This window comes from Phyllobates terribilis, unplaced genomic scaffold, assembly GCF_046119375.1.
Source record: "Phyllobates terribilis strain yellow unplaced genomic scaffold, ASM4611937v1 Scaffold_8__6_contigs__length_399053987, whole genome shotgun sequence".
Lineage (NCBI taxonomy): Eukaryota > Metazoa > Chordata > Amphibia > Anura > Dendrobatidae > Phyllobates > Phyllobates terribilis.
The window spans coordinates 22,370,012-22,514,190 of record NW_027362768.1 but is presented as its reverse complement, the minus strand read 5'-3'; the positions used below and the strand labels follow the sequence as shown (position 1 = coordinate 22,514,190).

At 43.5% G+C, this 144,179-nt stretch overlaps 1 protein-coding gene across 7 annotated transcripts; it reads right to left on the bottom strand.

The window, feature by feature from the left end:
• Positions 1-75,872: 75,872 nt before the first annotated feature.
• On the bottom strand, positions 75,873-143,716 carry LHX9 (LIM homeobox 9). Of its 7 annotated transcripts, none has more exons than XM_073642878.1 (6): positions 143,619-143,716; positions 137,151-137,401; positions 131,819-132,021; positions 129,170-129,528; positions 95,591-95,787; positions 75,873-77,195 (listed from the first exon to the last, which is right to left on the bottom strand). In XM_073642878.1, exons 2-6 carry the CDS (start codon positions 137,325-137,327, stop codon positions 77,139-77,141), a joined length of 993 nt encoding a protein of 330 aa, XP_073498979.1. In that variant the 5' UTR covers positions 137,328-137,401; positions 143,619-143,716; the 3' UTR covers positions 75,873-77,138. The 7 variants fall into 7 exon arrangements, with proteins under 7 accessions (XP_073498979.1, XP_073498977.1, XP_073498978.1 ...); XM_073642876.1 differs by lacking the exon at positions 143,619-143,716 and adding an exon at positions 142,798-143,439; XM_073642877.1 differs by lacking the exon at positions 143,619-143,716 and adding an exon at positions 139,957-140,080.
• Positions 143,717-144,179: the final 463 nt, after the last annotated feature.

The following is a 144,179-nucleotide window of genomic DNA, read 5'->3' as shown; positions in this document are numbered from 1 at the left end:
TCTCTATTATCCTGCTTTTTCGCATTTTTTGCAGTAAAAAAAACAGTAGTGTCTCCTGAGTGTTCTGACACAAAAATATATCTGTTGAAAATAGTCTTGTGTACGCCTGACAAATCCCAGTGTGGTTTTGCAGTTCTGCGGGTGACATCTCTGTAGTATCCAGTTTTGGGCCTTTGGTATCTAAAAAAAAACCAGTTTGAGTGTGTTGCTCACTGTTCAGCCGCAAATCTATATATTTTAAAAAGTGTGGTATACCCCAGTAAACAATAACTGTGGTTTTGTTGTTCCACGGTAAAAAATCTCTATTATTCAGGTTTTGGTATTTTTTCCGTAAGGAAAAACAGTAATAGTTTCTCCCTGATTGTTCTGATTGTTTTAAAGAGTCGGGTGTAGGCCAGAGAAATAGAACTGTAGTTTTCCTCTTCCACGGTTCTAATCTACTCTTTATTACCCTTTTTCTATTGATAGTGCGAGTGTAAGCTATTTTACTTCCTTTACAATGGGCAAGGCGCGTGGCAAGGAACGTGGAACTGGACGTTCTGGTGATGGTGCGTGCAGAGGACGGCGCCGTGGCCAAGGTGAAAATGTGGCACAACTAACAGCCACATCTTCTCGCTCCCACTTCTTAACCGAATTACTAGGGAAGCACAGAACAACACCAGTATTGCGAACTGAACAGTGTAAACAGGTTATTAATTGGATAGCAGACAATACTTCCAGTTACCTAGGCACCACCACCTCCGGTCTGTCTTCCACACAGTCAACTCTTAGTAGCCGTGAATCTCGACCGCATACTCCTCCTCACCCTGATGCTCCTTCCTCCCACCATGCCGAGTGTCGTCAGACAGCAATTGATCCCACACTTGGACACTTTGAAGAGCTGTTCACTGGTCCTTTTCCATATTTGTGCCCCTTGCCTGCTACGCTTGAAGTGGTGGAAGAGGAGATCCCATGTAGCGTTGCCCAAATATTTGAACAGCCACGGCCACAGGAAGTCGACGCTGGCAATTTGTCACAAGAGGTGGACGATAACGAGATACAATTGCCAGGAAGTGAGGAGGAGCATCGTGGTGCGCAAGTGGAAGAGGAGGAGGTGGTGGATGATCTAGTAACTGACCCAACGTGGCAGGAGGACATGCAGAGTGAGGCCAGCAGCAAACAGGGGGAGGGAGGCAGAGTACCCCAACAGGCAGGAAGAAGCAGTGTGGTGGCCGCAGACAGAAGGCGGGCAACCGTTCCCCGTAACACCAACACGAGGGACGTTGCCAGTACAAGCAGTAGGTCTTCCAGAGTCTGGCATTTTATTAAAGACACTGCTAATAACCCCAAAAAGGCCATTTGTACCATCTGCCATGCCAGCATCAGCAGGGGTGACAAAACTACCAGCTTGACCACCACCAGCATGATCAGGCACATGGCAGCAAAGCACCAGACTTTGTGGGGCGAAACCCAGGGTCCACGACCAGTGTCAGAGGGTGTCACCACTGCTTCTTCCGCTGTTGTGCATGCAATAGAACCCCCTGTTGTGTGTGCAAGGCAATCCCCTGTCCATACTGCATGTAAAGATGCCCCCTCCTCTCAGTCCTCACTTGTTATGGCAGTTTCTCAAGAAACAGCATCAACGTCCACGTCCACATCCCACCGCAGCGTTCAATTGTCCATATCCCATACCTTTGAACGAAAGCGGAAATTCGCAGCTAACGCCCCACAGGCCACAGTCCTAAATTCGCACATTTCACGACTGCTTGTATTGGAAATGCTGCCTTTTAGGCTGGTGGAGACGGAATCCTTCCGCAACCTTATGGCGGTGGCCGTCCCTCGGTACTCGGTCCCCAGCCGACATTATTTTGCCCGGTGTGCCAACCCCACATTACACAAGCACGTGTCCCAAAACATCTGCCGTGCCCTCAACAACGCAGTTACTGGAAGAGTCCACCTGACAACGGACACGTGGACAAGTGCTTGTGGCCAGGGATGGTACATCTCTCTGACGGCACACTGGGTAAGCATAGTGGAAGCCGGGACCCAGTCGGACCTTGGTACGGAACACATCCTCCCCACACCGAGGATTGCGGGCCCTATGTCAGTCAGAGTTGCCCTCACAGTGTACAGCTCCTGCGCATCATCCTCCTCCTCCTCCTCCTCATGTTCAGCCTCCATCTCAGATATCACTACATCAGTTACAATCTGGAAGCACTGCAGTACTGCCTCCGCCAAGCGGCAACAGGCTGTGCTGACACTAATAAGCTTAGGTGATAAACCTCACACTGCTTGTGAGTTGTGGACAGCTGTGAAAGAGCAGGGAGATCTGTGGCTGAGAACGCTGAACCTACATCCAGGCATGGTCGTGTGTGACAATGGCCGTAACCTGGTGGCGGCTCTGAGGCGAGGCGAGATCACACACGTACCATGCCTGGCTCATGTGCGTAACCTCGTGGTTCAGCGGTTTCTTAAATCGTATCCCGAGTTGCCAGATCTGCTCGTCAAAGTACGCCGCCTGTCAGCTCATTTTCGTAAGTCGGCTACAGCTTCCGCCGCCCTTGCTGTGTTGCAGCAGCGTTTGCAGCTTCCGGCACACCGACTGGTGTGTGATGTCCCCACACATTGGAACTCTACCCTCCACATGTTGCAAAGGATTTGTGAGCAGAAGAGAGCAATTGTGGAGTACCAGCTGCAACAAGGCCGTCGATATTCAGGTCAGACTCCACACATAAGACCTCATGAGTGGACCTGGATGTCTGACATATGTACCATCCTGACAAACTTTGAGGAGGCCACCAAGATGGTGAGTGGCGATGACGCCATCATTAGTGTCAGCATCCCACTTGTCTGTCTTTTGCAACGCTCTCTGCAGAGAATTAAAGAGGAGGCATTGCAGCCAGAGTATGATGAGATGGATCAAGAAGCCATAGTGGGCGATTACACACAGCCCAGCCTCATCTCATCCCAACGTGCATTGGGGGACAATGAGGGAGAGGAGGAGGAGGAAGAACAGGAGCTGTTATCATGCGCTGTAGACGGAAGTACCTGTACAACTGTCATACCGTCGGTTCAGCGTGGGTGGCCTGAGGACAGGGGGGAGAAGGAGGAGGAGGAGAGCATGGTCAGTCATCATCTTGGTGAGGACACGGAAATCTTGCCCGTTACCAGTCTGGCACGCATGGCTGACTTTATGTCACGCTGCCTTAACCGTGACCCTTGCGTTGTCAAAATGTTGGGTGACAGTCATTACTGGTTGGTGACACTTGTAGACCCCCGCTACAAGGAGAACTTTCACTCTCTTATTCCTGAGGTGGAGAGGTCTACAAAAATGGGCCAGTACCAGAAGGCCCTTGCTGCAGAACTGTTAAAAAAATTCCCATCTGAACACGCTAGCGGCAGAGGTCACAGTTCGTTGACCAACCAAAGCATACAATCGAGAGAGAGGCAACTCCAATCCAGCAGAGGCAGGGGAACACTGTCAACGTTCTGGGACAGTTTTCTCAGACCCTCCCTTCGGACAGACCCTGAGGCGCGGGGTACTCTCAAAAGGAGTGGAAAGTTTCAAAAGATGGTGAGGGAGTACCTTGCCGACCGTACCAGCATCCTCCGTGATTCCTCTGTGCCTTTTAATTATTGGGTATCCAAGCTAGACACTTGGAATGAACTCGCTCTGTACGCCTTGGAGATCCTGGCCTGCCCTGCCGATAGGGTGTTATCGGAGCGTGTTTTTAGTGCCGCTGGGGGAATTATAACTGATAAGTGCACTTGCCTGTCAACTGACAATGCTGACAAGCTGACCCTTATCAAAATGAACAAGGGCTGGATTGGGCCAGACTTCTCATCACCACCAAATGACAGCAGAGTAACATAAAGTCAAATCCACTGTGTTATTTCGGGAGGTGTATTCACATGCACCGCTTCACTCCCACACATGGGTATATGCTTCCTCATTTCAGCTGTTTTATGTTCTTCTCCTTATCCTCAGCCTCCACCCCCACTATACCACCAGGGTGTCCGTGGTCCGTGTCGCCATTATTGAAAGTTCATCCGTCCTTATTTTTGTCAGTTTTGGCTTGGAAGGCATAAGCAAAGACTGTGGGAGACCCACTCCCCAATAATGGGAATAATATTTTTAAGATGCTGTACTGTATGGCTCTTGTAAGGGGCATTAAAAGAGTCTTGTTATACCACTCTGACCTCCACGTCTCTTCTGAGGGGCATTAAACGCATCTTGTTATACCACTCTGTCCTCCACGTCTCTTGTAAGGGGCATTAAAAGCATCTTCTTATACCACTCTGACCTCCACGTCTCTTTTAGGGGGATTAAAAGCGTCTTGTTTACCACTCTGACCTCCACGTCTCTTCTGAGGGGCATTAAAAGCATCTTGTTATACCACTCTGACCTCCACGTCTCTTCTGAGGGGCATTAAAAGCGTCTTGTTATACCACTCTGACCTCCACGTCTCTTGTAAGGGGCATTAAAAGCATCTTGTTACACCACTCTGACCTCCACGTCTCTTGTAAGGGGCATTAAAAGCATCTTGCTATACCACTCTGACCTCCACGTCTCTTTTAAGGGGCATTAAAAGCTTCTTGTTATACCACTCTGACCTCCACGTCTCTTGTAAGGGGCATTAAAAGCATCTTGTTATACCACTCTGACCTCCACGTCTCTTCTGAGGGGCATTAAAAGCGTCTTGTTATACCACTCTGACCTCCACGTCTCTTGTAAGGGGCATTAAAAGCGTCTTGTTAAGCTACTGGGACCTCCACGAGACTTCGAACGGGCATTGCATTTCTTCCTAATTTTTGGAAGCTTTTGCTTGGAAGGCATAAGCAAATACTATGGGAGACCCACTCCCCAATAATTGGAATATTTTTAAGATGCTGTACTGTATGGCTCTTGTAAGGGGCATTAAAAGCGTCTTGTTATACCACTCTGACCTACACGTCTCTTGTAAGGGGCATTAAAAGCGTCTTGTTATACCACTCTGACCTCCAGGTCTCTTCTGAGGGGCATTACAACCGTCTTGTTATACCAATCTGACCTCCACGTCTCTTCTGACGGGCATTAAAAGCGTCTTGTTATACCACTCTGACCTCCACGTCTCTTGTAAGGGGCATTAAAAGCGTCTTGTTATACCACTCAGACCTCCACGTCTCTTGTAAGGGGCATTAAAAGCATCTTGTTAAACCACTCTGACCTCCACGTCTCTTCTGAGGGGCATTAAAAGCGTCTTGTTATACCACTCAGACCTCCACGTCTCTTGTAAGGGGCATTAAAAGCATCTTATTAAACCACTCTGACCTCCACGTCTCTTCTGAGGGGCATTAAAACCGTCTTGTTATACCACTCTGACCTCCACGTCTCTTCTGAGGGGCATTAAAAGCGCATTGTTATACCACTCTGACCTCCACGTCTCTTGTAAGGGGCATTAAAAACATCTTGTTATACCACTCTGACCTCCACATCTCTTGTAAGGGGCATTAAAAGCGTCTTGTTATACCACTCTGACCTCCACGTCTCTTCTGAGGGGCACTAAAACCGTCTTGTCATACCACTCTGACCTCCACGTCTCTTCTGAGGGGCATTAAAAGCATCTTGTTATACCACTCTGACCTCCACGTCCCTTCTGAGGGGTATTAAAAGCGTCTTGTTATACCACTCTGACCTCCACTTCTCTTGTAAGGGGCATTAAAAACATCTTGTTATACCACTCTGACTTCCATGTCTCTTGTAAGGGGCATTAAAAGCGTCTTGTTATACCACTCTGACCTCCATGTCTCTTGTAAGGGACATTAAAAGCGTCTTGTTATACCACTCTGACCTCCACGTCTCTTGTAAGGGGCATTAAAAGCATCTTGTTATATGACTCTGACCTCCACGTCTCTTCTGAGGGGCATTAAAACCATCTTGTTATACCACTCTGACCTCCACGTCTCTTGTAAAGGGCATTAAAACCGTCTTACTAAGCTACTGGGACCTCCACGAGTCTTCGAACGGGCATTGCATTTCCTCATAATTTTTGGAAGCTTTTGCTTGGAAGGCATAAGCAAATACTATGGGAGACCCACTCCCCAATAATGGGACTTATGTTTGTAATATGCTGTACTGCATGGCTCTTGTAAGGGGCATTGTAAGTTGCTCCGTCCTAGTTTTTGGAAGCTTTTGCTTGGAAGGCATAAGTAGATACTATGGGAGACCCACTCCCCAATAATGGGAATAATGTTTGTAATGTGCTGTACTGCATGGCTCTTGTAAGGGGCATTGCAAGTTGTTCCGTCTTAATTTTTGAAAGCTTTTGCTTGGAAGGCATAAGCAAATACTATTGGAGACCCACTCCCCAATAATGGGAATAATGTTTGCAATATGCTGTACTGCATGGCTCTTGTAAGGGGCATTGCAAGTTGCTCAGTCCTAATTTTTGGAAGCTCTTGCTTGGAAGACATAAGCAAATGCTATGGGAGACCCACTCCCCAATAATGGGAATAATGTTTGTAATATGCTGTACTGCATGGCTCTTGTAAGGGGCATTGCAAGTTGCTCCGTCTTAATTTTGGGAAGATTTTGCTTTGAAGGCATGAGCGTCTTGTTAAGCTACTGTGACCTCCACGTATGTTCCAAGGGGCATTCAATCCATCTTGTTAAGCTACTGGGACCTCCACGTCTTTTCTGAGGGGCATTAAAACCGTCTTGTTAAGCTAATGCAACCTCCACCACTTTTCCGAGGGGCATTAAAACCATCTTGTTAAGCTACTGTGACCTCCACGTCTCTTCCAAGGGGCATTAAAACTGTCTTGTTAAGCTACTGTGACCTCCTTGTCTCTTCCAAGGGGCATTCAAACCGTCTTGTTAAGCTACTGGGACCTCTACGTCTTTTCCGAGGGGCATTAAAACCGTCTTGTTAAGCTACTGTGACTTCCACGTCTCTTCAAAGGGGCATTAAAAGCGTCTTCTTAAGCCACTCTGAACTCCACAGCTCTTCCAAGGGGCATTGAAATGTTGTTTTTAATTGCCTCTAACCTCCACGACTCTTCCAACGGGCATTGCATTTCCTCCTAATTTTAGTCAGCTTTTGCTTTCCAATGCAAAGGCGAAAACTAAGGGAGACCCACTCCCCAATAATGGGTAGAAGGTTTTTAGTACGCTGTAATCCACGTCTGTTTCAAGGGGCATTGCAGTTCCTCATAATTTTTGGAAAGCCTTCCATTCACTGCTTAGGCTAACAGTGTACAGGAGACCCAGTTGCTATAAATGGAAAAAAAGGTTTAGTTAAGGCCCTCTGACCTCCATGTCATTTCCAAGGAGCATTGGAGTGCCTCAAAATTTTTGGTAGGCATTGCACTCACTGTATGCCCTATAACTGTGTAGCCGAACCGCTCCTTTTGTTACAGAAACATATCCTACAAGACATATGTGGTTGACTGGCCTGATATTGATGTGAATGGTCCCTGTTCCTCCTGCTCTTTCTCCTTTGCCACTACCTCATCCATCATTTATCACCTGAAGCTTTGTTTTAACGGGAGTCATAGAACTGGAATAGCAGCAGGAAAACATCCAGCAATCCTCGGAGGAGGTAGGATATGCGCCAAAACGCTGACCACCTCAGGCCTAGCCGCTACTACATACATGCGCTTGCATTCCAAGAAAACAAAGCAGATGCTAACATGTATCATCATCTTCATGGTCCTCACCTTGGCACTCTCAACTCCCCTGATGGAGAAGCCAGGGCCCACCGGAGGAGTCTGGTTCTCTGGTGGGCTTGTCCAATGCTGCCCTAAAGCAGGCCGGGCTAAGAAAAGTGTGTGGGGGGATGTTCAAAGGAGAAATAGGGGCGGCTGGGGACCGTTTATGGGCACCCTGCTGCCCCCAGGCGGCTGGAGATCGTGTGTGGACACCCGGCCGCGGGGCGGCTGGGGACTGAGTATGGACACCCGGCCGCCCCCTGGCGGCTGGGGACCGAGTGTGGACACCCGGCTGCCGGGCGGCTGGGGACTGAGTATGGATTCCAGGCCGCCAATGCAGCCATGACGTGGTGGCCAGATTCCGCCTCCACATGCCTAAAAGGCCCAATTTCAAGTGCAAGCAAGCAAGCAGTATGGTATTGCAGCCTGGGGGTGGGTGGGTGGCAGGCTGCATACTTGCGCTTGCATTGCAAGGAATGGGAGAGGTACAATTGAACACTGCCCTGGGACAAGGACTTGAACGGGGATAGTTGCAAGTCTGCAATGACAGGTGCAGGGTGGGAGGCATCTTCGCATGTACCATGAACAGGGGTTTGGCATGCACACACTACAGCGGAATAGGCTGTCCTTCCCACTAAATGTACTGGGGAGGGCACAGGTAATGTTTTGGTATAAGCGCTTAATCTTATGTATAAGGCACACCGGGAAAAATAGGGGCGGCTGGGGACTGAGTATGGATACCTCGCTGCCGAAGCAGCCATGAGGTAGTGGCCAGCTTCAGCCTCCTCCCAACTAAAAGGCCCCATTTCAAGTGCAAGCTAGCAGTATGGCATTGCAGCCTGGGGGTGGGTGGGTGGCAGGCTGCACACTTATGCTTGCATTAAAAGAAAACAAAGCAGATGCTAACTTCTATCATCATCATCATGCTCCTCACGTTGGCACTCTCAACTCCCCTGATGGAGAAGCCAGGGACCACCAGAGAAGTCTGGTTCTCTGGTGGTCTCGTCCAATGCTGCCCTAAAGCAGGCCGGGCTAAGAAAAGTGTGTGGGGCAAAGTTGATAGGGGAAATAGGGGCGGCTGGGGACCGTTTATGGACACCCGGCTGCCCCCAGGCACCTGGGGACCGAGTATGGACACGCGGCCGCCCCCTGGAGGCTGGGGACCGAGTGTGGACACCCGGCCGCCGGGCGGCTGGGGACTGAGTATGGATTCCAGGCCGCCAACGCAGCCATGACGTGGTGGCCAGATTCCGCCTCCACATGCCTAAAAGGCCCAATTTCAAGTGCAAGCAAGCAGTATGGCTAATATTGGGCTTGTTGCTCGGGTCGAGTACCCAAGCATTTTAGTGCTCGATCAACACTAGTAGTAACATTCCCAGTGACGGGATGAGTGAAGAATAGTGTTGAGCGAGCAATAAAATGCTCGGGTGCTCGAAGCTCTGGCCGAGCTCGCTGTGATACTCGGTTGCTCGACACGAGCAACGAGGCCAATGTTAGTCTATGGGAGACCCGAGCATTTTTGCGGTGGCACCCCCGGCCGTCTTTTAAAAGCCTACCAATTACCAAAAACGATAGTGACAGTGCTCAAATGACATGGGGACAGCATGGGAATCGCCCCAGGAAGCATTTCTGACCCCCAAGTCACTGCTGTCAACAACATGGTCAGAGGTTTTAAGCCACTTTTAAGGGCTCACAATAAAACGTTCAAAAACGAAACTGAAGCTGTTTTCCTGTGAAATATGTTAAGGAAGTTCCTTTCCAGGGTAAAGACTTGTGTATAAAGTAAAATAAATAACCCCCCCAAAAAATACTCCTCCACACCTTGGGCTATGTTCACAAGTAGCATTTTTTATGCAGTTTTGCACTTTTGTATTGCTTTCAACCGTGACAAATGCATTCACCGGGAAATGTCATTTTAACATTTTACAACCTTATCTGGCCATGTGCTGTGTGACACATGCATACAGTGCTGAAAAGACATGGGAACAGCATGGGGAAGACCCCTGGAAGCATCTCTGACACCCAGGTCACTGCCTAAAAGTGTGCCCATCAGAAGTGATCCTTGCCGCATCAGAAGATGCAGACTTGCAACTATCCCCATGCAAGTCCTTGTCCCAGGGCAGTGTTCAATTGTACCTCCCCCATTCCTTGCAATGCAAGCGCAAATATGCAGCCAACCACCCACTCACCCGCAGGCTGCAATACTATACTGCTAGCTTGCACTTGAAATGGGGCCTTTTAGTTTGGAGGAGGCCGAAGCTGGCTACTACCACATGGCTGCGTCGGCGGCGAGGTCTCCATACTCAGTCCCCAGCCACCAGTATTTGTCCCGGGAACCTTCCCCACACTTTTCTTAGCCTGACCTGCTTTAGGGCAGCATTGGACGAGCCCACCAGACAACCAGAGACTCCTCCGCTGGGCCCTGGCTTCTCCATCAGAGGAGTTGAGAGTGCCAAGGTGAGGAGCATGATGATGATGATAGAAGTTAGCATCTGCTTTGTTTTCTTGTAAGTGTGCAGCCTGCCACCCACCCACCCCCAGGCTGCAATACCATACTGCTAGCTTGCACTTGAAATGGGGCCTTTTAGTTTGGAGGAGGCTAAAGCTGGCCACTACCTCATGGCTGCTTCGGCAGCGAGGCATCCATACTCAGTCCCCAGCCGCCCGGCGGCCGGGTGTCCATACTCGGTACCCAGCCGCCCCACAGGCCGGGTGTCCACACACTGTCCCCAGCCTCCTGGGGACGGCCGGGTGTCCATAAACGGTCCCCAGCTGCCCCTATTTCTCCTGTAACCTTCCCCATACTTTTCTTAGCCTGGCCTGCTTTAGGGCAGCATTAGACGAGCCCACCAGACAACCAGAGGCTCCTCCAGTGGGCCCTGGCTTCTCCATCAGAGGAGTTGAGAGTGCCAAGGTGAGGAGCATGATAATGATGATGATAGAAGTTAGCATCTGCTTTGTTTTCTTGGAATGCAAGCGTAAGTGTGCAGCCTGCCACCCACCCACCCCCAGGCTGCAATACCATACTGCTAGCTTGCACTTGAAATGGGGCCTTTTAGTTTGTAGCAGGAAGAAGCTGGCCACTACCTCATGGCTGCTTCGGCAGCGAGGTATCCATACTCAGTCCCCAGCCGCCCGGCAGCCGGGTGTCCACGCTCGGTCCCCAGATGCCAGGGGGCAGCTGGGTGTCCATACTCGGTCCCCAGCCGCCGCGCGGCCGGGTGTCCACACACGGTCCCCAGCCGCCTGTGGGCGGCCGGGTGTCCATAAATGGTCCCCAGCCGCCCCTATTTCTCCTGTCACCTTCCCCCACACTTTTCTTAGCCTGGCCTGCTTTAGGGCATCATTGGACGAGCCCACCAGAGAACCAGACTCCTCCGGTGGGCCCTGGCTTCTCCATCAGGGGAGTTGAGAGTGCCAAGGTGAGGAGCATGATAATGATGATGATAGAAGTTAGCATCTGCTTTGTTTTCTTGGAATGCAAGCGTAAGTGTGCAGCCTGCCACCCACCCACCCCCAGGCTGCAATACCATACTGCTAGCTTGCACTTGAAATGGGGCCTTTTAGTTTGTAGCAGGAAGAAGCTGGCCACTACCTCATGGCTGCTTCGGCAGCGAGGTATCCATACTCAGTCCCCAGCCGCCCGGCAGCCGGGTGTCCACGCTCGGTCCCCAGATGCCAGGGGGCAGCTGGGTGTCCATACTCGGTCCCCAGCCGCCGCGCGGCCGGGTGTCCACACACGGTCCCCAGCCGCCTGTGGGCGGCTGGGTGTCCATAAATGGTCCCCAGCCGCCCCTATTTCTCCTGTCACCTTCCCCCACACTTTTCTTAGCCTGGCCTGCTTTAGGGCATCATTGGACGAGCCCACCAGAGAACCAGACTCCTCCGGTGGGCCCTGGCTTCTCCATCAGGGGAGTTGAGAGTGCCAAGGTGAGGAGCATGATGATGATGATAGAAGTTAGCATCTGCTTTGTTTTCTTGGAATGCAAGCATAAGTGTGCAGCATGCCACCCACCCACCCACAGGCTGCAATACTATACTGCTAGTTTGCACTTGAAATGGGGCCTTTTAGTCTGGAGGAGGCCGAAGGTGGCCACTACTTCATGGCTGCGTCGGCGGCGAGGTCTCCATACTCAGTCCCCAGCCGCCACTATTTGTCCCGGGAACCTTCCCCACACTTTTCTTAGCCTGGCCTGCTTTAGGGCAGCATTGGATGAGCCCACCAGACAACCAGAGACTCCTCCGGTGGGCCCTGGCATCTCCATCAGAGGAGTTGAGAGTGCCAAGGTGAGCAGCATGATGATGATGACAGAAGTTAGCATCTGCTTTGTTTTCTTGGAATGCAAGCATAAGTGTGAGGCTGCCACCCACCCACCCCCAGGCTGCAATACCATACTGCTAGCTTGCACTTTAAATTGGGCCTTTCAGTTTGGAGGAGGTCGAAGCTGGCCACTACCTCATGGCTGCATTGGCAGCGCGGTATCCATACTCGGTCCCCAGCCTCCACTATTTGTCCCGGTGTGCCTTATACATAAGATTAAGTGCGCATACCAAAACATTACATGTGCCCTCCCCAGTGCATTTAGTGGGAAGGACAGCCTATTCCGCTGTAGTGTGTGCATGCCAAACCACTGTTCATGGTACATGTGAAGATGCCTGCCCCCTGCACCTGTCGTTGCAGACTTGCAACTATCCCCGTTCAAGTCCTTGTCCCAGGGCAGTGTTCAGTTATACCTCTCCCATTCCTTGCAATGCAAGCGCAAGTATGCAGCCTGCCACCCACCCACACCCAGGCTGCAATACCATTCTGCTTGCTTGCACTTTAAATTGGGCCTTTTAGGCATGTGGAGGCGGAATCTGGCCACCACGTCATGGCTGCGTTGGCGGCCTGGTATCCATACTCAGTCCCCAGCTGCCCGGCGGCCGGGTGTCCACGCTCGGTCCCCAGCCGCCAGGGGGCGGCCGGGTGTCCATAAACGGTCCCCAGCCGCCCCTATTTCTCCTGTCACCTTCCCACACACTTTTCTTAGCCTGGCCTGCTTTAGGGCAGCATTGGACGAGCCCACCAGAGAACCAGACTCCTCTGGTGGGCCCTGGCTTCTCCATCAGGGGAGTTGAGAGTGCCAAGGTGAGGAGCATGATGATGATGATGGAAATTAGCATCTGCTTTGTTTTCTTGGAAAGCAAGTGCATGTATGTAGTAGCGACTAGGCCTGAGGTGGTCAGCGTTTTGGCACATATCCTACCTCCTCTTAGGATTGCTGGATGTTTTCCTGCTACTATCCCAGTTCTATGACTCCCGTTAAAACAAAGCTTCAGGTGATAAATGATGGATGAGGTGGTGGCAAAGGAGAAAGAGCAGGAGGAACAGGGACCATTCACAGCAATATCAGGCCAGTCAACCATATATGTCTTGTAGGATATGTTTCTGTAACAAAAGGAGCGGTTCGGCTACACAGTTATAGGGCATACAGTGAGTGCAATGCCTACCAAAAATTTTGAGGCACTCCAATGCCCCTTGGAAATGACATGGAGGTCAGAGGGCCTTAACTAAACCGTTTTTTCCATTTATAGCAACTGGGTCTCCTGTGCACTGTTGGCCTAAGCAGTGAATGGAAGGCTTTCCAAAAATTATGAGGAACTGCAATGCCCCTTGAAACAAACGTGGATTACAGCGTACTAAAAACCTTCTACCCATTATTGGGGAATGGGTCTCCCTTCGTTTCGCCTTTGCATTGAAAAGCAAAAGCTGACTAAAATTAGGAGGAAATGCAATGCCCGTTGGAAGAGTCGTGGAGGTTAGAGGTAATTAAAAACAACATTTCAATGCCCCTTGGAAGAGCTGTGGAGTTCAGAGTGGTTTAAGAAGACGGTTTTAATGCCGCTCGGAAGAGACGTGGAGTTCACAGTAGCTTAACAAGACGGTTTTAATGCCCCTCGGAAGAGACGTAGAGGTCCCAGTAGCTTAACAAGACGGTTTTAATGCCCCTTGGAAAAGTGGTGGAGGTCGCAGTAGCTTAACAAGATGGTTTTAATGCCCCTTGGAAAAGTGGTGGAGGTCACAGTAGCTTAACAAGATGGTTTTAATGCCCCTTGGAAAAGTGGTGGAGGTCACAGTAGCTTAACAAGACGGTTTTAATGCCCCTCAGAAGAGACGTGGAGGTCCCAGTAGCTTAACAAGATGGTTTTAATGCCCCTTGGAAAAGTGGTGGAGGTCGCAGTAGCTTAACAAGAGGGTTTTAATGCCCCTTGGAAAAGTGGTGGAGGTCACAGTAGCTTAACAAGACGGTTTTAATGCCCCTTTGAAAAGTGGTGGAGGTCACAGTAGCTTAACAAGATGGTTTTAATGCCCCTTGGAAGAGACGTGGAGGTCCCAGTAGCTTAACAAGACGGTTTGAATGCCCCTTGGAAGAGATGTGGAGGTCCCAGTAGCTTAACAAGACGGTTTTAATGCCCCTTACAAGAGCCATACAGTACAGCATCTTAAAAACATTATTACCATTATTGGGGAGTGGGTCTCCCATAGTCTTTGCTTATGCCTTCCAAGCAAAAGATGCCAAAAATTAGGACCGAGGAACTTGCAATGCCCCTTACAAGAGCCATGCAGTACAGCATATTACAAACATTATTCCCATTATTGGGGAGTGGGTCTCCCATAGTATTTGCTTATGCCTTCCAAACAAAAGCTGCCAAAAATTAGGATGGAGGAACTTGCAATGCCCCTTTCAAGAGTCATGCAGTACAGCATATTACAAACAATATTCCCATTATTGGGGAGTGGGTCTCCCATAGTCTTTGCTTATGCCTTCCAAGCAAAAGCTGCCAAAAATTAGGACCGAGGAACTTGCAATGCCCCTTACAAGAGCCATGCAGTACAGCATATCACAAACATTATTCCCATTATTGGGGAGTGGGTCTCCCATAGTCTTTGCTTATGCCTTCCAAGCAAAAGCTGCCAAAAATTAGGACGGAGGAACTTGAAATGCCCCTTACAAGAGCCATGCAGTACAGCATATTATTAACATTATTCCCATTATTAGGGAGTGGGTCTCCCATAGTCTTTGCTTATGCCTTCAAAGCTGCCAAAAATTAGGACGGAGGAACTTGCAATGCCCCTTACAAGAGCCATGCAGTACAGCATATTACAAACATTATTCCCATTATTGGGGAGTGGGTCTCCAATAGTCTTTGCTTATGCCTTCCAAGCAAAAGCTGCCAAAAGTTATGAGGAAATGCAATGCCCGTTCGAAGAATCTTGGAGGTTAGAGTTAATTAAAAACAACATTTCAATGCCCCTTGGAAGAGCTGTGGAGTTCAGAGTGGTTTAACAAGACGCTTTTAATGCCCCTCGGAAGAGACGTGGAGGTCCCAGTAGCTTAACAAGATGGTTTTAATGCCCCTTGGAAAAGTGGTGGAGGTCGCAGTAGCTTAACAAGACGGTTTTAATGCCCCTTACAAGAGCCATACAGTACAGCATCTTAAAAATATTATTCCCATTATTGGGGAGTGGGTCTCCCAAAGTCTTTGCTTATGCCTTCCAAGCAAAAGCTGACAAAAATAAGGATGGAGGAACTTGCAATAATGGCAACACGGACCACGGTCACCCTGGTGGTATAGTGGTGGTGGAGGTTGAGGATAAGGAGAGGAACATAAAACAGCTGAAATGAGGAAGCGTATACCCTTGTGTGGGTGTGAAGCGGTGCATGTGAATACACCTCCCGAAATAACACAGTGGATTTGACTTTATGTTACTCTGCTGTCATTTGGTGGTGATGAGAAGTCTGGCCCAATCCAGCCCTTGTTCATTTTGATAAGGGTCAGCTTGTCAGCATTGTCAGTTGACAGGCGAGTGCGCTTATCAGTAATAATTCCCCCAGCGGCACTAAAAGCACGCTCCGATAACACGCTAGCGGCAGGGCAGGCCAGGACCTCCAAGGCGTACAGAGCGAGTTCATTCCAAGTGTCCAGCTTGGATACCCAATAATTAAAAGGCACAGAGGAATCACGGAGGACATTGGTACGGTCGGCAAGGTACTCCCTCACCATCTTTTGAAACTTTCCACTCCTTGTGAGAGTACCCTGCGCCTCAGGGTCTGTCCGAAGGTAGGGTCTGAGAAAACTGTCCCAGAACGTTGACAGTGTTCCCCTGCCTCTGCTGGATTGGAGTTGTGTGTCTCTCGCATGTACGCCTTGGTTGGGCAACGAACTGTGACCTCTGCCGCTAGCGTGTTCAGATGGGAATTTTTTTAACAGTTCTTCAGCAAGGGCCTTCTGGTACTGCCCATTTTTATAGACCTCTCCACCTCAGGAATAAGAGAGTGAAAGTTCTCCTTCTAGCGGGGGTCTAAAAGTGTCACCAACCAGTAATGACTGTCACCCAACATTTTGACAACGCGAGGGTCACGGTTAAGGCAGCATAACATAAAGTCAGCCATGTGTGCCAGACTGGTAACGGGCAAGACTTCCGTGTCCTCACCAAGATGATGACTGACCATGCTCTCCTCCTCCTCCTCCTCCTCCTCCCCCCTGTCCTCAGGCCACCCACGCTGAACCGACGGTATGACAGTTGTACAGGTACTACCATCTACAGCGCATGATACAAGCTCCTGTTCTTCCTCCTCCTCCTCCTCCTCCTCTCCCTCATTGTCCCCCAATGCAGGTTGGGATGAGATGAGGCTGGGCTGTGTGTAATCGAGCGCTATGGCTTCTTGATCCATCTCATCATACTCTGGCTGCAATGCCTCCTCTTTAATTCTCTGCAGAGAGCGTTGCAAAAGACAGACAAGTGGAATACTGATGCTAATGATGGTGTCATCGCCACTCACCATCTTGGTGGACTCCTCAAAGTTTGTGAAGATAGTACATATGTCAGACATCCAGGTCCACTCCAGAGGTCTTATGTGTGGAGTCTGACCTGAATATCGACGGCCTTGTTGCAGCTGGTACTCCACTACTGCTCTCTTCTGCTCACAAATCCTTTGCAACATGTGGAGGGTAGAGTTCCAACGTGTGAGTACATCACACACCAGTCGGTGTGCCGGAAGCTGCAAATGCTGCTGCAACACAGCAAGGGCGGCGGAAGCTGTAGCCGACTTGTGAAAATGAGCTGACAGGCGGCGTACTTTGACAAGCAGATCTGGCAACTCGGGGTACGATTTAAGAAACCGCTGAACCACGAGGTTAAGCACATGAGCCAGGCATGGTACGTGTGTGATCTCGCCTCGCCTCAGAGCCGCCACCAGGTTACGGCCATTGTCACACACGACCATGCCTGGATGTAGGTTCAGCGGTCTCAGCCACAGATCTGCCTGCTCTTTCACAGCTGTCCACAACTCACAAGCAGTGTGAGGTATCTCACCTAAGCTTATGAGTTTAAGCACAGCCTGTTGCCGCTTGGCGGAGGCAGTACTGCAGTGCTTCCAGCTTGTAACTGATGTGGTGATATCTGAGATAGAGGCTGAACATGAGGAGGAGGAGGAGGAGGATGCGCAGGAGCTGTACACTGTGGGGGCAACTCTGACTGACATAGGGCCCACAATCCTCGGTGTGGGGAGGATGTGTTCCGTCCCAAGGTCCGACTGGTTGCGGAAGGATTCCGTCTCCACCAGCCTAAAAGGCAGCATTTCCAATGCAAGCAGTCGTGAAATGTGCGAATTTAGGACTGTGGCCTGTGGGGCGTTAGCTGCGAATTTCCGCTTTTGTTCAAAGGTCTGGGATATGGACAATTGAACGCTGCGGTGGGACGTGGACGTTGATGCTGTTTCTTGAGAAACTGCCATAACAAGTGAGGACTGAGAGGAGGGGGCATCTTTGCATGCAGTATGGACAAGGGATTGCCTTGCACACACAACAGGGGGTTCTATTGCACGCACAACAGCGGAAGAAGCAGTGGTGACACCCGCTGACACTGTTCGTGGACCCTGGGGTTCGCCCCACAAAGTCGGGTGCTTTGCTGCCATGTGCCTGATCATGCTGGTGGTGGTCAGGCTGGTAGTTTTGTCACCCCTGCTGATGCTGGCATGGCAGGTGGTACAAATGACCTTTTGGGGTTATCAGCAGAGTCTTTAAAAAAATTCCAGACTCTGGAAGACCTACAGGTTGTACTGGCAACGTCCCTCGTGTTGGTGTTACAGGGAACTGTTGCCTGCCTTCTGTGTGCGACCACCACACTGCTTCTTCCTGCCTGTTGGGGTACTCTGCCTCCCTCACCCTGTGTGCTGCTGGCCTCGCTTTGCATGTCCTCCTGCCACATTGGGTCAGTTATTAGATCATCCACCACCTCCTCCTTTTCCACTTGCGCACCACGATCCTCCTCCTTCGTCATCGTCCACCTCTGTTCAAATATTTGGGCATCGCTACATGGGATCTCCTCTTCCACCACTTCAAGCGGAGCAGGTGAGGAGCACAAATCTGGAAATGGACCAGTGAACAGCTCTTCAGAGTTTCCAAGTGTGGGATCGGTTGCTGTCTGACGACACTCGGCATGGTGGGAGGAAGGAGCATCAGGGTGAGGAGGAGTATGCGGTCGAGACTCACGGCTGCTAAGATTTGACCGTGTGGAAGACAGATCGGTGGTGGTGCCCAGGTAACTGGAAGTATTATAAGCTATCCAATTAATAACCTGTTCACACTGATCAGTTTGCAATACTGGTGTTGTTCTGTGCTTCCCTAGTAATTCGGTCAAGAAGTGGTAGCGAGAAGATGTGGCTGTTGGTTGTGCCACATTTTCACCTTGGCCACGGCCCCGTTCTCTGCACGCACCATCACCAGGACGTCCAGTTCCACGTCCCTTGCCACGCGCCTTGCCCATTGTAAAGGAAGTAAAATAGCTTACACTCGCACTATCAATGGAAAAAGGGTAATAAAAAGTAGATTAGAACCGTGGAAGAGGAAAACCACAGTTCTATTTCTCTGGCCTACACTCGACTCTTTTAAACAATCTGAACAATCAGGGAGAAACTATTACTGTTTTTCTTTATGGAAAAAATAACAAAAGCTGGATAATAGATATTTTTTACCATGGAACGGCAAAACCACAGTTATAATTTACTGGTGTATACCAGATTTTTTTAAATATATATATTTGCGGCTGAACAGTGAGCGACACACTCAAACTGTTATTTTTTTAGATACAAATGGCCCAAAAGTGGATAATACTGAGGTTTGAACCGTGGAACTGCAAAACAACACTTCTGTTTCTCTAGCCTACACCAGACTACACTGTGTTCCAAATTATTATGCAAATAATATTTTCTCTGATTTTCCCAAATTACCTTTATGAATTGCAGTCATTGTAATTTTCCAGTCAAATAACTATTAGAGTACAATTGAAAGGTTTTTGTACAAACTGCCTATGATAACAGTATATTTTTAAAAAAATAAAAAGCTCAAACTGCACTCAAAATGCATGTTCCACATTATTATGCACAGTAGAGTTTTCAACCTTTTCATTTTAATAAAGAACAAAAAAATGGTCATTTTTGAAATTATAAGCATTAGCAGGTTATTACAAACTGAAATCAAACAGTTTTCAACTCAAAACTTTTTTCTATGTGATGTTACATTTGCACATAGGACCCCTTGTTCAAAAGGAGCTTCTGAACTCTCTCGTCCATTGAATTTGACAGGTTTTGGATGGTTTCTGCTTCAATTGTTTTGCATGAGGACAGAATACCTTCCCAGAGCTGTTGCTTAGATGTGAACTGCCTCCCGCAATCATAGACACTCCTTTTGATGATGCTCCAGAGGTTCTCAATGGGGTTGAGGTCAGGGGAGCATGGGTGCCACACCATAAGTTTGTCCCCTTTTATGCCCATAGCAGCCAGAGATGCAGAAGTGTTATGTGCAGCATGAGACGGGGCATTATCATGCATGAAAATTATCTTGCTGCGGAATGCACGGTTCTTCTTCTTGAACCATGGAAGGAAGTTCTGTTTGAGAAACTCAACATACATTATGGAGTTCATCTTTACCCCTTCAGGGATCCTAAAAGGGCTGACAATCTCTCTCCCCATGATTCCAGCCCAAAACATTACTCCACCTCCTCCTTGTTTGCGCCGTAGCCATGTTTGCATGGGGTGTCCATCAACCAGCCATCCTCCACTCCATCCATCTGGACCATCGAGATCATTTCACCTCAACCCCATTGAGAACCTCTGGAGCATCATCAAAAGGAGTGTCTATGATGGCGTGAGGCAGTTCACATCTAAGCAACAGCTCTGGGAGGTTATTCTGTCCTCATGCAAAACAATTAAAGCAGAAACCATCCAAAACCTGACAAATTCAATGGACGAGAGAGTTCAGAAGCTCCTTTCGAACAAGGGGTCCTATGTGCAAATGTAACATCACCTAGAATAAAGTTTTGAGTTGAAAACTGTTTGATTTCAGTTTGTAATAACCTGCTAATGCTTATAATTTCAAAAATGACCATTTTTTGTTCTTTATTAAAATGAAAAGGTTGAAAACTCTGCTGTACATAATAATTTGGAACATGCATTTTGAGTGCAGTTTGAGTTTTTTATTTTTTTTAAAAATACTGTTATCATAGGCAGTTTGTACAAAAACCTTTCAATTGTACTCTAATAGTTATTTGACTGGAAAATTGCAATGACTGCAATTCATATAGGTAATTTGGGAAAATCTGAGAAAATATTATTTGCATAATAATTTGGAACAAGGTGTATTTTCAACAGATATATTTGTGTCTGAAAAATCAGGGAGACACTATTAGTTTTTTTTTTACGGCAAAAAATGCCAAAAGCAGGATAATAGAGATTTTTTACCTTGGAACAGCAAAACCACAGTTATAATTTACTGGTGTATACCAGACTTTTTTAAATACATATATTTGCGGCTGAACAGTGAGCGACACACTCAAACAGTTTTTTTTAGATACAAATGGCCCAAAAGTGGATAATACAGAGGTTTGAACCGTGGAACTGCAAAACCACACTTCTGTTTCTTTGGCCTACACCAGACTATTTTCAACAGATATATTTGTGTCTGAACTGTCACAGACACACTTTTTTTTGGGGGGGGGGGGCGGGGGACACCAAAAGGTTAATAAGACGGGTATTTGTACAGTGTGAAGGAGGAAAAAAAAGAGGATTTAGATGAAAAAAAAAGGATTTTTTCTGGCCCTAGAGACCTGGAGCTAAATCCAGCAATTTCACCAACAGGAGCACACAGGACTGTAATGCAGCGTTTGCTGGTATAACCACTGTGTCTCCTATACAGCCTCCCTGCCTGCCTGCCTGATATCTGTAATGGATATTAGTCCTGAGAAGGACTGTTTGTTTGATCTGGCAGCCTTTACAGACCCTACATTAACTATTTCACAGTATATATCTGTTAGAACCTTCCTGTTTGTTTCTTTTATCTTGTGTTTTGCGGTCACGTGACCATCTGCCTATATATTCCAGCTCCGCCCTTCTGGCCTTGCTGGACTACAGTGTTGTTTGACTGTCTCTCTAGCCAGGTGCTTCAGTGCCTATCTCTGTCTAGTTCGCTTGGTCCTCTTGGACCTCTAGTACTTTTTGTGAGTTTGTCTTTTGCGTTCTGTAGCAACTTCTGTTAGGAGGTGTCCCATTTTTTTCCCAGTCGTTAGTACTTTTAGGAACCTGTCCCTTATTTCTATAGGTCTTCGTTCAGACTAGCCGAGGACAAAGGCGGGTCTGTTCACAAGGAACAGGCAGCCCGCTACATCTTAGGGATTCAGCTTAGTCTTACTTTAGGGACAGCTTTCCCCTATCTTTCCTTAGTTCTTGTTGCAGATCACAACAATATCTCTCCCTAAATCAGCAGCGCTGTCCCTACACTGTCTGATCCCAGCCGTCTGTGTCCAAGATGGCGGCGCCTGGTTTTAAATACTCGAGGTGACGCTGTGTGGCCAGCCAAGCAATGTAATGCCCAGAACCAACATGGCTGCGTCATCACAGTGACTGGCTGGCAATCCCTGCATGTTCATTGGCTCTGTAAAGAGCGCCAAACATGCAGGGCGGAGACCCGAGCTCCCAACCGAATAACCCGGAAATGCTCGGTGCTCGCCAAACATCCCGAGTAGCGTGATGCTCGAGCGAGTACCGAGCAGTGTCGAGCATGTTTGCTCAACACTAGTCCACACATCCCATTGCAAGAAGGTGGTCTCAGACCCACAACCCTGATGTTCCTTTGTCTAATGACAGTAGCTGGGGGAAGCCTTTGTTACGGTAACACGTGCATTCCAAGCAATTATTACTAAAGAGAATGATATTCCAGTTTTCTGGTACAACACTTCCTTGAATGTGGTGACATGAAGATTAGGATTAGATTGGAGGGCAAATAGACTGGGGAATGTGCCTCAACTAAAGCAATAATGTCTGTTTACCTTATATCTAAGTCCCAGGAATCCAAAGAGGAAATAGAGGCTGCGTTTACAGGCTCATACAGGGCCAAGAGAGAAGTTAACCCCAAAGGCAGTTTTGACCCACATATATATATATTGATGTTCTCGGAGTGCTTAGGGGGGTGCCAGACGAATTCAAGGCCTGAGACCAAGTGAAGGCGGGATTTCAGTCCATAATACCCATAATAACCATTAACAAGAACGTAGATTTGATAAATTACATATATTATAACCAACAAAGATTTGTCAATTACACCAAAGGTGCCTTACAAGGGATAGCTGACCAACTAGCACCCACATCTACCATGGCTTTCCAAAACAGAATAGCTCTGGATATGTTACTTGCAGAGAAAGGAGGGGTATGCAAAATGATAGGTGAGCATTGTTGTACGTATATCCCAAACAATACCGGCCCCACTTTGAAAGTTACTAAGGCTTTCAAAATCTATAAACAAACAGTTCCCCTTAGAACAAAAGTGTTGTACCAGAGAGATTACCGGAAGTAAATGAGTTTGTAAAGTTAATATCCATATTTCTGTGTTAGGGGTGGCCCTCGATTACCCAGTCACTAGATCTTTTAGGGTCTCCACCCCTTTCCTGTAGGTCTTCGTACGAGTTAGATTTAGGAACGTCGGTGGGTCCGTCTAAAAGGAACGGGGCGCCGTCACATCATAGGGTTCCAAAATAGCCTTAACATAGGGTCAATCTCTTCTCCCCCTCTGATTTTTAGCATATGGATGTTAAAAGCAAATAATTGATTTTAGGGGGGTTTGTCAAGGTAAAATATATATTATAGAAAATCAATTAGTGTCTTTTAATACATTACCTAATCAGTGTGAATCAATATAGCGATGATGGAATAATCTATGTGTATGTATGTATGCAAATGTGTATATGCACATGGATTATGTTAATAGTTAATGAATATATAACTAACAGCTTCTGTTCTAATTTGTAGACACGAACAACTAAATGATTTCCTGGGAATGACGTATGCATGTGCACGGCTGATAACAGAGAGATTCATGTCGAGTTGGCAAAGATGGCGCTGAGGGGCGAACTCACCCCCTCCATCGGAATTCCTAAGGCGTTACTCAAACCAAGAGATACATAGATGGACAAATTACAGCATACCGAGTTATCAGAAAAGAGCAATACATTTTACTAATCCTACCTAGAAGGAGAATACTATTTAACCCCATGTCTACGTAATAAAGTATGCCATTTTGCGTGGTTCAGTTTCTGAGTGAAGTTTTTCAACCAGATTAGCAGATCTGGTTAATTAGCTTCTCTGCATGCACTCAGACATCTTTAATTTGGAGGAGAGCAGTTACCTAGTGTATCTTAAATTGGTGAAACTGGTGATGAATACTACGAAACACAAAATTAGACTGGATCCAAAGACTGTGTTAGGTCACATCGAAACTGTTAAAATGGTATATCCAGCCAGTGTGAGACCAGCCCAGGGGTCTACAGTGAATTCAGTCTCCCCACCAAGGAACAGGCATTGCCTAGGGGAGGAAATTGCGCAACCCACCTCGGGGTCCTGGGATCCTCCAGTACCCCTGGAACACTTGTGTGCTGAAGATCTAGCGGTAGCAAAACAGATGGTGAGAGAAGTGTGTCATGCGTTCTCCAAAGATGACTCTGATATAGGCTGTATCCCGACGTTGCATTTGAAAATCAATTTGAAAGACACGACCCCAGTAACCAGAAGTTACATGTCTGTGCCCAAACCATTACATCGTGAAGTGAAAGAATATTTACAAGATCTTATCAACAGAGGTTGGGTCCAAAACTCGAAGTCATCTTATTCCTCTCCTATTGTCTGTGTTAGGAAGAAGGACGGGATGTTGAGACTCTGTTGTGATTACCGGGAACTAAACCGAAAGTCAGTACCTTATCGACACCCGATACCAAAGATCCAAGATATGCTGGATAGCCTATCAGGAAGCACCTGGTTCTCTGTCCTCGATCAGGGTAAGGCATACCACCAAGGGTTTGTCGAAGAGTCCAGTAGTGCCTTGACAGCATTCACCACACCGTGGGGATTATATGAGTGGATCTGCATACTGTTTCTACTCAATTCAGCTCCAGCAGAATTCCAGAGGAGCATAGAGACATGTTTAAAAGGATTGAGGGATGATATCTGACAGTCGTACTTGGATGACAATGTGGTACACAGCAAAACCTTCCGGGAGCATGTTGAACACGTGAGGACCGTATTACAACAGTATCAACAACACAGAGTTAAGTTGACCCCAAAGAAGTGTGAACTGTTCAAAAGACAAGTCTGATTTCTAGGGAAAATTGTGTCCGGAGAAGGATATACCATGGACCCAGCAGAAATCGCTCCGGTACTGGCCTTAAAAGACAAGCGGCCCTCTACCGTCGGGGAGTTGAGGCAAATATTAGAATTCCTCTCCTACTATCGTACTTACGTTATGGAACTTCTCCAGGATTGCTGTCCCACTATACCTCCTCTTCGGGGGGACAACAGAGACAACAACACCCACGGAGAAAAAGAAGAATACAGGTAGGACTGGGCTTAAAAAAAACAACGCCGTTTCGTCCCAACAGCCCATTCTCTGGACTACAGACCACCAGGAGGTATTAGAAGAACTGGTAGACTACCTGGTAAAACCACCCATCTTGGGATATCCTAATTTCAATGTACCATTTGTTCCTCATTGTGACGCTTCTCAAATTGGAATGGGAGCTGCCCTGTATCAGCATCAAGATCGAAAAATGAGAGTCATTGGTTACGGTTCTAGAATATTGTCAGATGCCGAGAAGAATTACCATCTATGTTCCGGAAAATTGGAGTTCTTGGCATTGAAATGGGCTATCTGTGAACGATTTAGAGATTATCTCTACTACAGCAAAGAGTTTGAGGTATACACTGACAACAACCCTTTGACCTATGTCCTTACTATAGCCAAATTGAATGCAACGGGTCAGAGATGGGTCGCTGAACTAGCTGACTTCAATTTCAGCATCAAGTACAGGCCAGGAAAATGCAATGCAGATGCTGACGGATTGTCAAGAATGCCAGTAGAGCCTGAGGAGTTCATGCAAGAATGCTCAGAGGAAGTCAGTCTGAAAGCAACTGAGAGCACTACCCAAGCAGTACAAGCTTATCAGGAGGAAGACACACCATTGTGGTGTCCGTTGATGGTGGGAACCACCATAAAAGCGAGAGAACAAGCTCACCCCCGGTCTATTCAACAACTGCCAAAAGGGAAAATCCATAGAGCACAACGGGAAGATCAGATAATTGGTAGAGTACTATTTTATGTGGACCAAAATCGGTTTCCAAGTAAACGGGAGAGAGACAATGAGTCACCAGCAGTATCTGTTTTAATTAAAGAATGGACAAAGCTCTACCTCAGTGAAGACGGTATCCTGTATCGTAAAGAAGAACAAAACCGGCAGTTGGTACTACCCAGAATATTCCGTAGGTTGGTCTTCAAAGAACTCCATGAAAACATGGGACACCTGGGAGTGGAAAGGACAAATTTGATCCGTGAACGTTTCTTCTGGCTGTACATGCAGAGAGATATTGAGAGGTGCGTGACCAGGGAGTGTGGGTGTCTGAAAGATAAACGTCCCAACACATCAACCCTGGCACCTATGGGCAACATCCAAACTACATATCCGTTTGAGATGGGCTCAATAGACTTTCTACATCTCGAGACGTGCAAGGGTGGTTACGAATACATCTTGGTGGTCATGGACCATTTCACTCGATTTGCTCAAGGTTATAATGTAATCAGTGAGGTCATCATGAAACACAAGTCAGGGACGCAAGTGGTGGATGCAATCGCCACATCGCTTGCCATACCCAATGCCGTGGCGGAAAATGTGATTCATACAGTAAAAAAAGCACAGAATACAATGGACCTAAAATAAATCAAGGTAGGCTTGCGCCCAATCATCATCCCTGCAAACCAAATGGTGGGGGTGAGGTTTGGAGTCCGGGTAGAACTAGGAAGAAAAGTCCAGAAAAGATTGTTCATGCCAAAAGACTCCTCAGAACTTCCGGAAGGCCTAGTTCAAGGTGAGACTGTGCTTACGATTCCTACTGGTGGGTTTGCTCGAGTGACAGTACCGGTGATGAATACTACGAAACACAAAATTAGACTGGATCCAAAGACTGTGTTAGGTCACATCGAAACCGTTAAAATGGTATATCCAGCCAGCGTGAGACCAGCCCAGGGGTCTACAGTGAATTCAGTCTCCCCACCAAAGAACAGGAGTTGCCCAGGGGAGGAAATTGCACAACCCACCTCAGGGTCTTGGGATCCCCCAGTACCCCTGGAACACTTGTATGCTGAAGATCTAGCGGTAGCAAAACAGATGGTGAGAGAAGAGTGTCATGCGTTCTCCAAAGATGACTCTGTTATAGGCTGTATCCCGTCGTTGCATTTGAAAATCAATTTGAAAGACACGACCCCAGTAACCAGAAGTTACATGTCTGTGCCAAAACCATTACATCGTGAAGTGAAAGAATATTTACAAGATCTCATCAACAGAGGTTGGGTCCAAAACTCGAAGTCATCTTATTTCTCTCCTATTGTCTGTGTTAGGAAGAAGGACGGGATGTTGAGACTCTGTTGTGATTACCGGGAACTAAACCGAAAGTCAGTACCTTATCGACACCCGATACCAAAGATCCAAGATATGCTGGATAGCCTATCAGGAAGCACCTGGTTCTCTGTCCTCGATCAGGGTAAGGCATGCCACCAAGGGTTTGTCAAAGAAGTATTGGAAGAACTGGTAGACTACCTGGTAAAACCACCCATCTTGGGATATCCTAATTTCAATTTACCATTTGTTCTTCATTGTGACGCCTCTCAAATTGGAATGGGAGCTACCCTGTATCAGCATCATGAATGAAAAATGAGAGTCATCGGTTACGGTTCTAGAATATTGTCAGACGCCGAGAAGAATTAACATCTACATTCCGGAAAATTGGAGTTCTTGGCATTGACTCTCTAGGTTGGTCTTCAAAGAATTCCATGAAAACATGGGACAACTGGGAGTGGAAAGGACAACAAATTTGATCAGTGAACGTTTCTTCTGGCCATACATGCAGAGAGATATTGAGAGGTACGTGACCAGGGAGTGTGGGTGTCTGAAAGATAAATGTCCCAACACATCAACCCTTGCACCTATGGGCAACATCCAAACTACGTATCCGTTTGAGATGGGCTCAATAGACTTTCTACATCTCGAGACGTGCAAGGGTGGTTATGAACACATCTTGGTGGTGATGGACCATTTCACTCGATTTGCTCAAGCATATGCCACCACCAATAAATTGGGCCGAACAGCGGCAGAGAAGATCTTCAATGATTTTGCTTTGAGGTTTGGGTTCCCTACGAGGTTACACCACAACCAAGAAAGAGAATTTGAGAACCAGCTCTTTGCCAAGCTAGGAAAGTACTGTAGAATTCAGAAATCTCACACAACGCCCTATCACCCAGAGGGTAATGGACAAGTGGAACATTTTAACCGGACATTATTGTCAATGTTGCGCACTTTCACAGCTGATGAGAAGAAAGACTGGAAGATTTCTCTGTCAAAAGTGGTGCATGCCTATAACTGTACAAAGAGCGATGCAATGGGTTACTCACCTTTTTTCCTATTGTATGGACGATCGCCAAGACTGCCAAGCGACATCATGTTCGATACTCCGGTGTCAGAGACTTACAAAACGTATCCAGAGTACGTTCGGAAATGGAAGGAACGGATGGCAGATACATACAACATAGCATCCAAAGTGGTTACGCAAGGACAGAGCAAGAGTAAGGAGTACAATGATCGAAAATGTTATGGCACAGAATTGGCACCGGGAAGCCAGGTGCTAGTCAAGAACGTACGTGAGAAAGGCGGTCCAGGAAAACTTTGTTCGTACTGGGAAGACAAAGTGTATGTGGTCGTAAGGAGGAAAGCTGATGACAGCCCAGTGTATGAAATCCGATTGGAAACGGGAGACAAGAAAACCAGGATAGTCCATCGGAATTTACTACTACTCTGTGATTATCTTCCACCACAAAAAGACTTCCCAGAAGCAGACCGACATTGTCTGAGATCGACTAAGGGACCACCACAGACTGAAGCTCGGAGGTGGATAGTGACCTTGAAAGTTCCGATGGAGAGGAACACACCGTTGTATTTCTCGGACCGGCAAGGAGAGGAATGTACCATCCTCAGGAGAGTGAACTAAGTCCTGAGGCTCTAGAGGTCATACCAAGGAGTACAGATGAAGTTCAATTCAGATCTGATGATCGAACACCGGCCCCTGAAGAGACCAATCGAGCGTAATTACCAGACCGTGTGGAAACAAGCTACTCAGGAGAAGTGCAGGAACTTGCAGTGGCAGCTCAAGGAGCATCTGAGGAAGCACGGGAAATGAGTGCGGCAGAAGAAACTTCTGTGACCGAAGAAGCCACAGTCTCTGAGGAACAGCCCACCAGGAGGATGTTGACTTGAGAAGTGAGGAGGCCCGTGATGCTGACGTATGAGACACTTGGTGAACCGAGTCAAGTGCCAAGGACTGTCGACAGGAAACAGGTATCTCTGCCTTTAGTGAACACTGTAAAAAAAAAAGAAGCAAAAAATGATGCTTTATCATCATACCCCCAAACAAAAAATAGAATAAAACGCTATCAAAAATACGAATGTAAAAAAAAATGGTAACGCTGAAAACGTCATCTTGTCCAACAAAAAACAAGCTGCCATACAGTTCCATCAGCCGAAAAATAAAAAAAGTTGTAGCTCTCAGAATAAAGGTATACAAAAAAATTATTTTTTCTATAAAATCGTTTTTATTGTGTAAAAGCGCCAAAACATAAAAAACTATATAAATGTGGAACTGCTGTAAACATACTGACCCGAAGAATAAAGTTAACTTATGAATTTTATCACACGCGGAACGGCATAAAAAAACAAAAAAAACAATTCTTGAATTGTTGGTTTTTGTTTATTCTGCCTCCCAAAAATCGGAATAGAAAGCGATCAAAAAATATAATTTGCCCTAAAATGATACCTATAAAAATGTCAACTTGTCCCGCAAAAAACAAGTCGTCACATGACTCTGCCGGCCGAAATATGGAAAAATTATAGCTCTCAAAATATGGAAATGCAAAAACTAGTCTTTGCAAAAAAAAATGCGTTTTTTAGTGTGTGAAAGCAGTCAATCATAAAAACCCGATATGAATCTGGTATCGCTGTAATCGCACTGACCCGAAGAATAAAATCGTCAAATCACTTATACCGCACAAGGAATGGTGTAAAAAATAAACTCTAGGGTTAGGGTTGTGCTAGGGTTAGGGTTGTGCTAGGGTTAAGGTTGTGCTAGGGTTAGGGTTAGGGTTGTGCTAGGGTTAGGGTTGTGCTAGGGTTCAGGTTTTGCTAGTGTTATGGTTGTGCTAGGGTTAGGGTTAGGGTTGTGATAGGGTTAGGGTTGTGCTAGATTTGTGTTAGGGTTAGGGCTGTGTTAGTGTTAGGGTTGTGCTAGGGTTAGGGTTGTGTTAGGGTTAGGGTTGTGTTAGGGTTAGAGTTCTGATAGGGTTAGTGTTGTGTTAGGGTTAGGGTGGAGTTAGGGTTAGGGTTGTGTTAGGGTTAGAGTTCTGATAGGGTTAGGGTTGTGTTAGGGTTAGGGTGGAGTTAGGGTTAGGGTTGTGCTAGGGTTAGGGTTGTGCTAGGGTTAGGGTTGTGTTAGGGTTAGGGTTGTGTTAGGGTTAGAGTTCTGATAGGGTTAGGGTTGTGTTAGGGTTAGGGTGGAGTTAGGGGTTAGGGTTGTGCTAGGGTTAGGGTTGTGCTAGGGTTAGGGTTGTGTTAGGGTTAGGGTTGTGCTAGGGTTAGGGTTGTGTTAGGGTTAGGGTTGTGCTAGGGTTAGGGTTGTGCTAGGGTTGGGGTTAGGGTTGTGTTGGGATTGGGATTTTTTCAAAAGTAAATTTAAAAAATGATGGCGATATGTCGACATGCTTATGTCTCCGCCCCATATCTTTCGCGGCTGTTATACAGCCAAAAAAAACTTGCAAGGATTGCCAGCCATGCATGAGCGATCCCCACGTTTTATTTTGGGTGTTTCATAACCATGAAACATGCGGCGTGGGGACTCGAGCATCCGCGATACATGGTGCATACTCGAGTACCCGAACTTGCAATCTCAAGTAGCAAGCACTTGCGCTCAAGACTAATGACAACTTATTCAATATGACAACCTAATGTTATCAAATTCTGTGTCGTACTTCTGAGTTCAAAATGTTCACTATACCCCTTTATAAAATCCTTTAGGGGTCTAGTTTCCAAAATGGGATCACATGTTGGGGGTTTCCACTGCTTAGGCGCATCAGGGGCTCTCCAAACGCGACATGGCGTTCACTTTCGATTCCAGCCAATTTTGCGTTCAAAAAGTCGCACAGTGCTCCTTCCCTTCTGAAACCTGCCGTGCGCCCAATCAGTGCATTTTACCCACATATGGGGTATCGGCATACTCAGGAGAAATTTCACAACAGTTTTTGGGGTCCACTTTCTCCTCTTACCCTTGTGAAAATAAAAAAATAGTAATTTTTGTGGAAACAATTAGTTTTTTTTATCTTCATGGCTCTACATTATCCCTAGAACGCATGACCATAAAAATGGGTATTTTCAAAAAAGAGTTGTTATACCGAAAATGCCTGTAACATAAAAATAAATGAACAACTGGAAATGACAAACAACTATATACCTGAGGAATACCTAGAGTTTCAAAATTCTAACTAAAGTAATCTTGCAGAAAATAGAAAACAATTAACAGGGCGGGCCTACGAGGCCCCAGGTATGCGTTCTAGGGTTATAAACTTCTGTGAAGCACCTGGGGGTTCAGGGTGCTCACCACACATCTAGAGAAGTTCCTTGAAGGGTTTAGTTTCCAAAATGGGGTCACTTGTGGTTGATTTCCACTATTTAGGTGCATCAGGGGCTCTCCAAACGCGACATGACGTCCGCTCTCAATTCCAGCCAATTTTGTGTTCAAAAAGTCACACAGTGCTCCTTTCCTTCCGAGCCCTGCAGTGCGCCCAAACAGTGTTTTTTCCCCACATATATGGTATCTGCGTGCTCAGGAGAAATTTCAAAACTAATTTTGGGGTCAATTTTTTCTTGTTACCATTGCGAAAATAAAAAAAATTGGGTCTAAAGTAACATTTTTGTGAAAAAAAATAAATGTTTATTTTTTTCTTCCATATTTCAAAAATTCCTGTGAAGTACCTGAAGGATTAATAAACTTCTTGAATGTAGGCCCTTCAAAGTCACTTCAAATGTGATGTGGTCCCTAAAAAAATGGTTTTGTAAATTTTGTTCGAAAAATGAGAAATCGATGGTCAACTTTTAACCCTTATAACTTCCTAGCAGAAAAAAATTTTGGTTCCAAAATTGTGCTCATGTAAAGTAGACATGTGGGAAATGTTATTTATTAATTATTTTGTGTGACAAATCTCTCTGATTTAAGGGCATGAAAGTTCAAAGTTTGAAAATTGCGAAATTTTCCAAATTTTTGCCAAATTTCCACTTTTTCACAAACGCAACCCATATCGAAGAAATTTTACCACTATCATTAAGTACAATGTGTTATGAAAAAAACAATCTCAGAATCAGTGGGATCCATTGAAGCATTCCAGAGTTATTACCTCATAAAGTAAAAATTGCCCTGGTCATTAACGTGCAAACCACCATCGGGGGTAAAGGGGTTAAAGCCCCAATTCATCAATTAACTTTTCATTTTGTGTCTTGTGGTATTCGCTGTAATTTTTGTGTCAAATTCTTCAAAATTGTTCCAGAAAACTGGAGAAGCAATGTTGAATTGTCACCTAACTTAAATGGGTATTCCCAGCTCCAAGATTCTATCCCAATATGTATTAGGTTAAGAATAATGGAAAATAATGGTGGCTGGGATAGCGCTGCCAAAGGATTAAACAGATACAGTACCACTGGGTAATCAGTAAAATTTAAATCCTTAATAATTTTTACTCATTACCCAGTGGTACTATATCTGTTTAATCCTTTGGCAGCGCTATCCCAGCCACCATTATCTTCCATTGTTCTTAATTTCCATCTGAGCCTCCTGCCAGGATCCAGCAGGTGGAGCAGCTGCCATCAGATAATTTTCCATACTTTTCCCAGTGTTCTGCATGAACTCCACAAGAAACTCAGGTGAGGAAGTTCACTGGCAAAGTCTATGGTGGTGTAGTTTGACCTGCACATGGTGCGCTATCTGTCTCTTTTTTCTAATATGTATTAGTGCAATATTAATAATGTTAGCAAACACCTCCAATTAGGAATATAGTATAGTTCTTCAGATTCGCTATGTCACTTACCTCATGTAGGGTATTGCAGTAACTTAAGTATCCATGGTTACGACCACTTGATTTTGAAAGTATATCACAAGGAAGGAGGTTGCTGGATTGTAATGACATGGTGGCAAATTAGTGTGGATAGGACAGCTGACAGGTTCCCTTTAAGGTTTTCAACTTCTCACATTTTTGCCTGGTGCTTTGAAACAAGTGAGTCATTGTCACAGCTGTTTCTGATGTAGCAGACAGTCGTTCTGTAGCTGGTTGCAGAAGTTCACTTCGTTTGGAATTACAGACCTCTTTTTAAATCTGTCTTACTTTAGGACCCAGTGGCTACCTCCCTCCTGCTCTGATTGACACTCTGGCCTGGGTGTTTAAATACTTTCAGTTTGATGTAGGGAGGGGCCGGTGATATTCACATGTTCCCTTGTGAAGGCTTGAAGCTATTGGAGTTGGCTAACTTCCTCTCTGGTGCTCTGGAGGATGTTTGGTGTAATCGCTCTTAAATCTGCTCAAGCTAAGTTTCTCCCCCCGTGTTTGTCTCCCTTGTTGTCTTTAGTTTATAGTGGCTTATAGTGAGGACTGATCAGTGCTCATCCCCCTCCCTTCCCTATCCAGGGCCTAGCTCTAGGGATTTACAGGGCTTAGGTTTCCTGCTCTGCGATTGGTGAGGAACCAATATAGGGACAGTAGGGGAGACAGGGTAATATTAGATCAGCCTAGGGGTCTCCACTTCCCCTTTCCCTAGTGTCTGGGCTCCCTTCCCCTCATCTCTACTTGTTTCACTTTGTCTTTCCTACACTGTGCGTGACATTATCACCGGCTGTGCATATTTAGAAAAAAAAAAGAAAAACTGACACATAGTTTTATTTGTGTGCTTGTTCTTTTTCGGGCGCATTTTTTTTTCTTTCTCCTTTGGTTATGGATTCGGTTGCAGAGCTGGGAGAGCAGCTGTGCTGTCTGTCTCTGAAGGTGACTGATCTCCGCTGTGAGGTTCAGCAGCAGCATTAGCGGCTGCAGGTCGCTAATGTTGGGGTCTCTGCAGGTAGGCCGGTCCAGCTTGAAACAAGGTTGCTCTCCTGGACAGGTTTTCAGGAGGTAGGGATAAGTTTTTTGTGTTCAAGGACGCCTGCAAACTGTACTTTAAACTTTATCCTTACTCCTCCAGTAGTGAGGAGCAATGAGTGGGAATTGTGATCTCACTGCTGCAGGGAGATCCTCAATCCTGGGCTTTTTCTTTGCCGCAGGATTCAGTTTGTCTACAGTCCGAGGAGGGTTTTTTTGGGGTCCTGGCCCTCATCTATGATGACCCTGACCGAGTTGCCTTGGCTGAGTCTAGGCTACATCGCCTCCTGTAGGGGAATCGGTCAGCTCTGAATTCCATAGATGGGCAACGGATACAAAATGGAATGACTCAGCTCTTACAAGCCAATTTTGTCAGGACCTTACTGAAAGGTTGAAAGATGCTTTGGCAGTGTATGAAACCCCTGAGTCCTTGGAGGCTGCCATGTCGTTGCCTATACGTGTTGATAGATGCCTTCGGGATAGGTGGGTAAGGCCACCTTGTCCGGGGCCTTCTTGTCGGGGTTATGGCCCTTTGCCGAAGGAGTGGTCTGGTGGTGAACCAGTACTGGGGGGTGGAGGAACCCTAGCAGCTAGGGGGTTCCTCTGCATCGTACATTTCCCCGGAGAGTCGCAAAAAAAGCCATATGATTTTTTGGTGGGAAAAAGGAACATTTTATTGGGGCTTGTCTTTCGATTTCTAAGCAAAAGGAAACTCGATTCACCCTTGGTAGTCTGGAGTTGGATAAGAAAGGGGTGCATTTATCGTCAACCTGCAGTTCCCAGTTTGTCCTGACAGCAGAGGTGGTGCTAGAGAGCAAAACCGAGACAATTTCTGTGTTTGTTGGCATTGGAGCTGGAGTTAGCATGGTTGATGCTGAGTTTGTGAGAACTCATGGTCTTTCTTGCTGTACTTTAGCTAAGCCTATTCCCATCTTCGCCATCGCCTCAGCACCACTTGCACAGACAGCTCTAACTCAGATTGCACATAATGTAAAACTGAGGGTGGGGTCGGTTCTTTGTGATATAATTCCTTGCTATGTCCTGGATGGTCCTCCCACCCCAATTGTTTTGGATCTACCCAGGTAGGTGAAACAATCCGTTGGTGGATTGGCAAGCCAGGGAGATCATTGAGTGGGGAGATTACTTCCATAAGAACTGTTTAGATATTTCCCTTTCTACAGTCTTTACGGAAATCTTACCTGTTTTTCTGTCTGGTTTTGAAGACTTTTTTTCTGAAAGGGGGTGTCAGGATTTGCCTCCTCATCGTGCATATGCCTGTCCTATTAACCTGACCCCCGGGGCTTAACTACCAAAGTCCAGACTGTATAATCTTTTTGTCCCTGAGAGACAAGCCATGAAGGATTTCATTGCGGAAAGTCTGGAGAAGGGACATATCAGACCCTCATCTTCGCCCGTGGCTGCAGGGTTCTTCTTCATGAAAAAAGATGGTGGCCTACGTCCCTGTTTAGATTTCCGGGCATTAAATCAAATTACCACCGAGATCTATTCCCTCTTCCTCTGATTCCAGATTTGTTTAGCCAGGTTGTGGGAGCTAAGGTATTCTCCAAGTTGGATTTAATGGGAGCCTACAATCTGGTTAGAATCAGAGAAGGGGATGAATGGAAAACAGCGTTCAATACCCCTGAAGGGCATTTCGAGAGTCTGGTTATGCCTTTTGGTCTGACCAATGCACCTGCGGTGTTCCAGCATTTCATAAATGACATTTTCTATCATTTAGTGAGGAGGCTTGTGGTGGTCTATCTGGACGATATTTTGGTTTACTCACCTGATTTTGAGACACATCGGGGACATGTTAAACCGGTGCTCCAGATATTAAGGGATAACAAACTATATGCCAAACTAGAAAAATGTGTTTTCGCTGTCAAGGAGGTGCAGTTTTTGGGGTACCTATTGTCATCTTCGGGATTTCGGATGGATCCGGAGAAGATCCATGCTGTCCTTGATTGGGACCATCCCAAGAACCTGAAGGCTCTACAGCGTTTTCTGGGCTTTACTAATTTTTACCGGAAATTCATCCAAAATTATTCAGTAAATATGAAACCCCTTACGGACATGACTAGGAAGCGGTCTGATTTTTCCAAATGGTCAGATGCCTCCCTGCAGGCTATTTCCTCCTTAAAGAACTGTTTTGCCACAGCACCTATACTATGTCAACCCGATGTTTCCCAACCCTTTATTGTGGAGGTTGATGTGTCGGAGGTGGGGGTTGGGGCTGTGTTGTCTCAGGGTCCGTCCCCTGGTAAATGGCGTCCATGCACTTTCTTCTCTAAGAAATTGTCTTCGGCTGGGAGAAATTATGACGTGGGTAATAGGGAACTTTTGGCAATCAAATTGGCGTTTGAAGAATGGCGACATTGGTTGGAGGGGGCTGTCCATCCTATTACTGTTATTACTGACCATAAGAACCTGTCATATCTTCAATTAGCTAAACTTTTCAACCCTAGGCAAGCTATATGGTCCCTGTTTTTTACTAGGTTCAATTTTGTTGACACTTTTCATCCAGAGGTTAAAAATGTCAAGGCTGATGCTTTGTCCCGGAGCTTCCCTTGTGGTGGTGACCATGAGAACCCAGCCCCGAAATTACAGAAAGGGGTAGTCATTTCGGCATTGTACCCTGAACTGGAGGGTGAGGTTTTGGAGGCCCAAGGGGATGCCCCTGCCTCCTGCCCTTCAGGAAGGTTATTTGTACCATCTAATCTGTGCCACAAAGTAATTAAGGAACATCACAACTCTGTGCTTGCTGGTCATCCAGGTGGTAAGGCAACCATGGACCTCCTCTCTCGTCATTTTTGGTGGCCGGGGTTGCATCGGGATGTGGTGGAACACGTATCTGCTTGTAGTATTTGCGCGCGTTCTAAAGTATCACATACCCGTCCATCGGGTGCTCTTCTCCCGCTACCTATCCCTAGCAGGCCATGGACACACTTGTCCATGGAGTTTATTACTGACCTACTGGTTTCTGCAGGCAAAACTGTGTTTTGGTGGTTGTAGATAGGTTCAGTGAAATGGTTCACTTCGTCGCATTACCGGCACTTCCAAATACTCAGCTGTTTTATAAATGAGATTGTGAAGCTTCATGAGGTTCCTTCCGATGTGGTGTCAGATCGAGGGACCCAGTTTGTTTCCAAGTTCTGGAAAGCATTCTGTTCTCGACTGGGGGTGCAGCTATCCTTTTCCTCTGCCTTCCATCCTCAGTCAAATGGACAGACTGAGCGCATCAATCAGAATTTGGAGACCTACCTCAGGTATTTTGTCTCCGAAAATGAGGAGGATTGGGCATCCTACTTACCGTTGGCAGAATTTTTCCATTAATAATCATATAATCATCGTCAAGAATCTACTGGTAGATCACCGTTCTTTGGTGCATTCAGTTACCATCCACAGTTTAGTACTTTTAGTGGGAGAAGAGCTTTGGGAGTTTCTGAGGAGGAACGTTTTGCTTCGTTGCTCTCCTCAGTGTGGTAGGGGGTTCTGAGTAATTTGAAGATCATGGCAGACAGGTACAAATGTATGGCTGACAGAAAACGCTCGCCAGGTCCGGACCTGAATATAAATGACTTTGTGTAGTTGTCTCCCAGGAATATCAAGTTTAAAGTTCCTTCTTGGAAGCTGGGACCTAGGTTTATTGGTCCCTATAAAATAACCGCCATCAGTAACCCATCAGCGTTTCGTCTTGAGCTACCTCACGACCTTAAGGTCCACAATGTCTTTCACATGTCTCTACTCAAAAAATATGTGGAACCTCTTGAGTTCTCACCATTACCGCCGCCCCCAATAATGGTTGCTGGTAATCTGGAGTTTCAGATTTTTTGGATTGTAGATTCTCGTCTCCAATGTCATTCCCTACAATACTTGGTGCACTGGAAGGGTTATGGTCCAGATGAGAGGATGTGGTTTTCAGCATTGGAGGTGAATGCTCCCAGGCTGGTTCGTTCATTCCACACCTCTTATCCTGAGAAACCTGATCCTGAGTGTCCGTAGACCACTCGTAGAAGGGGGGGTACTGTCACGGGTGTGTCAGATGTAGCAGACAGTCGTTCTGCAGCTGGTTGCAGAAGGTCACTTCGTTTGGCATTACAGACTTCTTCTTAAATATGTCTTACTTTAGTACCCAGTGGCTACCTCACACCTGCTCTTATTGACAGTCTGGCCTGGGTGTTTAAATACTTTTAGTTTGCTGTAGGGAGGTGCTGGTGATATTCACATGTTCCCTTGTGAAGGCTTGGAGCTATTGTAGTCGGCTAACTTCCTCTCTGGTGCTCTGGAGAACCTTTGGTGTAATCTCTCTGAAGTCTGCTCAAGCTAAGGTTCTCCCCCCTGTGTTTGTCTCCCTTGTTGTCTTTAGTTTATAGTGGAGACTGACCAGTGCTCACCCCCCCTTACCTATCCAGGGCCTAGCTCTAGAGATTTACAGGGCTTAGGTTTCCTGTTTGGCGATTAGTGAGGAACCAATATAGGGATGGTAGGGGAGACAGGGTGCTATTAGATCAGCCTAGGGGTCTCCACTTCCCCTTTCCCTGGTGTCTGGGCTCCCTTTCCCTCATCCCTTTTGTTGCACTTTGTCTTTACTACACTGTGCGTGACTACTTGCTAATGTTCTCCTCTCCAAGGATGTACAGTGTGTTTTCTTACACTTTACTTACTTTTGGGTTATTGTTCTTTAAATATAACCTTTATTTGATAAATGGAAGTGATTTGCTCCCTTTTAAACTTATGTTTTGTATTAAATTACTAAAGACAATTTGAAGGGACAGACTTTATTGTAGCTTCATGTGGGCAACTTGTTAGTCTGAGGCCTGAGTTGGGGGCTTATGATAATATACACCAATGTGTGCTTGTAGATATTTTTAAATGTTTGTGTGTTTTTATAAATTGCGGCTGTGTAATAAAAGATCAATTTTAACATTATTTAAAGGTGCAAATAATAATTTTACACATATATTCTTTATTTTTTTGTGCAACATCAGATATTTTCATCATCTAAAACAAAAAACTAAAATTGTATTCTGATTTTCATCATCATAAAACCCATCCAAATTGCATTCTAATCAAGTCCTAAATGATAAATGGATCACATTTTTTTTAATTGTGAACTGAGACTTCTGCATGATTTTGAAAATATCCCTTGTCTAATTTTAAACTTTTAGAGATTAGGTTTAGATAGATTTGATTACATAATGCTTGCTGCAAGATGGGACCTTCCTTCATTCCTTAATTGCCTTAAAAAAATTACTCTCCCAGGCAAACCCCTACTTCACTCTAGAATTACTTTGGTGTTGCAGTATCTAAATTAATCTATGTTGTAAATTGTAGGTGACAATTGTTGACTGTAGCACCCTGAGGATTCGGCTGCTACAGGGGTATTGCACCTCAACCCAGAGGTGTGATATTCCACTCCAGGGTAAGGATGGAGTGTGGAACTGAGCTCAGTTAGCTGCATGCACTACATACATCCCATTTCTGAGGGACAGACCGATGGTACTCCCACTAGAGAAATGTGCAGGTACGACAGTGTCTGTTCCTGGCTGGAGTGGGAGGGGGGTGGAACATCCCAGTAGTGTAGGGGCAGATAGGGGGAGCAGCCTGGGTAAAGCTAGGAGCTCATTGGGTGCTGGTCACCTGAGCTCACACATAGAGGGAGTATATAAGGTGGGAACCATCTTAGGTCAGTCAGTCAGTCTGTGAGACGTCAGTCTTTTGTAGAGGTTTGGTCAGTCTGAGAGAGCCTGAGAAGCAGAGAGAGAGGAGAAAGAAGGACCCAGAAGGGGGAGAAGAGGGAACTCCAAGAACCCAAAATTAGATCAGAGGGTGAAGAGTTGGCAACAGGGTACCGGATCCCAAGCTGGTGGAGGCTACAGCACACCTTAGCCAGAGACCGGAGGTCGTGGGCAGGATCTGCCACGACCACCCACTAAATCCACCCGGAAGGCAAACCAAGAATAGGGTCAGGGAACCCAGAGACAAGGGTTTACCAACAAGAGGCCCGAGGGAGCCGGACTTAGGTGGATCCCTGGTGGGGAAGGCCAGAGAGAAGGACAAGTCAGAAAGGGAGCTCAGGACCACGCTCCAGAATCACCTGGGGGTTGGCCGAGTCCAAGACCTGGTGGACGCAGCACGGCTCGGGCGGTCACTTAAGGCCAGAGTGACCACAAGAACAGCAGTAAGTAAAAACCCTGAACTGCACAGCCCGGCTCGGAGTCTTCTTAACATCCACACTGCACCACCACTACCACCATCCTCTACACCTGACCCCCTGAGGCTATACCCCTCCCGTTGGGGGTTATACTACCGAAGCTGCACACATACCACCAGCCTCAGCGGACCCTGCTGCAGCGGCGGCCGTATTGACCGCAAATCAACGGTTGGCGTAGTCGACACAAAGAACACTAATAACATCTGTAAGGACTGCCACACACTGAGCTTGACACCCTGGGCACGGACCGGGTCACCGCCACTCGGAGACTACAACCCCCATCTGATCCGGCTCCGGGTATCCCCCAAACAACACTGGCCCAGGGGGCGCGTCAACTTTGGCGTAGTCGGCAGGATAACGTGCCCGCAACAACCGGGTACTGCGTGCCTGAAGAAAAGTTCACCGTTACCTCAAAAAGAAGTCTCCTGCCGGTTCCGGAGGGTCCCCGCCAACGGACCCCATCACAGGTCGTTTCCCGCCGGTTGTCAGCCATTTGCAGCATTTTCCCGCCATCCATGGAGTTTCCCGCCACTGGGAGACGATTCCCGCCATTTCCGAAGATTTCCCGCCTTGGAAGAGCGGACGCCATTATGGGCGTGCCAGAGGGTGGCAAAAGGCCACCTCCCATCGTGGGCCAGGTCGAAGAATGGCGCCAAAAGCGGAAACCGCGCCCACCAACAGAGACTGTGATGCTGGAAGTGTCCATCAGCGTGAGAGAACTGCCTCTGGAACTGAAGTTGCCCCGGGACCACCCTCAATGTGGGCGGAGACAGAACAAGAGAACGAAGATGGGTGCAGCCTGGAGGAGTCTGGAGAGAGCGCACCCGGAGACAAGACGTCTGGAGGAGAGTCCAGAGAGAGCGTACCCGGAGATGGAGGGAGAGACAGGCAGCACCGACCCAGTGGTCAGGAGCCTGCTGCAAGCAACAACCCCACTAGGCTTAGTGGAGATCCTGGCACAGCTCCCCCGAGACCGGGAGTGTGCACAGACCGCGCTGGAGGGCCTCGCACGGAGGATGGCCCGGGTGCAGCGGGAGACGTTGGCGGAGTGGAGCCGTGAGATGGCCCAGCAGACCGGAACCCGTCAGCGGAGCACGCCGCCCGAGACGAGGAGACAGACCGCCTCTGAGGATGGCGCAGGAGGAATGAAGGCAGGAGACGGCGCCGAGAAGGGAGCTGAACGGACGGAGGCAGGTAAAGGGGACGTCTCTACCCCGAGCCGAGAAACCGTGTACCTGCCCCAGCTCCCCGTCGCAGAGCCCGAAGTTCCCCCTGCCGTGCCCGTCGCTGCATCGTCACCGCCGCAGACTAGGCCTCAAGCAGTAACCGTGGCCGCGACCCCTGTGACGTCACGCGTTTCGACCCTGAGCGCGGCAAAGCAGGAAATACCATCGGCCTGGTCGCAAGGCCTAGTACCTCCGGGCGCCGCAATACCAACAGCGCCCCCTACCTCCGCGGAGCCACCGGCCTGGTCGCAGGGCCGAGTAACCCAGGGCGCCGCCGTTCTTACGGTGCCCTTTGCCTTTAGGGTGCCCCAAGCCTGGTCGCAAGGCCTGGTCGACCCGGGCGCAGCTACCATCAACGCGCCCTCAACATCTAGAGTGCCGCACCTGGGTGAAGACCTGTTCGCCCAGCATACGTGCCCGGATGGGCAGCCCTTTGTATGGCCCCAGGAGTATATTCAGCTGGAACTCCAGAGAACAAGGCCCATGTGCGAGCCCCTGATTCCGGCTCCGAAGCCCGTAAGGAGGACCTCGCCCCCACTGGAGGAGATCCAGTTCGAGTGGGACCCCACCGGAGAAGACCTCATGGGGTTCACTCAGGAGACTCGGGCGGCCGCAGCGGAGCGTGCAGAGTGCTGCCGGCAGCAGCTCGAGGTCTTCGAGAGGGAGCGGAGAGAGAGGCGCGTCCGGGAACAGCAAATGCAGATAAGGAGCGCAGAGCAGAAGAGCCGGACCAGGAGGAAACCCCGTGCAGCTCATGGTCCCCGTGCCACCGGGACTGTGATAAAATTCAATATGCAGCACGGATGGGGCTTTATTAGAGACCATCAGACCCCCGGCGACGTCTTTGTAACCCGCAGAGACGTAGAAAGCCATCTGCCGGAGGGACACAGAGGTCGTTACCTGTACGTAGGGGACGAGGTCACCTTCACCCGGCACAAGTGTGCCAAAGGACCCTACGCCCTCCATGTGCATCGCCTGACGGAGGAGGAGCTGCGGTGTGAGGAGGAGCAAGAGGACCCGGATGGGTCTGAAGAATCTAAAGAAGGAGCAGGAGGACGCCGTCGTTGAAGTACGGTAGAGAGAGACTGTACATAGTTACCCGTCAGGGTATAAGAACTGTTACTGCTTCTAGTTAAAATATAGTCCCCGTTGGGACCAGCCAATTGAACTGAAACCCGTGTGTCCCTATTCCCACTGACCGAGGACTGAGAGCGGCCATATTTCCCTTGTATATAGTTGCGCTTCCTAAAGCGCCCCCTACCGGTTTTATAGGAAACTGTTTTCTTCCAAGAGAGACTGTCGCACCTTACCCGGTCACAAGTTGCACCGTGGCCAGAGGAACAAGAATGTTATTTATGAAAAGTTTTATATGAAAAGTTTGATAGCTGATAATATATATGATGTTTTATATGTTGATGTTTATGAAAAAAAAAAAAAAAAAATTGTATGTTTTGATGTTTTATCTTACAGCCCGAGGACGTGCTGTGGTTTACCAGGGGGGAATGTAGCACCCTGAGGATTCGGCTGCTACAGGGGTATTGCACCTCAACCCAGAGGTGTGATATTCCACTCCCGGGTAAGGATGGAGTGTGGAACTGAGCTCAGTTAGCTGCATGCACTACACACATCCCATTTCCGAGGGACAGACCGATGGTACTCCCACTAGAGAAATGTGCAGGTACGACAGTGTCTGTTCCTGGCTGGAGTGGGAGGGGGGTGGAACATCCCAGTAGTGTAGGGGCAGATAGGGGGAGCAGCCTGGGTAAAGCTAGGAGCTCATTGGGTGCTGGTCACCTGAGCTCACACATAGAGGGAGTATATAAGGTGGGAACCATCTTAGGTCAGTCAGTCAGTCTGTGAGACGTCAGTCTTTTGTAGAGGTTTGGTCAGTCTGAGAGAGCCTGAGAAGCAGAGAGAGAGGAGAAAGAAGGACCCAGAAGGGGGAGAAGAGGGAACTCCAAGAACCTAAAATTAGATCAGAGGGTGAAGAGTTGGCAACAGGGTACCGGATCCCAAGCTGGTGGAGGCTACAGCACACCTTAGCCAGAGACTGGAGGTCGTGGGCAGGATCTGCCACGACCACCCACTAAATCCACCCGGAAGGCAAACCAAGAATAGGGTCAGGGAACCCAGAGACAAGGGTTTACCAACAAGAGGCCCGAGGGAGCCGGACTTAGGTGGATCCCTGGTGGGGAAGGCCAGAGAGAAGGACAAGTCAGAAAGGGAGCTCAGGACCACGCTCCAGAATCACCTGGGGGTTGGCCGAGTCCAAGACCTGGTGGACGCAGCACGGCTCGGGCGGTCACTTAAGGCCAGAGTGACCACAAGAACAGCAGTAAGTAAAAACCCTGAACTGCACAGCCCGGCTCGGAGTCTTCTTAACATCCACACTGCACCACCACTACCACCATCCTCTACACCTGACCCCCTGAGGCTATACCCCTCCCGTTGGGGGTTATACTACCGAAGCTGCACACATACCACCAGCCTCAGCGGACCCTGCTGCAGCGGCGGCCGTATTGACCGCAAATCAACGGGTGGCGTAGTCGACACAAAGAACACTAATAACATCTGTAAGGACTGCCACACACTGAGCTTGACACCCTGGGCACGGACCGGGTCACCGCCACTCGGAGACTACAACCCCCATCTGATCCGGCTCCGGGTATCCCCCAAACAACACTGGCCCAGGGGGCGCGTCATGACTTCTTGGCTTGCATCCAACTTAAGAATCTTTAGGCAGACTGAAACGATTTTGCCATCACTTGAGGAATCCTAAAGGTTTGAAGAATTCTGGTTGGAAAGCACCCACATAAATAAAAAGTAAGATTAGCAAATTAATTGTCATATTCACATTTGCATGGTGTACACAGATTTTCTGTTTCTTTAAGAGGCATGAAAAGATTCTGATCTTAATCTATGCTATTCATAGTACACTTGGCCAAATTAGCCCGATGATGTAATGAGGCATCATCTGCTGCAAGGGACTATATTTTTCAAACATCCCAAATATTTGACTATAAATATCGACTCATGTTCTACTCTAATGTTATTCACAGCTCCAAATATGTACCGTTATTCTATGAGGACATGTTGGTCATTAAGTCACTGGTTGCTTGTAAATTCCTATTTATAATTTGGTCCTAAGGAGACAGTGAGTCTTCATGAAAATCTTTCCAATGCTACTTCAAAATCGTTCTTTATTTTAAATTCTTTTTTGCACAGTACCTTGGTAGTTTTAGGATCACTTCACTAATAATGGACAATTTAATATTTCATCTTTTAAGCATGGTGGCATAATGTCGCAATGTGACTATAGGGTAGCTAGCACTGACGGCCCTAATTTAGTCTCTTCAGCTAATGGGGCCCTAGGCTATCCCTGTCCACAGGCTTACACCTGATGGTGGAGATGCCTGGTTAAGACAAGCTATATCTGGCACTTCCTGAACAGTCCAGCACACATATACAGGGGAAGAGAAGATATGAATGGTTCTCCCACAGCATGTGACCAAGAGTACTAACAAGCTAGCTCAGCAGAGATTTAAATCTTGGTAACCTGTCTATAAGCTATAAGTCTTTGCGTTGATGCCCGAGTCTTCTTGCGCTGATTACAGACATCTTCAGACCCTGATGCACAGACCTGGAATCAGCAGATGCAATTGTTTCAAAGAAAACAATAAGTAATGCACTCAACCTCCATGGCCTATATGGATGCTCACCACGCAAGTGTGGCATCGGCATCTCTGCTCCTGCCCGGCAGAGACACTGATCCACTTACAGCCGCGGCCCCGGTCCGGTGTCCTCCACCTCCCCGTCTGTCTCCCTCATCATGTCTGCCCGGAGTACGCGCACTGCGTGCAGATCCCGGGGCACAGTATCCCGCACGCCATCCTAAAATGTCCCCGGCCAATGGCCGGAGGACTTCTGTTATTTAAGGCACCTCCTCCAAATTGGAGGTGCCTGCGCAAAGTTGTTAGTGTTCTTATACTCTCTCCTGCCCTCAAGTTAAACTGTTGCCCACCAGCCTGTCTATCATCTGAGCCTGCCAGCCTGTCTATCTGCCGTGCCCGCCAGCCTGTCTATCAGCCGTGCCCACCTGTCTGTCTGCCAGCCAAACCTGCCTGTCTACCTGCGCTGCCTGCCTGAATACCAGCCGTGCTCATCTGTCATTTCTGTAAGTTTCTGCTGTCAGTCCCGTGGGAGTTGCCTGCTCTCGCACGAGGTCGGTCCCAGAGTGGCACCTGGTCCACGTTCCCTCCTTGGTTCACGGAGTCGACTAAGCCGCCGTGTAGCCAGGGTCGTCCAGGTAGGCACTTAGTTACGCCCCTCTGGTCCCTCCTTGTACCACGGCACAGTGGATCCACCACCCAGACCTGTAACAGTTTACACAGGCCATGGAATCCGGTGGCTCCCAGACTCCCTCGCTTTCAGACCTGTACCAAGAGGTCTCCCGTCAGAGATCTCAACAGGATACTATCCTGTCCTATCTGCAGACTGTTAACTCCCGCTTGGATGCACTGTCCACCCAGGCTGTGTCCGCCTCTAACCAAGCATCGCTCCGGCGGTACCTCAACCCAGTAGTGGCATGGTACCCAACTCAGGACCCCAACTTTCTGCTCCACCACGCTTCAGCGATGATCCCGCTCTATGTCAGGGCTTCATCAAACAGTGCACGCTGTACTTTGAGCTCCTAGCTCATCAGTTCGCTTCTGACCGGGCTAAAGTGGCATTTATCATGTCTCACCTCACTGGAGAAGCGTTGGCGTGGCTCAACCCCCTATGGTAGAGAGGGGATCGTCTGGTGTCTAACCTCCAGGCTTTTCTTGCGGCCTTCCGGAGGGTTTTCGATGAGCCCGGCCGCACAGCTTCGACTGTCTCCTCTCTTCTTCATCTATGCCAAGGAAACCTCACAGTGGGCCAGTACTCTGTGCATTTCTGTACCCTCACGTCCGAACTAGCCTGGAAAAACGAGGCCCTGGTGTCTACCTTTTTGGAGGGCCTTTCTGGGCGGATCAAGGACGAACTGGCCGCTCGTGACATTCCCATCTGTCTGGACGACCTGGTGTCCTTGGCTACACGGATCGACATCAGGTTCCAGGAGCGTTCTAAGGAGGTGATCTGTGAGAGAAAATCTCTGCGCCTAGCACCAACCTTCCAAAGGCCAGTCTCTCAACAAGCCTCTGCCTCGGCATCCACCCCTGAGGCTATGCAGGTAGACCAGGTCAAGATGGTCAAGTCTCGCCAGGAGGTCCCCAGCACCGAGGGAAGATGTTTTTACTGTGGCAGCTCGGAGCATCTAACCCGCTCTTGTTCAGAGAGACCGGGAAACTCCAGTGCCTAGGATAGCTTGAAGAGGTCGTTCTGGGCAAAAATTCTTCCTCTCCATCCCTGACTCTGTGGTAAGATTCATTTTTTCGAGACTGCCTATCTGGTGTCGCTGGGAATCTGATCCAAAAGGCCATTGTGGAGTAGTATCAGATCCCTATTCAACGACTTTCGGATCCATTAGCGGTTTCTTCGGTGGATGGGAGACCCCTTTCAGAGTCCATCTTTTTCGTCACCAAGCCTGTAGTTCTTCAGATAGGAATGTTACACTCGGAGAAAATCTCCTTCTCCGACTTCTCTCATTTTATACTGCTTGGACTGCCCTGGCTTCAGACACACGAGCCGGTTTTGGATTGGAGTTCGGGAGAGGTGCTCCGCTGGGGCCAAGAGTGTCACAAGACCTGCTTGGTTCTCGACCGTCCTGCACGACCTCCGTCTACTCCAGCAATTTGCCCAGCTTGGCGGCACCCTACTGGTCATACGCTGACGTTTTTGCCAAGAAGGAGGCTGAGACACTACCTCCTCCTAGGCCGTATGACTGTCCTATTGACCTCATTCCTGGTGCTTCTCCACCCCAAGGTCAAATTTACCCCCTGTCATTGGCCGAGACCTGTGCCATGTCCGAATACATTGAAGAGAATTTTGCTAGGGGATTTATCCAGAAATCCACCTCTCCAGCTTCATTAAGAAGAAGGATGGCTCTCTTCGCCCTTGTATCCACTATAGGGGCCTAAATCAGATTACTATTAAAAACAAGTATCCTCTGTCTCTCATCTCTGAGTTTTTGATTGCCTTAAAGGAGCCAAGATCTTTACTAAGCTCGATCTCCGTGGCGCATACAACCTGATCCGGATTCGCCAGGGTGACGAGTGGAAGACGGCATTCAACACTCGGGATGGTCACTACAAATATTGCATGATACCCTTCGGACTCTGCAACGCACCAGCATTCTTCCAAGAACTGGTGAATGACATCTTCCGAGATCTTCTATATTTATATGTGGTAGTGTACCTGGACGATATCCTGGTGTTCTCTTCTGATCTGCCCTCACATCAAAGAGACGTTCAACAGGTATTGCAGAGGCTCAGGAAGAATCGTCTATATGCCAAATTCGAGAAATGCGTTTTTGAACAGACTTTTCTTCCCTTCCTGGGATACATTATCTCGGAGACCGGGCTAAAGATGGATCCCAAGAAAGCGTCTGCCATTCTAAAGTGGCCCCGACCTGAGGGGCTGAAGGCTATTCAGCAGTTTCTGGGGTTCACTAATTATTACCACCTGTTCATTCCTCATTTTTCCTCCCGGACTGCTCCCATATCTGAACTGACCCGCAAAGGGGTTAATCCCAAGGAATGGACTCCCGAGGCGGAAAGTGCCTTCGTATCCTTGAAACAAGCATTCTCTTCTGCCCCAGTGCTTCACCATCCTGACTGTAACAAACAGCTCTTCCTGGAGGTTGACGCCTCTTCCTCTGGGGCCGGAGCATTTATCACCCAGAAGTCTTCGTCCAGGCGAATGGTGACCTGCGGCTTCTTTTCCAAGCTCTTCACTCCTTCGGAGCGCAATTATTCCCTTGGAGATTGTGAACTGCTTACCATCAAACTGGCACTGGAGGAGTGGCGGTTCTTGCTGAAGGGGGCCTTGAATCCGGTGGTCATCTACATGGACCATCTACATGGACCACAAGCATCTCGCCTACTTGCAGTCCGCTCAACGACTTAATCCTTGTCAGGCCAGATGGTCTCTGTTCATTGCTCTCTTCAACTTCACTCTCCACTTCCGTCCAGGAGACAAGAATATTAAGGCAGATGCGCTCTCCCGATCTTCCCTGGAGAGGAGGAGCCTTTACACATCATTGAGCCCTCCAGAATATTGACTGTTGCCCCGTTTGACCTGTCTCATCTTCCTCCTGGTAAGACCTTTGTGGCAACTCCGGATAGGAGGAGGATCTTACTCTGGGGTCATTTGTCCAAACTGGCAGGTCATGCCAGTCAGAAGAAGACGCTTCTGCTAATTTCTCTACATTATTGGTGGCCGACCCTGCGCAAAGATATCACGGATTTTGTCTCTGCTTGCTCTTCCTGTGCCCGAAACTAGACGCCTAGGCAGCTTCCGACTGCTCGACTTCTTCCTCTACCCGTGCCTTCCGCTCTGTGGCAACATATTGCGATGGATTTCATCATGGATCTTCCTGTATCGGCCGGTTGTACTGTCATTTGGGTGGTCGCTGACTGCTTTTCCAAGATGGCTCACTTCATTCCCTTGCCAAGTCTTCCTTCTGCGCCAGTGCTGGCTAAAGACTTCATTCTTCACATCTTCTGCCTTCACAGCCTACCTCTTCATATTGTCTCGGATAGAGGAGTTCAGTTTACTTCTGGATTCTTGTGTGCCACGTGCAAGCTGCTGAATGTCGCATTGGATTTCTCTTCGGCTTATCATCCTCTGTCCAATGTTCAGATTGAGCGTATCAATCAGATCCTCGCCAGCTTCCTTCGGCACTTCGTCATCTCTCACCATAGCGACTGGGTGGAGCTTCTGCCATGGGCTGAATTTTCCTACAATAACCATGTCAGTGAATCCTCAGCCAAATCTCCGTTCTTGGTGGAATACTGTCAGCATCCCAGTATTCCGTTTCTGGTTTCCACTTCTGTTGAAAATCCTGCTGCGGAGTCTCTCGTCAAAGACTTTTCTGTGATTTGGGAGGACACTAAAACTGCGCTGCTGCAGTCCTCTGAGCGGATGAAGAAACATGCCGATAAGAGACGTCTGGAGTGGACCCGCCTCTATTCCATCCGGGGGACAAGGTCTGGCTATCATCCAAGTATGTTCGTCTCAAGATACCTTCATACAAGTTGGATCTGCGGTTCATTGGTCCTTTCAAGATTAGGAGCCAAATAAAACCAGTGGCGTACAAGTTGAAACTCCCTGCCTCGTTACGGATCCCCAATTCCTTTCACGTGTCTCTCCTCAAGCCTGTAGTCCTCAATTCCTTCTCTGACGATCCGGGTACCACTCCAGCTCCAGTCTCCGCTGAGGGCATTTTTGAGGTAGAGAGCATTTTGACCACCAAAAAGGTAAGAGGAAAGACTTTCTTTCTTCTAGATTGGAAGGGGTTTGGTCCTGAGAAGAAGTCATGGGAGCCCAGGGAGAACATTCATGCTCCTCTTCTTCTGGAGAAATTTCTTGCAGGCTTGAATAAGAGGGGGCGTAAAGTGGGGGGTACTGTGGCGTCGGCGTCTCTGCCTCCTGCCCGGTAGAGATGCCGACCAACTTACCGCCGCGGCTCCGGGCCGGCATCCTCCACCTCCCCGTCTATCTCCCTCGTCGCGCCTGCCCAGGGTGCGTGCACCGCGCACAGATCCTCGGGCACAGTACTTAGGGCACCCGCGCGCTCCCTGCCTCTTAAAGGGACCGTGTACGCCGTCCTAAAATATCCAATGGCCGGAGGACTTCTGTTATTTAAGGCACCTCCTCCATAATGGAGGTGACTGTGCAAAGTTGTTGTTAGTGTTCTTACACTCTCTCCAGCCCTCAGGTTCCAGTGTTGTAAGCCAGCCTGTCTATTATCCGAGCTGACCAGCCTGTCTATCTGCCGTGCCCGCCAGCCTGTCTTTCAGCCGTGCCCACCTGTCAGTCTGCCAGCCAAGCCTGCCTGTCTACCTGCACTTCCTGCCTGCCTACCAGCCGTGCTCATTTGCCATGTTTGTCGGCTTCTGCTGTCATTCCCGTGGGAGTCGCCTGCTCTCGCACGAGGTCGGTCCCAGAGTGGCACCTTGTCCACCTTCCCGGTCCCCCCTTGGTTCACGGAGTCGACTAAGCCGTCGTGTAGCCAGTGTCGGTCCAGGTAATCACTTATTTATGCCCCTCTGGTCCTTCCTTCCTGGGTGATTGACACACCCTTGTTGGGGTGTTTATAAACTCTCAGTCTGCTTCAGGGAGTCACCGGTGATATTCACATTTTCCCTTGTGAAGGCTTGGAGCTATAGAAGTCGGCTAGCTTCTTCTCCAGTGTCCTTGGAGGACGTCTGGTGTCATCTCTCTGGTGTCTGCTCAAGCTAAGTTTTCCCCCTTTGTTTGTCTCCCTTGTTGTTTTTAGTTTATAGTGGGGACTGACCAATGCTCGCCCCCTCCCTATCAAGGGCCTAGCTCTAGGGATATACAGGGCTTAGGTTTCCTGCTTGGCAATTGGTGGGGAACCAATATAGGGATGGTAGGGTAGGCAGGGTGTTATTAGATCAGCCTAGGGGTCTCCACTCCCCCTTTCCATAGTGTTTAGGCTTCCTTCCCCTCATCCCTTCGTGTTGCACTTATTCTTCCCACACTGTGTGTGACATTATCACCTGCCATGCATATATAAAAAAAAAACTGACACGTGTTGTTTGTTTTTTGTGTGTTTTTTTATCGGGTGTGGTTGTTTTTTCTTGATTCATGGATTCCATTGCTGAGCTGTCAGAGCAGCTGCACAGGCTGTCTCTGGAGGTGATTGACCTCCGCTATGAGGTTCAACAGCAGCAACAGCGGCTGCAGGTATCTAATGTAGGGGTCTCTGCAGGTAGGCCGGTCCAGTTTGTCCCCAAGGTTGCTCTCCCGGACAGGTTTTCAGGAGGTAGGGACAAGTTTTTTGTGTTCAAGGAAGCTTGCAAACTGTACTTTAAACTTCGTCCCTACACCTCCGGAGATGAGGAGCAATGAGTGGGAATTGTGATCTCTCTACTGCAAGGAGATCCTCAATCCTGGGTTTTCTCTTTGCCGCAGGGTTCGGTTTATCTCCAGTCAGTGGAGGGTGTTTTTGGGGCTCTAGCCCTCATTTATGATGACCCTGACTGAATCTCCTTGGCTGACTCCAGGTTCATCAGGGAAATCAGTCAGTGGAGACATACAGCTCCGAATTCTGCAGATGGGCAACTGATACAAAATGGAATGACCCAGCTCTTAGAAGCCAATTTTGTCAAGGCCTTTCTGAAAAGTTGAAAGATGCTTTGGCAGTGTATGAAACCCCAGAGTCCTTGGAGGCTGCCATGTCGTTGGCTATACGTGTTGATAGACGCCTTCGGGATAGGTGGGTGAGACCACCTTCTCCGGAGCCTTCTTTTCGGGGTAATGCTCCTTTGCCGGGGGGCGGTCTTGCGGTGAACCAGTAGGGTGGGAGGTGGAAGAATCAATGCAGCTAGGGGGTGCCTCTGCATCGTACATTTCCTCGGAGATCCACAAAAGGAAAGGCGTGTGGTTTTTTGTGGGAAAAAAGGGACATTTTATTGGGGCTTGTCCTTCGATTCCTAAGCAAAAGCAAACTTGATTCACCCTTGGTAGTCTGGAGTTGGATAAGCAATGCATTTATTTTCAACCTGCAGTTCCCGGTTTGTCCTGACAGCAGAGGTGGTGCTAGAGAGAAAAACCGAAAAAATTTCTGTGTTTGTTGACAGTGGAGCTGGAGTCAGCATTGTTGATGCTGAGCTTGTGAGAACTCATGGTCTTATGTGCTGTACTTTAGCTATGCCCATTCCCATCTTCGCCATCGACTCAGCCCCACTTGCACAGAGAGCTCTGACACAGATTGTACATGATGTTAAACTGAGGGTGGGGTCGGTTCATTGTGATATAATTCCTTACTATGTCCTGGACATTCTTCCCACCCCAATTGTTTTGGGTCTACCCTGGTTGGTGAAACATAATCCGTTGGTGGATTGGCGATCCAGGGTGATCATTGAGTGGGGAGATTACTCCCATGACAACTGTTTAAATATTTCCCTTTCTACAGTCTCTACAGAGACCTTACCTGCATTTTTGTCTGGTTTTGAGGACGTTTTTCTGAGAGGAGGTGTGCCTCCTCATCGTGCATATGACTGTCCTATTAACCTGACCCGCGGAGCTAAACAACCAAAGTCCAGACTGTATAATCTTTCTGGCTCTGAGAGACAAGCCATGAAGGATTTCATTGCGGAAAGTCTGGAGATGGGACATATCAGACCCTCATCTTCACCCATGGTGGCAGGGTTCTTCTTCATGAAAAAAGATGGCGGTCTACGTCCCTGTTTAGATTTCCAGGAATTAAATCAAATTACCATCCGGGATCCATACCCTCTTCCTCTGATTCCAGATTTGTTCAGCTAGGTTGTGGGAGCTAAGGTGTTCTCCAAGTTGGATTTAAGTGGAGCCTACAATCTGGTTAGAATCAGGAGGGGGATGAATGGAAAACAGCGTTCAATACCCCTGAAGGGCATTTCGAGAGTCTGGTTATGCCTTTCGGTCTGACCAATGCACCTGCGATGTTCCAGCATTTCATTAATGATATTTTCTATCATTTGGTGGGCAGGTTTGTGGTGGTCTATCTGATGATATTTTGGTTTACTCACCTGATTTTGAGGCACATCGGGGGAATGTTAGACAGGTATTTCAGATATTAAGGGATAACAAACTATATGCCAAACTAGAAAAGTGTGTTTTCGCCATCCAGGAGATGCAGTTTTTGGGGTACCTGTTGTCATCTTCGGGATTTTGGATGGATCCGGAGAAGATCCGTGCTGTCCTTGATTGGGACCGTCCCGAGAACCTGAAGGCTCTACAACATTTTCTGGGCTTTACTAATTTTTACCGGAAATTCATCCAAAATTATTCAGTAATTGTGAAACCCCTCACTGACATGACAAGGAAGGGGTCTGATTCTTCCAAATGGTCAGATTCCGCCCTCCAGGCTTTTCCCTCCCTAAAGAACTGTTTTGCCACGGCACCTATGCTCAGTCAACCCGATATGTTTCCCAATCCTTTATTGTGGAACTTGATGCGTCAGAGATGGGGGTTGGGGCTGTGTTTTCTCAGGGTCCGTCACTTGGTAAATGGCATCCATGTGCTTTCTTTTCTAAAAAATTATCTTTGGCTAAAATTATGATGTGGGTAATAGGGTGTTTTTGGTGATTAACTTCACGTTCGATGAATTGCGACATTGGTCGGAGGGGGCTGTCCATCCTATTACTGTTATCACTGACCATAAGAACCTTTCATATCTTCAATCAGCTAAACGTCTCAACCCTAGGCAAGCTAGATGGTCCCTGTTTTTACTAGGTTCAATTTTGTTGTCCCTTTCCGTCCAGGAGTCAAAAATGTCAAGGCTGATGCTTTGTCCCAGAGTTTCCTTGGTGGTGGTGACCATGAGAACCCTGCCCCGATTTTACAGAAGGAGGTAGTTATTTCGGCATTGTACCCTGAACTGGAGGGTGAGTTGTTGGAGGCCCAGAGGGATACCTCTACCTCCTGCCCTTCATAAAGGTTATTTTTACCATCTAATCTGCGCCACAAAGTAATTAAGGAACATCACAACTCTGTGCTTGCTGGTCATCCAGGTGGTAAGGCAACTGCGGACCTCCTTTCTTGTCATTTTTGGTGGCCGGGGGTTGTATCGGGATGTGGTCAAACACGTATCTGCTTGTAGTATTTGCAAGCGTTCTAAAGTATTGCATACCTGTCCGTTTGGTACTCTTCTCCTGGTACCTATTCCTAGCAGGCCATGGACACACCTGTTCATAGATTTTATTACTGACCTACAGGTATCTGCAGGCAAAACTGTGGTTTTGGTGGTTTTAGATAGGTTCAGTAAAATGGTTCACTTCATCTCATTACCAGCACTTTCGAATGCCAAGACTCTTGCCCAGGTGTTTATAAATGAGATCATGAAGCTTCACGGGGTTTCCTCTGATATGGTGTCAGATCGGGGGACCCAGTTTGTTTCTAAGTTCTGGAAAGCATTCTGTTCTCGGCTGGGGTTGCAGATGTCCTTTTCCTCTGCCTTCCATCCTCAGTTGAATGGACAGACTGAGCGTGTTAATCAGAATTTGAAGATTTACCTCAGGTGTTTTGGCTCCGAAAATCAGGAGGATTTTGCATCCTACTTACCGCTGGCAGAATTTGCTATTAATAATCATCGTCAAGAATCTACTGGCAGGTCACCGTTCTTTGGTGCATTCAGTTACCATCCACAGTTTAGTACTTTTAGTGAGAGAAGAGCTTTGGGAGTTCCTGAGGAGGAACGCTTTGCTTCGTCGCTCTCCTCGGTGTGGTGGGGGGTTCTGAGTAATTTGAAGATCATGGGAGACAGGTACAAACGTATGGCTGAAAGGAAACACTTGCCAGGTCCGGACCTGAATGTGAATGACTCTGTGTTGTTGTCTATCAGGAATATCAAGTTGAAAGTCCCTTCTTGGAAGCTGGGACCTAGGTTTATTGGTCCCTATAAAATAACCGCCGTCATAAACCCAGCAGCGTTTCGTCTTGAGCTACCGCAGGCCCTTAAGATCCACAATGTCTTTCACAGGTCTCTGCTCAAGAAATATGTTCAACCTCTTGAGTCCTCACCCCTACCTCCACCCCCAATAATGGTTGATGGTAATCTGGAGTTTCAGATTTCGAGGATTGTAGATTCTCGTCTCCAACGTCGTTCCCTACAATACTTGGTGCACTGGAAGGGTTATGGTCCAGAGGAAAAGATGTGGGTTTCAGAGTCAGAGGTCAATGCCCCCAGGCTAGTTCGTTCATTCCACACCTCTTATCCTGAGAAACCTGGTCCTGAGTGTCCAGAGGCCACTCGTAGAAGGGGGGATACTGTCACTGGTGTGTCAGATGTAACAGACTGCATCTGGCTGCAGAAAGTCACTGCGTTTGGCATTGCAGACGCCTTCTTAATCCTTCTGACTTTTTGGACCCAGCAGCAACCTCCCTCCTGCTCTGATTGGCACACCCTGGTCGGGGTGTTTATAAACTCTCAGTCTACTTCAGGGAGTCACTGTTGATATTCACATTTTTCCTTGTGAAGGCTTGGAGCTATAGCAGTCGAGTATCTTCCTCTCTGGTGCCCTTGGAAGACGTTTGGTGTCATCTCTCTTGTGTTTGCTCAAGCTAAGTTTCCCCTTTTATTTGTCTCCCTTGTTGTCTTTAGTTTATAGTGTGGACTGACCAGTGCTCACCCCCCTCCCTATCAAGGGCCTAGTTCAAGGGATATACAGGGCTTAGGTTTCCTGCTTGGCGATTGGTGAGGAACCAATATATGGATGGTAGGGTAGGCAGGGTGTTATTAGATCAGATAACTCGCAGGCATTGGGTATTTAAAGCACCCTTCGCTGTAGGAAGATGCTTGAGCAACTTCAGTACCTAGTTAATCTTGTAGCCACTAGTTCGGTGTCAGGTCCCTATTCCTGAACCCGTTCTGCTTCCCTGTACAAGAATCCTCGTACAAGAAGGCACAAATGCTAAAATCATTAAAATTGTTAATATATATATTTTTATAAAATAAATATAAAAAAAAATTAAAAAGCAAGCAGAAAATATCCCAAAAAGTAGCAAATAGATATCGTAGGTCTTCTGATATAAATCAATCCACTCTCCAAAGTGAGCAAAAATCCAATACTAAAGTGATAAATGGGCTATAGTAGAACTCTGTAAGTCAATAAATAAGGTGCAAGTGCCATAGTAGTTACAAGGGTTCTACATATTTGTCCAACACCATTGGTTAATATGGAAAAGCAAAAGTATGGATTTGTAAGAGATGCATAATCATTCAGAATAATCACATATTAGTACTTACAATTTTTGAAAAGAGAAGCCTGTGTGTATCTGGGCTACCACCCCAGGATGGAGTTCTACTATAGCCCATCTATCACTGTAGTATTGGATTTTTGCTTACATTGGAAAGTGCATTGATTTCTATCTGAAGACCTGTGATATCTGTTTGTTACTTTTTGGGATAATTTCTGCTTGTTTTTTAATTTATTTTATATATATGAAATAATAATAAAGATTCAACTATTTTAATGATTTTAGCATGTGTGCCTTCTTGTACAGGGATTCAGTATCCCTGGTAGTGTTATCCAATAGAGTTGTGGAAGTTTTTGCATGTACCTACGACCGTGTGTGTTAATCTTTCCCTGTACCAGAGTCTGTCCTGTTATCCTGAACCCGCCCTTCACCATCAGAGGCTTTAGTGAAGACCAGGTAGCCGCTTAGTTAGGTCCCTCTAGGGTAAGCCCGGCCTCTGGTGCAGTGGGTCCACAACCCATCAGCGTGAAAGTTTGCTCAGGCCATGGACCCTGCACCCCAATACCCCTCTGCTCTCTGAGTTGTTTCAGGAGATGACTCGCCGACGTGATCATCAAAATAAAATCTTCACCTACTTGCGGTCTGTGAACACTGTTTGGACACCTTGATGTTGGCTGCTTCATCTGTTCCAGCCCAAGTTGCAGCAACCTCGACAGTTAATATTCAGCCTGCAACTCATACAACAGGAGTTGATCCTCGTCTCTCTGCTCCATCACGTTTCAACGGAGATCAAAGCAGTGCCGTGGATTTATTAACCAGTGCACGCTGCACTATGAACTGTTGTCCCACCAGTTTCTCTCTGATCGAGTGAAAGTGGCACTTCTGATGTCCCACCTTGGACGAGAGGACCTCGCATGGATCAACCCCTTATGGGAGAGAGGAGATCCTGTGATATCAGACCTGAAAATCTTCCTGAGGGAGCTCTGCAAGGTCTTCAACAAGCTGGGTCATGTCACCTCAGCCGCATCCTCCCTCCTCAGACTGCATTAGGGAGGTAAGACTCTAGGCTAGCATGCTGTTCGGTTACTCACCTTGTCTTTAGAACTTGGTGACCGAATCTCCCTGGCTATCCGGATCAATCACAGGTTCCAGGAGTGTTCCAGACGGGCAACACGTGAGAGGAGACCAAGGCTCCGTCCTTTCAGAAACCACTCGTTCCACCTTTTTGCGGAAGTTGACTCTCCTGAACCTATGCAGGTCGACCGCATTAATCTGGCTGAGCAACAGCAGGAACACCGTCATGTCAAGGGGTTTTGGTTCTACTGTGGTAGCACGGAACATTTCACCTGCTCTTGTCCCGAGAAGTCAGGAAACTCCCAAGCCTAGGGTCTGTAGGAGAGGCTTTCTGGGTGAGAATAATTCCTCTCTAGCGTTGACTTTGACTGTATCCGTGTCATATGGAATTACCTGGTTCATCGAGACGGCCTACAGAGATTCCAGTTTGGCTGGAAAGTTCATGCAGCAAGCCACGATAGACCGGTACCAGATTCCTGTCCGACTCCTCCAGAGTCCTTTGATGATGTCCATCTGTCGATGGAAGGGAAGTCGTTCATTTTGTTACCGAGCAGGTGGAGCTCCAGATAGGAATTTTGCATATGTAGAAGATTGTCTTCTATGTGTTGCCTAGACTGTCACATCCACTTCTCCTGGGCCTGCTATGGCTATGTATTCACGAGCCCATCCTAGACTGTATCTCCGGTGAGGTGCTTCATTGGGGATAGTCTTGCTATGAAAAATGTCTTGTTCCTATATGTCCAGTTCGTCCGCTGGTGACACCATATACTCTGCCGGGTCTGCCACCCACTTACTGGTCATATGCTGACGTCTTCGATAAGAAGGAAGCAGAGATGTTATCTCTACATAGGGCGTACGATTGTCCCATTGACCTGCTCCTGGGAAATTCACCTCCTCGAGGCCATATCTACCCTCTGTCTAAGGTGGAGACCCTAGCCATGTACGATTACATTAAGAAGAACGTGGCAAAGGTATTCATCCACAAGTCTTCCTCACCGGCAGGAGCTGGTTTCTTCTTTGTCAAAAAGAAGGATGGAACTCTCCAACCTTGTATAGATTATAGAGGTCTCAATCAGATCACGGTTAAAAACAAATATCCTTTGCCACTAATCACATAATTGTTTTATCATCTTAGAGGTGCCAGGATCTTTACCAAGCTCCATCTGAGAGGAGCATACAACCTAATCCACATATGCAAAGGAAATGAGTGGAAGACTGCTTTCAACAACCAAGACGGTCACTATGAGTACCGTGTTATGCCGTTTGGGCTCAGTAATGCCCCAGCTCCTCTAAGAGTTCTTGAATGACATCTTCCAAGATCTCCTTTACTCTTGCATGGTTTATCTGGATGATATCCTGGTCTTCTCTCCAGATCTACCTTCTCATAGGAGCAACGTTTGTGAGGTCTTGCAAAGAAAAAATCGTATGTATGCTAAGTTTGAGAAATGCATCTTTGAACAGTCCTCTTTTGTAGGATTTATCAGCTCGGACTCGGGTTTGAAGATGGATCCTGAGAAGGTGTGTTGAATTCTCAAAGAGTCGCGTCCTGCTGGCGTTAAGGCAATTCAGCGATTTTTAAGATTTGCCAACTAATACCGCCAGTTTATTCCTCACTTCTCCTCTCAGACTGCCTTAGTTTCGGCGATGATCCGCAAAGGCGTCAGTCCAAAGGTTTGGACTCTCCTTAAAACAGGCCTTCTCTTCTGCTCCTGGACTACATAGGCCTGAGATCAACAAACATCAACAAACAATTCTTCCTGAAAGTGGATGCCTCATCCTCTGGGGCAGGGGCTGTTCTCACGCAGAAGTCTTCCTCCGGTCAAATGGTCACCTGCGGTTTCTTCTCCAAGATCTTCTCTGCCCCTGAGCGTAACTAGTTGATTAGCAATTGTGAGTTATTGGTGATTAAGACGGCTTTAGAGGAGAGGCATTACCTACTCGAAGGGGCAGTTCACCCGGTCATCATATACACCAACCATAAGAACTTGGTGTCATGCTCCTGGGTTTGTTCCCTTGAGTTTGTATTCTGTGGTCGGCTTCTCTTTCGGCCAAGCCACAGGAGACACACCTTTTCTCTGTCTGTTTGGGCTCTGCTTTTCTGGCTGCAGACTGCTTAGCTTAACACAGGTGTTTTCATTTGTGTGCCTATCACCTTTTGTGTGCAGCTTTATATTCTGTCCCCTTGCTGGCATTTCTTGCTGATGATAGGTGCATTTGGATGTTCTGACATTCTATTGATGTTTGGAGCCAGTCTGTGAGATTCCAGCTAAGGGTTTTCACTGTGCTGTTTCTTTACAAGTGTCTTTGGCTACCAAATCTGGAGTCATAGTTACCTCTACATTTGTTGACTCAGGTTCCACCTTAGATCTCATTGATAGTGATTTTGCTGTTGAATGTGGGTACACAGTTGCAGGGCCGGCGTCACCACCCGGCGCAACTGGGCGAGTGCAGGGGCCCTGGACAAACGGGGGACCCACTTGCCGCCAGCAAGCTATGGGGCCCATGAGTCGGTGGGCCCAGTGCCAACGCTAGCAGCGTCCCCCCCCAAGCATCACACTTTCAACTGTTTCAAATATTCACCTCTCTCTTTCCCCCGCTGCTCCGAACTCTTCGGCGTCTTCTGAGTTTCTCTGATGTCTCAGCGCAGAGGGCGCAATGACTTCACTACAGCACGGCCTCTGTGCCGAGAAGTGCAGAGAGTCAGAAGATGCTGAAGAGACCGGATCAGCGGGGGAATGGCTACAGGTGAGTATTTGATATATTTATTTTTTTATGTATGGAGAATTATATGGGGCCCATTATTCTGTATGGAGCAATATATGGGGCTCATTATGCTGTATGGAGCAATATATGGGGCCCATTATTCAGTATGGAGTAATATATGGGGCCCAAAATATTGTATGGAGCAATATATGGGGTTCATTATACTGTATGGAGTAATATGTGGACCCATAATACTATATGGAGAAATATATGGGGCCCATTATTCTGTATGGAGAAATATATGGAGCCCATTATTCTGTATGGAGAAATATATGGGGCCCATTATTCTGGATGGAGTAACATATGGGGCCCAAAATACTGTATGGAGTAATATATGGGGTCCATTATACTGTATGGAGTAATATATGGGGCCCATTATATGGTATGGAGCAATATATAGGGACCCATTATACTGAATGGAGCAATATATGGGGTCCATTATACTGTATAGAGCACTATGTGAGTCCCATAATACTGTATGGAGCACTATGTGGTGCCCATAATACTGTATGGAGGCCTATGTGGTGCCCATAATGCTGTATGGAGGACTATGTTGTGCCCATAATACTGTATGGAGGACTATGTGGTGGCCAGAATATTGTATGGAGGACTATGTGGTACCCTTAATACTGTATGGAGGACTATGTGGTGCCCATAATACTGTATGAAGGACTATGTGGTGCCCATAATACTGTATGGAGGGAGGACTATACTGTCCAGTCTAAAATGATAAGCCTGTAGTCACTCTGTGTGACTGCAGACTTTTGAATCCCCCCAGCGCACACATTGTGCACTGCGAGGATTCGCTGGTTTCTGAGTTGTTGTAGAATGTAATGTAAGAAGTAAGTGATATCTTTGGAATTGTACTATACCTATATTTCTCTGCCATATCTTTGCATCATGAATCGTGGTATGTGTTAAAGGGGCCCACTGAGACTCTTTCGCCCAGGGCCCACGAAAACCTGGAGCCGGACTTGCACAGTTGCAACTCTTGGTCATCCTGTTCAAGTATCCGCAATTGATAGTTATCCCATTATCCAGACTCATGTTACTTCTAGGGTTTATAATGTGTGCATGAAAGTGGGTGTGTTACCCACAGAATCTCTTTCATTCATGGTTCTTCCTTCTTTGCCAGCTAAAATTTTGTTGGGTATGCCCTGGTTGCTGAAAAACAATCAAGACAGTCTTTTCTAAAGCTCCTGTCCTCAGTCAACCCGATGTAGATTTCTCTATGGCATATCTCCCTGATACTACGAATTAGGAGGTTGATATTTTATCACATAGTTTTGTTCCGGAGTATGAGGGGGAGCGAGTGTTGGGTTCCAGATGTGTCAGACGTCGACAGCAACATTGCGTTAAGTGGAAAAGTTTGGGTCTGGAGGATAATTCCTTGGTTGATGCGATAAATTTGCATGTGGGTCGCCTAATGAGGGAGTTCTGTCAGCGGTTGGAGATGTCTAAGGGTTCAGTGGCCCCCCGTAGAAGGGGGGTACTGTCATGCACCTTATTTCGATCCCTTGACTTTGTGTTCTGTGGTCGGCTTCTCTTTCTGTCAAGCCACAGGAATCACACCTTTTCTCTGGGTGTTTGGGTTCTGCTTTTCTGGCTGCAGTCTGCTTAGCTTAACACAGGAGTTATCATTTGTGTGCCTATCACCTTTTGGGTGCAGCTTTATACCCTGCCCCACTGCTGGTGTTTCCTGCTGGTGATAGATTCATTTGGATGTTCTGACATTCTATTGATGTTTGGAGCCAGTCTGTGAGATTTCAGCTACAGGCTTTTACTTTGCTGTTTCTTTTCTATACGTTGCACCTGTCTTCTGTTTATCATTAGAAAGTAGGCAGTATATTTCTTAACAGTACTTGCTTTATTCTTTGTTTGGTATTTCATTATTTACTTTATTCACTCTGGGATCTTTCCTTTGTTCAGCACACTTCTCTTTTTGCAGATAATTCACACTCTTCTCTGCCCTCCGGTTCTTTAGGAGGAACGTGAAGCAACTCATCTGCCTTTTAGGCACATTAGCCCAGAGTTGTCATCTTCTAGTCTGTGGTTAGGTCTATCTCTGCACCCGCAGGTATGACTAGGGACAGCGGAGTCAGGATATCTAATCTGTACAGGAACCGGCAGGGTCAGTTGCAGCTTTTAGTGTATAATCTATTTTCCTGAGTGAGTTGCTACACAGGCATCGCTATATTAGGAGTTGTTAGGAGCATTCAGGGTGAGCCGCTGTCGAGTGGGGACGCCATTGACTTATATTTGGGTGTCAACCTCAGCGGTCAGGTAGAGTGAGACCAGGGTCAGACTAGAGCTTTTACTAGTCTGAACAGGGATCTGTCAGGTTCAGGTATTTGTCCCCCTGGTTTGTACGCTACCCATGTACAGGTGCTTGTGCAGTCATAATAACACTTGACTTACCTGCAGTCCGCACAAAGGCAGAATCCACTCCAAGCTAGGTGGTTGTTGTTTTTTGCCTGCTTTGACTTCATCCTACATTTTCAGTCGTCCGACAAGAATGTCAAGGCAGATTTGCTTTCTAGGTCCTTTATACCTACCGACCAAGATGAGGAATGCCAACTTATCATCGAGTCTTCCAAGATGGTTACTGTGGCTCCAGTAAACTTGTCTCAGATTCCTCCAAGGAAGACTTTAGTGTTGGAATTGGATAGAAGCAAGTCCTGCTGTGGGTGCACTCTTCAAAGTTGGCTGGTCATGCCGGGCAAAGAAAGATTTTGCCACTTAGCTCTCATCATTATTGGTGGCCAACCATGTGTAAAGATATTGTGTAATTAGTTTCAGTCTGTACTCTCTGTGCTCATAACAAGACTCCTAAGCATCTTCCGTCCAAGTGACTTTTACCACTTCCGGTGTCTTCAACTCGCTGACAGCACATAGCCATGGACTTTATTATGGATCTCCTTGTGTCCTCTGGATGCTCCGTCATATGGGTGGTGGTAGACCGCTTCTCGAAGATGGCTCACTTTACCCCATTGCATGGTCTTCCACTTGCTTCCGTGCTCGCTGAGAAGTTTATTCAGCACTTCTTCCGCCTTCACAGATTTCCTGTTCACATTGTGTCCGATAGAGGCATCCAATTCACATCCAAATTCTGGAGAGCCACTTGTAAGCTTTTCAATGTGGTCTTGAACTTCTCTTCTGCATACCATCATCAATCCAATGGTCAAATGGAGAGGATCAACCAAAGTCCATCTAATTTTCTGCTGCATTTTATGAATGTGCACCACGACCACTGGGTCAAGCTTTTCCTTGGGCAGAGTTCTCCTATAATAATTATGTAAGCAAGGCCTCTGCAAAGTCACCATTCTTCATTGTCTATGGTCAACAACCTGGTATTCCTCCCCTGGTATCAGTCGTTTCTGGCATCCCTGCAGCCGGTGCTCTGACTAAAGATTTCTCCAAGATCTGGGAGGACACCAAAGCCACTTTTGAGAACTCGTCCAAATGGATAAAAAGGCATGCTGACAAAAGACGCTTGGATCCACCATGTTTTCGTCCAGGGGATAAGGGGGGACTCTTCTTGAGATGCATCCGTCTCAAGGTCCCTTCTTACAAGTTGGGTCCTCGCTTTATCGGTCCCTCCGAGGTCGTCAAGTAAGTCAACGCTGTGTCCTACAACTTGAAGATTCCAACCTCATTACGCGTTCCTAACTCTTTAAACGTATTTCTCCTCAAGCCGTCATCTTGAGCCATTTCTTTAGGGATCCTGGTTCCACACCTGGACCAACGTGCTCTGATGATGTCTTTGAGGTGAAAAGCATCTTGGCCAAGAAGAAGGTGAAGAGTAAAACTTTTTCATGGGAGCCCAACGAGAATATTCATGCCCCACTTCTCCTGAAGAGGTTCCTTTTGGATTTTGGAAAGGAGAGGCGTAAGTGAGGGGGTACTGTAACGCCAGCAGGGACACCAACATACTCACCGGTATGGCTGGTCGGTAGCATTTCCTGCTCCGGCCTCCGCAGCTGCTTCTTGGTCCCAGGGTTTTCGCACGTCACACAAGTCCCCAAGCAACTCGGTTTGGGTGCGCGCTCCCCAATTCTTAAAGGAGTAGCATGCACGCCGGAACTGCCTCCAGCCTATAGCTGGGAGGCATTAAGAATTGAAGGTACCTTCCCCTGTAGGGAGGTGCCTGAGCAACTTCAGTACTTAGGTAGTCTTGTACCCACTAGTTCGTTGTTAGGTCCCTGTTCCTGAACCTGTTCTGCTATCCCATGCCAGTCTATTCTGTTATTCTGAACCAGCCCTGCCAGAACCTAATCCTGTACTTGAACCCGTCTTGTCTGTATTAGTCATTCTGTCTGAACGTGTACCCACTCCGTCTGAACCAGCACCAGTATGGACCACCAGTTGTTCTGTTCTCTTCCTGCCTGACACTGCGAGTCCATATCTGTGTCCCTGACTCCTGGGGTCAGCTGCTGCAGTACCAGGGACTGCCCTGGAGTGGTACCTGTTGGCTACCTGCAGCTGAAGCTTAACCTCACCATCAGAGGTTCTAGTGAAGACCAGGTAGCCACTTAATTACGCTTCTCTAGGGCAAGCCCGGCCCGTGGCGCAGTGGGTCTACAACCCACCAGTGTGACAGCTGCTACAATGGCCCGGCAAATCGCCTGACCTGAATCCAATAGAAAATTTACGGAAGGAACAAAAGTTCACAGTTCATAGGAGCCCACAGAACCGTTAGTATTTGGAACAATGGGCCAAAATCATTCCTCAGCAGTGCATGCGACTAGTTTTTCCATACAGGAGGTATCTTGAAGCTGTCATCACCAACAAAGGTTTTTGTACTAAGTATTAATTAAATTTCAGTTAGTATGTTCAATATTTTTTACATGTGTTAGTTCTTATTATTACACATATCTTAATTTATGGACATACAGTGCATACAAGTAGTATTCAACCCCCTGCAGATTTAGCTGGTTGACACATGCGGAATTAACTTGGCATTGTGACATTTGTACTGTAGATCAGCCTGGAAGTGGGAAATGCACTGCAGCAAATTTTGTTTTTGTTTTTTTTTTTTTTGTTTTTTTAAAACGTTAAAAGTTAATTCAGAGTGTCATTTATTATTCAACCCCTCAAACCACAAGAATTCTGTTTGGTCCCCCAAAAGTATTAAGAAGTAGTTCAGGCACCAAGAATAATGAGCTTCACATGTGTGGATTAAAGATCTCTTTTGCCAGCCTTTTCTGACTATTTAAGACCCTCCCCAAACTTGTGAACAGCACTCAGACATGGTCAACATGGGAAAGACAAAGGAGCATTCCAAGGCCATCAGAGACAAGATCGTGGAGGGTCACAAGGCTGGCAAGGGGTACAAAAGCCTTTCCAAGGAGTTGGGCCTACCTGTCTCCACTGTTGGGAGCATCATCCGTAAGTGGAAGGCTTATGGAACTACTGTTAGCCATCCACGGCCAGGACGGCCTTTGAAAGTGTCCTCCCGTGCCGAGGCCAGGCTTGTCCGAAGAGTCAAGGCTAACCCAAGGACAACAAGGAAGGAGCTCTGGGAAGATCTCATGGCAGTGGGGACATTGGTTTCAGTCAATACCGTAAGTAACGTACTCCACCGCAATGGTCTCCGTTCCAGACGAGCCCGTAAGGTACCTTTACTTTCAAAGCGTCATGTCAAGGCTCGTCTACAGTTTGCTCATGATCACTTGGAGGACTCTGAGACAGACTGGTTCAAGGTTCTATGGTCTGATGAGACCAAGATCGAGATCTTTGGTGCCAACCACACACGTGACGTTTGGAGACTGGATGGCACTGCATACGACCCCAAGAATACCATCCCTACAGTCAAGCATGGTGGTGGCAGCATCAGGCTGTGGGGCTGTTTCTCTGCCAAGGGGCCTGGCCATCTGGTCCGCATCCATGGGAAGATGGATAGCACGGCCTACCTGGAGATTTTGGCCAAGAACCTCCGCTCCTCCATCAAGGATCTTAAGATGGGTCGTAATTTCATCTTCCAACAAGACAACGACCCAAAGCACACAGCCAAGAAAACCAAGGCCTGGTTCAAGAGGGAAAAAGTCAAGGTGTTGGAGTGGCCTAGTCAGTCTCCTGACCTTAACCCAATTGAAAACTTGTGGAAGGAGCTCAAGAATAAAGTCCACATGAGACACCCAAAGAACCTAGATAACTTGGAGAAGATCTGCATGGAGGAGTGGGCCAAGATAACTCCACAGACCTGTGCCGGCCTGATCAGATCTTATAAAAGACGATTATTAGCTGTAATTGCAAACAAGGGTTATTCCACAAAATATTAAACATAGGGGTTGTATAATAATTGACCCACACTTTTATGTTTAAAATTTAATAAAATTCAACTGAGCGGCATAACTTCTTGGTTTGTAAGATTTATGCTTCTGCTCATAAAACCTACTCTCGTTTGCAGTTTGAAGGCTCTAACTTATTTGCATCTTATCAAACCAGCTAAATCTGCAGGGGGTTGAATACTACTTGTAGGCACTGTATATGGTTTGATTTATTGGCCTGTATGGTTTGGATGGGTTGTTACAGACATTGAGCGAGAATTTCATGTCAATAGCGCCATTAAAAATATATTTACTAAGAAAATTGATGATCAATTTTTATTCCCCCCGCTGTAGCTCTTTGTGAGAAATGTATTTGGTCTCAATCATGACATCAAAGCAGGAGGTGTTGGTCTAGCATGAAGACCGGTGACGGTGAAGAGCTGGAAAAGTGAACGGAGAGGTGACTATAAGTATTTTTTTATTTCAAAACTTTTGGTGGCCCTTTACAGTTCAGAAAAATGGTATCCAGCTGGCTCTCATTTTGCTGAATCCACACAGAAGCAAATTACAAAATATCCACATTTTGATAAATGAACATTTTGTAATATACGAACAGAATTTGATTCTGCTCTAATATACAGTATATTCCTATTTCTAAATATATATATATACAGTCAAGGCCAAAAGTGTTGGCACCTTTGAAATTATTCCAGAAAATAAAGTATTTCTCCCAGAAAATTATTGCAATTACACATGTTTTCTAATACACATGTTTATTTCCTTCGTTTGTATTAGAACAACACAAAAAAACAGAGATAAAAGGGCAAATTGGGCACAATTTCACAAAAGGCAGTTTCGGCTGCTGTCTACATCGGGAACAGCTGATCAGGGGAGGGCGGGTGTCACACTCCCACCGATCAGACATTGATGACTTAGCCTAAGGATAGGCTATCAATGTTAAAGTCTTGGACTTTAACATATGTACTGGGAAAAGCTCTTGACTTAAATATTGCAAAGTGACATCTGCCACACATAGGCATCCATGTTATAATAAAACATAAATCCTGTGATATATGGGTTTTTTACTGAAAAATGTTGAATGGAATTGCACAAGTTACATCTTTTTTTTTTTTGCTGTATACTTACATACATTAGTCAGACAAAGGCCAAGAGTAGCCTTATGGCAGAGTTATCATGTACACCGGGAGCTAGCAGACAGTAGATTTTGTGGTGTCCATAAAAGTTGTCCTCATTAGTATTCTATGTTGTTCATTTTTGAAAATTCTTAATCCACTTTAAGAATATGTTCACCTCAACCATGGTTGAATTCTGTTCATTCAAGCAAAGATCTGCAGAGACCCATTTTCACTGGGGTTCCCAATGGTCGGATCCTCAGAAATCGGTACACTATCACTTTCACTCTGGATAGGAGATAACTTCCAATCCTAATTAAACTTCTTTAATGACCGTGTCATGTTCAATAACCCTAGGTCATTAATTTTATTGATTGTAAAAAGTTGTATGGTTCTTCACTTGCATAGATTTGTAAATACATTGAATTACTTATTATATATAAATTTTGACTCACTATGTGGCTCATAATCCATAAATGCAACAAAATTCTGCAGCCTTCAGAGCTGAAATCTCTTTGAATTAATTAGCTCAGATAGCTTGCTGTAGTGATTTATGTATGGAAATTGTACAGGGTGGGCCATTTATATGGATACACCTAAATGAAATGGGAATGGTTGGTGATATCAACTTCTTGTTTGTGGCACATTAGTATATGGGAGAGGGAAAACTTTTCCAGATGGGTGGTGACCATGGCGGCCATTTTGAAGTCGACCATTTTGGATCCAACTTTATTTTTTTCAATGGAAAGAGGGTCATGTGACACATCAAACTTCTTGAGAATTTCATAAGAAAAACAATGGTGTGCTTGGTTTTAACATAACTTTATTATTTCATGAGTTATTTACAAGTTTATGACCACTTATAAAATGTGTTCAAAGTGCTGCCCATTGTGTTGGATTGTCAATGCAACCCTCTTCTCCTACTCTTGACACACTGATAGCAACACCGCAGAAGAAATGCTAGCACAGGTTTCCAGTATCCATTGTTTCAGATGCTGCACATCTCGTATCTTCACAGCATAGACAATTGCCTTCAGATGACCCCAAAGATAAAAGTCTAAGGGGGTCAGATCGGGAGACCTTGGTGGCCATTGAAATGGCCCACGATGACCAATCCACTTTCCAGGAAACTGTTCATGTAGGAATGCTCGGACCTGACACCCATAATGTGGTGATGCACCATCTTGTTGGGAAAACTCAGGGAACATGCCATCTTCAGTGCATAAAGAGAGCAACACATCATCATGTAGCAATTTCAGATATCCAGGGCATTGAGGTTTCCATTGATGAAGAATGGCCCCACTATCTTTGTACCCCATATACCACACCATACCATCAAGATACGAGATGTGCAGCATCTTCTGCGGTGTTGCTATCAGTGTGTCAAGAGTGGGAGAGGAGGGTTGCATTGACAATCCAACACAATGGGCAGCACCTTGAACACCTTTTATAAGTAACATAGTAACATAGTTTTTAAGGTTGAAGGAAAACTAAGTCCATCTAGTTCAACCCATAGCCTAACATGTTGATCCAGAGGAAGGCAAAAAAAAAACATGTGGCAAACACTAAGCTCCATATTGGGGAAAAAAAATCCTTCCCGACTCCAGACGACAATCAGACTAGTTCCCTGGATCAATGCCCTATCAAGGAATCTAGTATATATAACCTGTAATATTATACTTTTCAAGAAAGGCATCCATGCCCTTCTTAAATTTTAATAGTGAATCACTCATTACAACATCAGTTCCATAGTCTCCCTGCTCTTACAGTAAAGAATCCCCATCTGTGATTATGATTAAACCTTCTTTCCTCCAGATGTAGAAGATGCCCCCTTGTCCCCGTCTCTGGCCTCAGAGTAAAAAGATCAGTAGACAGGTCTTTGCACTGTCCCCTTATATACTTGTACATAGTAATAAGATCACCCCTAAACATTTGTTTTTCCACAATAAATAACCCCAAGTGTAATAACCTGTCTTGGTATTGCAGACCCCCAGTCCTCTAATAACCTTGGTTGCTTTTCTCTGCACCCGCTGTAGTTCAGCTATGTCTTTCTTATACACCGGAGACCAGAACTGTACACAGTATTCTAAGTGTGGTCACACTAGTGACTTGTATAGAGGTAAAATTATGTTCTGCTCATGAGCATCTATGCCTCTTTTAATGCATCCCATTATTTTATTTGCCTTTGCAGCAGCTGCCTGACAGTGGCCACTAAACGTGAGCTTGTCGTCCACCAATACACCCAGGTCTTTTTCAGTTACAGTTTTGCCCAGTGTTTTACAATTAAGCATATAATTATACATTTTATTTCCTCTGCCCAAGTGCATTACCTTACATTTATCCCCATTAAAGCTCATTTGCCATTTATCAGCCCAAGCTTCCAGTTTACATAGATCCTCCTGTAATATAAAATTGTCCTCCTCTGTATTGATTACCCTGCAGAGTTTAGTGTCATCTGCAAATATTGAAATATTATTCTGTATGCCCCCTACAAGGTCATTAATAAATATGTTAAAAAGAAGGGGACCCAATACTGACCCCTGTGGTACCCCACTGTTAACTGAGACACAGTCTGTGTTTTCTATTAATAACCACCCTTTGTTTCCTATCACTGAGCCAATTCTTAACCCACATACATATATTTCCCCCTATCCCCATTGTTCTCATTTTATGTATCAACCTTTTGTGTGGAACCGTATCAAAAGCTTTTGAAAAGTCCATATACACAACATCCACTGCATTTCCTTGGTCCAGTCCGGAACTTACCTCCTCATAAAAACTGATCAGATTAGTTTGACAGAAACGGTCCCTCGTAAACCCATGTTGATATTGGGTCATGAGATTATTCTTCTTCAGATACTCTAGTATAGCATCTCTTAGGAAACCCTCCAGGATTTTACCCACAGTAGAGGTTAAGCTTACTGGCCTATAATTTCCAAGTTCAGTCTTTGTCCCCTTTTTGAATATTGGCACCACATTTGCTATACGCCAGTCCTGTGGTACAGACCCTGTTATTATGGAATATTTAAAGATTAAAAATAATGGTCTATCTATGACGTTACTTAATTCCTGCAGTACTCGCGGGTGTATCCCATCTGGGCCCGGGGATTTGTCAACTTTAGTGATTTTTAGATGCCGCCGTACTTCCTGCTGGGACATTTAATGGAGAATTTTTGTTATCACTAATCATGTTTTCTGTCATGCGATTTTCTTGTGTAAATACGGTTGAAAAAAAATCATTTAGCATAATGGCTTTTTCCTCATCCTCATCCTCATCCACCATTTCACCCAGACTATTTTTAATTGGGCCAACGCTATCATTTTTTAGTTTTTTACTATTTATGTAGTTAAAGAATATTTTGGGATTATTTTTACTTTCTCTGGCAATGATTCTCTCTGCCTCAATCTTTGCTGCCTTGACTTGATTTTTACAGAATTTATTTAATTTTCTATATTTATTTTATGCCTCATCACTACCTACTTGCTTTAATTCTCTAAATGCTTTCTTTTTGTCACTTATTGCGCCCCTTACAGCTCTATTTAGCCATAGTGGTTTCCTCCTATTTCTAGCATGTTTATTCCCATAGGGTATATATTGTGCACAGGTCCTTTTCAGGAAGCTAATAAATGTCTCCCATTTGCTTTGTGTAGCTTTATGTCTCAGGATATCGTCCCAGTTTATTGCACTAAGATCATCTCTCAACCGTTGGAAATTTGCCTTCCTGAAGTTTAGTGTCCTTGTAACCCCTCTACTACACATCTTATTGAAGGTTACATGAAAACGTATTATTTTGTGATAACTATTACCCAAGTGACCCCCAACTCGTATATTTGATATGCGGTTTGGCCTATTGGCTAATATTAGGTCTAGCAGTGCCCCCCTTCTTGTTGGGTCCTGAACCAGTTGTGAAAGGTAATTGTCTCTCATAGTTGTCAAAAACCTATTACCTTTGCTTGAACTACAGGTTTCTGTCCCCCAATGTATTTCAGGGTAGTTGAAGTCCCCCATAATAATGACTTCTCCTTGAGTCGCTGCTTCATCTATTTGCTTTACGAGGATATTCTCCTCTGCTTCCATTATTTTTGGAGACTTATAACAAACCCCTATCAGTAATTTATTATTTTTTCCCCCTCCCCTTATCTCCACCCACAGGGACTCTACGTTTCCATTAGATTCACATATATCCTCCCACAAGATGGGTTTTAAGGATGATTTTACATATAAACAACCACCCTCGCTTGTTTGTACGGTCATTTCTGAACAGACTATTGCCCTGTAAATTAACTGCCCAGTCATGGCTCTCGTCCAGCCACGTCTCAGATATCCCCACCATGTCATAATTATTTTCCAACCAAATTAATTCTAATTTCTCCATTTTGTTGGTGAGGCTTCTGGCATTAGTGTACATGCATTTTAGGTATCTCTCTGTACCTCTATTCCTTCTTACTTTATTGACTGTTCTAACCCCACTCCCAATTTCTTTATTCGTGCTCAGGTCACTATCTGCACTATCTTCCCCACCTATAAAATGAATACCCTCCCCCCCAATCCCTAGTTTAAACACTCCTCCAACCTTCTAGCCATTTAATCCCCCAGCACAGCTGCACCCTCCCCATTGAGGTGCAGCCGGTCCCTAGTGTAGAGTCTGTAGCCAACTGAGAAGTCGGCCCAGTTCTCCAGGAACCCAAATCCCTCCTTCCTACACCAGTTCTTGAGCCACTTATTTATCTCCCTAATCTCCAGTTGCCTCTCTGACGTGGCACGTGGTACAGGTAGTATTTCAGAGAATACCACCTTGGAGGTCCTTGCTTTAAGCTTGCAGCCTTATTCCCTGAAATCATCTTTAAGGACCTTCACCTACCTCTAACTTTGTCATTTGTGCCAATGTGCACCATGACTGCTGGGTCCTCACCAGCCCCTCCCAGTAATCTGTCAACCCGATCAGCGATGTGCCGGACTCGAGCGCCAGGTAGGCAGCACACTGTTCGACGATCCCTGTCTTTGTGACAGATTGCCCTATCTGTTCCCCTAATAATTGAGTCCCCCACTATCAGCACCTGCCTGGCCTGCACTGGTCTCCTATTTCCCCACTTACTGGAGCTGACACTCCTCCGGCTTTCAGGGGACATGCCTTGCTGCTGCAGTGCTACCCCTCTACCGTCACCCCCCTCATCTGCCAACTTTGCAAACTTATTGGGGTGTACCAGATCAGGACTAGCCTCCCTGGCACTCTTCCCTCTACCGCCCCTTCTAACTGTCACCCAGCTAGCTGCCTCACTGTCCTGCAGCTCCCTACTACCACCCTCCCCCACATCTACCCCAGTGAGCTGCTGCTCAGTGAGCAGCTGACTCCTTTCCATATTGTCAATGGATCTCAGTGTTGCCAGCTGCTCATTTAGATCGAGTACGTGGGCTTCCAAACGCACAACGTGCACACATCTCACACAGCAGTATGCAACCCCGACCGGCTGTTCAAGGATTGCATACATGTGGCAAGACGTACACTGGATAGCATTGCCAATAATGGAGTTCATTTCCTAATGGGGATTGCACTAGACAGAAATGTTAAGTAAAAAGAAATGTAAAGAATTAATAAAATACAAACAGCAATTCAGTCCAAATTCCTCCCTTTCAAACTCCCTGAACCCAAAGTCACTGAAAAACAAGTCACACACTTACTTCCGTTTGCACTTATGCTCCGGTCACACTCAGCTTGTTCACTCTCGCTAAGGAAGAAGATTAAAAGAGGTTTGGGTTTTTTTTGTTTTTTTTTTTCCCCTTTTGCAGCAATGCACCCTACAGCTCAATGTACTTCCAAAGGACTGGATGCCCCAACCAGCAGCCCCTTATAAACCCTTAATTATAACCCCTCCCCCTTAATTAACCCCTTGTGAGTATAGCTACACCTCAGGATTTTAGTGCAATGTAGTTAACCCTTAAATACACAGGTAGTAAACTAAGAAACTGTAAAACTGTAGCGAGAAAATAGGTTTTAAAAAGCCCTATAAAACTAAACAGGTAGAAAAGCACTCAGCAGGTCACAATTCAGCAACTCACCGCAATTCACACAGGTATTTTCTGCAGGATTCCCAAATACCTCTTCACTGAAAAACAAGTCACACACTTACTGCCGTTAGCACTTACGCTCCGGTCACACTCAGCTCGTTCACACTCGCTAAGGAAGAAGATTTAAAGAGGTTTTTTTTTTTTTTCCCCTTTTGCAGCAATGCACCCTACAGCTCAATGCACTTCCAAAGGACTCATAAGGTGGTCATAAACTTGTAAAAAACTCATGAAAGAATAAAGTTATGTTAAAACCAAGCACATCATTGTTTTTCTTATGAAATTCTCAATAAGTTTGATGTGTCACATGATCCTTTTCCCATTGAAAAAAATAAAGTTGGATCCAAAATGTTCAACTTCAAAATTGCCGCCATGGTCACCAACCATCTGGAAAAGTTTTCCCCCTCCCATATACTAGTGTGCCACAAACAGGAAGTTGATATCACCAACCATTCTCATTTAATTTAGGTGTATCCATATAAATGGCCCACCCTGTAGTCTTCCACCAGGCTGTAATTTACCTCCACACTACAATCCAGAATCATCATCTAGTACTGTTTGTGATGCACATCTATTGTTAATGACACCTGTGTGGTGCCTATAGTCATCGTACTGTTCATGTTCATTTTGAATCTTTACCTTTGATCTGTAATTTGTACTTTAATTGTTCCTGATCATTGTTCTTTCACCATCTTGTCGTATGTTTCCTATGTGTTACTGGTGTTCTTCCTGGTGGTTCTTTTTGGCTCTTTTTAAGGCTCTTGTACTGCCAGACCTGTCTTCACTTTTCTGAATACAATTATGTCTCCCTTATGCTAAGTTGACCTTGTTGACCATTCACAAACAGGCAAAATTTATAAAGTTTTGTCTTTCGTTACCAGTAACCATTGCTGTATTAAAGGGTTGTTCTGTAAAAACAACCAAATTTGCAATTTACTTGTTATTTAAAGGGAACCTGTCACCAGTTTTTTAAGGTCTGAACTAAGACTAGCACCCTAATCAGTGTCTGTGCTGCATTCCATAAAGGGATATATAACCCCTGACTCCCCCTGTATACCCCCAAAAACCTTTTGATACTCTTCCATCCCTCTTTGTAATTCCTGCCAGTCCGGTCTGATAGACATCGTTGCTGAGGCGTCTATCCCTCCTCCCAGCTTCTGATCGCCGCCCTCCTGCTCTGACTCATGTGGATGACGCCTCCTGCATCATCCACATAGCCAGGTGAAATCTCATGCCTGCGTACTTTGCTTTGCCCAGCTGCGGTCAGAGCCTGAAACAGAGCCTGAAACATAAGTGGGCATGCGATTTTATGTTTTAGGCTCTGGCCGCAGTAAGGCGCATGCACACTTATATCTTAGGCTCTGCCCGCAGTAGGACACATGCGCACTTATGTTTTAAGCTCTGCCCACAGTAGGGCAGAGCAAAGTGTGCAGGCGCGATCCGGCGATGTCTCTGCACAGACCCGATATTTCGCCCGGCAATGTGGATGACGCAGGAGATGTCATCCACATAAATCAGAGCAGGAGGATGGTGATCAGAAGCCGGGAGGAGGGATAGATGCCTCAGCAAGAACACCTATCGGACCGGACCGGCAGGATTTACATAGAGCACAGGAGAGTATGAATAGGTTTTTGGGGATATACAGGGTGGTTCAGGGGGTTATATACCCCTCTATGGAATGCAGCACAAGTGCTGATTAAAGTGCTAGTCTTAGTTCAGACATGAAAAAACTCGTGACCAGTTCCCTTTAAAATCTTCTCTGTTCTCAAGTACCGAGGGATTTTTGATTCTATAATTTAATGCTTGTTTTCCAGGTTACCAAATACTGCTGCAGTTTTTCAGTGATGGTTGGTCTCCTAAGAAAGAAGCGCAGTGCTGAAAAGGTCTTTACTATAGAACATATAATCACTGCTCTGAAGTTAGGCAGATGTGTGGATCCATGTGGCTTCAGTGTCTCTGCTTGTAGGATAGGAGAGCTTACAGCTCACGCCACTGGTACCACTGGTCCAAACTGTCAATCAGTAGTACACTGCCTCCCACTCCATCAACTAAGTAGGAAGGTGGCAGGCAGGAGAATAGTGCACTGCTGAGAGCAAATGATGAGACAACCCCTATTAAATGGAATCTGTCAGTACAGAATAACTATTCAAACCAAGTACAGGCGCTCGATCGACCTTTGGTGTGGTCAAACATGTAAGTGCACCTTCTCACCTACTTGTTGTCTACCTCTGCCCTTGTCTGGCTGAATAAAGCCAGAGCTGTCAGTAAAAAAGCGAAGGAGTAGAGATAGAGGGAAAACTAGTAGGTGGGAAGGTGTGGAGACTCCCATTCCTAACAATTTGTCCAGGGAATTAAAGGGCTTTTCCTACTAAATCACATATAGGTGATATATGCATGTTATCTTGAGGTTTGGACCCTTCCATTGCTTAGATCACTATACATTGTGATCATACATTTATAACCTATCCCATTAATAGGATAGATGAAATATGAATGATCATAATGTATGAGGATAGCTTAGAAATGTATGTGACCAGCAGAAATGTGGGCTCTGTAAGCATGATGTACAGAAATAATATACAGAGATTGTTTCTTTTAGGTTACTTTGACATGAGCTGAATGACATTCTTTAAGAACTGATGCAATTCTTATAGAGATTTTTAAACATGTGAAAGTACATTTACATACTTGATCCGGTGGCAGGTTTTCTACTTCCTGTTAGTTACAAGAAGTTCTGATATCAGTTTCACATATGTACATTAAATGGCAAATATATACTGGAAATATAAATCCCAAGTTAGAAAGAAACAGTGAAATCACAACTTAATTATGAAGTGTTTTTATAAACACTGTGTATCTGCATTGAATTTATTTATGGGAAAAAAGTATTTATTTTACAGCAAACAACAAGGAAAGTTATTCACACAAGTAGAGAACAAGTGTATTAAAACCTCATGCAGATTTTTTCTGTTTTTATTTATTTTTTTTGTTCTTAGGGTCATCCCATGTAATGTGCTTTAATTGGTTCCTTAAGTCAAATTCTCTCATCCTGGTAAATATGTACAACTTCAATTTTTTCTTTCTGTTTCAGGCTATGTTCACACTTTGAGTATTTGGTCAGTATTTAACCTCAGTATTTGTAAGACAAAACCAGGAATGGGTGAAAACTGAAGAAATGATGCAAATGTTTCTATTATACTTTTCCTCTGATTGTCCCACTCCTGATTTTGGCTTACAAATACTGATCTAAAATACTGACCAAATACTGAACGTGTGAATGTGGCCTTATGTGGGTTTTCTTTTTGTATTAATTTTTTCTTTTTTCTAAAAAATACAATTGGCCACCAAAATTTCTTCTTAAAGCTGAAGTTTTTAAATGAACCTAAATTGATCCTTTCTTCAGAATATTTCTAGATATTTACAAAAAATAAACCAATTATCACTGTATATGTGTTTTTTTAATTAATTATAGCTTAGTTTTCTTAAACTTGTTTTTTTCCATATTTATATTGTTTGGTAAAGAAAGTAAAATGACCAAATTTTTTCATAATTAAAATTAGAATAAAAAAAATGAGTGAATTACATATTTGCTACATGGGACTGACCCTGTTAGGAAAAAAATACTAATGAAAAGTGAAAAGACATAAATGATACATAATTCACAATTTTTTAAGAATACATTTCTGCAAGCATGTTATAAATTGTTTCTTTTTACATTTATGTTAACAATTTTATTGTGCTTAAAATCAGGCAAGTCATCTATAAACTTTGCATTCAAACTGTATAAGATTCATTAATGCCAGGTTGCTCCATTGTGTATATACATATTTGATGATGTTATAGAGAAATCTCTAAATCTTGAACTGATAAATTGTTATGCCTTCCATATCTAAACTTTAGCACAACATTAAAATTATCAGCCAATTATGCATATGAAAAAAAAAAACAATTTCCAACATTCAAAAAAAATGACAAATGTTTTATATATAGATATATATGTATAGTTTTTTTGTGTTTTTTTGGCTAATTTTGTCTTTGTCTTCACTGCAGTAGGTTTTCCGATCAAACTTTTCCCCTTCTTTAAATACTTTAGGGAATTTTCAAACGCCGGGTTGTATGGCTGTTAAACCCCGAACATTGTTCTCCCTGAAAAAAATCATAGCAAAAATGTATTAAACTATAGAGCAACCTGGCACTAACGGGGTAAGCAATTACTTCAATGGTGATTTGATTATTTTTATTCGTATATATATTCCTTCTGTTTAAAAGGAACTAAACCCCCAAAAAAATAAACTGCCTAATTTAATGTGAAGTTCCACTTTGGAGCTCTTTTGCGAATTTGAAATATAATGAATAATGGAACGGCTCCCATAAGCTGCAGGAGCAATCGTAGTCTGCTGCAGGGCTACTAGGCTGAATTCTCATTCTACATAGCCTCCCTGCCTGTCTGTCAGCAGGCTACAGACCGTGAGCTACAGAAATGTGAAGCCTATGAGTGGGCCGCAGACTCTAGCACATTAGTCTGTAGCCAGCTGACATATAGGCTAGTGTTGCAGGGCACCTGAATTTCTCCAGGTAATCCTGCAGTGCTGTAGCCAGCTGACATATAGGCTAGTGTTGCAGGGCACCTGAATTTCTCCAGGTAATCCTGCAGTGCTGTAGACAGCTGACATATAGGCTAGTGTTGCAGGGCACCTGAATTTCTCCAGGTAATCCTGCAGTGCTTTCAACAACAGGAGTAATAATGATGATGATAACATTAGATTGCATGTTACTTTTGAAAAAAAAAAAGTTTTTTTTTTATTGCGCAAATAAATGAAATTAGAAAAAATTGCAAATTATCTATTTCTATATTTGAAAAAAAAAATACACTAATGTATACAGCTCCTATGCAATATTATACAAACCTTATATGTAGGCTGATCATGCAGTCATTTGTAGCCTGCAGAAGAGGAGGCATTTTTTTCATTTTAGATTCACTAAAATTGGTTGCAAATTCAACAACTTTCTAAAGCATTAAACAAAATAGCTCCAAAATGGTGTCACACGTTACATTTTCAATCACAAGTTATCTGTTTCAATATACGATAAATGAGTGGGCAGTATAGTGATAAATGAGTGGTATACGCTAAAATTCTGCAGCTGATTGTGACATTCGATGATGATTTTGTTGTATTTATCTATAAAATCTATAAAGTTCTAAGTATGTGCCCAAGGAGGACAACGTAAATATGTTGCTGATAATAGGTCAATTTTAAACTGGTCTAAGCTGTCAATTTTCTTACTTAGAAATATATTTAGAGAACGTTCTAAGAGTATAGTAAAAAATATTAAAATATTTTAAATGGTAAATATGTCATTTTACTCCTCATTTAGTCGGGTTATATGGGTTTAGTTCCTCTGAAAGGCACAATTATAATTGACTATTAGAAGAGAATATGTAAATGGGTAAAATGTATCAATATGGCTCCATAGGCAATGAAACAAAATGTTATTTTTAACTTATGTTAAAAATGTCTAAAATTTGTACTACAGCCCTTTATGTCACCACCTTCCATGGTACGACACCATATACCAGTTTTCAACCAATAGCTTTCTGCTTGAACTTAAAGGGGTTGTCCAGGACTAATTATTTTTTTCACTATGGGCCTAAGAACTAAACGGCAGGGAGTTGCTACCTACCTGCCTGTTGTGCCCAGCACAGATCTCTGCCATCGCAGAACGGTCACAGACCACTGCTGCCGGTGATTCAGCAGCTTCTGCTGATGTCATGTTGACAGAAAAGTGGCTTTTCTTCCACTTTGCTCTGTTCATGAGGCGTGACTGCAGATGTCATGCTGATTGACAGCTGGCTCTCCACTGTCTAACTGCGGGGAGCCAGCTGTCAATCAGAAAGTGGTCAGCAGTTATACCCCAATGACGAGTAGCCCAGAAGAAGAAGAGCTGCTCTGTTGAAATAGAGCAGCTGAATCACCGGCAGAAGCAGTCAATGACCGCTCTATGCGGGTGCCGGGTAGAACAGGCAGGTAGTTTGCAATTGCCCGCCTGTTAGCTTTTAGACCCATAGTAAAAAAAAAAAAATAGTCCTGGATACACCCTTTAATTATTAAAATTATGAGATACTCATGCAATAACCCGATTCTCTCAAGCATATGATTTTTTAATTCTCAAAAAATAAATATATATAAATAAAATGCAATTATTTTCCATGCAATATGATGAACTAATATCAGTCCATTTTGTAACTACATTTGCCAGGCTCGGTTTTCTCCCAAAAGTTAGAAAAGTAAGCAAAAAAGTCTGTTGGGGTTTTTTAACAAAAACAAGCAGCAAAATTTTTTAAATGATTATATGTTAATTTCAATTACCTTTTGGCTGTTTTAAGAAACGTTCTGAAAGCAAAGAGCAGATTGCAAAACAAGCTATGAATAAAAGTCCACTAAATGCAAATCGTTTATTGACACAAATTTAATCAGATTTCACAAAGGTTTGGTCCATAAATATTCAAAGGGAATCATTCTATACAATGCATTTCTCAATCAACAAAAAATAAAACATGGACATTTGTTCTCTACTACATACTGTACTGAAACACGAAGATGTATATATAAGATCGTTATTTGTAGCCAACTGACCAGCTCAACTGAAAGTCAACTCTCTCCTGTAACAGATCATTGAAAAGTTTGACTTTATATGCTTTTTTTATTATTATTCAGAAATAAGAATTAACCGTACAAAACTATTGAATTGTCAAAAAGGAAACATTTTAACAAACAACACAAAGTCATCCTGATTTTCACAAAGTACTATAAAGTACAGTAAGGCACTTGTAGAACTGAGATACAACCCCGTAGAAAGGAGTTTAATTCATTTTTATAAAGGCAGGATATACAGACTGGGGTGAATACGTAGCCTGAAAATCAACAGATATGTATGTACAGAATGTTACCAATAGTTTAATTATTTGTAAAATGGAGACAGCCATCTTTGATTTGTAATGTTTTTCAATGCACAAACTGGGCCCATTCAATTGTGCAATACATTATTGATTGTTTTGCTACTATGGAAAATGTAAATGTAACCAGCCATTCCTTAAATGCTTCATACTTGTGTTGAGTACTGAATACGACCATCCAAACTTTAACATTTTAATATTCTCGAACCATTTAAAATAATAACAATATGATGCTTATTGAAAGACTGACATAGGATTAATATTGTGAGTACCCTGAGAAGTTTGATATTCTGGGAATTAAAACTGAATGAATGAACAGATCATTCTTAAGCAAACTTGACAAAAATATTGGTTACTTGAAATTTTGGATCAAGAGCCCTTAACGAATTTAGAACATCGCTTAAGTACAGTGAAACTTTTATGCTTCTGGCAATAGGTATTGTCTAGGGAATGTTAACTTTTATAATCCTCTGAAGGGAAAAACAGAAATCCTCATCAAAATCACAGTGGATGTTTATGTTGGAAGTTGGGTTTTTTTTTGCTGTTGTTCCTTATGACGATTAGTGAAAGTGCGATGTTAGTAAATTCTTAAATTGCAGTTTTTCCATTCCAGTGCAGTTTTAGAGCTTGCTGGCTTTTTGTGGTCTTGTCCCTATTAACATTTAACATTTATTCTTTTGTTTACTTTTTTTCTTTTAAAAAAAGACCTTAGTTAGATAATACTTGGAAATTTTAAAAAAAAGTATTAATTACCCATAGAAGCCACTATTGCTCCAGATCCAACTCTATGCTACTCCCTGCCAGTCAGAGAGAGCTGCAGTAGTGCCACCCCGTGTACAAACTGTCACTGCTGCAGTCAATCACTGGCCTCAGTGGTCTTCCGAGGTAGATGGCACAAGACCATTAAAGCCCGTGATTGAGTTTAGCAGTCAGGTATTGTAGAGCGGACATCACTACTGCAGTACCAAGAATCGAGCAGCATAGGGATGGCTCTGGAGCGGCAAGGGATTCAGTGGGTAAATAATGCTTGTTTTATTATTTTTAATTATTACCTACTCATATCCCTTTTTATTTTTAGAACAGACGACTCTGTTAATGAGGAAAACATATATAACAATTGAACTTTGTATAAGCTGTATATCACATTTCCTTAAAAAACACTCCAGCAAAGTCCACTAAAAGCACATGAAATACACTATGTATTTTGGGCTTTTTTCCGCATTAGAAAATGATTAAAATACATTGCTATTTGACTCGGTATGATACCTGAGCATTTACTGTACAGGTGGAGGACCCGATACACATACATGAAAGAACTTACGCCAATATTCTGGCTTAAAAAGCTTTGAAAAGTTGCAGAATTTTGGAGCAACTGCCAACTGCGCTAAAATTATGGGACTTTTGGAATTCTCACTCCATTTTCACCCAGCTCTGACAAAATGGGTGGAGCTGGGGAGGGATGGGGTCATGGTGACCACTGCTAGTCAAATTCAGGACGAGCGGTGGCATTTGCTATGCCACAAATCTTACTCTAGCAGGGGTTGTAGTAGGATTTGTAGTAGGCGAGGTGCCCGCAGAGGTGTACGCCACTCGCCCGGTGCTCCTGGTTCATGAAGAGGCTTCATTAATGAGGAGCGTCTGACTCCAGCTCATCTCCTCATCAAGACCGGCGTGAACAACGCTGGTCTTGATGAATTTGGCCCGATGTTTTAAAACAGTACAATGCCTAAGTATCTATACTAAAGCTGTTTAAGGGATGTAAATTAGAATTTCCATGTCACACTGACAATGTAACACCTTATAAAAATGAAGTAATGAAGTATGTGCAACAATTGTATTACAAATTTGAAATGGCCACTCCAAAAAGCACTATTTATTCTCACTACTATGTTCATCCTTTTGCCCAGCATTGACTTCCAGCAATGACTTATAACATAACAGTTTGCGTTTTACTATGGAAAAAACTCAGCATCATTTCATAGTGCAGCATGTTAATTTATAGGATCTTCTTAACGTAAAACACTAATTTAATGTGCAAAAGCTTTATTCAATCAAGCAAAACATAGATTCAGAGCATGGTACACAATCATTGAATTAATAAAAAAATAACATTCACCAATGTCAAAGGCATTTGCCTAAAATACAGAATGTCAAATAATGGCAATGGATTTGTTACACCTATCGATCTCTTTTTATAAGTACTGTGTACCTTGTATGTTTAACACTACATTATTTTTATTGTATCCTGGATGAAATAGAATTTGCATATATCACCTTTTTACAAAGGAAACTCACATATTTTCATATCTTGCACTGATGAGAGCCAAAAGGTCTGAAACAGCTTAATGGAAGTTGGAAAAAAAAACATATTGACTTAAGTTGATACTTAGATTTTAATGGTTATGAACTTGATTATAATAATTTTGGAAATAAATTGCGTTACTTAGCTTGTACTGATTCTGAATTACACTGTGCATTATCGCTAATAAATACATTAAGAGTTTTCTTGGCTGTTGTTGAAATCAGTCAACAATCTTGCTGACAAACACTCCTCTATCTATCTATCTAACTTAAAGGAGTTTTCTGTTTTCACATAAAGTTGGACTACGGGCAGGTAATACTTTGCGATTGCAGAAAAGACATTACCTGTTGAATCTTCTGAAGCTTTAGCGCCACCTTTTCGTTGATCCGCTGGTCTTCATTTATAGGACTGCAGAAGTGATGTCTCATGAAAATGCTTATTTTGAGGTGGACCTGTCAATCGCCATAATTTTTTACTTGGTATAACTGCCTCGCCATTTCTGGAATATGACCCAATCTTTCCTTTTGTGTCTTGTATATAAATCTAGTATTGTAAGCCAAAGGGCCATGATCCTCATGAAGACACCCACAGAGAAGTGTTGATGATCACGCCTCCTTGACTAACAATACTAGATTTACAGGCAAACAGCAGCATTTAGACCAGGTAAAAAAAATAACACGGTAATGGAAAGCGACTTTACCTGCTTGTGACCCAATTATTTGTGAAAATGGACAACCCTTTTATCTATCATATATTTAGACAGTTCATTTTTCCCTAAATGAGATTACAGCATTGTGCGGAATGTGCAAGTCAAGAAAGTATTCTGGGAGATTTCAGCTTTGAAGCCATTGTGGTTTTGAATGAGTATACAGACTGCAACTCCTGGTCAGAACAAGATAAAAAATGCAATGTCTTTACAAAATTACTTAGTGATAAAGTGGTCTGGATGCAGTGTTAGCTGTGGCACAATTTGTAATATTGCCTCTAACTATCCCTAGAAGAGGTAAGGACAGAGCAGAAGGGGTATATGGTAGAGATGAACACATTTCTTGAAATGGAATTGAATTCTCCTCAAATTTTACAAAAATTTGTGATCCCAAGAATATGTTGGAAGGCATTTTCCCCATAATATGGGGCAATTAGCATCTGTCTCATGGCGTTTTTGCTTTCTTCTGGATCAACATGTTTCTGTATAGGTTGAAGTCGATGGACTTATTCTACTTTCAACCTTAAAAACAATGAAACTATGAATTTTGTTCTGCTCAAATTCATCTAAATATCGGCCAGCTTACTGTCATTTTGATTCATCTGTTGAGGGCCAACATAAGGTTTTAAAAAAAAATAACACTGAAATACTTACAGCCCACCACTCCCATCACGCCAGCAGCCCACTGTCTAGTCATCTGCTTCTCTTCTTCTTACCTTCTTCCATTGTGCACATATTCTGTAGTTCACTGCTTCCAGCCGACTAGGCCTCTAATGAACTTGCACATGTCATGATGATCCGACATGCGTCTCTTAAGTGGCTGACTATGCCTCGGACGATGCATGTCATCAATGAGCAGCATGATGGCTCAGTGTTTAGCCTTGCAGCGCTTGGGTCCTGGGTTCAAATCCCACCAAGGACAACATCTGCAAGGAGTTTGTATGTTCTTCCCGTGGTTGTGTGGGTTTCCTCCCACACTCCAAAGACATACTGATAGAGTATTTAGATTGTGAGCCCCATTGGGGACAGTGATGATGATGTCTATAAAGCGCTGCAGAATTAATGGTGCTATATAAGTTGATAAAATAAATAATGTCCCATGGTACGCAGAAACATCAGAGTCCAGTCAGCCTTGAGTGAGGCAGGCCAAAGAAGATGTGCATGAGTAAAGGTGAAAAGAAGAGGCATGGAAGACAGAATGGCGGGCTGCGGAGCTGGCAGGACAGATGAGCAGTAAGGTGACTATTAATTATTTTTTTTCTTTACATCCCACATTTATTATGCTCATAAGGAACATTCAGTTTGCATGGAATAACTTTGACTTAAATTGAATTCTCCTGCTAAATTTTTGAGATTTGCTGACTTCGAATCTCATGGCTCCACTCATTTCTAGTACATGGTTTACCAGTAACAGTATCTATTTTGTCCGTGAATTTGTCTTATATTTACTGATTGGGGCTGAGCTGCAGTACCAGATAACCAGTAGTCAAAGAGGTGATGGTGTTTTAAGAAAAAATAAGACCTTTTTACTGTTATACAACTAACTGTTTCAGGATATGTGATAGACAGACTCTGCTATTATCTTCTGGTTTATTGGAACTTTATTTTGCAAGGAAGACAAAAAATATATAAGTTATCATATAATCTAGTTCACAAATAGGACCATGTTTGCCTCAGCATTATTACTCTGAAAATTTTTCAAGTGCAAATATCCAACATGCATGTTTGTAAATTGGCAATTACTTTTGTAAATTTGCTACAGACAGGGAACTTTCTCCCCCTCTCAAAATATGCCAGCCAGCCCCCTTAATCACATCATTGGCACACGGGAATATGGAGGAAGCTCCTTGCCTGTGTGAGAACAACAGTAAAGATCCACTTTTGGGACCCCAAGAAGGGGTCAGCTATTGTGCTATCTGCACCATTCAGCCTTTTTAACATCATGTTTTGAGATAATTGTAAATTGCTCACAGGATACAATAAAAAATAATTAACAACCCTTTGCACATAAGAGGTTTTATACAAAAGTAACAAAAATAGTATATATTAGAAATAGTTGATGTTTGTCTGGTACAATCTGATTATTAACGAGTAAAAAGAAAATCCATGATAAACTCACTTTTTCACAAAAAAATCACAAATCATATTTTGCTTATTTCCATCTAACCTGAAAAATAGATACTAAAACATGATTTCAAAGTAATTTTCAGAATATGTACAATCATGATTGTTTCTTACATTTAAATATGTCCTTTTAATAAAATATTACTGTTTAGTTGTTCTCAAATATTACAAAATTACTTTTTTTTCCAAAGTTTGATAAATTATACAAAAAAAAGACAAATATCAACATAAACATAGAACATGAATGGGCCAAATAAGAATGACGTTACATTTGACAAGCAGCAGTTTAGGAAGGAAAAACTAAACTGAGTAAGAGAGAAGAAGAATATTATTGAAGGTTGATATATTTATTCCAAGTATATTTTTGGGAGGAGCAATGTGGAAGGGTACAAAAAAAATCAAACAATCAAGGAACTTGGCTTTGTTGGCTTTCATAAATCAGGAATTACAAGTGTTAACTGAAGGATGTACACGGTATGGATTTTATTACAAGGATGTAGTATTTGGGAGGAGGCAGAGAGGGATTGGGGGGGAAGAGTTGTAATTGATTTTCATGAAAAAAAAAGTAGTAATTTATTTATGAAAGGAGTTTTGTAAAACGTGTAAAGCATTATTTGTACTTGCATGTGTGCACTGCTTAGATGCAATGTAACCTCACTAATTGATAAGGACTTGATTGCACCCACAGTTCATTAATGAATGCATGTACATAAGAAATTTAAAAAAAAAGTAATATTATTGGATTTCCCAACTTTGAGCTAAAATTATAGCAGACCACTACATGGAATATTATGATATGTCTTGCACATTTGGGTGAATGGGTAGTAGAAAAATATCATATTGCCCATTTTCATGTATACTCTAATATCTAAAATGCTGAGAGTTTCTTAGGAGCAAGAGAGCCATTTTCCGTCAATTTTTCTTAGAATTTCCAAATTCAATTTTTTTAATCACATGCATTTTTGTATTTTTATCATCTGTGACTTGATTATAGGTAGGAAGTCCCAGATATGACTAAATCTAAAATGTTACTAAAACTTGTATTTAGACATTACAATAAGGTCCGTAGCTTCCTCTAATGTTGTTTTCTATTAGGATGGTCATGGTGGAATTTTTCAACCAAACTTGCATGATATTTGTAATCATTCATTATTCTTTCTTTTTTTCCATGTCCAAAAAATATTGTTAATAACTTTCAACTATGGGGTGAAAAATGTGTTTTCAAATTTATGGAAATGACTGGCTACATAAGTTTACAACCTTCGTGAGCCATCTTAAAGGGAATCTGTTAACAGGTTTTTGCTATTTATTCTGAGAGCAGCATAGTGTAGGGGCCGAGAGCCTGATTATAGGAATGTGTCACTTACTATGCTGTGTGCTGTAGTTTCAGTACAATCAGGGTATTATCAGCAGAAGATTATCACTGTTGGACTAGGAGTCACGTACCAGGTAGTCCCTGTGTAACCATGCCCCGACTTCTGATTGGCAGTTTGCAAGCTTGCCAAGTTGTATTTAAATGTGCCCTGATATCCTATAACATATCTCTAATGATTTCATATTCAAAGATTTGTTTGATTATTAGGACGTACACTGATTCTTTCCATGCAAAGACATCTACAGATATAATCATCTCACTTTTGATATATTTATGTTTGAGTCTGATCTATAGATCTGATCTGATGCATTAAAATTATTATGTAAATTAAAGGTAATGCATCATTAGTAAATTACCTTTTGTTCAAATCAGTTTTTGTTAGGTGTATTTAAAAAAAAAAACATTTCATATCACAATCTGAATTTAAAAAAAAATGTTATTTCTTTATGTGCACTGACCCTTGAGCCCATGATGTCAGTGTGTGACTCGTTTCCCTCCTTTTATGTCCATTTAAACCCTGTCTGTTGTACTATTAACATACACGCCTGGCCTGAGAAAGACATCTGTCCGATCTTGAAACGCTTAGCACCATTTTTTTAAAGAAATTCTTGTGTAGATATTACCTTCCTTTTTGTCGCACTCAGCAGCGCTTTTATCACCCCCTTTTTTATGTCAATTTTTAAACATTTTATTCATTGTCACTGTATATAGGATTATAGTGACTGGTAACACCAATATACACGGCTGATAACACAGGATCTACCACTCACAATAGGTGATGTCGCAGCTTCCTCTCTTGCCCCTCACTTCAAAATTACCTTTGCACACGCTCATTAGATGCTTCAATACAAGTCAGTCTATTGCTGCTAATGTACATGTGAATTTCCTGACAGAACAGGAAATATGAGAATAGAATAGCTTCAGTGGCCAATGTGCAAATTTCTGTTTTCTTATACAAATTGTGACATTAAAAAATGAAATAGAAACTCCAAATATTTTTTTAAATATACATTTAACAAAAATGTGATTTAAAGAATAGGTAATTTTAAGAACTTTATGTTAGGGCCATGGCATATCAGCATGACAATATTATAGTATTTTACATGTTGACTGGAGAGTGTGGAAAAAGCTCTGACAAGAAAAGCATCCTTGTAGGATAGCCTGTCCTCCATGCATAAGAAGTGATCTCAAGAAAACTGTGGGTGCAAGTTTGAAATGAAAGAAAAAGTATTGTGTTTTTAAAGGCAAATGGTCTGCACTGCACTTTTCATAAGAAGCCTAGTAGAGGTGTTATTAATAACTATCATTAAGTCATTGCATCTACCTAATGATATCTACTATGTTGTGGGATTGTAGCAATAAGCCAAATCCTGTGTATTATCCTCATTAGTCAGATTACGCAGAATGCTGTACTTATCCAACTAAAGATGGATGAAACCATAGAGCCTAAAATACTGTAAGCAATCTAATGGTGAGGACAAATTTAAGTGGTGTAGAAAAAAAACAGGGAGCATCATGTATATGAACTGTGTCATGAAGTTCCCATTGCAAATAGCAACTAAACTCAATGTTTTATGTTTACAAAGAGGTTAAAAAACGTAGCGTAAATCTGGATACCTGAGACCAACTGTATATCCAGATATGAAATTAGAAGGAATTATATATACAGTATATATATATATATATATCTATATATATATATATATCTATACACATATATATATACATATATATACATATTTACATATATTATTGTTTCAGAGATCTCCCCCATTGCCAGTGGCGTTAAGTCTTGGTGCCAGCCATCACAATTCCTGCTAGACAGACATTTATATTTCACCAGAAGAGAAAGATCTTGACTTTTATTGGAAAATATTAGAGACACATTATTTATATATTATTTATGCCATTCCCTAATATTTTTGGGGATAAAATATCTATAAATCAAAGGTACTATATACTAATTTACTAAAGAATAATTCCACTAAAGCCAGTTCACAGCGTAAATCTACATAAATAATCAATTAACTTGCAAATACTTTTTGTGTATAAATATATTACCGTACTCAAATTTCACATCCATTTTCTCTCTCTGTGCATGGATGGATCTTTATGGCATTTGCATTATCTTTGTGTGCATATGATTTTATATGAAGGCAATTTTTGCCATATAAATCTATAAAATAAAACTGTTATTTTCCATCACATGCCGTATTACAGTGGTATTCCTTCTTAGAGTTTTTGCTTCTAGGTTAGAATATCTAGCTGCGCAAAGGCACCATAAAGTGGCAATGTGCCTATGGCTCCTTCATAGGGAGCTGTAGGGACTTTCGCTGCAGCTGTCCTGGCTCCATACAAGCCTAGCTGTATAACTCATCTGTGCCCCATAGCTTTCTGCTAACAGGAAAAAGATAAAACTGTAGATTTAGGTCTAAACATGAATGAAGAAGAAAATACCCTGCTAAACAAAGCAAGATCAAGATAAATAAAGCAAAGTATCTGCAAAGTTATGTAACATTTTATGTAGATTTTACCTATGGAGTTCAAAAGTAGAGTTTCCTTTAAAGCGCTCTGACTGCTATCTATGCTGTGACATCCCACATCAGTTCAGCTGAAGAAAACACTTTGAGCTAGAGATGTAAGCTCCCTTTGTGACAGATGCAGAATGCTGCATTTTATTAGTGCTGTTGAAACTTGTTGTAAATTTTGCTGAGCTATACATGGAATTGTATTATATGCCATGCTCCTGACATTTTTTTTAATGTCTGAAACTATAAAAGTGAGTTTTTACTGATTACTTTGTGTTTTTGCATTTTGTTTTTTTTTTTTTACTTGTCAGTGCACCTGTGCTCCAGTATTTCTTAACTGAAAAAGTTAGGTTGTTTTACCTATCCAGTGTTCAAGAAAAGGTTCAAGGCCATGTTCACACTAGTGCCCGTCTAGGTTTTGTTAATTGAGAATGTAAAGTAAGGCTCGATCACATCATGGTTTTTTCAGTGTTTTTTGGTGCAGTTTTTTTTGCCATTTTTCAGCTGCCTTTTACAGTACCAGCAAAGTCTATGAGAAACCAGAATTCTCTGTTCACACATCATGTTTTTTTTTTGTTCAGGATTTTGTGCCTTGCATGTTTTTTTGGAAAATAGAGCATGTCACTTCTTTCAGCGTTTTTTCACCCATAGGAAGTAATGGGTGGTGAAAAAACACTGAAAAAATGCATCAAAAACGCATCAAAATTTGTATCAGCTTTTTAAGCGTTTTTGATGCCAAAATAGAATGGGGTTCTTTTTTTTCACACAGAACTTTATTGACATGCATAAAAAGAGACTGAAGGACAGTGAAAAAAAACACTGAAAAAACGCATAAAAAAGCACCAAAACTGCAAGAGAAATCCTGAACAAAATGCCCTTGAAGATCAGGTTTGCTGCAGAAAATTGACGGCAAAAAAAAACATGATGTGTGAACATAGCCTAAGGGTTTGTTAAGGTAAGGCCATATGGAGTAACTTTGTCTTGGACACAACATGGCTAAAAACACTGCCACAATTAACAGCTGTGTTTTTTTGACTGGTTTGTGGCTATACAGTTTTGCTGTACGGCACAATCAAGTGATCACTTTTTAAGCCGGGATTCCATATTTCTGGGCCATCAGGATCAGTTTTATTATGTTTCAACTGATGACAACAGCATCAGTTGTCATCTGGCTTCTTAAGCAGTTCCTTGTGCAAAACCGGTGATCCGGATGGACATACGCAACATGTTGTGTTTTCTGATTTGGGTCCTTAAGGATTCAGCACAACAACTAATGTACTTAAGTGAACTATCTCATAGAAAACTATAGGAACCATTCTTGCATCGGTTTCCTTCCATGAAAAAAGATGGATGGCTGGATAGATGGGAATGAGGCCTTTAATGATCGAAGAAGCAAAGTGGTTTATTGCCTTGTGACCTTACCCTTACAGAGGTTGTCTGGTCAAAAGTGATAAGTCTGCAGTCAGTCTGTGTGACTGCAGCCTTATGAATCCCCCCAGCGCAGGCACTGTGCACTGCGGGGATTCGCCGGTATGAGACCTGGTAACGGAAGGTATGTATGTGTCATACATACCTCGGCCAGTGGGCGTGAGCTCACTCTCCATACACCTGTATTGAGCGAGGCCGGAATTTCAGGTTGGACATGCCCACTGGCCGTCTATGTCACTAGACGGGGAGTGGCCTCATGCCATACAAATGAATGGAGCGTGGCGGTGCTGAATGGCCGGGGGTATGTATAACACATACATACCCTCTGTTACCAGGTCGCATAGCGGTGAATCCCCGCAGTGCACAGTGCCTGCGATGGGGGGATTCATAAGTCTGCAGTCACACAGAGAGACTGCAGACTTATCACTTTTGACCGGACAACCCATTTAAGGGTGGAGGAGTCCCCTCTGGTTGATTGGGATTGTCACCAGAGTGAGGTTTCTATGCCTTATTGAGATTTACGCTACTGTTTTAATGTGTGTAACATATGACTGTCACAATAGAATAATATAGACCTGATAAAGTTCGGGTTAATATTACTATTTTCAGGGCAGAAAGTATCCCATTCTGATTCATATATCTCGGTTACTAGTAGTAATACTAAATATGCCTATTATAAGGGACTGCTTTCCTGTCTTTATTCGTTTATGGTGGGAGAAATGCTGCAGAGTAGCCATGGAGAGGCAGGCGCTGAAACGCTTGTTTAGATGCATGTTAAAAGGGGGCACCATCACCAGTCTGGCCAATGTGCTACCACTGAGAAATCCGGCAAGTCCAAGGTTGTGTCCACATTTGGATAGATATGAAGAGTTGTGACTACACTATGGGCAATTGGCTTGAACCGCAGAAGATCTCTAATGTGTAATGTCTGTTTTTCCCGTACTGGTGACTGATCAGAAAAGTTATACTTGGGTCCAACTCTCTATGTCTCTTTGTCTCTTGCTTATTGTTCATATACCTGTCCTAAAGTTTGTGTAACACCTGTTGGCTGTTCTTGTGCCTTATGTAATTACATTATGGATCTGTAATACTGTATGTAGTATGCCATTGTATGCCTCGAATTTCAAATTGAGCAAAACTGATTTGTAGGACCTCTATGGCGGCTGGACCAGGGTCTGTGAACCTTTGCCGGCATTCAAATGCTGGCATCTTGGGCGCCACTGGCAATTACATGGCAAGTTGTCACCAGGTTGCTGGCATTTGAGTGTTGGCCAAGGAAGTTTGCACAAACCTGGTCCGGTTGCAAGAAAGTACCAATGTGAACACCAGACCTGGGTCCTGCAAATCTTTTGCTCATCTCTAGTGGAGACATATGGAAGATTTTCAAGCCACTTCCTGCATAAATCCAACAGCAGAATAACATGGTATGCGCCATCAGATATCCTATTGTTCAAGCATTTTCTGGAGGATATCCCTAAATGATATGATGTTGTATAGAGCAACATACTGCCTTCATATAGCCTTGGTGTGTGTGTGAGGCCTGAGGATACTTTGACGGATATGACAAATCTGCTGAAGTTATTCTATACGCTGACTGTCCAATCCACATATGCAAAAAATGCCAATAGAAAAAAAACATACACTAATGTGTACACAGCCTAACTACAGCTTCAGTTTCAGAATTATCCATGGTTCCTGTAAGAAACCAAAAAAACAAGGCTGCAGGTTTAGTTTTGCTAAGAGAATAGCAGATTATCATGCCAAAGAAGATTTCCTGGAATTTGCTCACGGCTCTAAGCTTTTTTGAAACAGCATTTTAAACATTCGCAGAATACACTGGTTTGGTTAACTGGAAACACTTTAGGTGTCATCTTGGTGTCATAACCAATCAGTCTTTGCTCTCTGTGAATTTAATGACATTTTTCAGGGTTATGGAAATAAGTATAATATCATTTTGTAAGAGGCACTTATAAGAATGGACACATGTTAGACCATACCTGAAAACTGCAACTGAAAAATAAAATAAAACTCTGTGAATTTTCTTAAAGAAGCACTCCTTCTTCCATCAAGGTTTTAATTGTCTTAATATATTGCAGTCATCATATGATATAGCACTGTGTACTCACAGTTGCTCATTTTGCTTTTCTACCCAGCTAATTCTTCTGTCTTCCATTAGTTCTATGGCATTATGTGATTAAAAACTGACTAGCTGAATCCTTCTAAGCTTTGTGTAGAAATAGGAAGTCTATTTTCTCTGCATGAGCCACTGCAAAAGTCACTGGCAGGGGGAGGAGGGAGCTGCTAGGTCAGGAGGTGTAGAGGGGGTGGAGCTGGTCTGCTAGGCACTTTGCAATAACGCAGAATTGTAGTTCCAATGATGACTCATGCAGAGAAAAGAGACCTCCTGTTTCTACATAGAGCTTAGAAGGATTCAGCTAGTCAGTTTTTAATCACTTGATGTCATAGAACTAATGGAAAAGAGAATAATTAACTGGTTAGAAAGGCAAAATGAGCAATTGTAAGTACACAGAGCTATATAATATGATGGTTGAAATATATTAGGAGGATAAAAACTTTGATGGGAGGAGGAGTGCTTCTTTAAAATAGAACTTCCAGAAGTGATAACTAGCAAAGGCCCTTTAGCTTACATAAAGATACATGCAAACTGTTTTTCAGTAGCTAGCTTTTTTTTGCTAGGCTATCAGTGAGTGAAGTTATAATTATATCCCTCCAATTTCTCTGCTCTTATGTTCTCATATAACCACACATCCCGGCACTGACACTTCAATATCACATAGAAGTGTATGGAGAGAGTCCCGCATGTGTGGCCTCCTCTCCATTTGCTGTGAGATGAGACCCTGTTCTCGAGATGGTGAGATGGGACCCGCATATTGGAGAGCAGCCGATATAATATTTCTCTGGCACTTCTCATTTTTAGTGTAGTAGGTGAATCACACACAAATTAGATCTTTGTGATTCTTCCTCATTATGTGGACCCACAATCACCATCCTAATCAATGTTTACATACTAACTATTCCCATACAAGATAATTGATGTGGACATGATTTGGATCTACACAACGCCCGTAATAACAGTGAGATGCCAATGCCCATCGCTGGAGTTACGGCTGCAACAGGAACGGGTCCTGTAGCTTCATGCATTGATAACTTGACAAAGACGTTTTCACATTTTTCATGTACACCAAAGGGCCTTTTATATAACACTTCTAGTAGTTCTCCTATTCCCGAGTCTGTTCATCGTCTGTTGACTGTCAAAAGGCAGTGTAATATAAAGAGATGGCGACTCTGAATTTAGGCAGTTACTGGATGATACAGACTCAGAGGAAGAAGAAACAGAGGACAGCCAAGTAATTTCATTGGAGGCAATATATTCAAATGACATCAATTATAGTTAGGATTTTTTCTTCTGAAAGCTAGATGATATTAATAAATACTGTTTTATTTTTTCCTAATTAGTCAGACTGCTCCATTCTTGAAATAAAATGGTATCACTAAATAGGCAGTCATATTGATAAAAGGAATGGGTAAGTATCAGTGAAAATCACAGTGAGAAGAGTAAGACATAGGCGCAGAGGGTACCAAGTGGACCTCAGTCCCTACAAAGTAAGACGACAGTACTGCACCAGGCTCCAGCACTGATCGAAGGTTGATAGAACTCAGGAATGAATCACTTACAACATAGTGCACAATTAAATATGATCGATTGCCTGTGTCCTGCACATCTCTTTACTCTGCCCAACACAACATCCATCCATGGTGGCCCATAAAGATTACATATTGTTCAGGCAACAAGGACAGCACATACCACATGCCTATATGTCGTGATTAATTCACTGAGTGATGGTAGAGTTGATTCTTCTTCTAAAACGTTTGGTTGATATATCCCAATTACAGGGTTAAATGCACAGTATTGCAACAAAAAAAGAAACAGCAGAAGACGAGAAGAGTCTTAGTACTTAGTTAAAAAAGATTGGTGAGTGTAGTTTGAGAAGGGCTTCCAGACTCATGATTGTCCATGTTTGGGGTTACAGAGGACCCAACATTGAGAGAGGGGCTGGTGAGGTCTGATAATGTGGATGCGCCACCTGTTGGTGTAAGTGCAGCACTGTCCGCTGAGGCTGGAGCGCTGAGAGAGGGACCTTCAACCTTATCGCCTCCCCCATTCTCCTGACGTAAAAGATTCCTTCTGAATTTCGCCCGTGCGTTTTGAAACCAAACCTGCAAACCAATCCCAGGGCATTCCTTTTACCGATTATTTTTTTTTTACCCAGATAATTAACTGGGCATCTTTTTACCTAATTCTTAAAAGACTATCACCTTTACAACACATGGGTCAACAAAAGGGGCTATCTACTCTATCGCCAAAATTCACACTCAGACTTGTAATAAGCCTTAATGGCATTTACATCAGGTTTTCTTGGTGGCCATAAAGACTATGACCATATTCACATAGTGCACTTTGTATCTTTTTGGGGAATTGTTTTTTTTGCCAAAACTAGGACTGAGTCCAAAACAGAGTAAAACTATAAAGGAATGACCTGTACTTCTATTTCGGAGTTCAGTCTTGGTATTGGCTGGAAAAACAGCACTGTGTGAACTTGAAAAAGATTGTGGTAATTAAAGTGAAATAATTTATCAGCCTGCTTTTACTGGGCAAATTATCACCCAGTAAATTGCAATTACCTCTGTGAATGAGACACAGGCTTAAAATATTAATTGGTCAATTATTCATGTGAGACAGACATAAAAAGCCTTGCCCTAAAATCTGTAAAACTGCTGTATAGGACTGGACTAGGGCAGCCTTTTAATAATATTTCATTATTTGGATTAATAAAAAATAATGACACAAAGATCAAGTCGTTATTTTTGAGTGATCTCCTCCTATATCTACAGTACCTAACAACAAAACACTCACCCACTTAAATTCTAACTACTATGCAGTACTTTCCTTGCTAAAACATTTAGTAAATCAACATTAGATTTTACTTATTTAGCAGGGAAAGGTTAGAATAAAATACAGAAAGTTATAGCATACAGGGGCCATTCTGACAAACCGGGGGGAACCACAGCACATTTCTACAAAAGGAAAGATCGCTGCTCACCTGTAGGACCCTTTTGGTTAAGCCTGTTTTCTGAGCCAGTTGCTTCAAATCCTTTGCATCTGGATTGTGGTTTATAGCAAAGTATGACTTCATGGTACGGAGCTGGTGATGTTTAAATGAGGTACGCATACGTTTTGTCTTTTGGGAGGGAGGATATGACTGGTCTCTGTCCAAATCTGTATCATTCTCATTGCAACCTGTAGGAAAGAAAAGTATCATATTATGTGCAGGGCATCTCTATAAGGATAGATAGATAGATAGATAGATAGATAGATAGATAGATAGATAGATAGATAGATAGATAGATAGATAGATAGATAGATAGATAGATAGATATAGAACCCAAAGAGGGGTCTTGTGATAAAAGTCTGCAGTCACAGTATGTGAGTAAAGACTTCTGAATTCTTACAGTGTGAACACCGCACACTGTCAGGATTCTCCTGTGTCGAAAGTGAAACTGGATGATAATGTGACTGCAAGTATGCGATTTGCATACTTCTACCTATATTCTGAGTAGAGGTGCTCCGCCTCACTCAATACAAATGAATTGAGCAAGGCCAAGCACTTCTAGTTGGCAGGTGACCGCATGTATGCAAACCGCATACTTGAGGTAATTTGACTTTTCACTCTCACCAGCAACACCAGAGAATCCTGACAGCATGCAGTGAGCACGCTGTAAAGATTCAAAAGTCTGCAGTCACATAGAGTGACTGCAGACTTTTATCACAGGTCCGCAGAGCCCCTATAAATAAGCACATCAACAGGCAAAGAACACAATAATCTGAAAAGACAAAAGTCTCCATCAGGTTTGATCAGGCCCTGAACACAGTAACTATAGGGGCAGAAATTATGTTAAACTTTCTGAGTTTTTGCTTTTTATAGGTGTCCACATACATTTGGTCCCAATCAAGCAGATCATTCATTCTATGGGTTATTGGTCTTTGGCTACGTTCCCACGATGAGCTTTTGGTGCATTTTTGATGATGTGTGTTTTTGTGCATCAAATACACAGCATCTTACAGTTCTAGAAAAGTGGATGGGATTTATAGAAATGTCATGCCCACTGTGCTTCTTTTTAATTCTGCATAAACTCATCTGCGGTGCGTGTTTCATATCTGCAGCATGTCACTTTCTCTTCCCGGTACAGAGTTTTCTGTGCAGATTTTCCCCATAGGCTTACATTAGATGTGGAAAATCCGTAGAAAAAAAACACGTGTTTTTAGTATAGCAAAAAAGTTTTGTCAGAGCAAAAAAGCAGGAAGTATCACAAACAAAGCAGCTTTATTTAAAGCATGACATACCAAAAAAGAGACAAAAAATGCAGCGTAAAAAACATGATAAAAACCCATGTTAAAAATAATGCATACAAAAATAGCATGAAAAAACGCAAGTGTCATAATTTAAATAACAGGTGCAGAAATGGTGCAGAAATTTTGCAACGTCAAAAAACACACCAAAAGCTCATCGCGGGAACGGAGCCCTAGGGTGCTTTCATAGTGTGTTTAGGCACTCGTTCAGTGGCCCTGTTGGGGCTTACGTCCAACACCCCCGCAAAACAGGATTCGGGCTCATGCAGCGACTGGGCAGTAGACTGTAATGGTGCCGGCAGAGCGAACGTGCGCTCTGACATGCATCATTTTCAGGCATGTACGCCTACTGGAGGCGGATAGCCAGACGTAGTAGACTGCGCATGTTTGCCGGCACCATTATAGTCTATGGCCCAGTCGCTGCATGAGCCCGAATCCTGTTTTGCAGGGGTTTCGGACGTAAGCCCCGATGGGGCCACTGAAGGGGTGCCTGAACACACTATGAAAACACCCTAAGGGTCTGTTACCACATGTAGCATATGCACAGATTTTTTTCTGTCTGAATTTGCAATTACAACTGTAGATATTGAATAGGCTGCAAGATGGAAATCACCTTATTTCCGTTGCTCACAATTACTAAAATTGTTGAATTAGAGAATGTATATATGTATGTATGATAATGTATGTATGAAATCACAGTTATTTAAAAAATATAATGAAATGTGCAGAAAATCCATTAGAGGGCACTGCAACCCTGTTGTGTAAGGCTGTCCAACAGCTGCAAGTCAGACACTTTCCTTGGAAGGAGTCATTGCCACATTCCCACTTATTCAAAGTCTAGAAAATGCTCTGTCTGTATTGTAGGATATTGATTCTTTAAAAAGAGCAATGCAAGAACTAACATTCACCAAAAGCACAGCCTGATCCATATAAATTATGACTTCTGGAATAATTATTATATCCATAATAAGTACACACATGGCTATATATAGGAGTTGTCATTGTTGCAATCATATTCAGTGAATCCTTAAAAAACCTGCATTTATACTTTATATATTGTATCTCACGGCTTCACATTGTGTTTACAGAGACTATACATACTATTTGACTCACATGCTTTGTACCCCATTCATCATTTGCAGATTTTCTTTTTTGTTTTGTGGCAAAATCATCAACATGGTGCACGTGGTTCATGAATTTTGAAGTGTCAAAAATTGTTTTTCCTGTCTTTGTTTTTGTAACTTTTTAACACAAAAAAGTTGCACATTTCGCAAAACATTAAAATTAATTGAGCAGAAGTTTTTATATTTTTGGAGTACATTTGCAACACATTTTGTGAGTTTTTAAAAAGTCGCAAATGATGAATCACATGAAAACATCTGGAAACCCTAAACCCTGTCCACAGTGGTAAATTAAAGAAAAACAAAACAAGTGGACATATATAAAGTAGACTTTAAAAAAATCAGCAAATAGAAAAATGAATTTGATACAGCCAAGAAAACATGTATTACTTTATTTTGTAAACTAGATAAATAAATAGATTAGTTGCAGCACTGCCTTTTTTACCTGCAATCTTCCAGAATTCACTCATAGTAAATGTATGCAATTGTGGCTCCCCTGCTGCGCATTCGTGCCACAGATCCTAAAGGAGTGCATGAATGGATTCCTCCACAAGAGGCCCTCGCTACATGCAAACACCTCCACCTTCCACCTCATACCACCAGAGGGAGCCCTGATAGGGATATATAAAGGGAAGGTGGAGCCAGGCAGCTCAGTCAGTGTTCAGTCTGCAGAGAGACAGGATGTAGCTGCACGCAGGCTGCTGTGTGAGGCAAGCTAGGCCTCCAGCAGCCCTGAAGCCTAGTGAGGGCCCCGAGCGGCCGAAGGCGAGTGGAAAGTGAGTAACATAGGGGGCAGAGGAGCTTAACCAGCTCACCCCGAAAGCATATACCGGACACCGGGTCCGAGCTTACAGGGATCTCTATGACCCAGTAAGAAACAACCAGAATCCCTTGTGAACTACAGGTCCCAGGTTCACCAGAAGCTGATACGTACCAGAGCAAGGAGACACGGAAGCCCTGCAAGCTGGGAGTGTGTACTCGAAGAGAAGGCCCTACCACAAGGTCAGCAGGTGCAAAACAGAGATTAAGTTAGGCCTAGCTCCAAGCAGGTCAGAAACTTACTACACAAAGGAAACAGGAGGCCCTATACCCGCTCACTGGGGAGAGTCCTCATGTGCACCCCTCACCCTACAGTGCTCCGGATTGGGCCTTGAATACCACCAGTAAAAGGTACTGAAGTGACTATCGTGTCTGTCCCTATTCTTACTCTGACCCGGCTGGGTCACCTCTGTCCTGCATCCCTGCATTCCCTATACCTACGCTGCCCTGAGGCCCAGCTCCACCTGTGGGGAGCTACACCATCTTAGCTGCCGGAACACCGGCCTCAGAGGACTGCTGCAGCGCTGGTGGTCCTCACCAGAAACCGCAGGTGGCGTCACGAACATTTACAAACCTATTATCCCAATATACATTCCCCTCTTTTCAGTTGTCCACCCTGGGCCACGGACCGGGCCAGCCACCGTGATATCCCCAAAGCATCTGAGGGCCTGGCTGACGAGTACCCCACGGCCCAGGGGGCGCGACACAATATTATTTGGCTATCTAACCCCTGAAGTTACAAATCACTGAGGCTGGGAATCCTCAAGATCAGACTTTCCTATCATTGGATCCTCTATTAGGCCCATGTTCTTATACACTGGTACGTAGATCTGCCTCCACATACAGCTTTGCCTTTCCTATTAATAACATACAAAAGCTGATCCAAAAACAGGTCTGATCACGAAGAATGCACAGCAGGAGCTGGTGAAGGAAAATGCAGGAGACACCTGAATCATTTTTCTACTGGTGAAGATTTTGCTAAAAAATAACAAAAGGCCAATATACTGTATGAGCATCTCCTAGAGCTAGGGGCCAATCTCAGGGGCCCTTTTTCTGTGCAGCCACAGTAACATCACTGCACAACTGGGCTGCATTGGGAGACCTGCTCAAGAAGGGCACCCTACAGATCTGAAGGAGTTGCAATTTGCAGCGTTTCACAAAGTGCTACAGGCCCTTTATTCTGCTATGCCCATTGGTTAAACCCCGATGTATCAGCAACCGGTGGAGTATCCAACTGATAGACTGGATATACAGTACATACTTATGTGGGGAAAACACTTTCAATGTTACTGATTCATGCATCTGAATTACAGAAATGTTAATGCTACACAAGAATTCTCAGTAGAAAAAATCTGAAACGGAACACCATGTCATGTCATCTACAGGACTAAAGGGATCAATGACATTGGATCTAGCCTTTTAAAAGGGCAACAAAATATTCTCTGTGGTGTTAGTCTAAAATTGTGAATTTATTCCTTTACATGAATGGAGTTAATAGGCAACAGTATTTATAAATATACATCTTTACTCATCTTGAAATGAAAATTGTGATTAAAAGCAAAGCTATATTGGAGGATAAGACTGCATTTCTATAATTATGCTTTGCTTATACGGTGCCATCATATTCTGCAGTGCTTTATAGACATCATCTCTGTCCCCATTGGGGATTGCAATCTAAATCAGTATGTCTTTGGAGTGTGGGAAGAAACTGGAGGAAACCCACGCAAACACTGAGAACTTACAAACTCCTTGCCAATGTTGTCCTTGGTGGGATTTGAACTCAGGACTCCAATGCTGCAAAGCAACAGTGTTAACCACTGAGCCACCGTGCAGCCCGATTGCATCAGCAATGACCAATGGAGGACTCTAGTAAATAACAAGGTAAATACATAAAAAAAACTGTGCTTGGGTGTAGGTAAAAAGATGGCAAATAAAGCATAAATTAATTCAATTAATTAATGAATGCAAAAAAACAGCACCTATGAAGAAGGCGGCACTGAAACATGTGTTCCGGGTGATGTCATCACAGGTACATAGGTGCGTTCATGATTAGGAAATTCTGATGACTTTGTTCCATGTTGTTGCCTCTCATCTCAACATGATGCAATTTACTTGTTAGTAACAATTGCAGCTTTACTTCTAGACAAGCACTTTACTTATTCATTGGCATTGTTAATACAATTAATTTCTGTGTTATTTGCCAACACTCAGGCATAATTTTCTTATGTATTTACCTTTTTATGCATTTCTATCTACTTCCGATATTCAATCATGTTACTGATTCCTATGTAAACACCATCCTCGTGTTCTCCCATTGGTCCTTCTTGATGTCGTTCTGTGGTTTTAATGATCATTTTAAATCATGTTATGATAATTATCGATCCATATTATTAAATATTGCTGCCTATGAACTCTAATCACTTCTAGGTATAAATTGTAATTCTGAGGTTGCACCTGTTACTTGGTCACCATCTAATATATATATAATCGTCTTATCCCATCTGTCTGTCTGTCCTTCTGTCCAGGAAATCCCGCGTTGCTGATTGGTCCGGCCGCGGCCAATCAGCGACGCGGGATTTCAGAAAAAGATGGCGGCCGTTAGCGGCTCATCTGCTGCACGGAGGTCAGCGGCGATGCCGCCGGGAGATGACCGTCACTAGCCGGTCATCTCCCGGCTGCTCGCAGCAGAAGTACCCCGACAGGCGGCGCCGCTGACCTCCATGCGGCTACCGTCGGGAGATTAGCAGCTAGGACCGCTGATCTCCCAATGGCAAGTGTGAAGGGAGGACCGGGGAGCGGCGCCGCCGGTCGGGATACTTCTGCTGCGAGCAGCCGGTTATCTCCCGGCTGCTCGCAGCTTATGTACCCGCACAGGCAGCGCCGCTCCCCGGTCCTCACTAATACGACTCGCTGAGGACCGGGGCGGCCGCGACCAATCAGCGATATTGGCGCCAAATTTAAACACCTCTCTGCTGATTGGTCGCGACCGCCGGCCGCGACCAATCAGCGATTTTGGCGCCAAATTTAAACACGCTCTCCGGTCCTCACTAACACGGTTCGCTGATTGGTCGCCAGCCGCGACCAATCAGCGATATTGGTGCCAAATTTAAGCACGACACTCTGCTGATTGCGCCCGGATCGGCCGCATACATATTCTAGAATACCCGATACGTTACAATTGGGCCACCATCTAGTATATATTATATACACCTATACAGCTCTGTAATTTTGTACACGTTTTTGTTCTCAGCTTGGTTTACTTGAAATTCTAGTTTGCAAGTGACTTAAAAACATTTTCACCTTTTGTATGACTAGGTATAGTAGTAACATTGCTTCTAAGTTATTCTTCTCTGCAAACCATTGTAAAACGTAGATAAATGTAGCAAGGGCCTAAAATATGGCCCAATTCATCAAAGCTTTCACCTAAATTTTGCAACTTTGGTGTCCTCATGCCAGTTTCTCCTAGCTCCACAGAAATGGGTGGAGTTGAGTGGGACGGTGCGTGGCAATCGCTGCTTGTCAAATTCATGATGAGCAGCGGTGTTTGCTATGCCATAAATCCTGCTGGAGTAGGAATTGTGGTGAGGGGCACAGAGGTGTACGCCGCTCGTCCAGCGTTCCTGATTCATGAAGAGGCATTCTTCATGAATCAGGAGTATCTGACTCCGACACATCCCCTCATCAAGACTTGATGAATCGGGCCTTATGTGTCTCAGAATAACATTATAATGTACAGCAGGTAAGGAGGATCAGTTTTTAAGATTGTCTCATTATTTGATACATACATATATACATGAAAAAGTAGTATCAACTGTTTCAATTACTTGACTGCACAAGAAATGTGAAATGTCCTGTTATGATAAGAACTCATAGGTTCCCTCAAATGTTATTAATTCAATATTCAGCAGAGTAAAGTTGAAAAAGTTGTACAGATTCGGTGTATCTCCAACTATTTACATTATTTTTCATTTAGGTCCAAATTCTCAGCTGATTAATCACATAATTCTTTATAAGGCTCAGAGGTCAATTATTTGCAAAGATACAAAGCCTCTGCTTCCTACACAGCCATGCTGACAAATGACAACATTCTACCTGCCTGCAGCCACCACTAGGGGGAGTGTATTGAAGACAGATTTTTGCAGTTGAATAGTAAATCTGTCTTTAGTAAAATCCTAAGTGGTAGATATCATGCTAATGTATGATTCTGTTGCAGTTTAGTTGCTATCAGCGACCTTCGTTGACTTTTGAAAAAAAACAGTTCTGTGAAACGTTCTTATAGCTAATGGTAAGGAAACCATATTGCAATGGCTGCGATTTGCATGGTCTGTATTTGTTTCTGTTGAATTCAACTACTAGTTTTGTTAAATAATTACTTATTTTCTGTATTTTGAGTGAAACGACAAACTGTGTGTAAAGTATAATGTTCACCTTTACAGCGCAGGATTACAGTTGCAGGAAGCACAAGTATTCAGACCACTTGGCCTATAGCACCTACATACAGGAGAGGTGGCTGCCTATGCAATTGGCCTTTTCCACTGAATTCTATGAGAGGTACAGAGATAGTCAGTGACTTTTTGACTGTATAGGATCCTCAAACACTTATTAGGGAAGTACCTGAGTATCTGGAGATGAGCAAAGTATACACTACCCATTTCAACACAGACTGTCAGGGGCATGCTAGAAAATGGTCAATAAATAAAGCCCAGCCTAGGCAGGAGGGTGGCAGTAGGTGCCGTCCCCGTAATCTGATCCTTCAGTTTTAATATGCTAAAGTGGCAGCAATTAATTTTAGACTACTATGATTACAATTTCTTAGTGTTTTTATTTTATACACTTGTATTCTATGTCATAATATTATAGAATATTAATACAATTATTGTTAAAGGGGCTCAAATCTTTTGGACCCCAGTCAATCCTATTTGTATCATTTCACTTACTCAGTGGTACGCTAGTTACTTTACAAGGAATTACAAAAATGATCCACTCAAGTGAATGGGTCTGTTATATAGCCCCTGGATTGACAGTGGCCAGGAGCCCAATAGGAGGGTAAAATGTAAGACGGGACCAGAGCACTTCCATTATAGAAGTCCTCCCATGAAGTTTTTTTTCCACTAAATTTGTGCATATGTGTATATAGTGTAGTGTGTACTAATGTACTTACCTATCGCAGTATTCTCCGGGATCCAGCACCGTTCTGCTCCTCTTCTCAGTGACATCACTGCTCTGTGTGACCTGGAAGTGGCTTTTACAGTGTAAGTCTATGGAGCGTTAGAGAGAGAGGCTGCATTACATTGTAAAAGAGACATCAGGCTCACACATAGAGCACAGAGTGACACAGAGAGTCTGAAGAGTGGTGATGTCACTCAGAAAAGGACCAGAGTAGTGATGGATACCGGACTACACTACATGCACATATACACAGGTTAGGGGGGAAAAAATCATGGATGCGCTTCTTTAACTTAACTTTGGGACACAAGAATTGAACACCCACCAATGGAGAAACAATTGAACAATATGCCATCACTTTAATGAAGAAAACCTTTGATGTGTAAGAAGATTTGCTATAAAAGGTTGCTTTTAAAGTATAACTATACTTTTTTGTATAATTATTGATCAGTCTTTGCAAAGTCATGAATTTTTGTAATATACTTCGTTGCCTAATCTTGCATCATTCTCTCCCAAACTCAAAACGGAAGTGCTGTTTTAACTTCTTAGTACAAGCTCCCTAAGAGTCTGCTTTCATCTGCTGCTTAGCCAAGATTAATAATCTATTTATAAACAAGCTTTCCCTGTCTGAATAAGAGAAGGAAGAAGAGTGGCTCAGACAGGGAAAGTCCTGTACTCTGATTGTATATTGGGTACAGACTCTTGCTGAGCAGTAGTTGAAAGCAAATTCTTAGGAGGCTTGGACTGTGTAGCTAAAATTGCAGTTTGAAGTTTGCGAGAGTAGGTAAAATAAGGTAATGACAAACACATAACTTTGCAAAGGCTGATCAATTATTAAATTAAAGAAAATGTAGTTATGCCTTAACTACTCTGAATATCATTTACCATATCCAAACACAAGTACCAGAAAAACCTACAGTCATTGAAAAGTCTCACACAATTATGAGCCCCAAAGGACCAACACAAAACCTCCCATCTTTGTGTTGACTTCAGCGCTGATCACTTTCCACTATGGTAAATTTGAATTCACAAATAACCTACTAGAGCCCCTTCATATATGTAGCATGTGCAAAGAAGGTAAAGATTATAATGAAATGATGGCAGTCCAAAAGGAAGTGCCCGGATCCTGTTAAGGTGCCCAAGTAAGTCTAGCATGACCAAAAATATGTGACCCCTTTCCACATGCCATATTAGCTTTTAGAGAAAGTCCCTATGAGCCAGAGAGTGAAGCTACTGAAAAAGGGGCACCTTGGTCTGGCCATGAGTTACATGGTTGTTCAATTACTTGAAAGGTCACCATAACATACCAAATTTACCCAACAGCAATCACTTGTTTTTTGGCCTATGAATGATAGCACTACTATAAATTAATAGCGTATAATCATCAATTATGTTGGTTGAATGCTTGAACGTTACAATTATTTTTTCCGCATTCTATAACATAAGGGGCGACCGACATGTCATTAATTGGTGAGGACTTTTCCTTTAGTTAAATAAAATAAACATTTTGTCTTCGCAAGGGCCATTTAATCCAAATGGGTGACAGCAAAAGATAATTAGTGAGAAATGGCAGGTGTTTTTAATTCTCTGGTGGCATTGAAAGGGTTATTATGAGATATTGTTGCGCTCAGGGTTTTACTGGATTATTAAATGCTGGTTGTTGGCCAAGGGATTCCAGTGTCACTCCTAATTAATGGGAAATAATTAGCACAGGAGGTGCCCTGTTCGTCTACATCACGCATCACAGAGCGCATCACACATCACAAACTATGAGGATTTTCCAGAATGAAAGCAGTCTAAGGTCAGAGGATTGTAGAAAATGGTTTTGATCATATGAGAAAATCAATGGAATGACACTCAGACCCACCTCCATAAAATAACAAATACTTTATTAGAACACATAAACTTCCTATTATTTTTTTACCTCTGTAAAACAAATGTGCCAGACTCTGGAATAAAGTCTACACTTTATAAATATGGGGCCAGTCATTGGTTTACTCATAGTACTGGTATATATTTTATATCAAATAATTTTTCAAGAGATTGAAGCTCAGATAACAAACTTAAAATTCTTTACAAAATTATTACATTTAAAGGATTATTCTGTTCTTCTATTTCTCCATAAGCAGACACTTTATGTTGCTTTTGCTCTAAAAATGGTGCCAATTTCTATGTCTTAGAAAGCCAGTCACGTTGTACAGGGGTGGATGTTTTTTACAGAAAGGGATGACATTGCGTAAACTCCATTGTTTCTAGATGCCAGTCCTCTGGTGTAAAGAACATCATCAGTGACCTCCCATTCAGGGGCTGGCTCAACTCTTTCTGCTCAACCTCTACAGGAGAGGGAAGAAGAACAACACTGCAGGGATAAGCATAGGAAAAGGATCCAGCTCCACGGAATAAAACCGTTCTTTATTTAGTGAAAGAATTTAAATCCAACAGTGAGGGTACCATGGCATGTCATAGCTAAAAAACAGGTGCAAAGTCCATTGTTCAGTGGTCAGATGACCGACCTGCGATCAACGCGTTTCTGGTGTATCCACCCTTAATCATGAAGGAGAGTAAGAGCTGACTTGCTGTGTATTGTTGCTTGAAGGAAAATGTAGTTTCAGGGTCATACTGAATGTTCCGTAATATTCCCCAACCATAAGGATCTGTTGTGAGCTGCGAGGGTTTCTGTATAGAGTGACGCAGCCATAAATGTTTTCTGAAAATATATTTGGTGATGCACTGTATACCATGCTATAAAGGAAGGACAGAGTCCACTGAAGTGCGGGTAGTTACTACATTGATATCAAGTGATCAGTATCTGCCTCTAATATTCTGCCATTTATGGTAAAAAAAATATATGGACAACACTGGCTGTCATACTGTTCATAGCATTAAAAACGTGTTAGGAAAGTTTTATATGTCCTGTACAAACAGCACAGGGAGAGAGGGGTCTCTTTTTGGTGGCCCACCATGCAATATGAAATTCAACTAGGAATTTTGGACTCATTTAATTAAACAGATTAGTGTTGGAGGATTCACATTTACTTAAAGTCTGGTTCTATTCACACTACTACAACATGTGCTTGAAGGTGTTTTCTCATTTTACATAGGCTGATGGTCCTCCACTATGTTTTCCAGATCCTGCAGCTTGTCCTCTCCATCATGCCTGCCCTCCATCAAGCCTGCCCTCCATCAAGCCTGCCCTCCATCAAGCCTGCCCTCCATCATGCCTGCCCTGCATCAGATGCCTGTGGAGTTGTTTCCTACCTGTTTAGGTTGCAGTGAAGTAAACGTATATGGGAATAACATTAAAGGAGTTGTCCAGCTTAAATAGAAAAGTTATAAGTGGCACGGATGGATTAATAGACAACAAAATGTGTCATGATCACTTGCGCTCTCCTCCATGGATTCAGCGCATATCACCAACCTTCTGTCACAGAACAATTAGGCCTGTGATTGTCTGCAGAGGTCAGATGACTACAACCGTACATCACTGGATGTTTCTCTGCTGACTCATTGTTCCTGTCACATGACCGCTGCGGGACATTTACATCTGTACATTTTTATTATGCTCTAATAGGAAAGGGAGTGGGTATTATGTTAGATTCACATAGTTCAGATGATGTTTTTAGTACAGTTTCTTTTTAACCAAAGCATGGAATACTTAGAAAAGGAAGATAAAGTATAGAGAAAAAAAATTATTTTGTATCCACCAAAAACTGCATCTGAACTACATGTGTGAATCCAGTATAAAGGAATCCTAGGATTAGCCTAAGGAGACAAAGTTGCAAAATCAAGCTTATATAGATATTAAAGGGAAACTATCATCAGAAAAATATATTGCGTTTTTTTGTGGGGTTTTTTTAAATGGCAATATTTTTATTTCCATATCACAATCTGTATTAAAATAAAAAAATGGAAGTCTTGTCATTTTCACACTGGCCTCTGGGGTTTTTTCTGTTGTTTTATTAAATCAACAATGAACAGACTCAGACCCTATATTTTGTATTGAAGAATCTAATGAGTGTGTGCAACAGACATTGTGAAGGGAGGAAAGCAGAGTCAGGTATGAAATCACCTATGGTGATGGGTGGATCCTGTGTTATCAGCTGTGTATACAGGTGTTATCTGTTATTGTGAGCCTGCCTCTGATGATAAGGAGCCTGCTGAAAACTCTTCCTGAAAAAAACAGGAAGTATGAGTCTAAAAAAGTCCCAGTGGCCAATGTAAAAATACAAGATTACTAATTTTGTTTTTTTTTTAAATAAAGAGATAAGGAGTAAGTAAGCCTATAAAATATTTATTTTAAATTTTACTGCCCTTTTTTAATTTCAAGCAAATTGGTGGGGTCCTGTCCTGTGACCCCCACTGATCGATTAAAACCGACAAGAGAAGTACACAGCTCAGCACACAGGAGCGCACAGCTCTCGTCTGAGCACGCACACAAAGTGGAGTTCGCATTCAACAGAAAGAATATGCTAAGTTTTTGAGATATCAGTGGGGTCTTAAGTAGAGATGAGCGTTGTTCTACTCGAACTGTTCGTCAATCTCAAATTCGAGCTGCTTTGGGCGGTGTTCGAGCCGGTCGGCGAACACGAACAATTTGAGAAAAATTCGGCTGTTCGAGGTTATGTTCGATAACTGTTCGTGCACCAAAATCATAACTGGATTTTTTCTCAGTAATGATGAAAATTAATGTTAATACGCAGTTTGAGTGTACAGCGGGGCGGGGGGAGGGGCAGGGGATGGATCTCTGCAGGAACAATGAAGATCTCCATTTTTTTTTCTCTTTCCCGCATTTGCAGTGGGGAGGTGCAATCTGTCAGCCTATCAGCAGCGCACACACGGAGCGAAGTGCTTTTTTTCACACAAGCAAGGGCATGTGTGATTGGCAGTGTATGTCACATGTCCTTGCCCTATAAGACCAAGCCATTTTCCCCGTCGCCACCATTTTCTCACTGCTGCAGCTGCGTGTTAGACGGCACCGCTGTTGCTGTGTGCGCTATACCTTGTTAATTTCAAGCCAATTTTCGCACAAATATACAGATAGCTTGGGAGTAGGGAATAGTTGTGATTGCAGTCCTTTTAAGGACTAGGTTACAGCATTTCCTACGACTTTTATCAGGCAGGTCTGTGCTCTTAAATAGATAGATTGTGGGAGTAAAGACTAATTGTAATTGGAGTCCTTTTCAGGACTAGGTTACATCAGTTCCTATCAGTTTTTGCCAGGCAGGTCTGTGCCAGTGCTGTGCAAGTTTTTTTCACAGCATTTGGCTGAATCTAGCAAAGCTAATCCTTTTTGGCCTATTGCAGAGTGTGTTAGTCAGTGGAGTAGCCTATCTGTGTTGCAAGATATACCACCTGTGTATAGAATACCAATTTTTTTACTGCACCTAGTGAAGTAAAATCTTTTGGGCATAGCATCATTCTATTAGTCCATCTATACTGACCTCCATCAGGTTGCAAACTGAATATAATTTTTTTCTGCATCTAGCTCTGAAAAAATATTTGGGCTTCTAGCAGTGTGTGGGACTTGGTCTATTAGTCCATCTATACTGACCTCCATAAGGTTGCAAATTAAAAATAATTTTTTTCTTCATTTAGCTCTGAAAAAATATTTGGGCTTCTAGCAGTGTGTGGGACTTGTTCTATTAGTCCTTCTATACTGACCTCCAGCAGGTTGCAAATTGAATATAATTTTTTTCTGCATCTAGCTCTGAAAAAATATTTGGGCTTCTAGCGGTGTGTGGGACTTGGTCTATTAGTCCATCTATACTGACCTCCATCAGGTTGCAAATTAAAAATAATTTTTTTCTGCATCTAGCTCTGAAAAAATATTTGGGCTTCTAGCAGTGTGTGGGACTTGGTCTATTAGTCCATCTATACTGACCTCCATCAGGTTGCAAATTAAAAATAATTTTTTTCTTCATTTATCTCTGAAAAAATATTTGGGCTTCTAGCAGCGTGTGGGACTTGTTCTATTAGTCCATCTATACTGACCTCCATCAGGTTGCAAATTAAAAATAATTTTTTTCTGCATCTAGCTCTGAAAAAATATTTGGGCTTCTAGCAGTGTGTGGGACTTGGTCTATTAGTCCATCTATACTGACCTCCATCAGGTTGCAAATTAAAAATAATTTTTTTCTGCATCTAGCTCTGAAAAAATATTTGGGCTTCTAGCAGTGTGTGGGACTTGGTCTATTAGTCCATCTATACTGACCTCCATCAGGTTGCAAATTGAATAAAAAAATTTTCTGCATCTAGCTCTGAAAAAATATTTGGGCTTCTAGCGGTGTGTGGGACTTGGTCTATTAGTCCATCTATACTGACCTCCATCAGGTTGCAAATTAAAAATAATTTTTTTCTGCATCTAACCCAGCCAATAGTTTTGGCCTAATACCACAGTTTGGCCACTCAGCTCTGCTCGGTTACCATCCATTGTTTTTTTGTGCAAACAACTCCAGAGTTGTGAATTAGTTAACCACCAAAATGAGTGGAAAAAGGCCTGCTGCTGGTGGAAAGGGGAATAGGCATGTTGGGAAGGGGAAAAAAGGTTGTGTCCGTGGGGTAGGTGCAGAAGAAAGACCATCTTCCAGCCAAACTAAAATGTCTACTTCTTTTAGCGGACAATGTGATAAGATCCCTTTCTTACGGCCACGCCAATCGCTACAAATTCCAGATGAGGCACAAAAACAGCAGGTGCTTCAACGGATATCAAGTGCTCCTTTAAGTGGGCTCTCCTCCACATCAACTTCAACATCACAAATACTCCAGTCCTCAAAGGTGTCACCCAAATCGCACTTGCTTCCTCACAGCTCCCAAATCTCCAGCTGCCCGTCTGAGTATGAGGTAGAACAGATGGTTGAGTCTGCAGAGCTGTTTACTCATACTATAGCCTGGGAATCAGAGGTCGACTCCAGCGCTTCTGTGAATCCAGACGAGGAAATGATCTGCACTGATGCCCAGAATCTTTATGAGTCGGATCCAGGACCAGACGCAGAAGGTTCTGACCATAATGTAGACCCTCATTCCCAAACTGTAACTCCTGTTGGTGGAGACAATGAGGAAGACGATGATAAGACTCAAATACCTGATTGGAGCGACAACTTTAGTTTTTTGTCAGGGCAGGAACAGGTTGGCTCTGAGGACGACGGGTGTGATAACGCACAGGGTGATGATGATGAGGTCGGAGATCCCACTTACTGTCAACCCACAGTCAGCCAAGAGATGAGGTCAGCAGAGGAGGTGGAGGAAGATGCTAGTGACGACGAGGTCAGGTTGCGCCTTCCTGGACAGAGACGTAGTACTGGAAGCACGTCAACAACTGCATCCTCAAACACAACTCTGCCTCTCACCACAAGTCGTGGTGGCTCTTCAGGTCGCATGGGTGCTAAGCCTTGCATAGCCTGGGCATTTTTTCAGATCGATAAAGATGACCCAACTCGTGTTATCTGTAACATTTGTCAGCAAAAGCTAAGTAGAGGCCAAAAAATACATAGTTTGAGTACTTCATGCATGAACCGGCACATGGACATGAAGCATAAGTTGCAGTGGGAAGCTCAGTGTGCTACAATGCGGTCTAGCCGGCCGGGCCAACCACCGTCTGCCATATCTTGTGCATCCGCGGCCTCTTCATCCTCTGTGACTGGGGGGACAGCAGTCACACCTGTTTTGGGGCGCAGACCTGCCACCTCTTTACCCGCAACAGCCAGCGTGATTGGCAGGTCATCATTTTCTTTGGAGGTGGTAACACCAGCTGGTCTTGAGCGCTGTCCGACATCGATAGCACCACCTTTGGATCAAGGCAACCTAACATGTCCGCCTGCATCTTCCTCACAGACCGGCAGTTTGCCGGGGACACCCTTATCAACCCCGTCTAAGCACAATAGCCAGCCCTCGGTCCCTCAGATGTGGACAAGTAAAAGACCATTTCCTCCTAGCCATGAGAAAGCTAAGAGGTTGAATTTCACCATCTGCAAGCTCTTGGCTACAGAAATGCTGCCTTTCCGCCTGGTGGACACAGAGGATTTTCGAGACCTTATGTCCGTCGCAGTGCCCCAGTACCAGATGCCCAGTCGGCACTACTTCTCAAAGAAAGGTGTGCCTGCGCTCCACCAGCATGTCGCACACAACATCACCGCTTCTTTGAGAAACTCTGTGTGTGACAGGGTGCATTTCACCACAGACACTTGGACGAGTAGGCATGGACAGGGGCGTTACATGTCGCTGACTGGGCACTGGGTAACTATGGTGACAGCAGGACAAGGGGCTGCTGTCCAAGTCTTGCCGTCCCCACGAGTTGTGCGTCAATCCTCTTTATGTCATTTTTCCTCCACTGCTTCTGCCTCCTCAACCTCCTCTCGGTCTTCCACCTGCACCCAAAGCCTGTCTGGTCATGCCACAAGCTTTCTAACTGCGCAGAAGGGATCCTGCACACCTCCTTACTATGCTGGCAGTAGGGCTCAACGTCATCAGGCGGTTTTTACATTGAAATGTCTGGGAAATGTGAGTCACACAGCTGAGGAGTTGTGGTCAGCTCTGGAGAACCAATTTCATGAATGGTTGTCTCCACTGGACCTGAAACCAGGGAAGGCCGTGTGCGACAATGCTGCAAACCTGGGTGCGGCCCTTCGCCGGGGCAATGTCACACACGTGCCTTGTATGGCTCACGTGTTGAACCTGGTTGTCCAGCAATTTTTAGCCCACTATCCCAGACTAGATGGCCTTCTGCAGAGGGCACGGTCGCTGTGTGCTCACTTCCGCCGTTCGCATCCCGCAGCTCAGCGACTTACATCTCTACAGAAGTCGTTGGGCCTGCCACTTCACCGGCTAAAATGCGATGTGCCTACCCGGTGGAATTCAACTCTGCACATGTTGCAGCGACTGTGGCAGCACCGACAAGCCCTGGTGCAATACGTTCTGACGTATAGCCTGGGCCAACGAGATTCAGAGGTGGGGCAAATCACGCTGGAGGAGTGGTCTCAGATCAGGGACCTATGCACCCTTCTGCACAGTTTTGAAATGGCGACGAAGATGTTTAGTGCTGACGATGCCATTATCAGCATGACTATTCCGGTGATTTACATGCTGGAGCACATGTTAAACAGAATTCGGAGTCAGGTGGTGGCACAAGAGGAGGTGGAGGAAGTAGAGGAGGAGGAGTTGTATGCGGAAGGGCTAACATCTGCAAGGTCCAGACGGTCGGCAGCACCAGGGCGGCAGGCATGTGAGGGTGGGGGAGATGATTTTACCAGGGCGCATGGTAGCAGCCAAACTAGTGAGGAAGGTGCAGGAGCCCAGGAAGAAGTGGAGGACGAACTGATGGAAGACTCATCAGATGAGGGAGACCTTGATCACATTTCTGTTGTGCGAGGTTGGGGGGAGAGGACAGAGGAAGGAAGCATGATTGTTACCTCGCCACCAACACAACAGGGACTTGGTGCTCCTGGATGCGCAACACACATGAGTGCCTTCTTGCTGCACTACCTGCAACATGACCCTCGAATTGTGAGAATTAGAAATAATCCTGACTACTGGGTTGCCACACTGTTAGATCCCCGGTACAAAAGTAAATTTGCAGAAATTATTCCTGCCATAGAAAGGGATGCACGCATGCAGGAGTATCAGCAGAGACTGTTGCAGAATCTTACATGTGCTTTTCCACAAAATACCAGTGGTGCACGTAGTGAATCTCACAGTTCCAACTTGCCAACCGTGGTCTGTATGGAATTGTTCAATAAAGGGCCCAAAATTAAGATAACATAGATGGGAGAGGTCTCTATGAATAGGAATTCCTAAGTATTTGATACCCTGTGAGGGCCAGGCAAAGGGAAAGTTGGACTGGATGGAATCCTATATGGATTTAGGGAGGGAGACATCGAGGGCCTCAGACTTCGCTGCATTGATTTTAAAATTTTACCATGTAACAAAGTGATCTATTTCAGCCATAACAGCAGGGATGGATATATGTGATTGAGTGATATATACTAGGACATCATCAGCAAATAGAGAGCACTTGTACTCGGTGCCTCCCACCTCAATCCACCTAATATTGGGGTTATGGCGAATTGATGAGAGCAGGTGCTCCGTCACTAGGATGTATAAGAGAGGGGACAGAGGACATCCCTGCCTTGTCCCATTGGTGATTGTGAAAGGTGATGAAAATGTTCTGACGCACCCCCTGGGCCTTGGGACACCCGGAGCCGGACCCTTTTTGGTGGATGCTGGTGGTTGTAGTCTTCGTGGCGGCAATCCGGTTCCGTGGCTCAGGGCGGTCAAACCAGTGGCGGAACTATTTATGTGGTTTTGATGTTTAAATGTCCGACTACGCCACCCGTGGATTGCGGTCAGAGTGAACCGCCGCTACAGGGCAGACCGCTAAGGCTGGTGTTGTGGGTGCAGCAGAGCGTAGCATAACTCCCCACGGGAGGAGTATAGCCTCAGGGCAGTGTATGCGGAGGATGGGGGTGATGGTGCAGGGCAGCAGCAGTAACGACACGGAGTCAGTGATGCAGTTCAGGGCCTTTACTCACAGTTCTTATTATCCAGACCACGTCTGCAGGTAACGGCTGCCCACGTCGTACTGTGCTCACCAGGTGAGGGGCTCAGACAACTCCCAGATAACTTTGGAGCGCTTCACAGGACCCCCTTTGTGTGTCCTTTGTCTGGCCTTTCTTACCAACACTTCTGTCCGGCTGCCTCGGGCCTCCTCTTGGTAAACTTGGCGCCAGTTTCCCTGACCCTATGTGGTGCCTTCCTAGCGGGTGGAGCAAGGGGCTGCGCCACATAAAATGTCAGAGCCTCCGGTTTCTAGCTGAGGGTCGTTTCCTGCCTCCACTAGTTCGGGGACCGTTCTCCCCCTTTGGCCTGACCCCTCCACGCAGGTGGATTCGGGCGTGCAGTGGCGACTCGCCCGTCCGCACCCCTGGGATCCCTTCATTCCTCGTTCCTGGAGCCTTCTCCGCTCCTCTTCCTTCCTTCTCCCTCTTGCAGGCCTGGGCCTCTGTTACTAGGCCCGCCTCCGGAGCAGAGCTCATGCAGAGCCCCTGCTCCCTGCCACTTCTGCTCAGACTTCTCTGCACTGAACTAAGATGGTGCCCACCTTTTATACTCCCTTCTCAATGCACCCAGGAACTGCTTCCTCCCTGCTCCTGCACTGCAGGGTTCCCCTTCCTCAGTGTTCCCTCCCCCCACTCCAGCCAGGGACAGGGACTGTCGTGCCCATCTCAGGGGCATATTGGTCGCCCTGCCCCACGGCAATGTGGTGTAATGCATGCAGGTGTCGGGTCCTGATCCACACTCCATCCTTATCTGAGAGTGAGATATCACACCTCTGGGTGAGGTGCAATACGTCTGTAGCAACCGAGCCCTCGGTGCTACAGTTCCATTTATCTTCAGCCTAGGTGACGTATTGTGATACAGGGCCGTGATTTTGGCTATAAAAGGGTCCCCTAGACCCCTACCCCAAGCTTTTTAAGAGAATCATATATGGCGTGCCAGGAGACTCTATGGAATGCTTTCTCAGCATCCAACGAGAGTATCTACTTACAAATTTTTAACTGCATCTAGCCCAGGAAATACTTTGTGCCTAGTAGCAGTGTCTGCTAGTCAGCGGATTATCCCGGCTGTTAAGCAAGCTACACCACCTGTAGTTTGGACACTTAATTTTTTCAAAGGAAATGCTTCGGGACCACGGGATACTTAGTGAAGAGCATCAGGAGGCACCCCAAGGCATAGGGGCTGGGACTGGCACTAGGATGCCTTGCGGTGGACAGCCGAGCTCGATCCTTATAAAAGCTTTTTAACTGCAGCAGCTTTAGTGGACGCTACTGGAGCTGGAATTACGCGGCTGCTGGCATGAGACTTGCCCTCCAATAGATCCTTGTAAATGGATTTAAAGTGTATTCATTCAAATTAGAGGGACAATTTAAATTAAAAAGCTTAGAGCTGCCTCCACCACAGGGGGGCTCTCTCGACCCACCAGCGGACAGGCACCAGTATTGGGAGAGGGGGGCTGGCCGTCAGGGTTCACCGCGGCTCTGGCACAAACCCGGCGACACGGAGGTGGCACGGGCAGGAGCGGACTGGCCGTCTCGGCTTCTCACTTTTTGGATTTTAGAAGGGCATGACATGCCTATATCTGTGTCTCCCCCTCCTTTTACTCCTCCACCTCTTTTCTTTTCGCATGACTATATGTACTTGTCACTTTTCCATGTGTTAGTTGTGTCTTCTGAGCAGTTTGTCAGCTTTTGGACACCTTTGAAGGTGTTTTCTATGTGTTTCTATGTGTTTTTGTTTGCCTGCCATTGGTTTTAACGGTGTTCGAAGGTGTTCGACGAACAGTTCGTCGAACAGTTCGGCGAACACACGGGTGTTCGACGAACCGAACCGAACTCGAACACTACGGGGGTGGCTCAACACTAGTCTTAAGTCCTAGATCCCCACCAATCTGCTTGCAATAAAAAGGGCAGTAAGATATAAAAAAAAAGTCACAAAGGTTTTCTTTAAAGATTGCGATATGAAAAAAAGTTGCCAAAACTTTTTAAAACTAAATTTAAACACAAAAAACTGATTTAATCTTCCTTTTCGTACTAATCATTAGATTTCACTAGTATACATATTCAGTATTGTATCATACACAAATGCATCTAAGCTCTGTATCCAAAGTATATGGCAGCTTTTGTTTTCCTCTATAGTGTTTGTCAGTGAGAATCTGAAGCAGAACTAATGTAATTGTTGTAGAGCACATCTTGAAGTTTAATAGCGTCTGAGAAAACCCAGATCAGCATCGAAATACTGGCTAGCAAATGTCAGAATTGTCTGGAAAGTAGACTGGGCCTGCCTGGTTCTGAAAAGTATTAAGCACTGAAAAGGTGACCTGTCACATCCTAAGATAGATCTATATATTAAAGGGGTGGTCTGAGGTCCAAAGTAATTTTCCTCCTAAATCCCTATTTATTTAATGCCATCATCTAAACTATCTTCTAATATACTTGACTTAAAAATTCCCTATCCTTTCCTAGCTACACTATATAACTGTTTTTCTTATTTTTCTTCTACTACTTCCTTTTTTGATGACGCTTAACGAAGTGTCATCAGGGGGCAGAGGCTGTATTCCCTGCCGTAGCCTCTGCCTCCTCACTGAAACGAAGCTTCATCAGTGATGCGTGATGCTCGTTTCAGGGGCTGGTCTAGTCCCTGCGCAATGTGTACTGTGCGATGTGCACAATGACAGCGCTCCCTGTCGCCAGCTCAGATCAGCAGTAATGAGCCGGCATCAGAGAGGTGTCAGAATACCCGGCATACAGAGACCAGTGACATCACTTGCAGGGGCGGCACAGGTCTCTGCACGCTGGGTATTCTGACAACGCGCTCTCCTGCCAGCTCATTACTGCAGTCACCCAGCATGCACTGGGATTCTCAAACAAAGCTTCATCAAAAAGGAAGTAGTAAAAAAAAAAGAAAATCAGTTAGATAGTGTAGTCAGGGAAAGATATGGATTTTTTTATTCTAGTATATTAGAAAATAGTTTAGATTATGGTATCAAATAGATTGGGATTTAGGATGAAAATTACTTTTTTCTTCAGACCACCTTTTTCATGGCTCCTACAAACTTATTTTATTAACGGGTTTGTATTATATATATATATATATATATATAATTTTATTTTATTTTTTTCTTGTTTAATTCATATACACACACACACTTGCTCTGGCAAATCTTGCTGTGGCAGCTTCACTTGTGTCCCCTTGCCCAACACAGGAAAGCATTACCTGTGATGGTACATCATAAGAGAAGTGTGTGAAGGAGAAAGGCCAACTTTTCATTTCAATAGCTAAACCAGCCCCCTTCTTTCTCTGTGCATTAGACTTGAAAAATAAGGGGACTGGCTTAGTTATTTAAATGTGAAATCAGTCGATCCCCTTAACACACAGCACTGAAGACTAGTGATGGGCAGTCCGGCTCTTTTTGGTGATCTGGCTCTCCAGGCTCCGCTCACCAAAAAGAGCCGTCTCTTTTGGATCCTAAATGGATCCATATTAAATATGTGTAAACCATAGGTGAACACATATTTAAGATGATGTTGATTTAGTTGAAACCCTGCCCACCCATGGCCGAAACTCCGCCTACTTGCAATTTGCCAATTAATTAGTAAAAAATTGGTTCGGGTGGGTGGAGTTACACACGTGGTCAAAATTGTTGGTACCCCTTCATGACCAGAGCATTTTCCGTTTTTGCATTTTCGTTTTTTGCTCCCCTTGTTCCCAGAGCCATAGCGTTTTTATTTTTTGGGCAATATGGCCATGTGAGGGCTTATTTTTTGCGGAACGAGTTGTACTTTTAAACGCCATTACTAGTTTTACCATATTGTGTACTGGAAAATGGGGAAAAAAATTCTAAGTGCGGTTAAATTGCAAAAAAAATGCAATACCACAGATGTTTTTTTTTTTTTTTTTTACCACATTCACTGAATGCTAAAACTGACCTGCCATTCTTATTCTCCAGGCCATTATGAGTTCGTAGACACCAAATATGTATAGCTTCTTTTTTATTTAAGTGGTGAAAAAAAAATCCAAAGTTTGCTAAAAAAAAAATGGCGCCATTTTCCGAGACCCGTAGCATCTCCATTTTTGTGGATCTGGGGCCGGGTGAGGGCTTATTTTTTGCACACCGGGCTGACGTTTTTATTGATACCATTTTGGGGTAGATATGATGTTTTGACCGCCCGTTACTGCATTTTATTGCAATGTTGCAGCGACAAAAAAAGAGTAATTCTGGCATTTGGAATTTTTTTCTCGTTTCGCCGTTTACCGATCGGATTAATTCTTTTTTTATATTGATAGATCGGGCGATTCTGAATGCGGCGATACCAACTATGTGTATGTGGGATTTATTTTTTACCATTTTATTTTGAATGGGGCAAAAGGGGGGTGATTTAAACTTTTATATTTTTTTTATTTTTTTAATATTTTTAAAAACATTTTTTTTTTACTTTTTGCATGCTTCAATAGTCTCCATAGGAGACTAGAAGCAGCAACTGTCCGATCGCCTCTGCTACATACAGATGATCAGCAGATCACCTATATGTAGCAGAAATGCTCCTGTACTATGAGCGCCGACCACTAGGTGGCGCTTATAGCAATCTTTTCATGACAACCACTAGGGTCTGCTGCAGACCCTGGGTTGTCATGCCGACCCATCGGTGACCCGCGATCACGTGACGGGGTCACCGATGGGCGGGGTAAGTGACGCGCTTCCGGCGCGGCGCTGTTAAATGCCGCTGTCAGAGATTGACAGCGGCATTTAACTAGTTTACAGTTGCAGGCACATGTCAGCTGTAATAATCAGCTGACATGTGCCCGGTTCAGTGCGGGCTCACCGCCGGAGCCCCCGCTGAACCGGGTGTCATGACACATGACGTATTAATATGTCATGTGTCATTAAGGGGTTAATGAAAGAAAAACCCATAATGGTCACAGAAATAGCTTGAATCTGACAAAAGTAATAATAAATTAAAAATCTATGCAAATGAAAGTCAGACATTGCTTTTCAATCCTGCTTCCACAGAATTTTTAAAAAAATTAAGCTCATGAAATAGGTCTGGACAGAAATGATGGTACCCCTGAAAATAATGTGACAAAAGGGACATGTTAAATCAAGTTGTGTCCACTAATTAGCATCACAGGTGTCTACAATCTTGTAATCAGTCAGTTGGCCTGTATATAGGGCTACAGATACTCACTGTGCTGTTTGGTGACATGGTGTGTATCACACTCAACACGGACCAGAGGAAGCAAAGGAAAGAGTTGTCTCAGGAGATTAGAAAGAAAATTATAGACAAGCATGTAAAAGGTAAAGGTTATAAGACCATCTCCAAGCAGCTTGATGTTACTAGGAAAATTGATGACAAATCAAAGAGACGGATAATAAGAATGGTAACAAAAGAGCGCAGGATAACTTCTAAAGAGAATAAAGGTGAACTTCAAGCTCAAGGAACATCAGTGTCAGACGCACCATTCGTCATTGTTTGATCCAAAGTGGACTTCATGGGAGGCGACCAAGGAGAACACCATTGTTGAAAAAAAATCATAAATCAAAAATCAAAAAATCATAAAAAAGCCAGACTGGAATTTGCCAAACTACATGTTGACAAGCTACAAACTTCTGGGAGAATGTTCTATGGACAGATGAGACTAAGATGGAAGTTTTTGGCAAGGCACATCAGCTCTATGTTCATAGACGGAAAAATGAAGCATATCAAGAAAAGAACACTGTCCCTACTGTGAAACATGGAGGAGGCTCTGTTATGTTCTGGGGCTGCTTTGCTGCATCTGGCACAGGGTGTCTTGAATCTGTGCAGGTTACAATGAAATCTCAAGACTACCAAGAGATTCTAGAGAGAAATGTGCTGCCCAGTGTCAGAAAGCTTGGTCTCAGTCGCAGGTCATGGGTCTCGCAACAGGATAATGACCCAAACACACAGCTAAAAACACTCAAGAATGGCTAAGAGGAAAACATTGACCTATTCTGAAGTGGCCTTCTATGAGCCCTGAACTAAATCCTATGGAGCATCTTTGGAAAGATCTGAAACATGCCGTCTGGAAAAGGCAACCTTCAAACACGAGACAACTGGAGCAGTTTGCTCATGAGGAGTGGGCCAAAATACCTGTCGAGAGGTGCAGAAGTCTCATTGACAGTTACAGGAATCGTTTGATTGCAGTGATGGCCTCAAAAGGTTGTTCAACAGAATATTAAGTTAAGAGTACCATCATTTCTGTCCAGGCCTACTTCCTATTTATTTTTTTTTTAAATTCTGTGGAAGCAGGGTTGAAAAGCAATGTCTGACTTTCATTTGTTCATTATCATAGATTTTTAATTTATTATTACTTTTGTCAGATTCAAGTTATTTCTATGACCATTGTGGGGTACCAACAATTTTGACCACGTGTGTATGTCCACTGAACACCGGAATTTCACGCCCAGTGAGAGTCATTCAGAAAATTTAGTGGCTCTCACTGGGGTGCCAGCTCCCATTGTTCACAGCGGGGAGCCGGCTCTTTGTCTTGGATCTTTCACAACCCACACATCACTACTGAAGACAGGCCTGAAACAGAAAGCTCTCTTCTGTGTCGGGGCCAGAAAGGAGAGACGGTAAAACAGGTACATCAATGGCACTTTGCTAATAAAAGTGCATTACTAAGTTACATTTATTTACACCACGGAAATTGACAACCCCTTTTACTATGTTAACAGCACAGGTTCACTTTTGAGCACCATTTACAGATTATAGAAATCAAATCTACAGGAAATTCTTAAAGGGGATTGTTCAGGCTTTCGATATTGATGACATACTACAGTATAGGTCATCAGTATTAGATCGGTGGGGGTCTGACACCCGGCACCTCAACGATCATCTATTTTAAGCGCCAGTGGCCACCAGATGTAAAGAGTGAATGAAGACTGACCAGCAAGGCTCTATTCACAGTGAGGTGTCTGTCACCGAAAACTGCAGCTCAGCTTCTATGTATTTCATTACGAGTTGAGTGTATCCTCAGTGTGTGGAGCTGAGTGTATCCTTAGTGCGTGGAGCTGAGTGTATCCTCAGTGCGTGGAGCTGAGTGTATCCTCAGTGCGTGGAGCTGAGTGTGTCCTCAGTGCGTGGAGCTGAGTGTATCCTCAGTGTGTGGAGCTGAGTGTATCCTCAGTGCACGGAGCTGAGTGTATCCTCAGTGTGTGGAGCTGAGTGTATCCTCAGTGCGTGGAGCTGAGTGTATCCTCAGTGTGTGGAGCTGAGTGTATCCTCAGTGCGTGGAGCTGAGTGTATCCTCAGTGTGTGGAGCTGAGTGTATCCTCAGTGTGTGGAGCTAAGTGTATCCTCAGTGCGTGGAGCTGAGTGTATCCTCAGTGTGTGGAGCTGAGTGTGTCCTCAGTGCGTGGAGCTCAGTGTATCCTCAGTGCGTGGAGCTGAGTGTATCCTCAGTGCGTGGAGCTGAGTGTGTCCTCAGTGCGTGGAGCTCAGCGTATCCTCAGTGCGTGGAGCTGAGTGTATCCTCAGTGCGTGGAGTTGAGTGTATCCTCAGTGCGTGGAGCTGAGTGTATCCTCAGTGTGTGGAGCTGAGTGTATCCTCAGTGCGTGGAGCTGAGTGTATCCTCAGTGTGTGGAGCTGAGTGTATCCTCAGTGTGTGGAGCTGAGTGTATCCTAAGCGTGTGGAGTTGAGTGTATCCTCAGTGTGCGGAGCTGAGTGTATCCTCAGTGCGTGGAGCTGAGTGTATCCTCAGTGTGTGGAGCTGAGTGTATCCTCAGTGTGTGGAGCTGAGTGTATCCTAAGCGTGTGGAGTTGAGTGTATCCTCAGTGTGCGGAGCTGAGTGTATCCTCAGTGCGTGGAGCTGAGTGTATCCTCAGTGTGTGGAGCTGAGTGTATCCTCAGTGTGTGGAGCTGAGTGTATCCTAAGCGTGTGGAGTTGAGTGTATCCTCAGTGTGCGGAGCTGAGTGTATCCTCAGTGTGCGAAGCTGAGTGTATCCTCAGTGCGTGGAGCTGAGTGTATTTTCAGTGTGTGGAGTTCAGTGTATCTTCAGTGTGTGGAGTTGAGTGTATACTTAGTGCACAGAGCTGAGTGTATCCTCAGTGCGTGGAGTTGAGTGTATACTTAGTGCACAGAGCTGAGTGTATCCTCAGTGTGTGGAGTTGAGTGTATCCTCAGTGCGCGGAGCTGAGTGTATCCTCAGTTCATGGAGCTGTGCTACTCCGGTTACGTTCACTGTTTATGTCCAGCAGCTGACAGAGATGAAAATAGTCGATCTGTGGTGGTTACATGTATCAGACCCGCACCGATCTGGTATTGATAAGGAAAGGTCATCAAACCCGGATAAATCCTTTAATAACTTTGCAAATACAGTACTTTATCTTGATCTGCATTGTATTGTCTGGTGACTTCTATGGAAGCTGTCAGCAAGCAGAATTGCGACTGCAGCTCTGAGCTATAAAACATGGTGTAATTTAGGGCCTGGACAAGGTAAATAAAGCATCTGGAAGAACATACTCATTAAATACATATGGGTATAAAGGAAAAGAGACAGAAGATAGGGATTATATTATAAGGATTATGATTATATTATAAGGGTTGTGATTTCTTAAAGAAAGGATAACTAGTCAACTGCTGGGGGTCTGACCTCTGGGATCTCTAATGATCCTGAGAATGGGACTCCAGAGCCCAGAGAACGGTGCTCCGCAGAGCCCAGAGCCCCTTCTTAAATGGAGCAGAGGTGCTCATGCTCATTCTCTACTCCATTCATTATCAGTGGGACTGTTGGAAAAATCTGAGCGCTGTACTGGGCTTTTTACGTCAGTTCCATAGACAATGACTGGAGCGGAGTTTGAGCATGCGCACCTCCGCTTCATCAAAGATGGAGCTCCACAGAACCTTGTTCTTGGGATTCCAGAGATCTATTATCCGGATTACTGGAGGTCCTAGCTGTTAGAACCCTCCTGTTAGTTTTTTCTATTTTGCTGGTCACATGACTTTTTGCCTATATAATCCAGCTCCTCCCTCCTGGCCTTGCTGGACTTCAGTGTTACTTTTACTCTTAAGCTAGCCAGGTGCCTTGTACCTTACTCTGTAGTTTGCTTGGTCTTTTGACCACTAGTACTTCTGTTTGTTTGTTTGTCTTTACTCTGCTACTATTTCTGCTAGGAGGTGTCCAACTATATCCCAGTCCTTAGTTCTTGTAGGGACCCCTCCCTTATATCTATAGGTCTGCATTCAGACTAGCCGAGGACTCACAAGGAACAGGTCCCCCGCTGCATCGTAGGGAATCAGCTTAGTCCTATTGTAGTGACAGTTTTCCTATCTTTCCTTAGTGTTTGTAGCAGATCATAACAGTAAGTCCAGCCCAAAAATAAAACACTCTAAGGAAAAAAAAAAAAATCCTGATTTCAGCATGGTGTCAGTTCAGGAGTTGGCTCAACGCCTGCAGGGACTGTCTTTGGAGGTGGCCGAGCTCCAGCAACACGTGAGTAGCTGTCCTGGAGCGCATTTTGTCGAACCGAAGGTAGTACTTCCAGATTTTTTTTATGGTAAACGGCAAGATTTTCTTTCCTTTAAAAACGCTTGTTTATATTTTCGTTTAAGACCCAGATCCTCGGGGAATGAATCACAGCGCATTGGGTTTATAATGTCACTTTTGCGCAAAGAACCACAGGGATGGGCCTTTTCTCTACAACCTAATGATCCGTGTTTTAGATCTGTGGAAGATTTTTTTTCTGCTATGTGGTTGTTGTATGATGATCCTGATCGAGTCTCATCTGCTGAAACTGAATTAAGACGTTTGAAGCAGGGATCAGGTGATGTGGAAAATTATTGTACATACTTCAGAAGATGGTCGGCTGAAGTGGAATGGAATGACTCAGCATTAAAATGTTTGTTTCTTGATGGTCTAGGTGAAAGGGTTAAGGATCTGCTGATTGCCTTCCCAAAACCTGGAACCTTGCAGGAGGCAATGCAATTAGCCATACGGGTGGACAGGAGACTGCGTGCTAGGAGTAATGAAGCGAAATCTACTGCTATGGCAGCTCCTAGTTTTCAGAGGGTCTGTTCGGAGGGTGGAGAACCGATGGAGATTGGGGCGATGTCACCCCACTCTCAGGAAAAAGACCGCTGGTTTGCTAAAGGATTGTGTTTTTATTGCGGTAAATCTGACCACTTTATTAAGAACTGTGTGCTTCGTTTGAACAAAGAAAAAAAAAAGAGGTCAGTTACGCCCGCATAGCGTGTTTAAACTTAAAAGGAGTATTTCTTTCTGGAAGCACCTCATTCCAGGAGGAGTTGATTGAATTTCGGGTATTTGTGGATTGTGGTTCTACACTCAATGTGATTGATGAGGGTTTTTTGGAAAAATTTAAATTAGAATCCAAACCTTTGTCATCTCCTATTTCTGTGGTTGCTGTTTATGGCTCTCCCTTGAAAGGTATTACTCACAAGGTTTTTGAATTTCCCCTCACCATTAATGGTATCCACCAAGAGAATTTGGATTTGGCGGTATTAAATAATTTGCCTGCTACAGTGGTTTTGGGGTTACCTTGGTTAAAATTGCACAATCCTGTACTGGACTGGTCTACCAATGAAATTAAGTCTTGGAGTCCTAAGTGTTATGATAGATGTTGTAACGGTCGCATTGCTGCTGTGGAAAGAGGGGAATTACCTGTACCTATTCAGGATTTTTGGAAGGTTTTTTCTGAGGAGGAGTCGCAAGTTTTGCCTCCTCATAGGGACTATGATTGTACTATTGAGTTTGTCCCTGGAGCAACTCTTCCCAAGAGTCGCTTATTTAATCTTACTATCCATGAGAGAAAGGCCTTGGAGGAATACATACAGACAAGCTTGGCCGCCGGTCACATTAGACCTTCTAAGTCACCTGTGGCTGTTGGATTTTTTTTTGTAAAAGAAAAGGACGGCGGTTTACGTCCATGTCTGGACTTTCGCGAAATTAATAAAATTACAGTACGCAATTCCTACCCACTGCCATTAATTCCTGACTTGTTCAACCAGTTAGTGGGGGCCAAGTGGTTCTCTAAGATTGATCTTCGGGGGGCATACAATTTGTTACGTATGAAGGAAGGTGATGAGTGGAAAACTGCTTTTAACACTCCAGTGGGTCATTTTGAGAATCTGGTGATGCCCTTTGGTCTTACCAACGCACCAGCGTTTTTTCAGAACCTTATTAATGACATCCTAAGACCGTTGATCGGTAAGAATGTGGTGGTGTATTTGGATGACATTTTGATTTTTGCGCCGGATCTGGAGTCTCATTGGCAGAGCGTACGTGAGGTATTGCAGTTGTTAAGCGACAATTTACTTTTTGCTAAGCTGGAGAAATGTGAGTTCGCTGTGCAGAGAATTAGTTTTTTGGGCTACATTATCTCCAGCGAGGGCTTTGAGATGGCCCCTGTGAAGGTTCAGGTGGTGCAGAAATGGCCTAGGCCTATTGGTTTGAAACCAATACAGAGATTTTTGGGTTTCGCCAATTATTACAGAAAATTCATTAAGAATTTTTCTTTAATTGTTAAGCCGCTGACCGATCTCACCAGGAAAGGTGCGAATACGGTTCAGTGGACTACTGAGGCCATTGAAGCTTTTGTGTATCTCAAGGAGAGGTTCAGTTCTGCCCCCATTCTTATGCAGCCTGATGAGACCAAGCCTTTTTTGGTCGAGGTTGATGCTTCTTCGGTGGGGGTCGGTGCTGTTTTGTCTCAGGAAAACAAGGATGGAGTACATCCCTGTGCTTTTTTTTCAAAAAAAATTTCTGAGACCGAACTTAATTACGATGTCGGTAATCGGGAATTGCTGGCGGTTAAACTCCCATTTGAACATTGGCGTCATCTCTTGGAAGGTGCTAAATTTCCCATTCAGGTTTTTACTGATCATAAGAATCTGATCCATCTTGATGCTGCCAAGCGCTTGAATGCCCGTCAAGCTAGGTGGGCACTTTTTTTTTTCGCGGTTTAATTTTTCTGTTACTTACATTCCGGGTACCAAGAATGTAAAAGCTGATGCTTTATCTCGCAGTTTTTCTCCCATGGTTGGTACCGAGGAGGAGGAGAGCATTTTATAGGAAGGTGTTGTGATAGCAGCATTGGACTCCGTTTTGGAAGATGGGATTCTGAAAGCCCAGGAGGATGCCCCATCTAACACTCCCCATGGGAGGTTGTTTGTGCCTAGGAACTTTAGGAGAGATTTGTTTGTGGAGTGTCATGAGTCTCGGTTGGCAGGTCATCCAGGAATTTCGGAGACTAAGAGACTTGTAGGTCGCAGTTTTTGGTGGCCTGGGTGGCAGAAGGAAGTCATTAATTGGGTGCGTCAATGTACTGTGTGTGCTAGATCTAAGTCTTCACATGCTCCTGCTGCGGGGTTGCTTTGCCCTCTGGAGGTTCCTAGTGCTCCTTGGACGCATCTTGCTATGGATTTTATTACTGCCTCTGAGGGTTTCACTGTTATCTGGGTGGTCGTGGACCGTTTTAGCAAGATGTGTCACTTGGCTCCCTTCATCAAACTGCCCTGCGCCAGGACACTCGCTAAGACTTTTGTTAAAGAAATTGTCAGGCTCCATGGCGTTCCTACCGACATTGTTTCCGATAGGGGACCTCAGTTCGTGGCTCGTTTTTGGCGTGCCTTTTGTGACAGGTTGGGAGTCCATTTGTCATTTTCGTCTGGTTATCATCCTGAGTCTAATGGACAGACAGAAAGAAAGAACCAGGATGTTGAACAGTTTTTGCGTTGTTTTGTGGCTGACAATCAAGAGGGGTGGTGTGAGTTTCTGCTACTGGCTGAATTTGCTCTTAACAACCATACATCCTCTTCTGCTGGGTGTTCTCCTTTTTTTTGTTGTACTGGGAGACATCCGTCGTTTGGGTCATTCTCCAAATTGGTATCGGCTGTGCCGGAGGAGGAGAATTTTTTCCGGTGATTTGGAGAGAGTTTGGACTGATGTACATCGTAACCTTCAAGAGGCTAACAAAAAATCCAAGAGGTACTTTGACAGGAAACGTCAAGAGGTTTTGTTTACTGTTGGTGACATGGTTTGGTTGTCCTCTAGGAATCTGCGGTTGAGGATTCCTTCTAAGAAATTGGGCCCGAAGTTTGTAGGTCCATTTAATGTGCTTCAGGTAGTTAACCAATCTGCTGTTAGGTTGGAGGTTCCTACCTCCTGGAAGATTAATCCGGTGTTTCATGTTTCCTTATTGAAAAAAGCTGATGTATCGGATAGGGATGCCACTGTCTCTGTTCCTCCGGTGGAGGAAGATGGTGAATATGAAATTTCTCGCATTCTTAATTCTAGATGGCATAGAGGGAGATTGCAGTATCTCGTCGCTTGGAAAGGTTTCGGTCCCGAGGATAACTCCTGGGTAAGGGCAGATGATGTCTCTGCTCCTAGACTTGTCGGAGCGTTTCACAGGAGGTTTCCTGATAGACCTGGGCCTGGAGGATCCGGAGGACCATCATAGCAGAGGGGGTACTGTTAGAACCCTCCTGTTAGTTTTTTCTATTTTGCTGGTCACATGACTTTTTGTCTATATAATCCAGCTCCGCCCTCCTGGCCTTGCTGGACTTCAGTGTTACTTTTACTCTTAAGCTAGCCAGGTGCCTTGTACCTTACTCTGTAGTTTGCTTGGTCTTTTGACCACTAGTACTTCTGTTTGTTTGTTTGTCTTTACTCTGCTACTATTTCTGCTAGGAAGTGTCCAACTATATCCCAGTCCTTAGTTCTTGTAGGGACCCCTCCCTTATATCTATAGGTCTGCGTTTAGACTAGCCGAGGACTTAGGCGGGTCTGTTCACAAGGAACAGGTCCCCCGCTGCATCGTAGGGAATCAGCTTAGTCCTATTGTAGGGACAGTTTTCCTATCTTTCCTTAGTGCTTGTAGCAGATCATAACACTAGCAGTCACTCCCTCATCAATCAGTAACTTTTGGATATGGATAGGGGATAACTTGCAATTTTGAGAAAACTTTAAGTAGATAGCAACATTCGGGAAGCATTTATTTGAGTGCATGAGTCCCAGCTGAAAAAAAATTGATTACACAGCCATTACGAAATGGATTTTCAAAATAAGTACACTGGCTTCATCTAGTCTAAGAGATCTATTTATACAGTTTGTATTGCAAAATCTGGTGACATATCACTTTCAAAGGCATTGTCCACTTTTGTGGACTTTTTTTATTTCTGAAATGCATGTATTTAGGACTAAAGATCATTTTTGCAATTGGGTTTAACTGAAATGTTTTCACTGTTTGCCTTCTATAGTTTTTGTGTTGCACTATTTATTGCTGGATGCTGAAAAAGTTAACTGAGAATCCGTCAGTGAGCTTGTTCTTACCGTGAGATGGGAAAGTATTACGTCTCATTTTGTCAGGTTCTCTGATTCATGACCAAAGACCATAAAGTTTAATGTCCAGAGAAACACAGAGCCTTTAAAAGCCAAATGGTGCAATTTTTTGTTCATGAAACCCAATTAAAAAAATGATTTTACATGCATTTAAGTAAAAAAAAAATTGTCCCCAAAGGTGGAAAAGCCCCTCAAGGAGAATAGTTATATTTATTTTTTCAATTCTTATATACAAACTTTACAACATATATCATGTTAAGTTACCCAGAAAACAATTTTAAAGGATCTTACCTGTGTAGTTGATGATGTCTACACCCAGTGCTGGGCTCTTCCTTTTTCTGGGTCTCCCCTTTTGGACTGTACCTGTTCCATTGGTGAAGTAGGGAAGTGCGGACAGTCCTCCACCTTTGGCTGAGAGCTCAGTATAGTTGAGCTGAGGATGGAAATCTCCCTGGACCAAGAGCTCAAAGTGAGCTCGGCAATATACTAAATTTTCCTTCATGCCAAAATGGTCTCCTGTACTCAGGGTCTTGTTGCACGTGGTGCATGTGAAGCAGCTTAGATGATAGACGGACTCTCTTGCTCTCATAACCATTTCTGAAGCTGAAATGCCAAGGTGGCATCGAGCACACCTCTGCACCGAAAACCTTCTGGAGACAAGCAAAGCATTCATTCACTGAGGGCACTTTAAATTAAATCAATCCAAATGGGCATTAATACGCTTTCAATAAATAAGTCTGCTGAATATAATACATGAAGCTTGACATTGTCACTTTTTTACATGTATTGCCTTAAATAACATACAACCTATAACTTATCCATAGAGGATGGTAACGTGGTCTAGCATTTTAGTGCACTTTAGGTTTTTCCCAGAAATGTGCAATGAATGTGTAATAAGTTTGCTAAAATATATCATAATTAATAAGAACAATATTATTATGCAGAACAAACAATAAAAAAATAAAACATTTATTAAAGAAATATTTTTAAATAGTATGAAAATACTTGTGGAAACCAATCTTCTCAACTTGTAAGTAACGCTGACCCTTCTCTTGACTCATTCTGTCAGGGGACCATAGATTTATTTTCTAAGAATATTTGTTGCAGATACTTCTCCTTTTGCTTCCTTCCCCCTTTTTCTTATCTTTTCCCACCCCGCTTCTCTGTTCTATATATTTTTCCTTTGAATATTTTCCCTTTCCAGATATTTTTCAGGACGTCCTAAATTGTTGTGTTATTAAAAATTCAATAAAAAATGTTATAAAAATAAAAAAGTTCTAAACACAGAAAGTTAAACCTTTGCTATGAGCAAGCCTAGATCAGCGCTACAATTTGCACCAGTTTCTGTCTGTAAGGCCTCATTCAAACATCCGAGTTTTTCACTGATAGAACACATACCAATTATAGTCTTTGTGGACCATGGACCAAATCACCCATACAATTCTATGGGTCTGAGAAAATCACAGACAGCACACGGATGGCATCCATGTGTAATCCATCTGCATGAATCCATTGAAATGGATAGGAGAAGATAAGCAATTTTTTGGGGCACATGAGAAAATCACAGATGGTAAAGATTGACATAGTGACTAAACAATGAAGAAAAGCCGATTCAGCAAAATAATGAAAATTGATCCGTTTTTTTCACGTACAATAAATCAAATGGCGTATGAATGATGCCTGATGTTGGTAAATCTACTGGAAACTTGTTGGCTCTGCCCTTTCCACCATCCACTTTTCTCATTACTTTTTAATAATGGTGAAAGGGAAGAAAAATCACAACTTTTGATTCAAATATTTAAAAATCTGCAACTTTTTTTTGCCAAAATAGTTATTGATAAATTCCGCCCTATGTATTTTGCATACATTTAAATTCACTGCTCTTTCCGCCCCCATTTCAGGCATCTCTGAGCACTGTTTTTCATCCATACTGTACTTTTTGCTCATGTTATCTGGGGAGATGCTTACAGGGAAGCCTAATTGTGAAACACTGTGATATGTAGCAAATAAACTATATAAGATCAGCGTATATAATTCCTAATGTTTTCCTCTGTATTTAAAGTCATTTAATACATGAGAGATTTTGTATTTCACGAACGGAAAAAACAAAATGATTTCAGTAACACAGCAATAGAATTGACAAGAATAAAATATTTCTTGGATCTCAATATAAAGCATTCCTAACGATAAATAAATATAAATAAATAAATGAATAAAATTAAAATAAATAAATAAGAACTTTTGGAAAGCTCACAGTTTTCTAAATCAAAACATATAAAGGGGAAATCACGGCTTTGGGCATAGAAGGCAAAGGAAGCTTGTTTAAGAACTGGAAGTGGCAACCACAGCAGTAATCAAGTCCAGGTAAGGAGAATCCCTGAGGCCAATTTTGGTTTTAAAGATGTGGGCAGGCATCAAAAGGTTTCTGGGGTCTTTTGGCATCAGGTCAGCATGGCCAACTAGAGGATCTTCCACTGGGCAAAGCTTAATTTTGATCTTCTATTGCTGGATCTATTTGTTATGGATGAATAACAGACTATTACACCTTATTATATGTCCTGTGTGTAAAAATGTAACCACAAAGTTTACAATGCAATCGAAATTTGACGTGAACATGTTGGCCACTTTCTTCTATATATTTGTGCTCTCTCTGCTATATATTTGTGTATATGAAATAAAGCAATGGGCAATCTCATCCATGGAGGCATCTTGTGTAAGGCCACTTTCACACATTTTTTGGACAGTATTTTGCATCAGTATTTCGTAGCCCAACCTTGGTGAACCGTGAAAACCCATAACGTAAATATTTGGACCTCTTCTATAATTTGGACCCTCTCCTGGTTTTGGCTTACTAAACATTGTCTTGTGAAAGTGTCTTAGAGGTATGAGTGCTCAAGTAAGTTACATAACCTTATTGTGACCGTATGCACAATGCTGTACCTGTAGTAATCTTCTTTACAGTATATGCTTCCATCTTTTGCAAAACAAGTCAGTTCTGATTCCAAGGCCAGTTTACATTCACAGCATTTTAGACAGCGGAGATGCCATTGCTTATCCACAGCCAAAAGGTAGTATCTGTCAGAGATCTTCCCTCCACATCCTGCACACAGAGCTGGCTTCTCCGGGCTGAGTGGCGGCATTCTCTGTGGTCATAAGGAGAGAAACAGTTAATATTCTGACAATGTATGCTGGAGGACAGACATTGTTATATTCATGAGTGCCAGCATTGAAAATAAGGAGCATATGTGGCTGCTCTACTGCTTTGTAATAATCAGTCAAGGAGACCATTTAGGCCTTGACCTGGGATAGGAAGAGAGAGGATGGGACTGTTTTGCATCCTCATGCTATTTTTTGGTATGTTCCATAATTTGTTCATATATTAGAAAACACAGTTTGTTCTAGGATTATTGAGAACAAGTACAGTAAAATGATGTCCACAATGTGCCCTTGTACAGAAATTCTACATCCAGCCTAGTATGATATAGTGTAACAGCTATAGAACAGAAAGTACCTAAATATATGAAAGCGTTTGCTACTTTCTTCTATATGGAAACTAGGAAAAAAGTGTCGGAAGAAGATTATATTTTATTATTTATATGTTCAATTATCTAATTTATTAATATCTAGATTAATTAAATAAATATTTTTCTTATTTAAATTTAAATATTATAAATCATAAAAACAAGTTTAATAAATAATAGTGTGGAGAATCTGACAATTATTACACATTATAAATAATGCAGGAATATTTTGGATGTAGTTATTCTGACCCAAACATCAAGCAAAAATGTCCCAGGTCAAATAGAGAGAATTGACAATGTAAACCGATGAGGATTATACAGCATACCTACTATATGGGCCAATCCATTGGTGATGGACAGACAGCCCTATTGTTATTGGTATGTCTGCGGCCAATCTGATTGAAAGTCTGTATTAGGATGCAGCTAGTAAATATTTGATCCCAATCTGTTGATGAGCACCAAGTTATGGGATCACCAGATGGTTTTCTGATCATTTTAATAGTTGATTATCATACACAAGACAAAGAGTGATGGTTGGTACATGATTAATATTACTCAGAGAGCAAAAGTAGTTACAGAGCAGAGCAGGATAATTGAAATACATTGGATAATGTATCCCAAACTGCATACTATAGGGATACTAAGTCTCAAAAGTTGAAGGCCAAATTCTCCCATACGTGTTACTAAAGTCCATGATATCTATTGTAATATGTGATGTTTTAGCCATTATGCATTAAATATACTTGTTTCCCTCATAGATTCAGATATTGTAGCTGACAATTATACCATCACAACTCTTCATTGATACATGCATTACTTTAAGAATAACATCAGTAGTGTTAGATTTAAAGAATATTTCCAAGTTCTTAAACACAACCTTCACCCAATTTTTTGTTTTATCCATTTCTGAAAAAACTGGGTAACAATCAACACTGCAGTATTGTAACCTAGGTCTACTAAAACTGTGAATGGCTAATTAATCTAAGAATGTTTAAATATGGGCTGAGCCATGTATTCATCCATTCAGGACTCTCAGGCAGCAGGGAGATAACCTTTGTGGGAGCTGCAACAGCGGCCATCCTGATTGCCAACCAAAAGCCAATACAAACAGCTGAGTAGACTCAATCCATGTAGCAACTTGCCAGAAGAGGAAGGATATTATTTGAGGATTTTTTTTTATTTTAAGGGGCTAATCTCTGATAAACAGAGAAATTCTGATCTAATACAGACATTTAATCATTTTTACTAATGTACAAAAAAGTTAATATTTATCAAAATGAAGAAGGATGAGATTAATCAAGTAATTACATGTTTCATATCATTAGCTAATCTGTATTGGGAGGAAAATTGTAAAATTAAATGTTCTTTATTGTTAAGGAAAACATTACTTGGTGTTATATAGGTGTCATAATATAACAGAAAGATATAGACATATATATATATCCACACACATATTCTAACTTCTTGCTGTTAAATTATGTCACCTATATAACACCTAGTAATGTTTTCCTTAACAATGTGTGTATATATATATATATATATATATATATATAAATATATATATACTTGATTATTATATATTATAATATATATGTTATTACATGACTATATATACATATATATATATATATATATATATATATATATATATATATATTTATACATACATTTCTCTTTTTGGAGTGATTCACTATTATACATATATTATATTATTATAATATAATGTTTGCCGATAGGAAATGATCACTGGGTGAAGGTTTCATTCCTACAATATTAGTACATTAACATGCATTCACATTAGGAATATTATAGTAATGTTTATATTGCCAGCTATTGACCAACATTTTTCTGCCTTGAAAAAAAAACAAGTTTTCCTTCCTTTCAGTATGTTATTTTAAATTGATAATATGTCCCTGTTGAAATAATGGAAAGGAGCCCAAAAAATAATAACAAATCGTAGAATATTTTTTACTACACAAAAAAACAATAAAATGTAAAAGTGATATTATCAGAGAAAGCAAAGGCGGAGTCTTATGTTGCTGCTTTATTCATCTAGAATAATTTAGAAAATAAAACCACATAAGATGTAGCAATGTGGAGCAAATTTTGCTCACCCAAAATTAAACTGAAACTGCTTAAAAGCGAAGTGTAGATAGAAAGCACACTAAAAGAATAAACCAATGGGGAATGTATAAAACAGAAGAGAAGGAATGCATTTTATGCAATAGTACATTATTGAAACTAAATAATTAGTAAACATGGATAGATAGATAGATAGATAGATAGATAGATAGATAGATAGATAGATAGATAGATAGATATTAAAATGTCCCATTGAGAAGCTTTGTAGGCTTTCCTAGCTACATTTATTTTTTCAATATAATTTTAAATGATTATCAGAGACACTAACCAATCATTGTGCTCCAATAGTTCTGCGTTAATTGTTCAGTAGCTTAACTTTGGGGAAATTATATATTACAAAAGTGGGAAATGTATTCAAATTCTCTAACACATGACAATAACCAAATAAAAAGGATGATGATAAATATTATGCTGGCAATAAACAGGAACACAAGAAAATAAGGTTTAGGACTAGGATTTTAATGGTGGAAATATATAAGAGATTCATAGTACTTTGAGGCCGTAATATTATAATTATAAATATACATGAAAGCTATAAAGAACAGATATAACTATTAATGATTATCTAAGGTAAGGCTTAACACTTAAGTGTGTTAAAAGAATTAAACATTAAAATAATCTTTTTTTTTTTTAAGCTGATCAAAAAACATGCAGTATGACTCTTGGCAACACCTTTGGACTTTGGATACCACTGGATCCAAGAAACTGATTGGATAAGCTTATGCAAATTGATTTTATTTTATTCATCTAATTACTTGGAATCACTTGTACCCAAAATAAATAGAAATGTAAACCAGACCTAACTTTCACTTCCTTTACATTAAAGTGATGGCTTCACTTATTCTCTTAATTATTTTTCAGAAGTGCACACATTTATTTTGTTTGGAAGTAAAAATAAAATCTATACTAAATGTCAAAAAAATATTTATTGAACATAAAAATTTGTTTTGCACAGCTTCCTGTCTCTTTAACAATCATTTTATGGTTTATGCTGCCATTTAATCATACACTTCTTGTTTGCCCTCCTTCCTCTCCCATAAAATCCCTTACAATAATACTACATATAGTTCTGCAGACAAATAATTAGATGTTTCCTATAGTCCTTTATTCTGGATTCACTCTGCACAAATACTGATTTTTTTTCTGGTTTGATTGAGACACTGCTTATAAAGCCTACAGATCCTTCAAATTCAGAGGTATTAACACATTAGTATCTGTCTGGATATCTCCCCAGAGAGCTTATTAAAGTAGGAAAAATATCCCTTATCCACTAATGAGGCTTGATCTCTGTCTAATCTCTTTTTTATACTGACCCCAATTAACATTGTCTTCCTTTCTAGGGTTGATTTTACTTTAGATTATTTGTATGTTTATAATGTAACTGTTTTATTTTATTAAACTAACACTAGCCTGGTATTTTTTACTATAGCTTATTACAAAATAAAATAATAATAATAATAATGATTATTATTATTATTATTATTATTATTACATTGAAAATGTTTTATTAGGCGACAAATATGTTTCATTTTAATAAATAATATTTATTTGATCTACTTGCTAGATTTTTTTAAATACATATATCCTTTTAAATAAAAAAAAAATATATTGGAATTAATATTTCTATTTAATGCTTGGTTATATTGAATACATATATACACTGACTGACAAAAATAAAAGTACTGTAAATGTTTTCCTGTTCTCTAAAATAAAAGGAAGAAAGCATCTGAATAAATGCATTCTAAAAATCATTTAGAGATGTGTAAAGCAAGTACAATTAATATTTAGTAGGAATACTGAATTTCTGAGTTTTATTTTCCGCTATTGTCCATCACAGGAACAATCTGTAACATTTAAAGTTGCACTTGAAATTTTTATCATCGGGCTAAACAAAAGTCTGCGGGATAATAGTATTGATACTTAATGTAAAATACAGTAATAAACATCGGCATTTTACATTTCTTTTCTGTTCAATTAATTTATACTTGGAATAGAGAAATAAAAATGGTATATAACCTGTGTTTACTACAGAAAGATATCGGTTATCATGTGAAATGGGTTGTTTATAGCTATGTACTGAATATTTAACGTGATTTCATTACTGCAACACAAGTGTGATATATGCTATGTATGACCACAAAAAGCTGGGGAATAATATTGGTCGTATTTATATCTCCAGAGACAGGCAAGTGCACATAAGAATAATACAGCTAAGATAGATAGATAGATAGATAGATAGATAGATAGATAGATAGATAGATAGATAGATAGATAGATAGATAGATAGATAGAACATGAAATAATAAAAAGACAAATGATAGGTAGATATAAAATAGGAACCTATTACATCTTTGCAGTATCAAAGTGAAAACTATTAAAACAAAACAGACACAATAAATATTAGACAGATAATAAAATGACCCAATAAAGTCCACTGATCTTGCATCTTATCTTTTTAGTTTTCTGCTTCCATTCGTTTGCATTAGATAGATTAAATAATTGATAGATAGCTATGAAAGATAGACACACATGAGATACATAGATAGATATGAGATAGATAGATGATAGATTAGATAGATTAATGAGACTCTTTAACATGCTTTACTCACTGTTTCTCTGCCATTGACCTGGATAGTTTTGGCTAGGCGGCTGTCTGCTGACTTGGACCTTCTCTCCATCTCTTCCATGATCCCTTGTATATGTCCCCCGGTTATCCCATGGAAGAGCATGGCTGCTGGTCGAAAGGGATAGGCACTTTCTTCTGTTCTGCACCCCACAATTTCCATATACAGAACCCCAACGTTTCTTCCAGCATCCACACACAGAGGAAGGTCGGGGAGTAGATGTGAGTGATCTCCTCCTGGAAGTATCACAACACAGCACAGTCAGCCATGGAGCATGATATCTGGTTGTTGAGATGCTGATGATGATGATGATGATGGTGGGAAAAGTTAGAACAACTTCCTTTAGCAGAGCTCCTCAGCAGAGACAGGCTAGTGAGGAGGTCTACCCTGATGCTGCCCAGCCTTCCAGCACTTGGTCAGCACAGCTGCCTGGAGAGCCCACCACCAATTTGTGTGAGAGCTCAAACCATCCCATTCCTGATCATTGGGTAGGAGGGGCCCGGATTTTGTTAAGCAAAACAAAAGGTTGTCATGCACTAGTGGAGCCTTCCCTGATGGACAAGTGGTGACAGGGGGGTGCAGAGCCCCCTCCTCATTACCTCAGCCAGAGAAAGATACTGGTGTAATGTGAGATCGGTTCTAACTGTATTCAATACACTGGAACTCAGAAGTTCAGGTCTGCCAGGATTGTGTCTTACTATAAAGGTCCAGTATTTAATATCCTCTCAAAACTAAAAATATAGTGCTGCATCATGGAGCCCTCTCAACTTACTTGTGACCATCTCAGCTTTAAGTGCCAGAGAATAAAACTTTACAGTAGTCTATTAGCAGAGCATGTTGTATATGCACAAGAATCTAAGTGTAAGCTCTTGTGTCTGGTGTTTAGCTGGAGTCTGATACTGCCTCACTACAAAATAAATTGCAGCTTTTACAGGACTGAAGCTTATTTCCCAACACTCTGCAGGAGGCTGATCATTTTGTTATTTGCTGAAAAGTCTTTAAGAAGCTTCCGGACTTTTCCAAGATCCCATCTTTCCCTGAACTCCCTTCTATTCAAATACACATTATAATATGAATATGAATATTATTATTATGCACGGTGTATATGCACAATCTTTAAGCCATGTGTTTCTTATTCAGCAGAGACTAAGCTCTTAGTGCAGTGACACAGCTAGGGGATGGAGAGCAGGAAGCTGTGAGTGCTGTGAGAGGAGCCAAGAGCACATCATGATATGCACAACGCTCTGCCTGAGCTGTGAGGATCCAGGGAGAGAGGGAGTCTTCACACTCACAGCACACATCTGAGGATCCAGGGAGAGACGGAGTCTTCACACTCACAGCACACACCTGAGGATCCAGGGAGATAGGAAGTCTTCACACTCACAGCACATACCTGAGGATCCAGGGAGAGAAGGAGTCTTCACACTCACAGCACACACCTGAGGATCCAGGGAGATAGGGAGTCTTCACACTCACAGCACACACCTGAGGCTCTAGGGAGAGAGGGAGTCTTCACACTCACAGCACACACCTGAGGATCCAGGGAGAGAGGGAGTCTTCACACTCACAGCACACACCTGAGGATCCAGGGAGATAGGGAGTCTTCACACTCACAGCACACATCTGAGGATCCAGGGAGAGAAGGAGTCTTCAGGCTCACAGCACACACCTGAGGATCCAGGGAGAGAGGGCGTCTTCACACTCACAGCACACACCTGAGGATCCAGGGAGATAGGGAGTCTTCACACTCACAGCACATACCTGAGGATCCAGGGAGAGAAGGAGTCTTCACACTCACAGCACACACCTGAGGATCCAGGGAGATAGGGAGTCTTCACACTCACAGCACACACCTGAGGCTCTAGGGAGAGAGGGAGTCTTCACACTCACAGCACACACCTGAGGATCCAGGGAGAGAGGGAGTCTTCACACTCACAGCACACACCTGAGGATCCAGGGAGATAGGGAGTCTTCACACTCACAGCACATACCTGAGGATCCAGGGAGAGAAGGAGTCTTCAGGCTCACAGCACACACCTGAGGATCCAGGGAGAGAGGGCGTCTTCACACTCACAGCACACACCTGAGGATCCAGGGAGATAGGGAGTCTTCACACTCACGGCACACATCTGAGGATCCAGGGAGAGAAGGAGTCTTCACACTCACAGCACACACCTGAGGATCCAGGGAGAGAAGGAGTCTTCACACTCACAGCACACACCTGAGGATCCAGGGAGATAGGGAGTCTTCACACTCACAGCACACACCTGACGACCCAGGGAGATAGGGAGTCTTCACACTCACAGCACACACCAGGGACTCCTCTGTATGATACATGTGGCGATGGAAGGGGTCTTACCATGCACATGGAAGATTTACACGGCTAAATGTATGTGATGAGACGTTCACTAGGGTGGGATGGATGGATGGATAGATGATAGATATATGAGATAGATATGAGATAGATAGTAGATAAAGATAGATATATATGAGATAGATAAATAGATATGCGATAGATAGATAGATAGATAGATAGATAGATAGATAGATATAGACAGAAACATACTGGACCTTAAGTTGGTGTGTGTGTATATACTGTATATATACGTGTGTGTAAAAAAATATATAAATATATTTATATATACATATATGTATGTGTGTATATATATGTATGTATATATACACATATATATATGGTACGTGTATATATATATTGGGTTAGTGTGTATATATTAGAAGAAATATAGATTGATTGTCCAGACATATGGATAACATACATGGATGTGCTAACCTGTGTTCTTGGTGGCAGCCAATCAGATCTGTCCTGAATTGCACCAGCACTTTGTTCTGGATGTATAGGAGGTGATTGGTTGGCTGCACATGTGAGTAACTATCACCTGTGTAATGGTAGTGAATATATATATGATCATCTCCAGCAGGTAGGGGCAGGGCAGCTGATTCTCCCATCTTGTTGCTGTCAAAAGGTAAAAGGGGAGTAGTGATCCTCTTCCAGTACAGACAGTGGCTGATATGGGGCCAGTAATGCTGCTGATGGCTGAGTCCACATCTAATCAGTGGGGACAGTATGAGCTCGTGTGTGTATTCGGGGATCCTGGAGAGGTATAACTAACAGAAGGCTGGCTTCTACTTATTTCTGCACTTTCTAGTATAACTGACAAATATAATTCGACAACTAAAATATAATGTGGTTTTGTTTCAGTTTTTATATTATTTCTGATATCGATTGTAGGAGAGAATCTCTATTACAGAATGTAGAAACTATTAATAGGTCTGTTTTCTAAATATATGAATAAGATCACAAATAACTAAATTATATCTTATTATTATTATTATTAGTCTATAATACAAGTCACATTAAGCCTGAATTTATCGGAGTAGCTTACACGATAATCACATACAATGATCTCACACACATAGAGTATCTAGAGATGAGCAGGGGATTTGGGGGGCTCTAAAAATGAGAAATTCCAGGGTCATTATAACAACCCATATACTGTGTGACTACTCCCAACATCTTCATGTGCTCCCTAATATAACGCATACAGCCTAATGATATCAGGCACATAAGGCTAAGTTACCTATAGAGGGACACATATATACTCTCACACTGTTGGCTAAAAAAGAAAGGGAAAGAGATATTTAATATTCAATTTATTCCTATCTGTAATGTGTAATAATTTACATGACACTTGTTATATGTGATACCAGTCTAATACATGATTCTTCGTGGGTCACACAATCATATTCTGTGGGTTGTGGATGTCTCAAGGTGTCACAATGATATATTAGCATTGTAGAAAAGAACAATTGTCACAGATCCAGACAACCTCACAAAATGCTTTGTTCTGTGATTATCTATCTATCTATCTATCTATCTATCTATCTATCTATCTATCTATCTATCTATCTATCTATCCATAGTGCATTTAAAGAAAAAAACGTGTTTTTTTCCAGTATTATATCTAGCAATTTCATATAAATGATATGTTGCTCAGCTGCTGGACTCACATGTAGAGAGACAATCATATATGTGAAGCTGATGAAACTGTTCTGAAATGCGATTATATCACATATACATTCTACCTGTGAGATGATATCCCTCCATTACACATGCATGCTGCAGATGAAATTAGCTTTATTACACGACTCATACTGCTACAGTATTAATTCTCTATATAACACAATAACATCTGTAATTGTATAGTATTAGATGCATTGTACATAATGTGCCATACATGTCCTCACTCCCAGTGTAGGCTGAAATATCCATGTACCGTGTGTATTGGCACACAAGCCTATACCCGGCCCCTCTGTACAGTGACACACTAGTGATCGTGCTAATGAATGTCCTGTATATAGAGGATATCCAGGTGTCAGTGTACTCGGTGCTGCTGTCCCATCGCTTATGTCTGGCCGGAGGCTGCTGCTCACAGCACCGTGAAGACCCCTGTGTTATTCTAATGTCTTGGAGCCGGGACAGGGAGACACCGGGGGCCGAGCCCAGGAACTGGCAGCAGGGACCCCGGAGAGACATACAGTCTGCTACACCCCGACATATGGTTACATATATACACACAGTATGTATACGCGATGCTCCAACTGTCCCAATACTCTAAATTTATATATGCACGTGTATATATATAAGTATATATATATATATATATATATATATATATATATATATACCTACATGTGTGTATAAACATTATATATACTGTATATAAATATGCGTACGTTTCATATACACATCAGGTGTAACACACGCATTGATGTTTGGGTGGATGTGTGTTTCTATCTGGTTACACGTGGAGACGATCAGATGATAATAGAAATCCAAGCACAGCACATAGGGTAATGGAGAGAACAATATAAACTGCTGATCACAGAGGATATGATATGAACACACATATCAACCGATATATATATATACATACACATGTCGACTCAAACATATATATATGCCCTGTCTCTGTGTGAAATATGTATATGAATATATACATATAATCTTATGTTTGTTTTTGTGCGCTTACATAGACACACATTTATATTTAATTTACTGATATACATATTTAATTTACTAAGATAAATATATATATATCAGTAAATAAAATATAAATGTGTGTCTAAGTAAGCGCACAAAAACAAACATAAGATTATATGTATGTGTGTATGTATATATATATATATATATATATATATATATTTGTGTATATATATACATATGTATATATATATATATATATATATATATATATATATATTTACACACATAAAATCATAAAATATATAATTACAGGTCAATATAATCCTCACCAATCCAATTGTTCATGAGTTATAGGGGAATTGTTTCTGTACCATGATCTTTGCTCTGATTAGTGCAATCCGTACAGTGGCTATTCCTGGACTTTACACTATGGAGGTCTTCATTGTAATGGACACTAAGAAGTAAATAGTCAGAGCCCTATGGCCCTGCTGATAATTGGGACTAGGGCAATTCTAGGGTACCTGCCGCTTTGGAGAGAAGTGTCCGGGGCAGTTCTATAGGCGGTAACAATGATGGCCCTGCATTATTCTTGTCTGTATATAATGGATAAAGCATTGTATACAGTACCTGGTACTCTCTTCTCCACTGCTGCTGATGCTGGTGATGAGAGGAGCAGTGCTGGATACTGTACCTGGTGCCCAGCACTCTATATATAGAACTATAGGCTGCTGCAATAGGTGCTGTGCTGAGGCTGCTGCTATAGGTGCTGTGCTGAGGCAACTGCTATAGGTTTTGTGCTGAGGCTGCTGCTATAGGTGCTGTGCTGAGGCTGCTGCTATAGGTTCTGTGCTGAGGCTGCTGCTATAGGTGCTGTGCTGAGGCTGCTGCTATAGGTGCTGTGCTGAGGCTGCTGCTATAGGTTCTGTGCTGAGGCTGCTGCTATAGGTGCTGTGCTGAGGCTGCTGCTATAGGTGCTGTGCTGAGGCTGCTGCTATAGGTGCTGTGCTGAGGCTGCTGCTATAGGTGCTGTGCTGAGGCTGCTGCTATAGGTGCTGTGCTGAGGCTGCTGCTATAGGTTCTGTGCTGAGGCTGCTGCTATAGGTGCTGTGCTGAGGCTGCTGCTATAGGTGCTGTGCTGAGGCTGCAGCTATAGGTGCTGTGCTGAGGCTGCTGCTCCAGGTCCAGCTGATGCCTCGTCAGTGTCAATGCTGGCAGGGGAGATGGATGCGGGCACTGGCAGGGGCTGGGGGCTGGTCCTCCACTGCAGACAGTCCCAGGGCTAATTATAACAAACAAGATGCCCAACCCGGGAGCCTGTGCCCCACACCAGCCTGTGCCCATAGGCTCAGCACTGCTTCCTCCTGTGCCGTCCACCTGCTGACCAGCCCCACCTGTGCACATCAATCATCCTTCAATAATCGATCAGAGGAGCAGCAGACATCGCATACCTTACACGGGCTCATTCTTCCCCCAGTCTCCTCTCCTACACTTGTAACACTTTATATTTCGTTGATCACGTAATTGTTGGCTGCAGCAAAATAGAGAAAGATTACCTGCACAAGACTGATACATTAATATGTGATGCAACAGGAAGAGGCGATTAAAGAACGATCGGTACCCGATCGGCTGATCAGGCTGGGACTATTGCACCTATCGCGATAACACTCTTGGATATGAATCAGTGAAATTATATTAAATGCGGCAATTACAAAAAGAAAACTCTTACAGTCCCAGAATGCGACATTTCATTGACAACTGGTCATCGGGATGGAAGAAGCTGTGGATAATGTATGGATAATTTATACAGGAGATTTGACCATTTTTGGTAATTTCGGTGCACATTATAGAATAGACTTTGTTCACAATGATGGTAAAACTAGATTAGAAATTATTATTTTATATATATGTTACGTAATATTATACACTACTATATACAACAAAGGTCATAAATGAATTTTAGTAATTACCAATGACTTATTATTAAAATGAGAAATATTAATAAATATTGT

Coding starts and splice junctions, on each gene's coding strand:
- LHX9 (XM_073642879.1), bottom strand. CDS start 137,327: ATGGAAATTGTGGGGTGCAGAACAGAAGAAAGTGCCTATCCCTTTCGA. Junction 132,022..137,150: donor AGGTCAATGGCAGAGAAACA/GTGAGTAAAGCA, acceptor TTATGACCACAG/AGAATGCCGCCACTCAGCCC. Junction 94,707..95,590: donor TAACCAAAAGGGTCCTACAG/GTGAGCAGCGAT, acceptor ATTGGTTTGCAG/GTTTGGTTTCAAAACGCACG.